The following is a 144,179-nucleotide window of genomic DNA, read 5'->3' on the forward strand; positions in this document are numbered from 1 at the left end:
GATCATTTGGTACGTGAGTACTGTCAATGCCCTCATTTGTGCTGTTAGCCTGAGTTTGATCGTCTCTAAAACTATGAGGACTGCTTTCCAAAGAACTACCAGACAGGTCACTTGCTTGAACTTGAAAGCTGTCCAATCTGGATAGAAAACCTCCCCTGTATATTACATGAGATTAGGACAATAATACATAACATAATACAGAGAAAGACATAAGGAAATGGCTACCTAATATCCAGGACAAAGCATAAAAAACAAAATAAAAATAAAAAAGGTAAGAGTAACAGATCACTACACATCACATACAGATGTTTGACTGATATGTCCCCCAATTATAATTTACTCTGAACCCAATAATTCAATCAGCAATTTTTCTCCACTTAAAAGTTGTACACCAAAATTCAAACAATTGCAAACCACAGCCAGTGTTCATTTATCATGGGCTTTCATAGATACTTAAGGTCATAAAAAGCATGAACCTAAAGTCCTAAACTAACTGAGCAAAACTCACAGGAATATATGATGAACTCAAATCTGTTACTCAAATCTGTTTCCCACCAACCCGCTTTTTACTTTTATAATTACTCCTTGAATTAAAGTAATGTTGCAAAGTGACTAATTCATGTTGTCTTAGGACTAAGACATCTAATCTTTGTTTAAAACGATCGTTAAATGCACCAGTTTTGCATCAGCAATAACAAATCTGATGAATTTAATGAACTTAACACGAGATGTAACATACTGTGACTATGCATAGGATTTATACAATTGCTTCACCTTGGTCTAAACAATGTCTTCCTAGTACAGATACAAACACAAGATAATACAATGACGAATTTTAAAACCACCATTAGAGATTAAACAGAATTGTCAGTTATGCGTAAGAAAAATGAAAACATACATATACGAACACTAGAGAATGCTAAGATAATTATACAAACAGCATAAAGCATTCGAAGAAAACCTTCAGGTGCTATGATGAGTCACAAAATCACCGATATATACCACAAGTTCTCACGAACGCCAATTATGCAAAAAGCATAAATGAATGAAAAACATACCTCAAACCTGACACAGTTTGCCGCTGCCTAAGTAACCCCAATTCACTTTCAGCAGTGGAACTGGGCCTCCTTGACTCAGCTGACCGCATATTCTGGAAACACCGAATCCTAAGTAAAGACTGCAAAAAGAATTTTTTTTAAAAAAAATATATATTAATCATCATAAAAAACCTTATTCCTTGTTCTCTCAAGTCCTGTGAAAGATTATCTGAATTGTTGTACAATATAGCAGAACTTATTGACCTAAGAAACATATACTTATATTATAGAAACGAATGGAATGATCAGGAATTGGAATTGGGATAAAGTTCATTTTCTATGAAGTTTGTAATGAGAAAGCATTGTTGCAATAACAGAAAAATAAGCAGATGACAATCAGACAAATAACTTGGTAGCCTTACTGACATTTGAAATGTGTTTGTAGGTGCAGAGGAGAGGAGTCGTGGAGGTGTGAAAAAATACTCAATTTTTTATAGAGATATATAATGCAAATCTTACCTGAATGCGGTTGCGGTGAGCAAATCGGCTAACAGGACAAGTCACCTCCAAGCCCTGGAGCTCTTGTAGTCTTTCCTGTTCCTTCTTGGCCAATAAATCAAGCAGAGCCTGCCTGCCACATAATCTACGAATTGGCCTCCGAATATTTTCAACTTGACCTTCATTATGATCTACAACTTGACCATCTCGGACTTGTTCAATCTGAGAACCAGCTTCAGAAACTTGGTCTTCTCTCGGTTGACTGGTCATCTGAATCCATTCCCTCACAACTCGAACCCTTTCACGCTCACCCTCACCAAGCCATTGCGACCTTGATCCTCGGTTCCTGTGGGGAACATTGGGTGCCTGGGCGGCTCCACCATTATTCTTCCACTCCTGAAAAATTCTTCTAACCCGTGCCCTTTCAACAAGGCCAAAATCTAGAGATTGCTCCGATGTCATACTCTGACGATCATCCTGCTCATTTAAAGGTCCTGTGAGGCTCTCAGAGTTGATCACAGACCCATTTTCACTCTCACTCGAATCCTCCAAACCACCCCTACCTTCCCCTTCATGACAATTAGGCAAGGCATCATTTCTCTCTTGTTGCAACCTTGCCCTTCCTCTTTCACGGACACGATTCACCACGCACTCATCTTCTAATTCCAGCCACATCTGCCGGATTGAGGATGCTCGGGTGCCTATACTCCCTTGAATTCCAATTCGTCCTGATGATGATGATTGAGACTCCCTTAGAATTGAAGACTCAATCACAGGAACATTGTGCAAACCTGCTATCGCCATTTCTAAATTAAACTATCAAGTATCAACTCTAGAAACCCCCAAAAATTTTAGGCCTCAATTCAACAATAATTAACCATTTCAACTTCCTCTCTAATTTATCAAACAACCCTCTAAATGATATGATGCCACGAACAGCGCACGCATTCAATAAAAACCTTAGCCACGCTATCGTTTTCAAATTTCAAAATGATCAGATCATTGGATCTGCAGAAAAAATTACACACCCTTAATTCCAATAGTCAACATAACTATAATAAATTTGACCAAATTTAGAACTAGAATATTCACAAATTAAATAACTTATACTTGTACATAAATTCTATACAAATTCATAATTTCAAAGATATTGCAATGAATTGACAATATTTCCCCCAACACAATTAATCAAGAATTCCAAATTTATCTACAAAACTCCTCTCAACAACCCCATTTCCAAGCAAAAATTAACAACAATAACGAAAAAAACCCAGAAATTAAAATTCAGATTATTGGCATTAAAAACACCAAAAACCCAAATTAACCAAAATGAAGAGAAATTAGAATATAAGCAAACTTCATAATAAATATAGACATATCATAAGAATTGAATTAGAATTAAAATAATGAAAAGGGAAATGTTGGTGAAAACGATAGGATAGATCGTGAATGCACAACAAGAACTGGTAAAATTAAAAAATAAAATTAAATAATAAAATAAAAAATTAACCATGGAAGAGTCGTGTTCGTTGAAACTTCGAAGCAAAGAGAAAAACATGTAAAATAGAGGAGAGAGAAAGTAACGTTGGAAATGTACCTGTGAAGAAGAAGAAAGCTTGAATTTGAATTGAATCCGAAAAAGTGAGAAAATGAGAGAGAGAAAAGGGGGAAAATTAAAATTGAAAAACCCTAATTTATATTCTAATTAAGCTGTCGAGAAAGTAACATAAAAAATACAGACAAAGGAGAGAGAAAGAAGGAGTCTTTTAGTGAGAGAAGGTGAGGAGGAGGACAGAGGTGGAGATGCGTTGATGGAGGGATTTATTTATTATGGTTTCCATTTTATGACAAAATAAATTTTGAAAAAAAAAATAATAATTTTGATTTTAATTTTTCAATTTGGGGAAAATTTGGGGATTTGATTTTTTGTTATTGAGTTTATGATGAATGGAATGGAATGACTTAAAATTTGGAGTTGTCAAAGCGTGGATTGGATTACGCCGGTTATATTTATAAAAATTATCGAGTCAAAGTATGTCGTGTAATTTATATTAATGACTGTCAAATCATATTATTTATGTATGATTGTCGAGTCATTATTATCTCGTGTGAACATAAATATTAGTTTTTGACGATTCTATCCCGTGATTTTTATTTGCTCCTAAATTGATTGAATATCATTCGGGCTACATTTAGAAATTTTCTTACCTAGTATAGCTATCTACCCAGGTGATTTTGACTAAAAATAGTACAAAGAAAGTTATTTTTATGTGCATCGAAAACCTATTGTGAAGTATGAATTGTGTCTATGTTTAAAATTTAAGCGTTCTTTTAATTATTCTTTTTTTTTTTTTTTTTGTGTTTTGGCTTTGTTATAATTTATTCGAACTGTTATTCCCTTCATGGATTATCTCTTACTTCTGACTAGAAAAATCAACATTTTATTGAATTCCTATCATACCATTTATGGTAACTCATCCATCCACACTTAACTACATTCAACCATTAAAGGATGGGAAAATTTTTTGCTTGTGCTTCAAAAAATCCACTCCTAAAAATGCGAATTAAAAGATATGGGACAATCTTCTCAAATTTACCTAAAAAGGGTAAATTGGATTGATGTTTTTCCAATAAGTAAATACACTCATTATCCAAATTTTTCATTCTAATATTAACAAAGAAAGACACGTCGGTCATTACAAAGGGAGTAAAATTAAGCTTAACTCCAACGATTTTTTAGGGGAAAATCATATCCTTGAGAAGAAAAGACGCGTGTGCTAAAAATAGAGGTTTTAGTTAATTCCGTTTTATTTGCCTTAAATAACTCTTTTTTAGATTAATCATTTAAATCTTGAGTACAACGGTAAGTGAAAGTCTACTATAAAGGTATGAAAGCTTCTATTTGACGACGTCGTTGCATGTTCTTATAATACTTGGATTAGATTGTAAAGTATCATTATAGGCTTATAGCGTAGTGATGGTAGTGGTAGGTGTTAGGTGAAAGTTATATGGATCATCTTTTTCTTTTCTTTTTCTTTGGTTTTATGAAACAGGAACTTTTAAGCTACAAAATTATGGAATTTTGTAGAATTAGTTACTGGATTAAGGTAAGTTTAATCTTTAATTACTTTAATGAAAGATTTGAGTAGCTAATCCTCAAAGTAATCATAATCATCTAATAATGATAATTTAAATAATTATATAAAGCAAATTGATAGAAAATTTGATTATAATTGCATTGAGATTATGGGTTTAGGTATAGATAATTAGATATAGTCAATATAGAGTAGTACTCGTATTATAATATTATAACCACCAAGTTTTTGGGTTCGGATGATGCCCCGGATTATTGTATGAATATCATGATCAAATCAAGATTATTGTTTTGAAATCAAACTTCAATTGAATGAGGAGAATGTCACAATACATTGAACAACTAACATGTTTGAGAATGCTTTTTAAAGTATATTATAATATAATACAGTATATATTATGGTTATTGCAAAGTTTTTCAAAGGATTCACGCAATTTATTTATTAGATTAATGCATATATTCTAATATGACACTATATTATGAGATAGAGAGAATAATAGGGACTAGGGAGCAACCTCTTCCTATCAAAGACAGATTTTGGCTTATTAAAATACTATGTATATTGTCTTGAAAAAAGAGTAATAGTTTGTAAGATAATTAAAACTTCTTGTAATATTTATAACTACTAATCTATTTATAATCCTGAATATCTCCTAATTAATACACTTGATCTCAAGGCCAAGTTGTTAGAATTGGTATACAACTTTGGATGGAGGGTAGGATTGAATTAGTTAAATCAAATTGTAGGATTGTAATATCCTTAAAATTTTAAAAAGGAGTAATAAAAACAACATTGACAAGCACTCATATATAATTTTGACAGCTAGCCTTTACTCACTACTAACTAACAAGTATCTGCTACTTAATCGCTAAAAGCTACCTGTTACCAATTATTTTGTCGAATAGGGCCTACATGCATCTTGAATGCACATCTTTACATGCAATAAGTCAAGATGCCACATAGTTTTTCTCACATAAGATTGATATTACAAAGTCAAGATAACTTCATTCACAACAAGAGTAATAAGACATAATTAAAGAGATTGAAAGAAACTATATTGCGTATATGGAGTTGGGCTTTCGATCTTAAGGAAAGAGTTAGTAGCCTTTGAGATCATTTTGATAAGGTTAAAAGTAGGATCATCTCAATCCTAAACTATGTATTATGTACTATGTACTAATCCTAATTGATCATGTATTGATCCTAGCCAATATATCCAACAACAATAATATAATGGAGTAAAATTGTTCTATCTTTATTTCATCTTGCATTGAATGATTTTATACAATCTTAATCGATCCTGGCAGGACAATCCTATGTAATCCTATTGACACAACGATTTTGCTTACCTTGGTCAATCCGAATCTCTAGCTTTACAATTTGTGTAATAAATATTTTAAATTACATGTTTGTATAAAATTAAAAAATTTATAAATAGTCATCAATTGGTCAGATTAAACAATGGTCATTGGTTAAGGTTAACAACAAAAATGAGCAGTGTAGGTTGAGAACATTATAGTGGCTAAAGCAATGAAATGTGGTAAAGATTTTCTAAGTTAAATGCACATCCATTTCTCATTGGTTATGATTTTGTCGTGGAATTTGTAGTCTCGTTGGATTTGGATTTGACTAGCTAGATTTAACTATTCCCTAATTATATTTAAATGACTATTCTTATCCTACATTGGAAGAAATATTCACTAACAACAATTATTATAATAACTTTTGAGTTTGTAAAGTGGCAATTTAAATTGCATACCTGCCCTTATAAGAGATAATTAGCAATGCAAGTTTAAGTTCTTACTGCTATTTTACAAATATATTATTCTTTAGTTTAAAAAGAAACAATGAAAATCCTGGTTTATGTTATTACTCCTATTTTATGTATTTTTAAAAGAGTTTGTGTGTCACGCGACACCTTTCTATACTAAAGTTTTCCACATAATCTCCTTAGCTATGAGCTCTTCTAGTGATTAAAAAGAACGTACATCATACGATTTGAACTAAAGTTTATCATAAATGAATTAAAAGACCTTAATATCTCAACTATTGATTTATCATACTTTTCTACTTGTACAGACTCGTTAATATATGCATAATGTTATATATGAATTGCGCCAAGAAGCATTGAATTACTTCAATCTTTATGAATCAATAATTTTATTTTCTGATACACATCGAGATAATGAATGCTAGAAAGTTTAAATATTGTTATAAAATAACTGTGTTGTTATGTTTTTATTGATTTATTACATCTTTGTTTTTGAAGCTAATATATCGATCATTATATGACATACTTCGTATTTACTGATAACTAGTCAATAATTTTTGATACTTGGAAAAAATGGGGGGCACCCAGTTGATCAGCCTGATCAACAATTGTTGTAAATCAGGTCGCCATTGAGTAATATTTTGCAACTTAAAAAAAAAAAAAAAAAAAAAAAAAAAAAGATATTTAGAATTTCAAATCTACTCGCATCACGATCGCAACAACCACCACAGCCCTAAGTCCATTACAACCAACACAATCTATCTTCCCGTCGATCAACCACGGAGGCTTTTCTCTATCTTCGTCTCATCGTTTTCCTGCCACTTCTTCTTGTTCATCCTTCTCAACGGCAATGACACGATGCCGCTTTGCGGCGGTAATAAAACCACACCCTAGTAGCAAAGAGTGTAAAATTAGGGCTATACTAACCCTTTAGGCAAAGGGTCTTCTTCGCAGCGACATCTTCATCTCAATAATGGTGTTGCTCATGGGGAAGAAGGCGGAGAACAGTTCAAACAGCCATAGCTGTGATGCATTGATGTGAGAAGCAGAAAAGGGAAGAAGATTCCAATTATTACTTATTTGTCCCTAATTTTATTGGCAAAATTACCAATATACCCCCTGATTTACATAGGTAAATCAGCCTTATTAACTTGTATTTTCTTGGAAAAAATATACAAGACAACAAGTATATATTTCTCTCCATTAAGGATAAACTCACACAATTCACACATCAAGCTAAGTTAATGTACTAAGAGGCTTTATGGATAGATTATAAATAAATAAATAAATAAATTATTCGATTACATGCAAAATGTTAAAATGAACAACATAGGGCATCGCTCAGACCACATATTAATTACTTCGTATGTATTACTCTACTAGTCTACTATGTCATTTGGGAGATAATAGTTATACATGACTCCAAAAAATTGAGGAAAGTTTATCACTTACATGTTACATACTTGTACAGCCTTTTGTATAGTGACTTTGACAAGTTACAAGCTTACAACCTCTTATACAATTTTTAAAATTGTTAAGATCTCAACCTTGTTAAAAATGATTTATATATGACAACTTTAGGCCTTTTTTTTGTATTTGATTTTAGTGAAAGGACATAAATATATAAAAAAGGATTTAATCTATTAGATCAATGTTTATAGGGTTGTTCACTAATTAAAGATCGGATCCGATTAGGTTGAATCAAACCAGATCGAATATCGAAATAAAACTCAAGAGTCTGAAACTATACCAATTATGTTAGAACCAAATCCGAATTAGACCGATAAAACTAGTCTAAAACCCATAGATTACTTATATGCATTGTCTCATATCTATATTATCAATTTCAAGTCTTATTAGAATATTAGCCCTTGGGTTATAAGTTGAGAGGATTATAGTTAAATGCATTTACTCATATAGTAGTTGGCGGGCACGACATACATGTCGGCTTCGTAATAAGAAATAGTGTTTGTGATATCTTAATTTATATCAGTGGGGTGATTTCTGTAAACAAATACTATTTAAACATACGTGTAAGCACATAGTATAACTTTATTTTCTCAACAATATGACAATTTCATATTTTCATACATCTCTAATAACTTAACAACTGATGTAGAATGAATTTAAGCAACTACTAATCTACTATATATAAAGTTTAGTGAATAAATTAAATGAACCGCCCATTACATCATATAGCATTTCTCATACAACATACAAATAACATGAACACGTGACCTCAGTACATGGATATCGAATGATGCATAATTTATCGTTATTTTTAAAATCATCTGTATATTAGTGAGTTGTGATCAATCCTAATTAAGGATTTATAACATATTCAAATTTCTTTTTCGTGATATTGTTTAATAAATTGAGTTTAAGTTTAATGGGTCAAACCTTTTTGTTTGTAACATTTAAATTTAGTAACAATGCAATACATCTAAAACTATATTTTATGTATACATATTACAGATTGAAAAGTCTGTTTTGCTTATCATTATGTTATAATAAAGCTTTAATTCCATTATAACGTGTTTATTTTATTCATGAGTATCATATATGTGAATTATGTCATAATATTTGTCATTCAAGAACGTTGAGTTTAGATTGAAGAAGTAACATTGATTCATCAAGTTTATTCTTATAATTTCCAATCAAATGTTTCTACATAACTACATAAGTATTGTATAAGATTACATATGTCCACTTGATTTATTTAAAAGCAGGATTATAAAAATTAGTTTTTTATTTGAAAATAAAGGGTTATAATTTAAAGTGCTCGTATTTTTATTAAACTTTATTATTCTCTATTAAAAGTTGTCAAATTAAGACTGCTAGTATATCATGACTTAATAAGATTGCAAATAACAATTAAGAGAAACATCATGATCTAAGTAACAGAACAAGATGAATGAAGAGATGAGTTGATCGATTGCAACGCCTAAGAACAAAGGTGAGGTACAACTGACGAGCCAAGCATGGATCTAGTTTGTCCATCCCATATTCGAGATTTGAGAATTAGAGTAAGAGTTTAAAATTGAAGGAAGGTGGATTATTGCCCAAATTTTTTTTTTTTTTTTTTTGTTTTATACATATCAAGATAAAATGATAAATTCTTACAATCCTTATAGTGTAAAAAAAAAAAAAAAAAAAAAAAAAAAAAAAACCTTAAAATCCTTATATAAGCAAAACAAAATATATTTCTTATATGATAAAAAAAAAACAAGTGAAAATTAGGTCTGTTTTCTCTTAATATTGCAACATAACTTAAGTAAAAGTAAACATAGTAGTAGCATATAATGTGATGGGGGCCTCAACTCATAAAACCATTATATCCAGCCAATCTAGACGCATAGAGAGCCGTTACATACTTTCGGAAAGACCAATAATGTTCATGATGATATCCATGCATTATGCTACTAAACTTAATATTACAATACATAATTTCTTTCATTATCCAATTGTTTAATTTTTTTTACTACTATTTCTTTCTAAAAGGGCAGACAACTACCGACAAACATGGCCAAGCATACATTTCTTTTTCACTTAAACTCCTTAAAAGTTTCTGTTTCTTAGATCTTTACCAATTTTTCATGTATGGCTTCCTTTTTTAAGACATTGGTTTTCAAATTCTTAACAAAATATTTTTTTTGGTTATTACTTAGATAGTAGTCATCATTAGCTTTATATTATTACTTTATTATAAGCTAGATTTAATATCAATTAGGGGATTATCATTACATTCTTTTGTGGCATGTACTCAAAGTTAGAAATGTGCATCATTTTTTAACTCTATATTAAATAAATTTGTAGTAGTTTAGTTTTTAATATGGCTAATCTTTGAATTGATAGCTGACTTGGTGACATTCCAGTTTTTCAGTAAACCTTACATTCTATAGTCTCTTATAATTTGCTTAAAATATAAATTAAGTAGGAAGGTATCTTTGACTGTTGGAAGTATCTTGAATTCTTTTAATACAAATAAAAATTTAATCACTCTACTAGGAATTCTGTTCATGAAGAATGCTCCCTTATGTTAATTTTTCTTACCTTTATTAAAATATAAAATTGCTACTCCATTATAGTTTAGTTAAATGTACATTCTATAATCTCTTATAAATTGCGCAAAAAAAAAAAAAAAGAAGTTAAGTTATGTAAAAATATTAGCTTTAATGAGTAGAATTCGTTGATTTTAAAGAACGAATATTAGTGAATCAATAAAAATTAATTAAGTTCAACAAAAATAATCTAGACCTTGTTCTCCTCATCTTTTTTTTTTTTTTTAATTTTTTTTTATTGAAATTTCTTTTATTAAATTGAAATTATTTTTGCTAAACTTAAATCAAATCTGCTAAAACCAAATCATTTTTCTTAACTGAGATTAATTAATTAAAACTATATTATTTACTGATTTTCTATTATATTTGTTCTTAAAAGTTACTAATTTTTGCTAAGTAATTTTTTTTTAATGAACTATTTTTTTTTCAGCAACTTTTCAGTGTGGCTAGCCTGGCCATACCATGTGAAAGGGGTTACTTATTCAGGAGTTACTTGTATGATGAGTTACTCATTATGGGGTTACTTATTCAAGGGTTACTTATTCAGAAGCTACTTGTAGGGGTTACTTACTTAGGGGTTTACTTATTTAGGGGTTACTTGTAGGGGTTACTTATTTAGGGGTTACTTGTAGGGGTTATTTACTCAGTCGCTTAGCGCAATTTTCTGTGTGAGAGTAACCCTTGACGGACTGAGTAACCCTTGAATAAATAACCCCTGAATAGTTAATCCCTATAATTTACCCCTGACCAAACGAGTAACCTCTAACCAAACAAGTAACCCTAGAATAAGTAACCCCTGACCAAACGAATAATTCCCTGTAAGCAATCCCTGACCAAACGAGTAACCCCCTATGAGTAACCCCTTACCAAACGAGTAATCCCCTATGAGTAACCCCTGACCAAATGATTAACCCCCTACAAGCAACCCTAGCCACACATAAAAAAATTGTGATTTTTTTAACTAGATAGTACTTATTTTTGCTAAACTGAGATTATTTTTAATGAACTAATATTGTTTAATAAACTGAATATTATTGTTTTAAGGTGAAGAGAGAAATGCCTTAGTTTCAATAAAATAATTTAATTTCAGTAAAAATATTTAAATTTAACAAAAATAATTATATTTAGGTCCTGTTCACTTCACCTTAAAAAAATAATATTAAGTAAAAATAATTTCAGTTCAGTTCAGTAAAATTAATTTCAATTCAGTAAAAATAATTGCAGTTCAATAAAATAAGTTCAATTCAGTAAAAATTTAGTTTTCTTAAAGAAAAATTATAACAGAAAATCAGTAAAAATAATTTCAGTTTAGCAAAAATAATTTCAGTTCAGTAAAATTAATTTAAGTTCTGTAAAAATATTTTAAGTTCAGCAAATATAATTTTATTTCAGTAAAAATAATTCCAGTTCAGCAAAAATAAGGTGAAGTGAACGAGACCTTAGTAAATATCAAGTGAAGAGATAATATACATTATCTCTTATGTTCATTTAAGATTTTGAAATAAATACTAACATTGTAACACATCAATAATGTTTTTAATAGGAAAACTCCATAAATGTATGTCCAAAATATTGATCAACAATGCTCGATAATAATTGATCATAGTGTAATTATTTACAAGCACAACATTGTCAATTAAATCACCAGTTAATTATCTCATCTCAAGTCTCCCTACATATGTTGTCCGCATGACCACATGTATGCTCAAATCTATAATACTCTATTGTAGAAATCACAATAACCTCTGTCAACACTCAACAGTATTTTAGGTCAATACACATAGTCATACATACAGGCCATTAAAACAAAATTGATCAATTGTCAATTCATCGTTTAATTTGTACTGTATATCATACATAATATAATAACTCGAGACATAATCAAAGTTAATAGCTAGCTAGTACTTATATTTTTTGTGCGTGTTACTCTGTTAGTGTTCTCTATTTTTGAGTTGTTGTGCGAGTCCAATTTGTATCAGCAATACTTAGGTTGGTCTTTATTTTTCATATGCTACCATATGGGAAAAACTAGCAATGTTGACTATGGCCCTGTTTGGAAGTTAGTTGTTAGCTGTTAGAGGTTAGCTGATTTGACTAGCTGATTGTGATAGCTGATTTGACTAACTGACTATATTAGCTGTTTGTGTAAAATTGTTTGGTAGTAGCAGTTAGCTGTTAGCGGTTTCAGAAATAAAATAACCAAAAAGCTATAAGCACTCCCAAAAAGCTCTTAATATGAGTATTTTTTTTAAAAAAAGCCTTTTCATCCCAAAGCTCTCTTCCAAACCTCTAACTACTAAACACCCCAAAATATCTTTTTGAGTTCGTCAAACCTCTCTTTCCTCTCAAACCTCTCTTTTTTCCTCAAATCTCTAACTCCCAAACACCCCCTATACCTATAAATTACAAGTTGCAAGAAATTATAAAGAATATGCATTATAATCATTGCTATCTCTTCTCTCCTTTGAGGCTTTGAATCTACTAGGGTTTCACTTTTCTTGGCTATTTAGTTTGGAAATAGAGATTTCTCAATATTTTCCTTAAATTCGATCTAGGGATAGTTTTTTTTTTTTTTTTTTTTTTTTTTTTTTTTTTTTAGTTTTTTCCATTCTTAAGAATTTCTTTCTCATTTCCTTAAGTTTCAACGATATTTTGTTCTTTGAAGGTGAACGGGATTAAATAATTATAAAGATTTAGAATTTTCATCACCTCTTTGGTTTTAAACATTACAACATAGGATCAAATTGTAAATGCTTTAGTTAGATAGATGTGATGAGATTATTGATGGACATTTTGAAGCGGTGGAGTTGGAGATGTGTCCGAGTATATTTAAAATTTAATGTTTTAATTATGGTGTAAGTTAATCTTCTAAAATTGTGTCTTATACTCCCTCCGTCCCCCATTGATAGTCCTTTATGGGAATTTTTCACGGGAATTAATAAACACAAATAAAAATAGTAAAAGTACATTGAAAAAGTAATTAAATTTAACATTGGATATGCTAAAAAGTAGAGAGAGAAAGTAATAAAAGTACATGGAAAAACAAAATTTACATGGAAAATTTAAATTTGCACAAATATTGTTGCAAATTGGAGGGAATTTTGGTAAAAAATTAATATTAATGTTTGTTGGAAAAAGCAAATGGGGTGAATATTTTGGGACTAAAATTTGCCCATAAAAGACTATTATTTGGGGACGGAGGGAGTAGATCTTGATAATCATTATAAAAGTTGTATGACTTATTATTATTATATATGCTCCATCACTAAAAACAAAGAGACTATGTATTATCTTTTTATTTTTTTACCAATCAAGATTTTGAGATAAAATAGAAATACCAATGCAATAACACATCAATAATACTTGTAATAGGAAAATTCCATGAACGTAAGTCCAAAATTCCGATCCATAATGTTAGATGACTATTGATTGTATTGTAATTGTTTACTGGCGTAATATTGTCAGTAAAAACACTATTTAATTTAAAGTCTATCTACACAATATAGTGAGTACAATGTATATTGCTGTCCACATATATGTAATATCAAATCCATAACATTGGTAATGATGACCGACCTCCGCCCACGAAAGTTTAGGTCATTACACATATGAATATTTAAGTCTTTTTTTTTTTTAAAAAAAAAACTATAAACTAGTTGACAATTACTCGTTTGCAATGTCAAACCTGTATCATACACAATATAACAACCCGAGACATCATACAAGCCAATAGCAAGTGAATAAACCAAAACGTGTTAGTGTCTATAATTTCAAATTGTCATTTTGTGTGTGTTAGTGTCTTCTATTTCGAGTTGTTATTTTGTATGTGTCCGAATCGTATTATCAATACCTAGGTTGCTCTTTATGTTTCATAAAACCATATGCAAAATCAAGCAATGTTGACTACACCCATAAATTACAAGCTAGAAGAAACCAAAAGATAAGGATTTAGCATCAAAAAAGAGTAAGGGAATAAAATTTTCCCAGGGTGTAAGCCAAGTGTATAAAACACCCAAAAAACTAGCAATATAATTTGGAGTCTAATCAGCCAATACAAAAGAGCATAGGTCCATTAACCAGAAAACACTTCCTTTCCGTGTGAAATGTTTGGTGACCCATCTTTCAAATCCAATTTATTTGGTTGTTTTCTTTTTGTTCTTTAATGTAGTCATCCTTGATTTTATTTTTTATTTTTTTTATTTTTTTGAAGGGATGTAGTCATCCTTGATAGTTCATTTTCTCCTTTGCTATAAACATCAAATTCATAGCCTGCCTTTTTCTTGGCAAAATTGACGAGGTGCATCTAGCCAAAATGACCATTTGTTTCCTAAATTTTTTAATATAAGATAAGGTGTGGCATTTGCTAGCTCCAATGATTTATGTGGGCCGGGCTGGGGTTTTAGGAAATATGGGCCGGGCCAAACCTTAACGACTAGAATTAATCTAACTTTTAACTTGTTTCAATCATTAACTCTATTTCCTCCTTGTCAAACCAGTTCTTATCCCACCCAAATACTAAACATTTTCAATGACAAGCTAATAGTAGTGAAATAAGCTTGCCTTAGCATGCTACATAATATTTTAAGGTAATTTTGTTTTGAGCTAATTTGTCATACCCTAATAGTTAGCTAATTAATTTTAATCAGGATAGGTCAAGTCCAACTAAAGGTGGGCATTGTGCCGTGCCGGGCCGCCACGGGCCGTGCCTGGGGTGGCTCGTGCCGAGCCGTGCCAATTTTTGGCACACCTGAGCCCACGGCACGGCCCACGTGCCTGGCAAGCCGTGCCATGCCGAGCGGGCCACCCCGGTTTATATATATATACACACCGTGGTGGCTTGCCGGCGGGCCGTGCCACGGGCCGATTGATAGTGCCGCCCGTTGTGCTCGTGTTGTGCCCGTGCCTATTTTTAAAAAGTTTGTTCATGGCACGGCTCACGGCCCACACCTGGGCCGCCGTGCCGGGCATTGTCGTTGACGGGCTTGTGCCGGGCCGTGCCGGATTCGTGCCGGCACGGCCTATGCCCACCTTTAGGTCCAACTAAGTATAGATATAAGTTAAATCAAGTGAATTAGGTTTTATAAGCTCAAGTGAAGAGAAGGGTGATGGAGTCACAATACGTCACTTTAATTTTTTACAATTCAGGGTCTATTCTGATTGACTGAATTGAATTGAACTGAACTGAACTGAATTTATTGGAGCTGAATTGAACTGAACTGAACTTATTGGAGCTGAATTGAACTGAACTGAATATTTTATGAGAGAAGGAAATTAAGAACTGAATGAACTGAACTTATTGAAGCTGAACTGAACTGAAAATAATCTAAACAGAACAGGCCCTTAGTATACCACAATAGCCATTTGTAATACAATTATAACCATTTATAATATCATTATGCTATCAATGATACAATTTCAAAAACTAATGGTACAGATGATACCAGCTTTAAAAGTGTACTATTGTAATTATTGTTAGTACCATAAAAACTAATTAACTATTCATTTTCACAACGTAATGTTATGGATTAGCTTTCATTATATTTAGAAGTCATGTTATGCATGTACTCATATATTTTTTTTTTTTTTTTTTTTTAAGTTTAGGATGTCCACTAGGTTCACTGGAGCTTAGTTTCGACGACATCCGGATCCGACTCGGATAGCACACCTGACTTATGGTGGGTGAGTCTTCCAAAAAGTGTTTCTGCATACGGCGAGGCTCGAACCCGAAACCTCCTTTAAGCGACATCAAGTTGCTCACCACTTGAGCCAACTCTTGTTGGTGTACTCATATTATCATACTACCTCCGTTTTTTATTAGTTGACACGTTTTGACTTTAGTAATATTCACACAGTTTTCTTTGACCATATTTTTTGATTTATACGTAATGAAAAATATAGTTACGTGGGGTCTTGTTAGATTCATCACGATATATACTTTCAAAATATCAACTTTTTTTATAATTTTTTCATATCGATAATTAAAAATATTAATAGTTGAATTTGTGCATTGGCAAACATGACTAAAAAAACGTGTCAACTAAAAAAAACGGAGGAAGTAAATAATAATTATCTTTACACTTCCTCGTTCATTTCCCTTTTAAAGAACATCAATTTCATACATACTTTGCCTTTTCCTTTGCAAAATTGACAAGACACAATGAGCCAAAAGAACTATTTGCTTAAAGAAGTGGCTTTTGGTCACTTATAGTTAGATGCTTCACATGAGCGCAACGGCAACAGTACAATACAACATACCTAGCTTTATTACCATCTTTGTTTGGGACCCAATACATGTGGACTTGTTCTTTTGGGTAATTTACTTCTAAGGTAGTTGAGGAATGTATTGAAGATTATGGAAATTTCCTTTGGATTTCCTTTCTTGGATTTTGTAGGAGAATTTCACACGTTATAAAGGTATTGCCTGCTAAGCAGAATAATTGGAGGTATATAATGTGACATATATGATCATTCAATTAGATTATCAATTAGCATTCATGGGTTATATCTCTGGAGTCATGAACTCATTTTGTTAGCTTGTTTTTGGATTTTAGGGTGCTCTTGAAGAGGATCCGAGGAAGCTCTAGCCAACTAGTTTGCAAAAAGGGCAACTAGATTGATCTGATAAGGTTTAGGTGAAACTCCAAATTAATAGCGAAAATTGCCATGGTAATGATAACATAAATAATAAACCCATGAACGCTGGTTAATAACAAAAATTTAAGAATTGATAGAGTAATTTCTACTAACCAATACTATAAGATGTTGAAATTCCATTATAATTCACTTGTGAGTTGTCCCAAAAAAAAAAAAAAAAAATGACCAACTTATTATAAGGTATGTAAAGGAGTTACTCCTATTGTCACCAATAGATAATAGTATGGAACCTTATTTGAACTTAGCTTGTAAGTGTTCAAAAATTTTAATCCTCCATTTAGTTAAAATACTACTCCGTATGTACTATGTATCTTTATATTTTTAGTTATTTTTTTTAGAGTCTAGACCGTGTTAACATGTTAAATTAAAAGTCAAAAGTCAAAATTCCATCAATTGCCATGCTTCTACTACTACTAGATGACTTAGTAAAACGAACTTGACCTGAATTATCTTACTTCGCTTAAAAATAACTGCGTAATTAGAGCCTCTCCATTCTCCATCCTCTTAGCCTCTTGCAGTCTTGCTAATTAACTCCAATTAGCCAAAATAGCTAGGTATGAAAGCACGAACACGGATACAACCTATAGCAACCAATCCAACTCCATAACTAGTAAGTGAAACCAAATCAAGTGACTTATCACCTAAATATGTATCGATTCTCGAGTAATACTAACTCGATTCTAACATTGGCCATATATAGTAATACAACGATTAAAATATTTTTATTTGATGAGTTGATCGGTCACATGATAAAGAGTTCTTATTCCTAAAAGTCCAAAGTTTCAGCACATAATACGATCATGACTTATGTATACAAGCTGAAAGTACAAGTGTCAGTGTGAACTCTATGAAAAGTTGAAAACCAGATATTGAGGCAATATCAGATGAGTTGGATATTTTGGTTAAATAAGTTCCATTCCACCAATGTCATCCTCTTACAAGAGTAAAATTAATAAGACCAAAAATTGAAGGAGAAAGAGGAGCATAACGCCTAGATTTTGGGCGGAGTGTAGGCAGTAGCCAAATACACAAGCTAAGAATCTTTATGATGTATACGAGTATTTGGATTGATCAAATTAAATAACCAAAAAATTGACCTTGCCTTATCGAGTTAGGTGTGTCACGCTCTAATCTTTATATATTATTTATTCCAAATAATTGTATTATATAATTATATTTGTATACATTTGTGATTAATGATGCTGTAAGAATAGTGGATCAACATTCCAGCATCAAGCAGTCATCTTTCTCTCATTCATTCTTTTGTGATTTTGTTCTGTGTACAAGAAAACGGCTCTTAGAGCTTTTTATATGAGGATGCACACATCAAATTTTGTGCTCTCTCATTTAACCTAGGACACCTCACACACGCAAGAAGTTTCTTAGAAAAGGACAAAACTACACCTAACCACATCACATTATCCTAGGAGAATAATTTGCTACTGCTGCTAGCTCTGCCATGACATAATTTCTTCTTCATTCTCAACACTCCCCCTCAAGCTGAGAGTGAGGAGCTTCTCTGAACTCCAAGCTTGCTTAGAAGATTCTGCATTTTCTCTGTAGTAAGAAGCTTTTTGAACACATTTGCTAGTTGCTGAGATGTAGGGACATATGTAGGTTGTATCTCTCTGCTCAGTGTTTTCTCTTTGATGAAATGATAGTTTATGTCTACATGTTTGGTGAGCTCATGGTGAACTGGGTTTGCTGCTATGGCAAGAGCAGCCTGATTATCACATTTGATCTGAGTGCATCCAAGGTTCTTCAATCCCAAGTCTTTTAGAAGTTGCTTGATCCACATCACTTCACACACTGTCAATGCCATAGACCTGTACTCAGCTTCAGCTGTGCTTCTAGCTACCACACTTTGTGTTTTGGATTTTGAGATTGGTGACTCACCAAGCATAACACAATATCTAGATGTGGACCTTCTAGTGTTAGGATACCCTGCCCAGTCACTATCACAATAGGCTGTGAGTTGAGCTGAAGTCTTGCTTGCTAATAGGATTCCTTGATCAGTAGTTCCTGTAAGATACCTCAAAACTCTCTAAGCTGCATGAAAGTGAACATTTGTAGGTTTGTGCATGAACTTGCTTAAGTTATGCATAGTGTAAGCTATATCAGGTCTGGTAATGGTGAGGTAAATCAGCTTCCCCACCAGTTTTAGATATTTTTCTGGATCAGCAATAGCATCACCACTTTTTGCAGCTAACTTCAAGTGTGAATCCATAGGTAATCTCAAGGGCTTCACATTTTTCATCTTGTATTCCTCCAATAAGTTTGCTACATACTTTCTCTGAGATAAGAAAATTCCTTGGTTGCATCTGTCAACCTCAATTCCCAGGAAATATGAGGATTCCCATGTTTTTCATGTGAAATTTACTGGAGAGAAATTCCTTTTCCTTCTTGATCACATTCATGTTGTTCCCTGCTACAATCAGATCATCAACATACACAAGAATGATTGTCAGCCCAAGCTCATTTTGCTTGGTAAATAGGGAGTAATCATTCTTTGATTGTACAAATCCATAATCTGTCAAGGCACTACTCAGCTTGCAAAACCATTGCCTTGGAGCTTATTTGAGTCTATATAAGGACTTAATCAGCTTGCACACTCTCCTTGAGTTCTTCTCTTCATCTTCATACTCCCCCGAGAACATACCTTGATTCTGTCACCTTTCTCATGATATCCTCAAGGCATTCTCATGTACACTATTTCCTGCAAATCACCATGCAAGAAAGCATTTTTAACATCCATTTGATGCACTATCCAGTTTTCTAATGAAGAAATAGCTAACAAAGATCTCACAGTTGCCATTTTAGCAACCGGAGCAAAAGTTTCCTCATAATCTATTCCATATTTTTGTCTATTTCCCAAAACATCTAATTTGGACTAGCATCTCTCCTCACTTCCATCAGGATTATACTTAGTTTTCCATAGCCACTTGCACCCTATAGCAATTTTTCCTTTAGGAAGATCAGTTATTTCTCATGCATTGTTTCTCTTTAGAGCATCTAACTCCTCATTCATTGCATTCACCCTATTTTTTTTGTTTAACAGCTTCTTTGAATTGTGTAGGATCATTGTCTTCCATTCTTCTTGCCATAAAGCAGTTGTATTCCTTACTTGGAATAACACTTGTTACTTCTTCAATTTTCTGAGCAAAATTGCACATGTGATAGTCCTTTGCCCACATAGGTGCCCTATGAGGCCTGGTGGATCTTCTGGTTTCAGTGTGATCAGCTTCATTTTCTTCTGTCTCAGTTTGATTCTGATCACTTTCATCATTTCTTTCAGTTTCTTCTGTTTCATCATTTTCACATTCATCTCCCTCTATCCACTTCTCATTGCTTAAGACACTATCAACATTGTTTCTATTCATCATTTTTGTATTCTTTTAGCCAAATACTCTATATGGGAGTATTGACTCATAAAAATTTACATGTATGGTAACAAACCTGACATTATTTGTCAAGTTAAGTAATCTATATCCCTTCTGTGTGGTGGAATATCCTAGAAACACACAAGGCACGCCCTTTTTATAAAATTTATCAAGGTTTCTTTCAGGATTACTAGCCATCACAAGACAACCAAATACTTTTAATTCAGAATAGTCAGGTTTCTTATGATGCATTACCTCATAGGGTGATGTAGACACCCAAATGTGTCTCCCCAAAACCAAACCCAGTGATGAATACCTTTCACGTCATTTAATTATCGAACGAAGTGAAAGTGTGAAAGTCTAGTGATGCGATTGTTTTTATTAAAACATCTCTCTTTCTGTTTTTGAAAATGTGCTCTATTTATGAAAATAGCCAGTCCAATTTAGTTTGGTCCATGATAAGGGTCCAATAATAGTGTAGTTGGGTCGGGCTCAAAAAGAGTTTTCCAACGATATATTATAAGCCCAATTTCGATGAATAATGAGGAAGTTGTGGATCAAATGAAAGTTGGCCCAAAATGAATTTTATATGTGGCCCAATGATCTAGAGGAGAGCCTATTAATTATTATTCCTAAAGTTATTAGAATTGATTTTAATCTTCTAGAATATCTAGAAGGTTCTTTTAAATTCTAATAGTATTAGGATTGATATTTATATTTTAAAGTGTTTTATTTGGAATAAAATAAGTGTATTATGATAAACATGATTTTTAATCTGATCAATGTTGAATTAGCTGCTTAATTGTATTAAGAAGAGGATTCCGCGTGGAAAACGCGTTTTAATTCTGGCTTAGCGCAAGACGACAAGTCTGTCGCCTGGCGCTAATAGCTGTCGCCTGGCGCTGAGCCTGTCGTCTGGCGCTAACTCCTGTCGTTGGCGACAAGAGGTATTTATTCCGAATAGGACTTGATTTGTTTCCGGGCTATTTTTTCTATAAATAGGGGTCGTATCTCCCCGTTTTCATTCATCAACAATTCACAATCATCACCAACAATCATCATTCACAATCATCATCTCTCTCTAAAAGCTAGAAGCTTCTCTCTCTATTCTTTTTCTAAACCTTCCCTCTCACAAAATTCCACATTCATTAGTTCTAGACACACCTAGCCAAGTTCGAAGTTGCCTTCGCCCTAGACGTGAAAGATTGATAATTTCTGAGGGTTTGGTCCTAAATCCCTATTTCAATTATTTGATTTAATTGTTTGTCTATTATTTTCCTTGAAGTTACTAACGCGTGTATTTTGTTATTAGAAAGAGATACGAGGCATCGAAGTAAGTAATTTAATTACTTTATTGATCTTTTTATATAGAAATCATGCTTAGATTATTTTGTTAATTCCTAGTATCATGTTAGAATGTTTTATTGCTTCCTAGTATCATGTTTAGGGTTAACTAATATTTCTGATATTATGTATGTTTATGATGCTTCCTATTTCTTTCTAATATCAAGTTAGTATCATGTTAGGGATAAAGATTTGATCTTTAATGTTTAGTGACATGCTAGGATTTGTTATTAATCTTGTTAGTATCATGCCTAGGATCTTGCTATTATTATTATGCTTTATTGAGAGTATTATGATTGATAATTGTTGTCAATATTATTGTTGCTTGATATATATTATTATTGTTGTTACTTGATCACACCCTCTCTTGCAGGATTAAAGGGAATTTGTATTTGTAATCACGCATAATAAGATAATTAATAATCTTGTTTAGGTTAATATGATTATAATTCAAGTGATCGCCAATAATAGATTTGCTTGTGCATTATATTCAACCAACATAGATTAAACAGGGTTAGGGTTAACCTATTGTTTGTATGTTAGTCAAAAAGCGCACATGAATACGAGAAGAATAAAGTAGAGGCCTATTATTAGGGAAGGTTCAATCTCTTTTAGGTTGGATTTGTACCTTCATCCCCGAATATCCAGTCATGGTTCTAGACGACTATGGAGTTAGCGATCTCATGGATCGTGAAGGGGTGTAACCTTCACCATGTGAACGGTTTACAAGTTCTTAAAACTTGTTGGAGACTCTTTTACTCTAGCTTCCTTCCCTTTGGACGCCACCATGCTTAAGTGTATGATTACAGTGGGGCTCAAGTGTGGGATGCTTGAAATATTCCCTACAGGTGATCTGTTGCTCAGAATTGTTGTTGGCAGTCTGTTGATTATTTGCACTGCAGTGAGTATGAAATCTCCCCACAGCTGCATTAGCAAGTTTTCCTGAAACCTTAGAGCTCTTCCCATCTCAAGAATGTTCCTGTGCTTCCTTTCCACTCTCCCATTTTATTGTGGAGTATCTACACAAGATGTTTGGTGAATTATTCCCAAATCATCAAAGAAAGGTCTGCATTTCTTATCATCAAACTCCAAGGCATTATGTGATCTTTTGATCTTCACTTTCTTCCCATACTGGTTCTTTCCCATGTTTACAAGGTCTTGATGGCTTCATATGCTTTTGATTTCTGACTCAAAAGATGTACCCATGTCACTCTCAAGTAATCATCAACAATTGTTAGGAAGTATCTCTGATTTCTTCTTGTTGCCACTCTATGAGGCCCCCAGATATCAATGTGAATAAGTTCAAAGATTTCTGAGGCCCTAGAGTCACTTTTCTCATAAGGCAGTTTAGTTATCTTTGCCTGAGGACATATGAGACAGATATCAACATCATCTTTATTGAACTTGTCAAGTCCAAGTCTTCTAATTTTTTCCATTGGAGAATGCCCTAGCCTGTAATGCCACATGCTACTTTCAGACATTTTGGACATCTCAGTCAACACTGTTGGAGTTTCCACTTCACTCTCCACATTATTACTTTCTTTCAACTTGGATTCATTCATCCCAAGAACAATCTTCCTTTCTTTTATCTTCTCAATCACCTTCTCCATGGGCTTATTCAGAAGATGATACAAGCCATTTTTTGCCACACCAATCCCTTTTACACTACTATTCTTTATGTCTTCTATCACACAATGTGTGGGGTAAAAGCGCAACCTGTATCCACCACTGCTGTGAGTTTTTGTACAGATAACAAGTTGTGTTTGAAGCTTGGTATGTACAATACCCTTTTTAGCTTTACACCATTTTCAAGTGCAACTATGCCACTGTAAGTGATGACGGATGTCTGTCCTGTAGGCAAATTTATCTTGCATTCATTCTTCATTTTTTCTGCATTGCTCAAACTCTCACAGTCTCCTGTCATATAATCTGAGGCACCGGAGTCAATAATCAAGTCAGACCTAGTAGTATCTGCATAATAGCAGCACACCATCCCTGCATAGCTCATATCTGCTTCATCTTCATCCTTTTCTGCAGTTGAGAGATGCTTCAGCATTTCTTCCAATTGTTGTTGTGTAATTTGTCCTGTTCCTTGACTGTTACTACTCTGAGCATTTGCCATTCTACCTCCTCTTCTGATCCTGATCTTCTACCTCTATTCCACCTTCCACCTCTTCCACCTCTATTGGAGTAGGTGTTGGTGTAGGTATTTCCAGTCGTTTCTTCATTCTTTGCTTTCTCTTCCTTGTTTCCCTTTGCAAACCTAGGTGGAAACCCAATCACATACCAACATTTCTTCCTTTGGTGTCCTGTCTTTCCACAAACAGTAAACTTTCCTACATTCCCTTCAGTTCCCTTGCTATACATTGCAGAAGATTCTCATCCCTCTTTTACTTGTTTCAACAATGCAAATCTCTTTGTGATTCTTCTTGCTGAATAACACTACATGCTTCTTCAGTTGTAGGGAGAGGTAACTGCATAAGAAGCTGACTCCTCTAAGCACTATAAGTGTCATCCATTCCATTCAGAAATTGGAACAATCTCTGTTCTTCTTGCTGAACCTGAAGGGCTCTGGTGAAAGCACTAATTTCTTCAGTGAGGATGGTTATTGGAAGATAGTCATCTAGAGCCTCCAGTTCATCCCATATTGCTCTCATGTCTGTGTAGAAGTCTGAAACAGATCTTCCTTCTTGCTTTGTTTCATAAGTGTCCGATCCTTATGTAACCTGTATTTTCTAGATCCATTTGGCACAGAAAACCTTTTCTCCAACTGCTTCCAGATTTGAGCAGCGGTTTTCATGAACATTACTGATCTCTTAATTGATTCAGAGATTTGTGATTATCCATGAGATTACCATGTTATTACATGCATCCCAAACTTCCTGCTTTACAGCATCAGATTCATCTCTCTTCACTGTACCAGTCACAAAACCTAGCTTTCTCTTAGAAGCAAGAGCTATCTCAAATGACCTTTTCCATGGTCTGTAATTGCTAGGTACTTCTAGTTTTTGTACACTTACAGAGTTACTACCCTCTGATGGGTGTAAATACAAGGGACTAGTTGGTTCCTTTTTTGTTGACATTGATAAAGATTCAAACTTTAACAATAAATACTATATTTTTCAAACTTTTAGCTTCTACTACTTAGCATGCAATTCTATAAATGTAGCTAATTCATTATAGTAAAGAAAGATTCAGCAAAAGTATGAAAAGCGACGAACATGCTGGCTTTGATACCATGTAAACATTTGTGATTAATGATGTTGTAAGAATAGTGGATCAACATTCCAGCAGCAAGCAGTCATCTTTCTCTCATTCATTCTTTTGTGATTTTGTTCTATGTACAAGAAAACGGCTCTCTGAGCTTTTTATATGAGGATGCACACATCAAATTATGGGCTCTCTCATTTAACCTAGGACACCTCACACACACAAGAAGTTTCTTAGAAAAGGACAAAACTACACCTAACCACATCACATTATCCTAGGAGAATAATTTGCTACTGTTGCTAGCTCTGCCATGACATAATTTCTTTTTCATTCTCAATAATATTACATCCAAACATAACACATCACTAATTGATTACTATTATGATTTGTAACAACTTTTGCTAAACCTCCTAAAAATTATGTAGATGGATAATAGATTTACGTTGTTGTTTATTAGACGGCAACATGGAATAATATAGTTCAATGGAGGTGCAACACTATTAATTGTCTTTGGTTTCTCTTTCATTTAACATATATTTCAATTTAGGGGGGCCAAACGAAAGACTCAAAATCTTAAATGAAAGCTATATCTTATATATCATTGAAAAACTGTCATGAAATGTTCTTAGAATCTTGAAAATTTTGCTTGCTCAAAAGAGTACATCAAAAGTGTTAACATTTTTAATTTTGACATGTTTACACGTCCTATTCGTCTATTCTAGCAAGTGTACATGCAAACAAATGATCAATTAAGATATTAAGCAATTTCGACATGTTACCACATCCTATTCTTTACAAATTTATATCTCTTTTGATTTTTTTTTATAAATAATAAAATAAAATAATTTTACGTGTAGGTATGTTGTTAATCTTGCTACTTTCAGTTAAATTCTTTTATGTAAAAAAATTTATCTCACTATACTTCATTGTATAGTCCTTTTTATATTACTCCCTCCATTCTTATTTATGTGCAACACTATGATAATCTTTCTCTCACAAAAGATTCTAAACATAACAAACAATAAGAAACACGGGGAGTATTTCACATAATAATAATAATAATAATAATAATAATAATAATAATAATAGTATAATACTATAAACAATGCCTACACGGCTACACAATTCTCTTTTTCCTATTTATAAATCAGGGGAAAAAAAATCTATTTTTTGCTAACTCTTATTTTCGTAGTTATAATTAAATAAAGATTGGTCCTAGTAGAGGGAATTAAATAATATACTCCTCAGTCCTCATTCTCATATAGCTCTCAGAAGAAATTTGATGATTTTATGTTCCATTAGTCCATTATCAAGGGAAATGTTCAGTGTGGACGTAGCAGCCCAAACCATTTTATTGAACAGACTGTTCAATTACGGCCCAGCCCAATTTCTCAAACTGCTTTAATGAGACTCGTGACTGTTGTGAGTACTCCTCATAATTACAAACAATGTCCAGATCATTTTATCTCCCATTATTCCCTAAATTCTTATCTTACACCAGTAGTCTAGACTCTAGAGCTACCCCTATTTCCTTATGCTAGTATTTGTTTGAGGTGTATTTTTTTTTACCGGTGCTTTTTTCGTGTGATTGGGGTTATTTATTTAGGGGTTATTCAGTCAATTAAGAGCTACTTATTTTGGGTTACTAAATTGGTTAGCGTATTTTTACCGGCATTATTTATTTAGGGGTTACTCAGTCAATCAAGAATTATTTGTACTGGGGTTAATCAATCGGTTAGCGCATTTTCAATGTGAGAGTAATCCATGACCGATCAATTAACCCCTAACCGACCGAGTAACATCAGAATAAATAACCCTTGCTTATATGAAAATTGATTTTTTTTTTTTACATACTTTTAAATTATATTGTTCATAACAAGCTAGGAGAGACGCACATAATTCGTGTGCAATATAAGAATATACTACATATATGAATTGATTCTCTCTCTGTTTTTTTCCCTAATTAATAAAATAATTATCGGGCTTAAAAATTGAGTAAATCATGGAGGCCAATAGTAAGATATGACTTTCCTAAAAAAAAAAAACAAAGGTACTTTTTAAAAAAAGAATATAAAATATAAGATGGGTATTTTGAAAAACTCCATTTCACTTTATATATTACTATAGATAACACATCAAACAAACTATTTGGAATTATAATACTTTGATATATAAGTTGATATAAATCTAATAAAACTGACATAATAAAGGTGATCAAAGGACAGATTGGGTTGGGCCAAGGCTTAAAAGGTAGTCCACTGATAGAGTCGAGCTAGACCAAAGTTTGGACCAAAAATGCTCACCCAAAATCAATAATACTGGAGCGGGCTTGACGGAATTTTCGAGCTGGTAAAAAATAGCTAAAGGCTCGCTGAAAATTTTAAAAATTCGGATTAGGCCCGATGACCCAATTTTACCCTACAAGTTTTTGCCCAAAGGCAAAAGCCCACCCACAATCAGGCCAGGCCAGGCCAGTCATGATTAGATCTATACTCACACTACTAGATTGTTTTTCAAATTTTACGAACCACTTGTAAGGCCCAATTCACTTCACCTTATATTTGCTGAACTGAAATTATTTTTACTGAATTGAAATTATTTTTGCTGAACTAAAATTAATTTTACTGAACTGAAATTATTTTTGCTAAACTGAATTATTTTTTAATGAATCTTTATTATATTTCTTCTTTACATTTACTGATTTTTACTGAACTGAAATTATTTTTGTTTGAACTACTGTTAACTTATTTTTACTGAACTGAAATCCTTTTTACTGAACTGAAATTATTTTTACTGAATACGAGTATTATTTTTTTTAAGGTGAAGTGAACAAGGCCTAACTTGACTAACTTCATCTCCATCTTCTACAGGTAAATCATTGCCAATAACGGCATTGGCACATGAGTACCACTTTTGTATTTGGCAAGTTTATTTTTACAACCAACAACTAGAAGCAGAATAACCTACTATCTTTATACATCCTCTGATTTTATTTTTTATTTTTATTTTCACTTACAATAGTTTGACTTTTACTCTATTCTTGTATCTCACTTTGACTAGATTTGGTGATTTGTAGGTTGTGGGATCTTGTTAAACTCATTTCGATGTATACTTTTATAGTATCAAATTTTTATAATTTCTACTCATTGGTAATTAAAATTATTAAAGAATTAAATAGTGCATTGATAAGCACGAAAAGAAAGTATGTGTTGCAAGTATCAAAATAAACGGAGAAAATAACTTTTGCTCCTTCTGTCCCATAATATATGACACAGTCAAACATTGCACACATGCCAATGCACTAGTTTGACTTTATATTTATATAATTAAATATTAATAAAAATTATTTTATAAATTATGTTATGAAACTTTATATTAAAACCTATCTAACAACATATTTTATGATAAAATATATTTTTATTATGTTATTAAAATATTATGGTCAAACCTAATGTTTTGAATAGTGAAAAAAGTCCATCAACATCTCATGTAGTATTATGTGGCGGAGGAAGTAGTGGTTTTATAGGTAAGTTGGTTGTAAGTTTAGGTTACGGAGTAGTTTAGGGTTACGGAGTAGTTTAGACTTTAGAGTCTTTAACGGCCCCAATGGTTCAGTTTGTGGTTGTAATTAGTAATTTTGTGTTATATTATGCAAAAAAGTGTAACTGTTTGGAGGAAAACAACTGTGAAATCAGAAAGTGAATTGACATGTGGGTTGAATTATTTTATTTATTGATGTGATCTGACGTGTTTAGAGCACTGTTTTAGAAGCAAAATTCGCCCCAACTATGGTGTAATAATCGGAGATAGTGTTGGCCCCCAAGATTTAACACAACTATTCCTCTTAATGTGCAGCCAAAAAGAGAAATAAAGAACTCACAATATGCTCAAAACTAAATTACAGAGAAACTGAATTTTTAAGGAAATTTTTTTTAGTGTTTAAAATTGATTACCTGACTACGGTTTTAAAGCCATTAAAATACATAAATCAAAGAAGAAGATAAAGGGAGTAGTCAAATAGGGTGAAAATCAAGGAAGCGTTTTGAACGTTTCAAACCTAGGCACACCACACCACGCACGTGCCACGAACCAAACCGGTCGAGCGGTGACAGTGCATGTGGATGTCCCCTTCTAGCCCACAATGCAAGGGAAAACACTTCATTCTACTTGCATAAAACCCACATATTATAAACCAAGTAAACCTCTCTTTTTCAACCAATGTAGGACAATACTCCTTCCTCCATAAACAAAACAAGTAAACTCTTTTTGGGATAGCATTATTTCCAACAACGTTAAAATTAAAAACTAAAACTAAACCTAAAACAAAACTAGTCCTAGCTATTTGTGGACCTTTTATCAGGAATTCTCAAGATTATATTCTTGTCAAAGTTATGCACTTTTTCAAACACTTACACACTGCATCACATGATCGGAGTTGATTGAAATGAACCCAAATGCTGGTTATTGTAAAAATCTTTATACCCACGACTTATAATTTATAAGCATATCATTTTAGATACCTACTCGACTTGGTACATAAATATTTTGTAAAATTATTATAGCAATTTAAATGGTTGACAATTAGCTTGGAATACAACCTTTAATTAGCATTAAGAACAAATTAATTTAGAAATCAATGTATGTATTATTCAAAAGTTCCAATTCTATCTACTCCGTATATAGCATTCATATTGGAAATTTAATTTCTAATAATTATAATCATTAAAATAGATCACCATGCTTTACAAATTTACACTTTTTTCTTTTAAATTTCATTGAAGAACTAGAAGAAGAAGAAGAAGAAGAAGAAGAAGCAACGTTTACCATGACATTGCTACACTTTGCCTCTACATGACCATAAATATTCAATATCCCTCTCATATTAACATTTAGCTTAAGCACCCCTTCCATACTCTCCGATCTCAACTCTTCCACCACCGATTCTTCCAATAATGGGACGTTTAAGGCTACCAATCGGAACCTCAATCGAGCCACGTTCTTGCTTGTATAAGAAGCATTAACAAAATGATACAAGTCTTCCACGAGAATTTGGTTTTCTTTTAGTATGGTCACCTTGACGTCTTGATAATTTTGTGCGTACGAGGGATCATATGATCTTATGACTAAATTGAAAGAAGAGTTTAGGTGGCCGTTGTTGGCCAAGTGAAAGGCGTCGACAAAAGCTTCTTCGACGGAGATGGAAAATCTAGCCGTGAATACCACAAACAAGAATATGAGAGCAATGGCTATAGGAATGCCAAAGAACAAGAGGAAAAAGCATGAAATGCATGTACACGTTTTGTACATTTTTAACTTGGAATGTTTAATTTAAAAGCTACAAAGAGGTTAATATAGTAGACGAATGCAACATTTTTAACTTGGAATGTTAAATTAACTATATTACATAATACTTATACAAGTATAATTTACTTGTCTACAAACGTGCCACTTATGATTATCCAATTCTAATAAAATAATGTGACCAATATGTAAGTAATTAAAAACATTAATGCCTCACAAAATATGTCACAATTAAGCATTACAATTTGGCTGTATGCAATAATCATAATAAACTATGATGTTGATAGTTTGTACGTTTGTACTTGTACCCAATGTACATCCTTTGCTATCTTGTAATTTCATATTGTATTCTTCGAGTAAGATTAGCCGAGCAATTATCTCTTAGAGGGTGCGTCTCAGCTGTGCACATTGCACGAACTTTAACTTCTATCTCTTACAATTGGTTTTAAGAAAATTATAATTGTCATAAATTAAAGGCTTTAAAACACCCTACATCATACATGCAATTGAACAAGACCCAAAATAATGTGGACTATGTTAGATAGATGTAGGGGCCTTTGATTGGATCACTTGGAATGAGTTGGAATGGAATTAATTCATTCCATCTAGTTTTTTGTTTGGTTGAGTTTTTAATAATGAAATCTCATACTTAAGGGTTCTAACTCCACCCCCATGTCCATGGAATACCATACCCACATCTCTCGACCCTAAGGTTCACAATTCATTTTATTAATCAAGTATAGAATCCATTCCAACAATAAAACCAAACAATTTTAGACTGGTATGAGTTTTATAATCTATACCTCTCTATTATGAGGTTTCATACCAATCCATTCTAATTTGATAAACCTAATACTCCCGTAATAAGCTCCAAAGATGCATGGTTTTTAATTATTGTTTATCTAGCTAGATCACTTTGATTGTCTTTTAAATCAAATTAATTATTTTACGCCTTGGTGTTTTCACAAAAACTGGTTCATGCATTAAAAAAAGATTTTAGTGCAAAGATTAGTTTTGTAATAAGCAAACAATATTGACTTATGTGTGCGCATGATATGGTACAACTCCACGCCACTTGCTAAGGCATAGAGACACATTGAGAGAGTGCTAGGTATTGACTGCTTTGGAGCTAGTTTTAATGATAATAATAACATATACATTCTCCGTTTTTTTAATCACAACATTGAGGATTTCACGTTTATCTATGCACATTTCTTATCTTACATTGTACTCCGTATTAATGTAAAAATTATACAAAGTTCATATTCCCTTTGTCCCCAAAACTTCGATCCTTTTGGTCTTATTTTAGTTCCAAAATGATCGACCAATTTACAACAATATTTTCTTATCAAAAAAAAAAAAAAAATAAAAAATTACAACAATATTTATGCAAAATTAGCTTCCACATACTTGCTCTGTTTTTTTTTTTTTTTTTTTTTTTTTTTTTTTTTTTTACTTGTAACACACCTTTTATCACGCTTATCGATGAGGTGATTAAAGTAGGTAAACGAATGAATTAAGCGATGACATTTAAACCGTAGCAACTTATCCCTTTCTTCTTGTAGGTGTTAAAATTTTGTAAATTAATTTATCCATTTACCTAGTCTAATATCCTTCTTAACATGCGTGCCAAAGAGGTGTGTTGCAACTAAATAAAAACGGAGGAAGTATAAAATTTTGTTTTTTCATGTATTTTTAGTACGTTCTCTCTCTACTTTTTTACAAACCCCTTGTAAATTTATCTTTCCAATATACTTTTGCTTCTTTTTATTTAATTCTCTTAATACCCGCGAAATCAACCCAAAATGGTCGTTCTTTCGGGGACGGATAGAGTATTATAAAAGTGCATTTCGAGACAATCTAATAAAATCTCTGATGATTGTATTTTTTCTGACGTATAAATTATGGGGTATAAAAGATGATCAAAAAAGTGCTTGTGAATATTGTAAAATTTCAAATGTTATAATTGAAAAAAAACGTAAGAAGTATATAATTTATACAGTATAATTTTGGCATTAAATAGGGAGAGAGAAGTGTTTAATGTCTTTCTAATATCGTCACGATTTTTTTTTAGTACGAAATTTATGAATTTTGAATTGTCAATCCCATCATTTAAATCAATTGCCTGCATTAGTGCATCAGTTAACATCATTAATGTCTCCATTAATTACAACATGATACCTGTCTTCATTAGAACTTGAGAATTATGCCTCAATTACTTTTTTTTTTTTTTTTTTGAACGAGAAGTAATAATGTCATTAAATATAAGCCATACGACATCTACAATAATAAAGATTTGTAAACCACAGATTTAGAGAAAATATCATAACTTTTACAATCAAAATCATAACTAATTTGCATATTTAGCGCAGCTCATACTCCACCGCTTCAAGCTTGACGTGAGCAATGAATTTCGATGTCTTTGCATCTTTCCAAGTTGAGACCTCCGCAATCCGCGCTTATGTTTTGATTTGACCAGTTGATGACAAATCCCATGGGAATCCAAATCACCTTCCCAATTATTATAAGAACCCTAAAAGTAAATTCCCATCCATGGATGAGAATCAAAATCCTAGAAAATTGGGAAAAACCCACAAAATTGGGACAGAGTCTCACAAATGGAGAGAACAAAACAAAACGTAAAACAAAACAAAAAACTAAATTGAATTAAAGAAAAAGGGTTAGAAATAGTCTAATTTCCAAGAAAACTAAAACCCTAAAAGAGAAAGGAGAGAGAAGAGAGAAAAAGAAAAAAGGGGCGTAAGAAAATTATGCCTCAATTACTTAATGTACCTTTTACAAAATAATTGTTAGTGAGAAAATACAAGTTTATATCATTTGATAACAAAAATGTGTTTATCAAATGACAAAATTGTGTATAAATTAACAACTTTTTATGAAAAATGGGCCCTAAGTTGTTAATTTATTTACGAGTATGCCATGATGACTATGTAAAATTGTAATCGATAAACAAAAACTCGGGCTTCATCATTGTTAGTTATTAAAATCATTTCTAAAATTCTTCACATGTATATGTACGACCAACGCATTAACTCCATTACTTGTTCTACGAGTTTCCGCAACAACATTCATTTTCCCTTCAGGTTATTGAATATCAAGGTCATTATCCTAAATCAATTCCAACCATATTCGATGGCACATATTCAAGTGTTTTTGTGTTAAAATTTACTTCAAATTCTTATGGTCCGTTTACATTCTACATTTCACATCATATAAATAATGCATCCAAATCTTCAACACAAAGACAATTGTTGTGAGTGCTAGATAATGCGTAGGGTAATTTGCTTTGTACGACTTCGATTGTCTTGAAAAATTAAATAAACCTTTCCATTTTGCATCAACATGCAGCCTAATACATTTTTCGACTCATCACTAATTCACTATAGACATTCATTGTATGTGTAGCTTGCTAAGGTAATTGTCATAGGAGTAGGCCTACCTAGCTTTACGCGTGTAAATGTGCTTGGCAATCGAATGGGATAAGGGACAGGGAGCCACTAACAAGCTAAGTCTATTACAAAATTTGTAAACCGGTCATGGATCATTAACGAATTGGACAAGGTAACCACCATTTTTAATCTATGAAGATTACACCCCTTCACAATTCATAAGGTTGTTAACTCCATGTAGTCATGAAACATGCATCATGGAGCGGTTGGGGATGATTGTGTGATACCGAATCTGAATTTCAGGAATAATGTTTTGCTCGTATTGGCCTCTATTTTGTTATTATTACAACATGTATCAATTGCAATTGAAAGACATACAATTTAGTATTCAATAGCTCCAAACTAGATAATGCTAAGTTAATTGGTTGAATATTAATTCACATGTGGTACCTAATATTGTGATTACTTGATTAAACAACAAGATTATTGGGTTCCTATCTGATTGTCCATCATTATCTTTTTAGGTGTGATATTCAAATACTAGTTTTGATTAACAAATAGTATTAGTGAACACACAATAAAAACATGTATAGCAAATAAATAGCATGTAACATTAAATTATTGGAAGCAACGTAGGATGGTTTTAAAAATTAAATTAGCCGTAACAAGAAAATAGATAAACCAAGTAACTAAAACAAGAAGGATTAATTAGTTAATTACTTGCGTTAAATGAACTCTTGAAATTGCTACATTGCGAATAAATTGTTAGTAACTTTGCAATAATAATAGTCAAAAGAAAAGAAATTAAAATAAAGAAATTAAAAAGGTTAGATGCCTGCATGCCTATTGTCTAAAGGTAGAACCTTTGAATTTGATTTTGGAATTAGAATTAATTGAATAGGATTATAAGTAAAAAAGAACAATAGAAATTATACATCGAATCTTTTTTCTAAGAATTTAGGTATTTTGGGATTGATAACTAGTTGCCGTGCTCAAATTTTATCCCGACTATCAGAAAATAGGTCGGTATTTATAGACTAAGAAGTGGAAATGATAGAAAAAGGCTGGAAGTGCTCTGCGACACACGTAGATGCATCGTGACACTCTGGAAAGTGGGGTGCCACATTGGAAAGTTGTGTGACACGCTGCAATTGGCATGTCACAGCAAATTTGGCGTGGCGCCGAGCTTTTCTTATTTGTTGTGGTTTTTGTTTTTGTCATAACTTTTGATTTCAACCTCGAAATAAGGCAAATTAAATAATACACTGCTAGAAAGCTATAGAAGGCTAATTTCCAAATCAATAAGAATTAGATCAATATCATTTCTGATTTAAAGATATGATCCAAATAGAGCAAGGGTATTAGTTTTGGATCGAGTTTAGTATTTTATTCCTTCGTTCTAAATCAGAATTGGGCATATGATATATCATTGGAAATATTATTTAAGGGATCCAAAAATAAAGAATTTTCATAAAAAAATGAGGTACATAGATCAAATTAGCTCGGTTTTTGGCTGCGGTTATGGAAAGAAAGTTTTGGGTCAAGGTTTGTGGATTTAGAGCTTAATTGGAAAAGTGTTTTGGCTATTGAATTATCTAAAAAGGAGATGGAATGATTGTGGATTAGGGTAAAAGGACTATTTAAGTAGTTCTTTAATACATTACGTGCATCCAAATTAGGCAGTGAAGGTTGGTTATTATCGGGTTTTATTCAAGAAGATATATTTAGTTGTTTATAGAAGCCTCCACTTTGACCGAGTTTAATTTGTAAAGGCAAAGTCTTGTAAGATGAAAGTCAAATTACTCTAGTTGGGACGAACACTAGTTTAAAACTCTTTGTGGTTCCGAACTAACTTATCTAATCACACAAAACTTGAAAAACCTATATGAGTTTAGGGATGGCAACAGATTAGATTCGGGTCGGATGGAGCTTCACCTGCATCCACCCGCTTACTACATCCGCTTCACTTAATCCACTCGTCACTCGTAAAATCCATCACCCGCATCCGATCCATCCCTTATTTGCAGATTAAACGGGTGGATCGGATGCTTAGGAGGTGATGATCATTATAATTTCTTATTTTATGTATAGATCAAAATTATTTATGTTAATAAAGTATTTTACGGGTGATGATTTTATACTTTTAACAACAAATACATCAAAATATCGATAATTATATACATGTATATCGAGTGGATAACATATTAGCTAATAAAAATGACAGATTGGGTGAAGGATGAAATGAAGCCCAACCAGAATGCGATCCGATCCATCACCCGCTTCATCCGTTACCCGTCTTTTATGCATATAACGCTGATTTTTGTCCATTTTTTTTATATCAGGTGAATTGGGTTTTTAGATATCCATTTATAATTTCCATCCCTATTTGCGTCTACAAGCGCACTGTTAATGCTGAGGCTGTCATTGTTCCTGCAAAGTTATTTCTTACACGACGAGTGAATGCTAAAACGAAGGCTTAAGCTAAATAAGGGCCTGGTGGAGACAGGGTTCTAACTAAGATAAGCTTGATGATTAGAGGCAATTATTTTGATAAATCGAGAAACTAATAAACTAAGAGACTAGGAATTAGGAACTAAGAACTGTGAATTTTTATCTGAGAAACTTTGTATTGGGAATAAAGAATTGTAAAATTGGTAATGAGATGACAACCTTAGTGCATGGATCGGATTCTCTGTGGAAGATAAACTAGAAACTAGAAATTGGTAAATAGATGACAACTATGAAGGGTTAGATTCTGTAAGGAAGACGAACTGGGAATTGGTATAAAACAAGGCAAATCTAAATGAGGGTCGACTTCTCTTAGAACTAAAAGGCTTTAGATTTGTTTGAATTCTAACATTGATTCTAATCAAGTAGGGTATGATTTATACAAAGACTCAGGTTAGTTGAATCAAGAGAATGAAGAGTTGACTAGACTTGACTAGACGCTAGACTAAAGAGACGACTAAACACTGAAGAGACGACTAGACTTGACGCAGGTTAGGATACATTGACTAGATTAGGATTTCATAGATGGATGGATTGGATTTGACACTGTTTAAGACAGGTTGATTTGAAAATTTTATTTGGAAAGACACGAGGTTGCAAGAAGTGTTTATACATTCTACTATTATTTTTAAGGTGGATTGAGGTGTCTTCATAGCTTCAAGGTATGAAATTTTCAACTTTGAAAAAAATAAGGTAAGGTTAGCATGATTAGAATTTGTCTTAACTTTGAACTAGGTTTGCATGGGTTGACAAGAATGGATTATATTGGATCAAGAAAATAAAATATATAGTTAAATTTAGTGATTAAGAGGTAAAATAGTGAGGAACTAATGTAGCTAGCTTAGCCTGGCTTTAAAATACAGGTTCAGACTTGATTCTATGTCGAGATCTAAACTGCATGGGTTTAAAAATTCTAAAAACTCTTATCATCGTTGAATTTATTGTTGAGAGACCTCATGACTTGTTTAATCAATGCGGTTGGACCTCGAGGTGAGGCTACCAACGTATCCTTTCGGAATAATATCATTTGTAGTTTTGGCAATTTTTTGTTGACATTGTTTGGACATTGCATGCCTCTAAGAAGTCCTTTGGGGGTTGTAACATGGTTAGTTGAAGATTGTCAAGGAAGGATATAAATCTCCAGACACAAATTAAACCCCCGAGGTGTGCTAATGTGCTCTTGTTTTTTAAACAATATGAATTTTCCTTTATTATTTTATCTTTGACTTAAATAAAGGTTTAAATCTTAATTTCCCGACATTTTATTTGACTTCTTGTGATTTTTGGAATTTAAAACTGGAAACTTGTTTTTGGATATTTCTTTCTCACTTGGATATTGAGCTTTGATTTTGAATTTGAATATTGCATAGGTTTTGAATTTTTATTTTTACTTTTGAATATATGTAAATTAACGTGTTTCTTAGAATGCAAAAAGATGTTTTTAGATATTTTTTGTGTTGAAGTGTCATTAAGGGTATTTGGTGATGAACATTAGTAAACTTTAGAGTATGAAGTGACTTTTAAAATTATAGGTGCATTTGATGAATAAGTTGAAAACTCAAGGTTATTTGATGAAAAATACTGTATCCTATTATATTCAAAGTTACCTAGGTATACAATAGGGTTACATATATAGAAGTTGTTATGCCTAAATTTTTACTACGGGTTCAGATGTCTGCAGGTTTCTATATTGCAGGTTACAGGTTGCTACGAAGTTAATGACTAGGTTACCGTAAGTCAAGGGAAGTTAAATGAAGATATTTCCAAGGAATATTCTAAGAGAATCCAAGTTTGAATGAGTCAAGAGCGGTTCCATAAAAATAGGAATCATAAATTCCAACTAGCTATTGGCAAGGAACAAGTCAAAGGATAATGGATAAGAGCATGAAGAATGTGACATGAATCTCGGAGCTGAACGTGGCAACTAACTCCTATTTTCAAGGAATCATCAAAGAAGCTGTTACAAGATTTCAAAATGCTATCCTATTATAAATAGGATGAAAAACCATTTTAAAGACACAAGATACAAGCCTTAGGCATTATATTAGCAATTAGCAACCAAATTACAGATTCATTCTTGATCAAAAAACAACATGCATCCTCAAACTAGTAGATTGGTGGACTCAACGCCACCCGCAGTTTTTACCCTTATTCCTGGGGTCTTCTGTGTCATCATCTTGTGTCTTTTCTTCATTTTCCCCTTTATTCTTTTATTTGTAGGTTATTCATCCTCATTCATTGAACCTACGTTACCATTTGCATATTTATTAATCTAGCTGTTGTCTTATTGAACCTGGTTGAATCTGGGGGTTAGATTTTGGCCTAAACAGTTTGGCGCTGCCTGGGAGGACATAGTTAGATCATCCTAATCGTTTCATTTGATTTGTCATTCATCATGGTTGAGACTCCCAGTTAAGATTCCACATTGGCTAAAATCGTTGAGCAGTTGTGAGAAACCCGAGAAGAGCTAAAAGCTACTCGAGAGCAAAACTTGAAGCTCCAGGTTGAATCCCTATCTCATCAAGCAACTTTGGAAAAGCTGAGCTAGGAGCTTGAATCTGTCAAGAGCAGCAAGAAAAGACTGGTCAGAACCGAGGATATCCTTCAATTCTTCCTGATCTCATCCGATGAATTTGAAGCCTGGGAAGGAGTCAGGTGAAGGGACTTACCCTATGGATGAGAGAGTAGTTGTTATCAAAGCCCAAAGCCGGAAAATGATGAAGCTCTTGAGTCGGCTACCAGGTGCGCCAAAGCCTGTGGCCTATGAATCTCCTAATGGATTTAATGAGTCTCCCTTTGTGGAGGAGATTGCGCGAGTTCAGATTCCCAAAAAGATGAACATTCTAGTTTTCCCCAAGCTGTACAATGGGAACACTAACCCTCAAGATCATGTCGCCTAATATAAGCAGAGGATGTGGCAGCTATCAATCCCGTAGGAGCTTATTAAGCCCACCATGTGCAAGTCCTTTTGCGCTACTCTATCTGGACCTATACTCCAATGGCTAATCAACCTGAAGCCAGGATCTATGAGCAACTTCTCTAGTTTGGAGAGTAAGTTATATCAGCATTTTGCAACTAGTAGGGAGCTGGAGAGGCAGAGCGGTGACCTGTACCCTATCATTCAGAAGAAGAATGAGACAACCATAGAATATTGGAGCAAGTTTAATAAAGAGATGGTCAACATCAAGAACTGCGATCATTCAACCACCATAGAAGCATTCCGCCAAGGCCTCATTTATCAATCTAGGTTGTATTATGAGTTGACTAGATATCCTCGTGCTTCTTTTGAAGAAGTTAGGACCAGAGCAATGGCTGAAGTTCGTGTAGAGGAAGATGAATCCATTTAAGTTCTCGTTTAGAGTACCCGTAGGCAAGCTGGAAGCAACCTGGGAAGGCCCATACCAGATTGACAAGGTAATTGGCAAGTAGCCTACAAGTTAGTTACACCAGAAAGCAAGCTAGTACCTAGAAGCTGGAATGTAGCACATCTGAAAGCGTGCAATTTCTAAGAACCTTCCAAGTTATCTCTAGGTTTCTTCTAAGTTTTATCTAAGTTATTTCTAAGATGTTTCCAGGTTATCTACGTACTATTACTAAATTATTTCTTACTTCTAAGTTATCTGCCGGTTACCTACACTTCTTTCTAAGTTAGTTTCAATTAATAAATAAAAAAATATGTACTCTCTCTGTTTTTAAATACTTGCTCCACTTTCCTTTTTCGACCGTTTTTAAATACTTGCTTCATTTCCTTATTTGGAAAGCTTTTACAATATTTAATTAATTTCTCTCACCAAGTGGACCCAACAATATTAATTCCATATTCTTTCTCCTTCAATTCTCTCCACTACTTTTGTGTTTTTTTACAATATTTTATTCTTCCACCAACCCCACTACCTCCATATTTTATTACTTTCTCCAATTTCTCCTAAAACTCCGCGTTGAATCCACCAATCTACTAGTTTGAGAATTAAATACAGGTACAATGCAAGTTGTTTTTTTTAATCAAGAATGAATCTGTAATTTGGTTGATAATTGCTAATATAATGCCTAGGGCTCATATCTCGTGTTTTCACAATGGTTTTTCATCTTATTTATAATAGGAGAGCCTTTTGAAGTCTTGTAACAACTATTTTGATGATTCCTTTTGCCATGTTCAGCTCCGAGATTCATGCCACATTCTTCATGCTCTTATCCATTATCCTTTGACTTGTTTCACCAATAGTTAGTTGGAGTTTATGGTTCCTATTTTTATGGAACCTCTCTAGACTCATTCAAACTTGGATTCTCTTAGAATATTCCTTAGAAATATCTTCATTTAACTTCCCTTGACTTCCGGTAACCTAGTCATTGACTTCGTAGCAACCTGTAACCTGCAATCTAGCAACCTGCAGACATCTGAACCTGTAGTGAAAATTTAGGCATAATAGTTTGTCCCTAGCTTGTTTCTTAGATGTACCTTTTGCATCTATGAGGCAAGCTTAATCACTTCGAAAATATAAATTTTGACTTGAGTAACGGAAAGATAAAATTTTTCCCAAGATAATTCTTTAGATTCAAAAAATTACAATAGCTTCTTGGTATAAAAACGTTGATTGTAGCTTTTAAACTTATGCTTTACTTTGCTCATGGGGGCAAAGGTTTTCATTCGTTAGTTTTTCTTTGGACTTTGAACACTTGACACTAGGTTCTTTGGAATAAGATAGACTTTGGTTTTACTTTCGTTTTTCTGCGCTTGTGCTTTGAATATCTTTGGTATCTGGCGCATTGGCCCTTAATTTGTTTTAGCTTTGGATGCCTTTAATATTTGGCGCATTGGCCCTTAGTTCTTTTGTAGCTTTGGCAGGTTATAGTTTTACATGCATCACAAGGGCTAGGGGTAGCCTTTGGCATAGTTGGTTGATTCTTCATCTTTGCGCTTTTATGCTTTCTGATTATACCTAGAATTCATATTGTATCTGGGATTCAGGTTGTCCCTTTAAATCTACTGGAATTTAGATTGTATCTGGGATTCAGGTTAGAGATGACCGTTGGCGTTGCCGCCAATGGCCCTTCGACGCTTAAGTTAGTACTGATTTGACGGAGGTAAAACCAAATTGAAGCAATAAACTTAAATATATACTCCCTCCATTTTTAAATACTTGCTCCATTTCTCCATGCGCTACCTGCAGTTTTTACTCTTATTCTTGGGGTTTTTCTGCATCATCATATTGTGTCTTTTCTTCCCTTTCCCCTTTATTCCTTTTTCGTAGGTTATTCATCCACATTCATTAAACCTACACTATCATTTGCATATTTATTAATCTAGCTGTTGTCCTATTGAACCTGGTCGAATCTGGCGGTTAGATTTTGGCCTAAACAAAAGTGTTTTTTTTATTTTTTTATTTTTTTTATAGTAAACTTCTTAAAGTAGGTTATAAGCTCCCCTAAGTTGGGTACACATAATAATTAACACTAGATCATGCAAGTACTACATACTCCGTATTTTATATGGAGATTTCCGTTTAGTCGCCACAAATTCTTTTTACTAGTGTATAATTGTATTTGTACATATATAATGGTTCTCCTTTGTAAAAAAACAAAATTATATATATATATATATATATATATATATATATATATATATATATATATATATATATATATATATATATATAAAATGGTTCTCCGTACTAGTGAAAGACAAATCTAGTTCAAAAATTTGTCAACATCATCTTCTCTATTACTTCACATGGAAAAAAAAGACGTCGATACAACAAAGATTAGATGATAATATCTCTGATTTACAAAGTCCATGTTCTATTATTTCCATAATCCAACTCATGTCATTTATGATAAGCACATGACTAAGTCCAAAATTATTTCGAAAGAATATACAAACTACCCTTGTAACAAGGTAACAAATAAATAATTATTCAACCAAATAATTCCTATCAAAAAATAAAAAATAAAAAATAAAAAATTCCTAACAAATAGCCTTTTGTTTTTACCCTTTTTTCTATTTTTTTGGGATAAAAAATCAATAGCGATCTACATCACACTTTGTACTTTGAGAACTCTTCCCAGAAGACAAACCAATTAACACAGGAATACAAATAATCCTCAATGTATAATTCTTATGCTTCCACCTTTTAACCTCGTATCTAACCGCAGCCCGAACCCGAACCTCTAGCTCAAATCGTCCGGCTCGAGTCTCATTCCTAATATCCCTAGCCAAGCCCGGGTCCGAAATCATAACATTTCGGGCCTTAGGCTGGGCCGTGAAAAAAATATCATCCCCGTGATTTTGGGAATACGGGCCCAGTGTATCATATGCTAGGGTGTACCCGTTGTGGTACACTGAGACCACAACAACGTTGTAGTCAATCTTGTACTTAGAGTCACGGTTTTGGGATCGTACCACAACAGTGAACGTAGCGTTGAGGCGATTGTCGGCGGTGAAATTGTAGTCGTTGACAGCGGCTTGATCGACGGAAAATGTAGGAGATTTCATCTTGTCCGCTAACCAAGCGATCAACACTGCTATACCTCCTAGAATAAAAAATGTGATTACGAAGCAAATAATCGTTGCTTTTGCGGCCATATTTATATTTGTTGTAATTATTTTCGTAATCGAAGATTTTAATGGTTTATTAGAGAAAGAGGAGAATAGAGAGAAAAGAGGGGAATGAAAAAGCGTGGAAAATTGGGATTCTTGAAAAATGTCAACTAAATTGCAAACAAAAGAAGATAGAATTAATCATACGAAAGTTCGTTAGCTATACAATTTTTATTTAAAAATTAGCTTAGGAAAACTAAACATTCGTAATATTTTATTTGACCCGTAAAAATTAAATAAATTAATGTACTTTAATATTTTATTTACTTTTGTTTTTGATGTTATAATTACGGTAAGATCTATAAGAGCTTCAAACTCACATGGGTGATGAGCATAAATCCCATTTATTTAGAAACTATCTAAACCGACTTTATACATTGTTGAATCTTAAATGATACATAGTACTACTATTTGTTGATTTTTGTTTTTTAAATAAAAAACAGTTTCACTTTCTGAGATTTTGTTTGGTTGCAACTTATACAAAACTAGTTCTTTGTCCGAACAACACTTAAATATTTACAGAAAATTATAAACCATATATATATATATATATATATATATATATATATATATATATATATATATATATATATATATATATATATATATATATATTTGACTCAAATGAGGAATAGTCCAAGAGGAAAAAGAAAACAGCAACAAACTCAACAAATAGAACTACCTATGAAGGGACAAAGTTGGTAAAGCCACACCCATATATAGAATCCTCTTCTAAAATACGACTAAGTCCTACTACTACACTATTAATAAAATCTGATTGAGAGTCTTGAATAACTCCGCGGTTGGCAACCAATCCGCCGCTCGATTGTCTTCTCTGTATACATGAGCTACCTTGACTAACCATCGTGCATCATTCAAAAGCCTCTCATAATATATAATGTCATGAATATTCTCCGCCCCTGGGACTTCCTATTTCTGCAGGGCTTGCACACAAGCAATATTATCAAGTTGGATTTCTAGGGTTTTGGATTGAAGGTTCTGAGCCATTTTCAAGCCTCGAGTTAGTGCCATAATCTCTGCTCGATATGTTGTACAATATCCAAAGTTTGCCGAAAAAGCCAAGACAAAATTGCCATTATATCCCTTATAATAGCTCCACCTCCTGCTGGTCCTGGGCAACCTTTAACAGCTCCATCACAATTGAGTGTATAACATCCATATATAGTGTGGTGATATCCAAGTGATAAAGGTTTCACTTCTCTGTTTCTGAATTTTGCTTTCACATTTATCATCAATTACATTCCTCTAGGCTCTTCTTGCTTCTTCAATTCATATCGAACCTGGAGAAAAGAACAGAAATCCATGGGCACCTCATCCCTCCTATTAAAAACAAAACACTTCCTCCATCTCCATATCCACCAAGTTGCAACCCCAAAATCTTTCACCTAACTTTCCTCATCATGTGGATTTAGATTTTTCAATGTTCATTGTTATACATTCTTGTTACTTGAGACGAACACTAAAAGAGGGGTGGTATGTGAGATCCTAATGACTACTTTTGTGGAATTTAAAAAAGAATATAAAAGAAACTTAGCAAAGCACACATGATTTTACAAGGAAACCTTCCAGGGCCCAATTAGAAGTAAGACCTCGACCCTCTACGGGATTTTAAACACTAAATCACTTCACTATAATAGGGCAAAGTCTCCTAGTTACAACCTATTATAAGCAGATCTTTACTCACAAATTCCAGGCTGAACTTGCTACATAGTAGAACCCCATTCTACCCAACCTAAGTCCCTGACTTAGATTCACTCCATACTCCCTGATTACTCACTTACTCAGCTTAAATCTTGAAGCCTACAATCTGTATGCCAAAAGCTAATCACTCACCCAAACCAAAATAGTACAAACACTTGACATCTAATAATATGTGATAGGAAAGCTACACATGAAATCTGAAACTAAAAAGACAAAGTTTAGACTTGACAAACTTACACTTTTAGAGTTCTCTTCAGATTCTTCATGCATAAACTCACAAGTTGTATTAGTTATGAATTCTACTTTATATACAAGTGATACTCGTATGTAAAGTAGTGTTTTCCAAAAGATAGAAATTGAAAAATTACCATTTTCATAAAACACGTTTTTAATGTAAATATTTTTGTAAAGAAAAAATCTTTTTAGAAAACTTATCAAAGATAAATTTATGAAAAGAATAATATCTTCATAGAACCGGATTTTATAAAATAAACTATTTAGAAAATCTTTTCATAAATTAAAACTTATCTTTTATAAACTTTGCTATCTTTTATAAACTTTTCATTTATAAACCTGCCTAGCTTTATCACGCCTCTAATAAATTCCTTGCATAAACTAACCTAACATATATACAATAATCCTTAGAAAAATAATTTTGATATAAACTTATATTCTAGCTAGATTATTTCGTCAATTGATGTAGGTTAAGGATACTTAGGCTTCACGCAGTCCAGGATTAAGATCCTGCCGTCCTTCATAATTCAGCTCCTTGCTGGAACTTCACAAGCCAAGTTCTTATGGAACTTGCCGCCTTCAACGAAGACCAAGTCAAAATTCTTAACTTGCTGTCAAGCTCTTATTAGAGAGCTTCTTTTAGTGTTCTTGTTTGGGGAACTCAGTTAGTTCCATTGAGGAACTCTTCTTCTACTTTCTTTAACTTTCCTTGGAGTCCCCTTGAGTCTTCATAGACAGGTTACTCTTCCACTTTCAAAGTCAAGTTCACCTATTGTAGTCACAACACTTAGAGAAATCACATTAGTTGAAGTTTGATTTTTATTCATCATCATCAAAACTTTTAACCTTCAACAATTCCTTGATTAAACTATTGTGCTATTGAAGGATTGAGAGTTTTTCTCCAGACCAATCTAGCTGTAGGGTGTTCACAGAGTATATGAAGTGTGCTTTCATCTTGAGACAACAAATAAAACACTTAGGATCATCCGTCAGTTATCTCTTGAAACGATGCAAATTCCCAAGTACTTTATCATGACAAGCAAGCCAAAAGAATGTTCGTATCCTCTATTGAATTAGGGCATGCCATACTGCATTCCAACACTCATCATCAATTATATCCGTTTCATGCCTCATTATGCCAGTGACAGATCTTATCGTAAAGTTGCCTTTGCTTCCTTCCTTCTAATACACCAAATCACCCGAATTTGAGTCTAGCCGTAGCTTATGATTTCGGATTTTTTTTTCAGCGTGATAGGATCGAGAAATGGATTAAAAACTTTATATTATGATTGATGAGACACGTATTATAATAGGGTATCTCTATTTTTATGGTTTGCTGATAAATTATGAATTTAAGTTTGACTTAGAATCCCATTTTTAGTAGAAAATGATATGATCTGAGCAATTCATTTTATAGATTCACGGATGAAGATTTAAGGGTAATGTAAAAGATTTTCTAATCTTAATATATCATTAAAACTTGTTTAGTTTGGTGATTTTCTATTTGCAACAATAAGTTCAATTGAATTGATTTAGAAATTTGAAAGGTAAAAAATACTAATAATTTACTATGATTTTATGTTAGGTTTTTTTAGAGCATGACTCTATGTTATTTCGTTATTTTTAAACTTTTTAAATAGTTACCTGACTTTAATTTTCTTATCATAACATATCATATCATATCACTAATATATAAAACCGGTCTCGCAGCCAGGCAACAATACATCAATATTTGACATTTAAGTTTTTCGCCAAGTGTCGAGACACGTAGGTGACAAATAGGTATTATTGTGACACAAAGGATGCTAAGTAATCAAAATTTTGGATAGATTTTCTTAAGATCAAATTGTTATACGTATAGTATTTTATTAATGATATACTTCTAATATTTCATATATACAAAATTATTATTTAAGGAATTATACCTTTGATAAGTGCAGTTACTAGATATATTAAGGATCACTATTATGGAGATAATAAGTTCATTCTTTTGGGTCGTCATTGTCTGTTGCTAGATATGATTAATAATCTTTGGGCTAGTCAAATAGTCCAAAACCCAATAGAATGGATCCTATGAGGTCACACAACAAGGGTATTGGGTTAAACAAGTAAGAGACCCATTAATGGGCCTCATGAGATCATGACAAACCATATGGAGTATTGGGCTAGACTAGTTTGATTAGGATAAGGAGTTTGGGCTTGACATGGACTCTTATTTAGAGATATGATCTATAAATAAGATCCATGACTTAGATTGACATAACGATTGACAAATCAGTTAATTATAACCCAAGCAACCAAGTCCCAAAAACCCTAATCTCTCTCTCACTCTCACGGCCCTCTCTCCCCACCTTGTCTGTACGGCCGGCCACCCTAGGTGGCGCGTGTGGTGTTCGTTCGTTGTGGTTCGTAGTTAGTTCGTGTTTCTCTCTTCTCCGTAGAAGGTTGATTGAAAGGTTCGATCACAACTAACTAGCATTAGTTGAGGTTTAATCTGTGCCCGTAGACTAAGTAGAGGAATCACGTTTGGGGTTCTTTGTCTCCCGTTTGTTCTTGCTCGATTGCTAGTGGAATCCCGCTTCAAAGATATTATTAATTGTTCTTTATGTGTTATGCATTGATGTTGGTGTTTATATGCTTATGAATATGATTCATAAGCATATGAAATTGTCTACGTGCATTAGGAATATGCTTATGAATATATGCTTATGAATATGAAATTGTCTACGTGCCATCTATCGAGATGGCATTGGTGCATTAGGAAGTGTAGGCATCAACGATCAGAATATTAGAGAGGTCGTTAATTCAATCCCTCAAATATACTACTCCTGGACTGACAGTGTAAGGTTTGAGACTTACAATATTCATTGTAAGATAATGAAGATGAAAATCATTCCTGGTCTGTCAGTTAAGAACCATGTGAAGGAACTGATTGATTTACTCAATCGGATGGATATCTTAGGGAGACCATTTGATGATGAATTTGCGCATGACACTATTCTGTTTTCACTCCATGATGGATTTGATCTCGTCAAGCGAATTCATGATGATGAATGCTCGACGGTGACACTAATCAATCTTTTGATCAACCACACAGAGGAGTACTTGAAGAAGGAGGGAAGCCAATGCTTCTTTTGCGGTAGGTGGTTTTGCCACATACCAGGTTGTCCCCACAACACCAGCGAAAATGGAAGGTAAGGAGTTGCCTAATGTTTTTGTTGTAGAAATTAACCTTACTTCCACTTCTACATGGGTATTCGATACCGGTTGTGGTGCTTACATTGTTAATCAAATGCAGGGCTTAAGAGTGAGTAGAAGGCTAGTTAAAGGGGGGATGATGCTTCGAGTAGGAAATGGAGCAATTGTTGCTGCACTGGCTATTGGAAGCTATGAACTCAAGCTCCCTTCTGGACTCGTTTTGGTTCTTAATAACTGTTATAATGTTCATGCAATTACTAAAAACAAATTTTCACTTCCTGTTTTAGATAATGAAGGTTTTTCATTTGAAATTAAAGACAAATGTTGTTTTATTTCAAAGGAAAATATGTTATATGCTAGTGCTAAATTGGTTAATGGTTTGTATGTATTAGACTATACGACCCATGTCTACAACATAGATCATAAAAAGCAATGAACAGAGGGTGCAAACCCAACTTACCTATGGCATTATAGGCTAGGTCATATTAACAAAACGCGCATCCAGAAATTACATAAGGATGGACTCCTTTATTCATTTGATTGTGAATCATTTGAAAACTGTGAGTTATGCTTGCTAGGTACAATGACCAAGTCACCCTTTTCGGGAATACGTGAAAGAGCTAGTGATCTTTTGGGACTCATACATACAGATGTGTGTGGACCAATGAGTTCAAAATCTAGGGGTGGAATTAGTTACTTCATTACTTTCACTGATGATTTAAGTAGATTTGGTTACATTTACTTAATGATGCAGAAGTCGGAAGCCTTTGCAAAGTTCAAGGAATTCCAGATTGAAGTACAAAATCAAGTTGGGAAAATAATTAAAGCACTGCGATTTGATCGTGGTGGTGAACATTTAACCTAAGAATTTGATGAATATCTGATTAATTGTGGAATACTTTCACAGTTAACTCTTCCAGGAACACCACAGTTAAACGGTGTATCAGAAAGGAGGAACATAACCTGGCTAGACATGGTTCGATCCATGATGAGCTTTACTGATCTTCACATATCGTTCTGGGAATATGCATTGGAAGCAGCTGCAAAAGTACTACACAGAAGCCCGTCCAAAGCGGTAGAAAAGCCTCCATATGAGATGTGGAACGAAATAGCTCCAAAGTTGTCTTTTCTTAAGATTTGGGGATGTGAAGCCATGTAAAACATTTACAAGGCGATAAACTAGGCCCTAAATTAGGAAAATGTTTCTTCGTGGGTTATCCCAAGGAAACAAGAGGGTATTACTTCTACAATCGCGAAGATAACAAAATGTTTGTTGCTCGCGATGGTGTCTTTCTAGAAAAGGAATTTCTCTCTAGAAAGCCAAGTGGGAGTAAAGTGGTTCTCGAAGAAATTCGAGACGAGAAACAAATAGATGTGGATAAAACTACATTAGAGGCGAGGGCGCATGAGTCGGCTAATTCGACAAATCATGTGCCGGAGCAAGCTAATTCGACTAGCAGAATCCTATCGTACTACTTGAATCTAATTCTTGCAAAAATCTTCAAAGAGTTGGAGAGAATATTTCTTTTGTTTCTCCTAACCCATGTAGGTCTGCTAGAATAAAAAACAAACAGTTTGTTGATGTTTTGTTAACTGAGGATTCTGAAATCTTCCTATTGGAGAATGAAGAACCTGCAACCTTCAAGCAAGCTTTGGCGAGCCCCAACTCAGGTAAATTGCTTGAGGCCATGAAGTCCGAAATGGAATCGATGCCTGAAAATGCTGTGTGGACCCCTGTAGACTTGCCTAATGGGGTAAAACCCATTAGTTGCAAGTGGGTCTATAAGATTAAAACAAACAAGGATGGAAATGCCTACATCCATAAAGCAAGACTGGTTGCAAAAAGGTACATACATATTCATGGTATTGACTATGATGAAACCTTTTCCCTAGTAGCTATGTTTAAGTCCATTCGGATTCTTCTAGCAATTGCTGCATTTTTTAATTACGAAATTTGGCAGATGGATGTCAAAACCGCCTTCTTGAATGGGTTCTTGACGTAGGAAGTGTATATGACACAACCTGAGGGTTTTGAAGATCCAAAAAATCCTGGAAAAGTGTGCAAGCTTCAGAAATCCATTTATGGATTGAAGCAAGCATCAAGGAGTTGGAATCTTCGTTTCGATGAGGCAATCAAACAGTTTAATTTTCTCAAGAGCGAAGAGGAACCTTGTGTATACAAGAAGTCTAGTGGGAGTAGCGTGGTTTTCTTATTCTTGTATGTAGATGACATGCTACTCATGGGGAATGACATACCAATGCTTGACTCAGTCAAGGAATGGTTGAAGAGTTGTTTTTCCATGAAAGACTTGGGTGACGCCGAGTATATTTTGGGAATCAAGATCCATCGAGACAGATCTCGAAGGATGATTGGACTAAGTCAAGAGACTTATATTGATAAGGTTATTGACAGATTTGAGATGAAAGACTCTAAGAGAGGATTTCTCCTCATGTCCCATGGCATTACGCTCAGTAAATCTCAGTGCCCTCAAACGCCAGATGAGATGAGACGTATGGCTAGATACCTTATGCTTTTGCAGTAGGGTCTATTATGTATGCCATGATTTGTACAAGGCTAGATGTTTTGTATGCTCTAAGCATGTATAGAAGATTTCAGGGAAATCTAGGAGAAGCACACTGGACAGCTGCCAAGAACATCCTTAAGTACTTGAGAAGGACTAAAAGAATGTTTATAGTATATGGCAGCGAAGATGAGTTGGTTGTCAAGGGCTACACAGATGCGAGTTTCCAAACAGAAAGAGATGACTTCAAATCCCAGTTAAGGTATATTTTCTGTCTGAATGGAGGAGCAGTGAGCTGGAAGAGTTCGAAGCAAAGCACTGTCGCAGACTCTACGACAGAATCAGAGTATTTAGCTGCCGTTGAAGCAGCTCAGGAGGCAGGTTGTATTAAGAAATTCCTCACAGAGTTGGACATTGTACCAAGTGCTTAGAAAGGAATTGAGTTATATTGTGATAATAATGGCACCATTGTTCAATCAAAGGAGCCAAGGTCACACTTCAAATCCAAACATGTTGAGAGGAAGTATCACCTCATTTGAGAGATCGTTGGAAGAGGAGATATCAAGATGTGCAAAGTTCATACGAATGAGAATATTGCTGATCCGCTTACTAAACCTCTTCCATTGCCTAAGCATGAGACTCATGCTAGTGCAACTAGATTGAGGCTGATGATGTAATTTAAGTTGTATTTGTTTTGAGAAAACTTATTACATAAGAAATACGTTCATTTGCAGAATTATGTTTAATCAGAAATTTATCATTTCTTTTATTTAATTATAGTTTTAATGTTAAATAAAATGTCCAAAATAACTGTGGATTGACGGGCTCATCAAGTTGATGACCTGGTGAATGAAACCCCATAGGTTAACAAAATCGATATATTATTTAAGTTCCTAGTTCAAAATCATTAAAGTGGACATAAATGATTTCAATACAAGGACTAGCATGTAAGATTGATTGGATAGCGCAGTTTCATGGGCTATAGGAGCGTAGTGATGCTCGATCAATCACATGGATATTCATGAATGATGCATGATCAAACTATAGACCTACTTTGAAATTCAAGTGTTGAGCTTCCAAATATATTAATGGATTCCTTTGATATGAGTGGAACATGGATTCCATTCAATGATTGATTTAACTGTGGTACATTCAAACGTCTACCCGTAACTGGAGATTATAAAGGGTGTTTCCTGGTTACTTCAAAAGTTGAGTGGGAGCTTTGGTTTTATAAGATTAGATTGAGTCTACCTACTTAATTAGGAATGTTTCCTGGCCACTTAAAGAGGGAGAATTCAGAAAATGCATGGTCGTGCTCAAATGGGTAAGTAATCATTTGTTTTGTAATTCTAACTCGGATTTCAAGAAAAGATTTGTAGATTAATATGATCACGACATGAGATGCAATCATATCATCAAATCGACACACATTCTTAAGGAATTTGAATATTGCACACTTGTCTCAGACAATTGGGAGATTGAAGGAATTATGTCTTCAATAAGTGCAATTACTAGATATATTAAGGATCATGTACTATTATGAAGATAATAAGTTCATTCTTTTAGGTCGTCATTGTTTGTTGCTAGATATGATAAATGATCTTTGGGCTAGTCAAATAGTCAAAAACCCAATAGAATGAATCCTATGAGGTCACACAATAAGGGTATTGGGTTAAACAAGTAAGATGCCCATTAATGGGCCTCATGAGATCATGACAAACCATATGGAGTGTTGGGCTAGAATAGTTTGATTAGGATAAGGAGTTTGGGCTTGACATGGACTCTTATTTAGAGTTATGACCTATAAATAAGATCCATGACTTAGATTGACATAACAATTGACAAGTCAGTTAATTGTAACTTAAGCAACCAAGTCCCAAAAACCCTAATCTCTCTCTCACTCTCACGGCCCTCTCCCCCCCTCTTCTGTATGGCCGGCCACCCTAAGTGGCGCGTGTAGTGTTCGTTCGTGGTGGTTCATGGTTAGTTCGTGTTTCTCTTTTCTCCGTAGTAGGTTGATTGAAAGGTTCGATCACAACTAACTTGCATTAGTGGAGGTTTAATCTGTGCCCATGGACCAAGTAGAGGAATCACGTTTGGGGTTCTTTGTCTCCCGTTTGTTCTTGCTTGATCGCTAGTGGAATCACGATTCAAAGGTATTATTAATTGTTCTTTATGTGTTATGCATTGATCTGTGTTTAGATGCTTATGAATATGATTCACCCAATTCCGCTTATAGTATCTAAAGTCCTATAATTATAACTTTTAATAAATATCTTATAACTCAGTACTATCTCTATCATAAAATTCGTTTTAAAAAGTTCTTTAAAATGAGATCTATTTATAATATATTTTAATAAAAAATAGAAAATCAGTAAAAATAAGTTTTAATCAAAAAAAATAATTTTGATTTGGTAAAAATACTTTCAGTTCATTAGAAATAGTTTAAGTGCAATAAAAAACATCAAGTTAATAGTAAGATAGATATCTATTCACAAATAATATTGCAAAAAGTACACTATTATATAAATAAACGATATGATATCGTATGCCTAAATATTTTATATTATCAAAAGGGGTTATAGGATCGTATTACCAAAAAGGGTTATATGATCGTATGTCTAAATAATTTAGGACAATTTGGGCATCGCCCGAGCACAAAACTAGTTTATTTATTAAGAATATTTTTTTCTAAATTATTTAAAGTTATTGTCATTGTTCTATTTTTTGAGATTGTTTAAGTTGTAGATTTTTTTTTTAAAAAACTAAATTATCTTATTATTGTTGGGAAAAAAAGTTTGTGCGGAAAAATAAATTATTTAATATAAAAGATTTTTTGTGAGAAACTACCTATTATAATCCTCCGGTTTAGTGAGAAACTATCAATTATAAAAAATGTTGTAAAAACTACCTAATAAAATAAAAAATGTTGTAAAAGCCTACCACTAATTGGAATTCCACCATGGACTCACTTCTCCGACGTTGACCACCCACGTGCTTCTCAAGTGATTTCAAATTTACCAAATTCTCACATTTTTTCCCCAATTCGATGCTCATCATCCCAATTTCATCATACAATCCCTCAATTTCTCTTTCACTTACATTATTTTCCCTTTCCCTTACTTCAATTTGACAATATGCAATATGTTTTTTTTTTTGGGGCTAATTTTTGAGTTTGTGAGAGGAATTTGCAACTATTAATTTTTGAATTTGGTTGCTGCGCTATTGTTGTTGGTGTACCGCGATAGTGTTGGGTATGGCTGCTACTTGTAGCTTGGTGAGGTGCGCTGGTGTTATTGTTGGTGGCGTTAAGAGGTAAAGATGGAGTGGTGATGGCATGGAACGTACTGCTGTGAGAAATTAAAGGGAGTTAATGATGTTGTTGTTTGAGGGTCGTGAAATTGCGGAGCAATCGAGGGCTTGTGTTGGATTCTACGGGGTGGAGGCGGTTTCAAGTAGGGTTGGGTTGGTATTGGGATGCGTGAGGGCGGTTGTAAGGGTGTGTTGAGGTGGGTTGCGGTGTTGTGGTGGTGAAGATAGAGGCGTTGCTGGTGATGCATAGAAAAAAAAAGTTTTTAAAGGTCATGTGACCGGCACGTGGGTGGTCAACGCCGGAGAAGCAAGTTAACGGTGGAAATCCGATAAATGATAGTCTTTTACAACATTTTTTATTTTATTAGGTAGTTTCTTACAATATTTTTTTTATAATAAGTAGTTTCTCACAAAAATCGGATTATAATAGGTAGTTTTCACAAAAACTCCTAATATAAATTAAATTTTCCTCGTACTACATTTCAGAAAATATTATGAAAATAATTTCATCAAGAATGACTTTACTCCTAAATGTAAAACAAAAAACCATTTGTAGCTAAGCCCAATATAATAAACCACTAATTCTCTAATCCTACTTCCTATTAGGGAATCAACCAAAAGCCCATTATTATAAAGCTTAATACCCTACTTATATTCCTACTCCTACTCCTACTCCATTTTACATACAAGGGCACAACACATATACGCACACAAAAGAAATTTGCACCCCATCACCAGCAAACCACCATTGCCTAGGCTACACTGCCAATCAGCAGCCCTCAAGCCTCCTTATTCTTCTTTCCTCGCTTCGTTTGCTTACAATTATAATTATTTCCAAGTTCAATCTAAGAGCATGTTTGATAAGAGTGTTTTTTGGATGGAATTGGATTCGGTTAAATCATTACCATTACCAAGTGTTTGGTTTGAAGGTATAAGTAACCATTACCATGGTTTCCACCTACTTGTTACCTCTCTAAAACTTGAGGTAACAACCCTTACCCTCCTCAAATATAAAGAAAATGAGGTAGGTTTAAGTAATTCATTTCCATGATCAAACCAAATAAATGAAACTATGAAAAGGTAAGAGTTATTTATTTTCTTTCCTCCCTTTTATTTGTTTCCATTCCACTTGATTTTCAATATTCATATCAAACGCCTCCTAAAAAAATAACTCTTGAACTTGATCTACTCACGAAATTGTTTTATCAAAATAATTATTGTTTCTAGTATACGATAAATAATTTTAGATTAAGAGCAAGATTAGCCTTAAGTCTTAAGACTAAGACTTAGGATGACATCTTCATTTTAAAAGTTTTTGGTGTTAAGACAAGACTTTGTTTTTTTTTTTTTTAATGCATTTAAGAAGCCGAGTCTTAACAAAATTTGAAGTGGAGTCTTGAAAACTAAGACTCAACTCTACACGCTAACAATTATCAATTTAAATTATCAATTTAAACTATGACATCTAAATTGGGTTAGAAATTTGTAACCCCAATGTGAATATTCATATTAAAATTTCAAAAAAAAAAAAATTATATTGAAATATATATGTTAAAAGTCCAAAAAAGTTAATAAATATTTGTAATAAATCTAAAATAAGTTTGAGCAATAAAGAGATAAATCTGATTGAATCTTAAGGAATTTTAACATAATTAAAAATTAAAAAAATAATTAAATTTAATATAAAATCTGATGTGGCAATAGATTAAAATTTTAAGAGTAGACAGGGCTATTTATATATTTACTAGTTGTGTCCATTGAATTGAAGAAACAGATGGACAACCATCTGAAATTGCTGGAACAAGAAACCTCGAAAGTGGAGAGCAAAAAAGAAAAAGGAGAAACGAGTAATAAAAGGAAACGAGGAGTTGAGAGGGATGGCTGTGGAGAATGGCCAGTCATCATTGTTGACTCAGACAATGATAAACCTGAGGCTAAACACCAGGAAGGCGCTGGTGGAAAAGAGGAAGAGGAGGAAAGTGCAGAAGAAGATGAGAGCGAGGAAGATGAAGAAACTGATGGAAATTCTGAAAGGGATGTGAATTCTGACTCAGAAACTGAATCTGAGAAAGAGGCTGTTGTCGATTCAGATGAGGCATTAGAATCAATTGGCGATAGCTTTGATGATGATGATGACGATGATACCAAGTCGGATTCTGCTTTTAGGAACCAGCACAAAGAGACAAGCGAAGACTCTTCTATGTTTCGTATGAAAGTTTCTGACTGATTGCATGTTATGCGCTGCAGAAGTGTTTTTTGGGGGCTCAATTGCAGCACTGGTAGGATATAAATTGAAGGGTTGCTAGTTTTTTTTGGGGTTGTTAGCTTTTGGTAGGAAATCATGCTGGTGTATGTTGGTGATGTTTACTCTTAATGGTGCTTTTTTGAAATGGTAGATGTAGGGAATGGGTAAATTATAATCGGTTTAATTAGTGAAACAGGATAGTAGGCTGTAAGTATTGTAGAATAAGATGTAGCTGTTTTTATATAATAAAAATGGTGGAATCTGATTATATAATATGTGTTTGGCATGGTATATATTTGTTGCATTACACTATTACTAATCATGTTATATATATATATATATATATATATATATATATATATATATATATATATATAATAATCAAAGGATACAATAGGACTGCAGAGATTGTTCGATTCTAAGAAAATCTTGTCAATGTATCAGAAAGAAACTAACTCAAGAGAACACTTGAAGGACTATAAAACATAAGGACTATAAAACGTAATATATATATATATATATATATATATATATATATATATATATATATATATATATATATATATATATATATATATATATATATATATATATATATATATATATATATATATCACATAAGAGCTCATAATAATTAGATGATTGTTAGCTACAATATTACATCCTTTTTATACCTTAGATAGGCGATGCCTGATTGTTTACAAAACATGCCTGGGTAACTCGAGAGCAAAAGCTAGATGGACTAATTACAATCTGTGTCAAGCTTGACACATTTTTAAGCAGTGTTACACTGGAACAAATGCTTGTAAGAACTTGTTCCTATATAAAACCGCAATGCCTGGCTATCTTTTAATACTAATGCAGTCGCAATTAGGCAGCAAAAGATAGATAAACACTTGTTCTTTTTCAGAACCATAGTCCTCAAAAGTGCTAGCCATAACCGTCATTCTTACTTAGTTTATGTGGATTTAGTAAGGAACATGTAATTTAAGAGTACTTGTTCCTTTGAAAAGCCACATTAAGCAAAATATTTAGCTTTAGAGCATAGTATATACATAGGAAAGAGATTTAGTAGATGAAGCTGTTACCCAACTGATCTGTCATGAGTCCTAATCCTCTTACTTCATTTAAAAGCCATCTGAGTCATTATCAGAAAACACAAGTGCTTGACGCTTGCTATCCTTTTCTGTCTTAATAGGTTTGTTCTTTTCAGTAGAGACAATTGATGTGCTGTACTCAATTCCCTTTCCTTTTTGTGATGCTTGAATAGCCTGATCTTTCTCATTTTCCTTGATGAGATCTGCATTCTTGATAGCTGAAGGTGTTGTGTAGTCAATAACATCATTTGTTGGTGTCGTAGCCTCAAACTGATCATTAGCATCAACCCTCTTTCTTTTGGGTACAATATCCTCTATGGTAGACTTTGCTGCTTTTTTTGCTGCTTTTTCTGCTACAGCCATTGCCTCTGCTACTAAGCAAGCATCTTCCTCTTCTTGGCTGAAGATTGATAGATCATATGCAGCAACTGTTTCTTTTTTGATGCTCTCGCTGAGAGGGTCTTTGTTTTGAGCAACACACTGATTGTCTTGTTCAGACTGAGCATCTTCAGTATCAGCTATTTGTTCTGCATCTCTGCTTCCAGATCCTGTTGTAGCATCTGTGGAGCTGCTTCCTACAACATTAGGTGTGATCATGTCCTCCAGTTCCACACCCTTTAAGCCCCACTGCAAAACTCGATTATGTTCCAAGGCAGTTGTAGGGCCGATCTTTATCAAGAAGTATGTAGTTGACAGCCTATAAGTTATTCTACGGAATCTAGTGGTATCATCCTGAAAGCAAATAGATTTTAGGTGATAATAACAGTAAGCATGAATGTAAATCAAGGAGTATTGAGAATTGCTAACATATGATATGTTTTATTAAACATTTACCGTAGCCTTCATGTGATAAATGGCTTCAGCTGATAGCTTAAAAAGTGGGACGCAGCTTTCAGTAAATGCAGTGAGCTGCAACGCTCCAGTTCCATCAGAAAAAGTTAAAGTAATGGTGGCTCTGTATGATTTTAAGAATTAGTGTTGTCTTTTATTGCGTACAATGTTTCATTATTCTTATCAGTTTCAGCTAATGTAAAAAGTGAGTGATATATACCGGTGAGTTGTAGTTATTTCTTTTTTTTGCAGGCTGCACAATCATAAGTGCTTCCAAGGGGGAGCTGTGTTCGCTTTCCACAGTAAGAACATCCTATGTATGCTCTAAGCCTGTCATAATGAATGTCAGATGCAACAACTCTCAGCCAATATATTTCCTGTGGAAGTGTTGTTGTTGCCTACATCGACAATATGAAGTTGTGTTAGAGCTATTATATTACTACTGATAGTGAGTAAAGAGCTGTGAATGAATAGCATAATATTTTACTTTTTTGGCCTTGATGCGAGCCACTGTTGTTAAAATTCTCTCTACAGGTGGATTTCATGCTGCTGTGACTCTATTCTGATGATCAATCAGTGCAGGTCAATGTTTTCTTGCCCTATCAACGAGAATACAGCCTGTATGAGTTTTATAGTTCAAGAAATATGTACAGTTTAGAATCTTGTAAAGGTAAATGGTAAACAACATACCATTCAGTCAATGCAGCTGCTTTTTCCCCTTCTGGGTGTTCAATAATCACAGTAGACATGGTTGATTCAAGCTGGAAACTTGTGTGTTTAGGAAATTAGGAGATAGTAATTATCTGATTTATACTTAGTGTAAGAAATCAAGCTAGACATATACTTTTTAGGGTGCCTTATGGTTACCTTTGAGAGTGACAGGACGCAGAGCTGTGATACCAATAACCTTGAAATTGTCAGTGTCAGAAACCAAAGCCTCACATTGGTTGCTTGATAGATCTTTCCAGGTGCATACCTTGATAGATTGATCAGTGCTGCAAAGAAAGTAGCAGCATATAAGTATCAGAGTACAATTCTCATAAGGATTGTAATGATATAATGGAATTTAGTTTCTTGAAAGTAAAAGATAAGTCACCTATGGTCTAACACTATCAGGTCACGCACAAAAGATTCTTTATTCAGAGTTGTCACGATTTTCCTTGGTTCTCTTGCAACATACAACACAATCACAAGAATATGTGAAATAGAAAATAAAATGGTGGTAAGTTACTTAATGGAATAAGCTGATAATTCATAATCATAGATCTAGAATACCAACACAAATTTTTTACTACCATGTCGAGTATCATCAAGAGAGACTCTTGGAATTGAAGCAAGAGATTGGTATCTAGGGAATACTTGCTGTTCTTCAGGATCTAAAGACTGGATGAGAGTCCTGCTACCTATTGTCATCTGAAATGGAAGATCTGTTTCTCTAGCCCTGTATTGGGGATCTAATGGCCTTATTAAGGCATTAGCAATATCATAGCTCCCTCTGAACAAGATGACATCTTTATATGCATCAATCTGATCACCAAATAATGTCAACTTCATCCGATTTTTCTGAAAAATTAAGACAAAGAAATGTCTTATGATATAATCATGTATGATGTTGTGTTATAGAATAGAAATGGCATGTATAGATTATACCTTATCATCTTGTAAGAAAATGTTTTGGTATAAGATTTTTTTCTCAGAAACTTGCTTTCGACCTTTTTCTGCTATGTTGACCTTTACCTTGTATGATTTACTCGATGTATCGAGTTCATCAAGAAATTTTCGCTGAGGTGCCATAACAAGATTCTGTACACAGCATGTAATAATGAAATTAAATAAGCTTAAGTTGCACATACACATATATTATGGCCATTTGTCTCTAAATAATTAACAAATAATTGACATCAATATGGAGAAAGCAGGTGCTACTTGACTTGATCTTCCTTTTAGAAGATGAATCATACAGAAAATCAATAACACATGCATTTCAATCACTCCTAAATATTAATCACACAAAAAATGGATAATATTTCTATTCTAATAAGTGGATAAAAGTGTAACAGTTATAAATATTGCTCTTGTTAACCATAGCTTATGCTGATAATATATGTAGCAACACAATGAATTATACATAGCTATTGAAAGACTAAAATCAAACTTATTCTAATGACTTGAATAGTTATGTAACATATATAGTCTATAGCATTGTAAAATTAATGAATTAACTCACATATATAATCAAGGATATTAGTGAATTTTGTAACCTTAAAATACACAATAATTCAGACTAATTTATATAGTAATTATTAATTTAACTTAAGATGTTTGTCTTTTTACATTTTGATGAATAAATTCATATATATCCTGTTAGCCATAGATTATACTGATAATATAAGTGTAATAGCTAAAAATATTGCCCTTGTTAACCATAAGCTATGCTGATAATAAATGTAGCAACATAATGAATTATATATAGCCATTGAAAGACTAAAATCAAACTGATTCTAATGATTTGAATAGTTATGTAACATCTGTAGTCTATAGCATTGTAAAAGTAATGAATTAACTCACATATATAATCAAGGGTATTAGTGAATTTTGTAACCTTGACTTGAAATATAAAATAATTATGACATTAACTAAGACTAACTGATATGGTAATTAGTAATTTAGCCCAAAATGTTTGTCCTTTTACATTTTAATGAATAAATTCATATATATCCTGGTTCTTACAGTGGTCTGCTAAACAGGTCTAAGCATAAGCTAGTATCTCTCAGAATTTATACACATGTAACTGTGAATCTACAGATGCATATAGACAAATAATTAATTTTTTATAGACTGCACCTAAAGTTCTGTAAGGAATATAAATGGCATGACATATACATTTTATGCATAAATGTTTAGGTAGTAATAAGTTCGAATCTAATTAGTTAAACTGCAAAATAAATCAAGTGAAATAATACATGAATTGATCATACCTGTCAAGTTGCAGAGGTTTTAATGCTGCTACTATAGATTGTAGCTTCTGCTTGTGCTCTATTTTGGTGCTTTCCTTTTTATTATATGGTTTACCCTACAATAGCGAATTTTATGACTGATGAAGAGTAAAAGTACCTAATGTCAGTAGTGTTTTTATAGTATACATCTTGCTTATGTTTAATAATAAAAAAAAATACATTTCAAAATAAAAGGCAAGAATTCAAATCTACTGTCTACTGTAATAGTGTTCTGTTGTATTTTTTCCCATAAAATCAGTAAGTTTTACTCCCTAAAATAGGTTCTTTTATTTTTTGTAGATATAGCATGTACTTTAATATTATTTAAATATGGAATTGCATATCTATTTTCATATCTTTATTAGTCTGAAAAAAGATTAGATCATTTACATGCTCAGTCCTTTTTCCCTTATAATAATCATGTGCACAGCTAATTTATACATTTTCAAAATAAAAGGCAAGAATTCAAATCTACTGTTTACTGTAATAGTGTTCTGTTGTATTTTTTCCCATAAAATCAGTAAGTTTTACTCCCTAAAATAGGTTCTTTTATTTTTTGTAGATATAGCATGTACTTCAATATTATTTAAATATGGAGTTGCATATCTATTTTCATATCTTTAATCATTATTATTAACTTATAGCCTCTTATCAGATAATACATACATTAGAATTTAGAATGTTTTACATAGCTATAAGCTATGAATTATACACAGTGTTTTGTGTGGTTCTTTTTAATACAAGTCATTACAAATCTCTTGTATTTGAATTTTATTTTAGAACTCAATATTGATTGGATTTTTTTGCTTAATTAAAAAGAATTTCTGGATCCAAATTAGTCTCTTAATAATCTTTGCATGAAGATCAAGGTTTTCTAAGGCTAGCCCCTGATACGCGTAGGACTATGAGGATCCAGAATGTACGGGGCTACTTTTAGTTAGTAAGTTATACTAATAGCATATACTAAATTCCATGAAACACAACTATAAGCATTCTGCTGAGTAATGAGCATTAGAAAGCATGACTTCATCATCATAGTGACAAATAACTAACTCATTAGAAGAAATTATTCTATTCATTGAGTTACATATATGTGGCTAGCCAAATTAGCAGTACATTTGTTTTGTTCCAAGCATATGATGACCAGAATCTGTCCTGAGCACAGCAGAGAAACCAGGAAAAAATCCATTAAACACTACTGGCAATCTGTGAAGCTTTGTCTTGAATCAGAACAACATACTATCAAGTTCTTGATATAAATAAATAGCATACCACATTCTAAAGGAAAACCACTGCTTTGATTTATGAACAATGATACTATGCCTCAGAAGGAACATCTGCTGCAAGATAGTGTATCCTGCAACCAATAATTGAAGGTAAATAGATTAGCGAATTCCGTAAAGAGCACTAAAAATAACAAATGAATCCTAAACAAATTATAATGAAAAGAAACGAAAATGTTTCACTCACGGATAAAGCTAAATGATGCCAGCCATACGAAGAATATCATAGGACACTACATTTTTGACATGACCTAAAGTTGGCTCATCATCATTGACATTAGTTATAACACTGACATTAGATGCCTGTCGTGCTCGAGAAAGAGCCACATATAACTGTCCATGGGAAAAGCATGGTCGTGGCAAATAAACAGCAACTTTATTAAGTGTTTGTCCCTGAGCTTTGTTGATGGTCATTGCAAAACTAAGCTTTAAGGGAAACTGCTTTCTCTGAAACTGGAAAGGGTAAGCTGAAGATTCTGATGGCCTTAGATTAATTCTTGGTATTAATACATGCTCTCCTTTATGATGCCCGACAGCAATAACACACTCAATAAGGTTTGGAAAGAATTTTTTGCATATTAGGCGTGTTCCATTGCAGAGTCCTGATGATGGCAAAATATTACGCAGCAAGATAACTGGACTATTGTTTTCAGTATAAGCTCGTGAGGACTCATGCCACCAGGACAGAGCTTATTTAGGAATTCAATAGGATAGATGGAACAGTTATCATCAATCATTGAATCATAACTGTTGTAGACTACTGCTTCACCAGGAAACTTCTCTATTAAGATGGAATTTATAACATCAACATCATCATTGACTGGAGTTAGAATAACTCGAGTGGTAAATATATCTGTGCTAAATGGAGGCATATCCATTTCTGGAAAAGCAACTAAACTCAGATGCATATCTTGAGGTGTAGCAGCATCACAAGGCTCTACAATCTCTGCTGGCAACTGAATTAATGCATTTTCACTATCCTGAAGCTCACCATTTCCTAGTGCCAGCAAGAAAGCTGCATACATTGGATCGTGTCTAGCTCGAATGTTTTCTGTTAATCTAAACTTAGTCAATAGTGGCCATAGAGTAGAACTGACCAAGCTAGCAGCAACTGCCTCGCATTGTGTTTTTTTGGGAACAACGGGAAGGACTTGCCTAAAGTCTCCTCCAAATACGACTATTTTGCCTCCAAACAAAAGCTGAGGATCACATATATCTCTGAGTAACATATCAAGTGATTCAACATTTTCCTTTTTTGCCATGGAAGCTTCATCCCAAATAATGAGTGTTGTTTCTCTCAATAGTGCAGTCAGACTACCCTGTTTAGGTACACTACAGGCACGTGATTCAAGCGGATCCAATGGAATCTTGAATCGTGAGTGTGCAGTCCTTCCAGAAGGAATATTAGATGCAGCTATACCTGATGTTGTTGTTGTCAAAACAATCTTATTCATCAATCTTATCTCTGCATATAGAGAATTATATAAGAAAGTCTTTCCTGTTCCACCAGGACCATCTATAAAAAAAGCTCCAGGCATCTTTTGTGTAACACGATCCATTATAACATCAAATGTCTCTCGCTGAGCCTTATTCAAATGTTTTTTGCATTGTAGACAGTGTGCTGGTATTGGAGCATTCAATGCATCCTCTATATCTTTTGTTATGCGTATTTCATCATCTTCAGGCTGAACTAAATGGTGCAAGCAATAGACAGCAAAAGAGCTCCCCATTGATTCTAGAAACCATTCAACTGACTTAACAGTAAGCTGCCTCACTTTTTGTGGATTATAAGCATATCGATGTCTAAAATCTTCAGACAGGAAACTATAATACTTCATCTAGAGTGTGACAGGATCGCTAGGGTGACAAAATATAAGTACAGTAGCAAAGAGCTTGCGAATTGCAAGTGACATTTGAACAGCACAACCTTCTGTTAGACATAGATCAACTGAATCATCTTCTTCTAACAAATTCAATTTAAGTGTAGCTTGATGAAAGGTGTCACATACTTGACCATTAACTGTACGCAGATGCTCAAATGACTTTGGGCTCCTAACATTGTGCAACAATAGTCTGAGATAATATCTCTCTCCTTCTGAAGGTCCAACAAAAGCCAACCTACCAATGACAATTTATTTATTCTGTCTTTTATACCATTGTTTACCAGATGCATCCCAGCGATAGTGTTCTGAAAACTCATTGTATAACAGTCTTGTTCCAGAAGGCAGCTTAGAATTCATTCGAAAGAACTCTGTAAGACAAGTTCTAGAACGCTTATCATCTGAAACCACCGAGGTAAGCCGTTCATGGGGCCTAACTTGTACCAACTGTGAATTAGGAAAGTGTACAGGAAGAGGCAGGACTGGTGGATGCATTTCATACATATAAAAACCAAAAAGTCGCCAAGTAGCTTCACAAGGTGAAACCCATCGACCTGACTGATAATGTTGGATTTCATCTTGGACAGGTACAACATCTCTAGATTGAACAATATTGAAAGATATTCTGTCATGACCCTTATAAACATACTTATACAAATACTTGACCGCCTCTATAGTAGAGCAAACCTCGACATTTAAGTGACAGTCAAAATATGAAGAAAGATATGGATTATATGGGATTACCCATTTATTATCCATAATTGTCTTTCGAATTGTAACTGTTTCTCCTGTGTCTCTTCTTCGATATAATGGATATCTATCGCTGCTATTTTTGGTTTCATCACAGAACTGCTTCGGATAACCATATTTACAGCGGCCAGGACTTTCTTTGTGCTTCATGCAAGGACATTCTGGATCCAAATGACCGCATGGACCATGCATCATGTGTTTGAGTATGATTTTTCTAAGATAGGCATTGTCAACAGATGGTATCTCAGCACATACAAATTTATCAAAATCAGAAGGGCATTTGATTTTGTGCTCTTGCTTTAAAATGATTAAAAATGAGCGTAAGGTAAGCCTCTCTTCTGGAATTCAATCACATAGATCATTGCAGCTACCTCTCCAAACACTTTTTTCTTTTTTATCAAATGCTTTAAAGCTAGAACTTTTGCTCTAAAAATTCTTGCAACTATATCTGGTATATCCCGTGCTTTTTCTCTAACAGCAAGCTCCTGTTTGATTTCAGACCAATTAGCATTGCAAGTCATTGTAATGAATAGATCAGGCTTACCAAAACGCTGAACTAATGACATTGCATTAAGGTATCTTTTCTTAAGATCTCGAGGACCACCAATGAATGTTGGAGGTAAGATCACTCTACGGCTAACATTTGCTGCACAATTCTCTCCACAATCAATAGTATCTATAATTCCTTGATAGAGATCTGCTCTTATAGTTTGCTGATTCTTACGAAAGAAATCTAACTGAGTATTCTCTACTTTTACATACATATCCACTATATATTGCTGGAAGCATCTGCCTGATTTCAGTAGCAGATTATTTGGCCTGCATTGAAGCTTGTATGCGTAGTATTCCCTTGCTGAAATGTTTCTATCTGTCTTTGAAGAACCTCCATTTGCACCTACAAATACACCCTTTTTTTGTTAGTTAAAAACAACAGAAACCATAGACAATAACATGGGAAGGTATATCTGTTCAATAACTGTATGCAACCATCCAATCTCCTTTTTTTTAAAAGTGAAAGTGATTTTGTATCCTTTTGGCTTTTCTAAATAATAAAGGTAAGAAAGCAGACATACGTCTTACTTCTTCCTCCAGCAATTCCTCTGTTGTATGAACAGTGCATGAAGACACAGGATCTTGATGTGATTATAGCTGTTGAACTCCACCATGTGCCATCTTTTTTAACCCCTGAGTCCAACCACAATCACCATATGGAAAAAGGAGCGGGTACTGCAGGGGATCATAACAGCCATGGTAATGCATTATCCTATGACATGATTTTTTTTCACATAAATCACCTCCAGATGACTCATTATGTGATGAATCATCTTCAATAGAATCATCTTGAGTTGTGTTTTTCTGAAATGCATCCTTTTTTGCTATCACCAAAATATGAGGACTTTCTGCCTCATTGAAAGATGTATTCTCTGGCCAGATGACAGCAACTTCATCAGTGGAAGGAGCATTGTAAACACGTTGATCTGGTACAGTTGTCTTGTTTATCAAAATTTGCGTAGACTCAGTAATTTGGATCTCTCTCAACGAATGGAAGAACTTGGCATAAGGATTGACCTCAGTAACTTTCATCAAAATAGCTAACACATCTTGCTTAAGTTCTGGAAAACAGCCTAATCGCTTCTGAGCTTCAAGCTGTCCATCATAGAAATAGAGCTGCATGTACTTAGGCCCTTCCCTTCCAGGAAGTAGATAGGGAATATAATGATATAGCTGACCATGCAACTTAAAAACATAAATCCCTTTTTTGGTCTTAGCATCATATTTTCCACCTAGCGATGTAAATGTAAACAAATTGTTATACAATCGTATGTATTGCCTGAAATGCTTTTCATCCTCATCCACAGAAGTTAAAGCCTCACAAGCTCTGCAGGATAATCATTTGCAGCAATCCTAACCTCACCATTACAACAGCAGAAGTGTGGTGTTTCAAAAGCAAATTTGCGTGCCCTACACTTAGAACATTCAGTAGGACAAGGGAGCTGATATGGTTCTGCAGGTAATTTCTGACCAATTGTTGCATCAGGGGTTTCTGCTCACCATAAAAAATTGACAACACACTCATATATGTATATATTAAGGAACAAGTAAAACCGGAATAAAATACTATATGACTCCAGACAAATGCGATTACTTGTAACTGGAAGCCTAGTCTTCGGTATCTTTGCACGTTTTGTAGCAGGCTGAGCCTGTAAGCTAGAAAAGGAACAGGAACAGAACATTTTACTCTCATTGGCTTATTTTTTGTAAGGCTCAGAAGTAACTACTGTTAATACTAATCTTTCTGTAATATAAATAAAGCATGTCCATGTATACATAATTTTACTTTAGTTGATTTCTTTGTCTATATACATACCTGTTCAATTCATCCTGACATCCAGACTCTAAACTTTTAAGGCGTTTAGTGTTATATCCCTTCAAAGATGATGGTTCTCGTAAGAGACAATCTATAACATGCTCATCAAATAAAATGTTCGGAATAATTAGTTTTAGAGTTTGAATTAGTTATGAAGCATAAACAACATGGTTTAGAACATACTCATATTTGAATAGCTATATACGAACTACATAGCTACAGATATTCATGCCCTTATTGCAACTCCAAGGGTCTATCAGCTGCAACCCATCAATCCTGACTCTCAAATATGAAATATAATAAGTGAATAAGTAACTAAATAATTCATCAGAGGACCATGAGATTTACTCTAAGAAAATTAATAAAATAAAACATTCTAATAACTTCATTACATTACTTCACCAAATATGAAACATAGAGTCAGCTCCAAGAGAGCTTTTAGCAAAAGAAGCCTTACATAATGGCATCTACCAAGGCTTAACAGCATTAAAAACTAACAATAACACATGAAATAGTCTGAGCATAGTACATCAATTACCTAGCCTAATAAATTAGCAAAAGAAGGCAGACAATACATCCATAAAAACACTGACTTCTACACAGGCACCTAGAGTTCCTAACCCCTAACAAACTTTGCATGCCTAAAACAGCCATCAAAATCTTCGGTACTGGAAACACCGAAACCATCTCACAATCAGAATCGGGAACATGAGCTGTCTCTGCATAGATGTGCTGCAGCAGGCGCTTTTTAGGATGCAAGACAGGTGAAATAGACACAGGAACCTAGAACTCCTGCCCAAGAGGGGTAAGACAATCCTGTTCAATCAGAACTGTGGAAGGCTCTAGCTGCTCCTTAATGCCTAAGACTCGTTCCTTAGCACTTACATAGCTCTCCCTCTCTAAGGTGCATAAAATGGCATCAAACCTAGCTGTTGTAACCTTGTAATTAGCATCAATTAATACAAGATTAAACACATCAGCAAGATAGTCCACAGCCTTCCTAGCTAAGCTCTGCTTTGCTGCAGCTACAGTTGGGCAGTAATCACTAAACAAACAGCGGAAGCCTAGCTACCCCTTCTTTGTGAGGCATGATAGTAAACCATGAAGTGAACTTATTAGGAGAATGTTCAATAGTCTCAATTGGAGTGCATCTTATATCAACAACTCTAAAGATAGCCCTTAAAAGCACAACAAAGTCTACTATAATCTTCTTAGGGCTATTTTCAAGGCCAGTAGCTATTTCTTCATGCATATAGATCTTAGGTTCCTCCCTTTCAATGCGCTCTAACTCCTCCTTCTTGAACCAAAACAATTGGCCATATCGATCGTACATTTGTTTCCTTAAATAGGTCACATCCTCAACAACTATCTCATATTTTTTCACAAGATCATAAACAGCCTATCTAGTAGCCACCTGACAAGATTCCTCTACACTCTTAGTATAGCCACCTATATAAACAGAGGCAATGGGTCCGCATTCTGTCTTTATAACCACACAAGCAATGCTTCCTGGTTCATCGACAAATTGGTAATCTGGATCAGGAAAGTTCAAGTAACTGGTAATTTGCTTCAAAAGAGGACGGAAAGGCATCATTACTTGCGTGGGCAGTAAGTCCATGACCTGTAAACAATTATAAGTCAATCAGTCCATTGATGGAGACGTGATTCTTATTAAAGAACACTCCATTGCAACCACTCTAAGAATTTCACCATAGCCCTCATGCTGAAACTACCAAGAAACACATTTAATTTTCAAGCCCATATAATTTTAATAAAGCCTATAGCAGCAAACCAACTTAGTGTAACATCATAGACTTTCATAAACAGGCAGAAAGTGTCATTAGAATACACCTCCTTAAACAATTGCTAGTAAATGATTATGATACACTTGCTTAAATATTTTTGTATAACACACACACATACAATGTATACTTTTCATGATCAGAGTCAACTATGAGCCACATAGTGAGTAATCATGTTTTATGGGTAACATACAGAACTCTTCCTAACAGGCACAGTTCTTGTACAAAACAGATTACCTCACAGAAAACAAACTATAACCATCACATGCACTTTTCCTCCACATGACTACTATTGGTCACAGAATAACTCAAAAGAACACCCCACTAATGATTCATACAGCCAGCAACCACATTCCATGACAACTGAAGGCTACATCACTAAACTAACCCTCAGAAATCAGCACCTAAAACTCCACCCCAAACACTGAAACGGCTGCTGATCAATCCACTAACAAAAGCAATCTAGGCTATCATTTTGTAATAATAAACAAATATGATTCTCTAAGACCTATGAAAGACAGCAAATTCTCTGTATATATCAAATCTAGAAACCCAAACAATGATTCATGACATATATTCTATCCCATAAACAGAACATTAAGCATTGTTGACCAAACCAATGAAAATAACAATTCACTAATGCCCTATGATCGAAACAGAACAACCTCCCTTCCCTCCAAAAAAACTCAAGCTAACAAAGCACACCCTCCTCCTAACAACACATAGCATGAAAGCAACACCTTATCCAAAAACAAAAACAACAACCACTTTTCTTCTAAAAAAAATTCAGGACTAAATCACAGATGATTAAAGACAAATATCACTACTTGCAAGAATCAGTCCATTGATAAAGCAAATAACTATTCAGTACATAAACTACATTCCATGAACAAAACACACAGCATACATAATATATCCATCAATGTGCAAATTATAACAAAATTGTTGGTTTGTCCCTGTCACAGTCCAGTGGTGTATGGAATTGTCATTTGTCATGGATAGTCATAGCCTGGGTCCATAAAAATTGCTGGCAGCTCTTGCATTAACCATACCAATGTAATAATCAATAAGATACATATGTAATAATTGTGAACAATTACCTGAGCTTTCTTTGTTTAGAATTATATATAGTCAATCTGTCGTAGGCTTTTAGCACACAAAAACAAGAGAAGAAATTAGATGACAAAATGCAAGTGATAGAGAAGGTACAAACAAGATGAATCCTATATATATACATCTAATACAAGCACACACTAAGGTAATAATAATAAATAAATATTACTTTTGTTAACAAAACAGACACAAATTCAACACCTATAGACAGTCAAACAAGCTACAGCTCTAATATAAGCCTTAAAATATGGAAGACCACAGTCACACAAGCAAAGTCTCTCATTGACTGCACTAATCTAACCACTCTTGTAACAAACTCATCACACCAACACTAATCTACCCACAATAAACAACACATACCCTTTAAAACAACCACTACCTGCTCTTAAAAGGGATCAGCAATACTAAGCTACTATCTCCAACTATTTTTTATTTTTTTTTACCAAAGCTTTAAATAAAAAAAAAACAACAACCTGTAAAACCCAAACAAAATTAATGTAACTAAAATACCCAACCTTAAAATTTAAAAAAAACAAATGTAAAACCAAAACCCAAACGAAATTAATTGCAAATAAAATACCCAAGCTCTTTAAATTTTTTTTTTAAAAAAAAAAAACTGTAAAACGAAAAAAAACTGTAAAACGAAATTAATTGCAATTAAAATACCCAAGCTCTTAAAATCTTTTTTATTAAAAAACTGTAAACCAAAACGCAATTAATGCAACCTACTCTGAAAACGCAGTTTTCCCAGTTACTGTAGGCAATTAAAATACCTATTTTAGTGAATTTTAGCAATTCGTTAATAAACCCAAAAAGGAAAAAAAAAAGACAGCAAATTCTAAACAAATAAATAATAGAGGGGCCACACACTCATTGACTACAGAATCCAAATTCCAAAAGAGAGGAAACAGCAAATTAGTTAGCAAGGGAAAAATAAAAACAAAAAAAAAAAGATATTCAAAGAACAAGGGCAAAACCGTCCGAAAAGGAAAAAAAAAACCAGGGCATTTACGAGTGAACACTGTAGATTTCAAACAGTAACCGATGTTCTGGGGCTTAAAAGGGAAAGGATTAAATCAGGGTTTAAGTGAGTGAAATTATGTTCTTTACGGTTCGAAACATATTGACTAATATATAACATATACTATGATCGTGGGTTACAAAAGCATGAATCTGTTTTTAATATTAAATTCCAGATTATATAGAGTACTGATTTTCGGTTTGAATATTTTAAAAATTCATGTTTTAAGGTTTTTATTTTCACTAGCTAATTAAACTAATCATATTATGATTTGTGTGTGTTAGTTATTCAAAGTCCGGTTTCAAATTTATTTATGATTTTAGATTGGAGCTTTAACATAGGAATTAAATGAATTGTTTTTAAGAAAAAAATTAAAGAGTTTTTATTTTATGTATAATGTATAATTTATTTATTGCCCTAGTGCTACGATAATACTACAAGTTTAGATTTTTAAAACTTTATAACTTATCTAAATCGAGAATATTCAGATTATTTTGTAGACTTTTAAGTACTAAAATCTAATATCATATCATATCATATCATCATATCACTAAAGACACTAATAAAGATGATTTCGCAACAAGGCCACGAGACAGCGACACTTGACATTTCTAAAAATATTATATATTTTTATTAGGATTAATATTATATTTTTATTAGGAATAATATTTCCCCAATTATCGTGCCATGTAGGCGACAAATAGGCATTATTGGGCAAAGTATGATGCTAAATTAAATAATCGAATTTTGGATAGATTTTTTAAGATAAAAATGTTGTATATAGTTTTATTATCGATAGATTACTAATATTTCATATATACAAAATTGATAATAACTGTTAATAAAAAATCTAATAATTCCATCATAAAATTCATTTTCAAAAGTTTCTTTAATATAAAGTCCATTTATAATATACTATTTTTGTGCCCGGTGCGTTGCCTGGATTGTATTGTTAATTGAATTTTAAGATAAAACTTTTTATATTATTTGAATATTCTACCCATGGATTAATAATCACCTAGACAATCACATGTTATATATATATATATATATATATATATATATATATATATATATATATATATATATATATATATATATATATATATATATATATATATATATATTCTATCCATATTTTATTGAAAATAAAACTTTAAAAAAATAATTTATCCTACAAAATCTATCGAAATTTGTTCAATTATTTTTATCCTATCTACAAAAAATATATTCAAATAAATCCTATGTATCATAAGATATCCAATTGGAGACAACGTGGCATGACACTTGGTGAACAATAAAAATGCCAAGTGTCACTATCTCGTGGTCTGGCTAAAAGATTAGCTTTATATATTATTAAAATAAGGTTTAATTAGTAAAAAATAGTAATAGAGAAGGAAATTTTGTCAAATAACACCTTTTAAGAGTGATTTGTTGTGAGAAAACACGTTATAATTTTTTTTTTGTGAAAACACACCTAGTACCACTTATTTTTTGAATGATAACACCTAAGGGTGGTTTTAGGCATGTTGACTTGGTTTAACGGCGTTGACCACCACGTGTGAGTCACGTGCGCCGATTTACCCACTTCCCTTCTAAATTTTTACCCTTTCTTTCTCTCCAATTCTATTGTCTCTCTCCTCTCAATTACTCCTTCCCCTGATGCTACTCATTATCATATACCCCACTATTTGCTTAACCTGCACCACTCACACACACCATCCTCTACTCCCCCTTGCTGCTGTTGAAACTAGCCACCAACTCCATCCATCGCCAAATGAACACATAGCCATCAACCACCAATCGCACCCTCATCACCTCTCATTTCTCCACCCATTCAAAGCAACTCACCAACTCGCAACCCGTCACTACCACCGGACCACCGCAGCCAACGCACTATCGGCAGCAAGCGTAATCAGTCGCCCACCAGCAATGCTCCTACCATGGTCAGCAGAAAAATAGCAGCTAACTGCCTCAACCACCTCGACATTACTACTACCTCCATCCTACAAAACATTGTTGGGATTAATTAATCCCCAAATCAAAAACCTTAATTCGAATTTAAAACCCTAATTAACGATAATTCGCAAATTCAACTAAATTAATGGATTAAGGCTTTAATTAAAGCTACTTAGATGCCTCGTAATTATGCCAATTAAGTAAATTTGCAGAAATTAAAGCTCAAAATTGGAGTTCACCTTCTGCTAAGGGGAGCAATAGAGTTTGGGTGGAAGAACAGGGGAAATAAAATGGTTTAATTGGGGAAGAAATTGAGAGGAGAGTGAAAATAAAGTTGGAGGTAAAGAAAGGGTAAAAAATTAGAAGGGAGGGGGGTAAATCGGCACACGTGACTCCCACGTGGTAGTCAATGCTGTTAAACCAAGTCAATAGGTCGGAAAGCGCCTTAAGGTGTTATCATACAAAAAAGAAGTGGTATTAGGTGTGTTTTCACAAAAAAAAATATTATAAGGTATTTTCTCACAACAAATCACTCTTAAAAGGTGTTATTTGACAAAATTTCCAATTGAGAATAAGTAAAAATAAGTTTTAATCAGTAAAATACTTTCAGTTTAGTAAAAATAATTTAAGTATGATATGACATGTCTAAATATCCTACATCATTAAAAGGTTTATATGACCTTATTTAACATTCACGCCAAAAGGTTTATCCTAAAGTTCAATAAAGAACTTGGGCATCGCCCGGGGCACAAAACTGATAACTAATATATAAAGCTAAACTTTTAGTCAGGCCATGGGACAATACACTTGGCATTTTAACTTTTTGTCAAGTGTCGGGCTACATAGTTGACAATTAATTATTAATATGACAAGTAGGATTTATTTGAATATATGTTTTGTAGAATAGGATAAAAAGTTGAATAAATTCACTAGGATAAAAAAGTTATTTTACAACTAAATTTATATGATTTATCAAATTCAAAGAGACTTGTTATTGTGTATGATTGTTCTCTTAAGTTTTAACATGTAACCAACCTTTCCTTAATTGTTCAGAGAAAATGAAAAGAGATCACAGTTTTAGACAACTGTTCTTTTTTTTTTTTTTTTTTTTTTTTGTACATTAATACTTCTAATTTTTATAAATTGTCGAGTGATAATTAATTCACATAATATTCATAAATGGACAAATACGATTGTCAAGTGATTATTAATCCATAAGTAGAAAGTTCAAATAACATATATATTTTAGATAAAAAGTTTTATTTTAAAATTTAATAAACAACCCGGGTATCACACGGGGCACAAAATGGTATATATATATAAACGGGAGTTTTTTCCCAAGATTTTAGAGAGGCATGTAGGATTTTAATTTTTTTTTGTAATATTATTAGAGCGCCATATAGGATTAGTATTTTTAAAGCGTTACGTATAAGATTATGCCACGTAGAATTATTATATTAAAGCTCCATGTAGGATGAAATTAAAGGTTTAATATTATTATAAAAATATAATATTATCTTTTAAAATTAAAATTTTTATCTAAGAGAAATCTAAAATAAAAGAAACAATTTATTTTATTTCGTATATATACAAAAATAATATTGTATTAAAACTTAAAAAATTAAATTCACGAATAAAGATTTTTTATAATCTGAACTTTTGTATCATTAATCATGACTTGATACATGCCGCATAACCAGGGTATAACATGTTATTTATTTTTGTTAACGGGTTTGGGACTAATAAAAAAAACAAATAAGATATGAGAAGTGATTATAATAAAATATGTTATTTTTTTAAAAAAAATATTAATAAAAAAAATGAAATCACATTCATTTATAAAAAAAAAAAATCAGTTTTTTATTAGTTACAAGCAATAAGAAAAAAAATCATTGAAATTAAAAATATATCCTTTCTCCTTTTCCAGCGATATATATATATGATATATTTATTCGCCTAAAGATTAAGTTCTATGTTAATAAAATTTATCCTACATGGCGCTTTAATATAATACAAGTTTGTATATATATATATATATATATATATATATATATATATATATATATATATATATATATATATATATATATATATATATATATATATATATATATTAAAGTTTATCATTTATTCGCCTAAAGATTAAGTTTTATGTTAATAAAATTTATAAACTTTATCACCATTTTAAAACCAGTATTTTTTCAATCCTATATAAACTCATCTAATATTAAAATTTTGCAGGCAAATAAGAATATTTTAGAATTTGAACATCATGAAAGTTTTGAAAGATTAAAAAATAGTAATATTATGTGTTAATATTTTTTTTATTTCGACTAATTATTAAATATTAAGTTTAACTATGAATAAAGCCCGTGCATCGCACGGGTTTGAATCTAGTTCCTTCTAAAAATGGTGTTTTTATGCGTTTTATGATGGAAACTTGTATTACTACTTAATTAGTATGGAGTATTAGTTTTATTGTAAAAAAGGTTTAAAAACAATATGTTGATAATTCTTTTTTTCATTTTTATTATACATTTACCAAATATAAACTTCAATGACACGAATTATGAATGTTAATTCCCAATATATATTTTATATTTAAAAAAAGAAAAGAATGGCTTGAAATTTACCTAATATTTCATATACGAGTCTGGGCCGCATCCATTATCAAGAGAGAGAGTTCACTTCACAAGTTACAAAAAAATTCCTTTCCAAAATCATATAGGTAGATTAATCCTTAACATTATAAAATGTTTAAATATCATCTTTAATTGGACACTTAGGTCCTGTCCATCAGTTTACCTTTTATAAAAATAAACAGCAAAAATAATTTCATTTCAATAAAATAAGTGCAGTTCATTAAAACTAATTTCATTTTAGTAAACATCAGTAACTCTGAAGAAGAAATATAATAGAGAATTAGTAAAAATAATTTCAGTTCAGTAAAAAAAAATTCATTTTAGTAAAAACCAATAACTCTAAAGAAGAAATATAATAGAGAATCAATAAAAATAATTTCAGTTAGTAGTCGTTAGGTGGGGTCCATAGACGGAAAACCCATCGAAATTTTGAAAAAAGTGGGAATCTGAGTAATTTTTTAATTTAAGGGATGGTAAAATAAAATAAAAAAATTAGCGGGTGGTAATTTCAAATAAAGTCTACTATTTGGGTGGTAATTTACAAATTTTCCTAAAAAATATCTTTTAACATTGTGAAAATAATCTTTTCAGATATGTATAAACACACCATGCATCGCATGGGCTTCCATCTAGGATTTTAGATGCATGATTGGTGACATATGTATATAAAGAATAATACTCCCTCAGTTGTCCCGTATATGTTTTACAATAATTATCATGACACGTAGTAGTTTTTGGAGATAAGAATATATTTGGTAAAAAATAAAAATATTGCGAAACGAGGTTGGATCAACACTCAAGCTCTGATGACACGTTAGATAATGTGAAACTCCTTAGATTGGAGTGTATTCCATTGATCAAATATATTGAGTTACAAAGGTGAGTCCTAATGACGTACTCCTTAGATTGGAGTGTATTCCATTGATCAAATATATTGAATTACAAAGGTGAGTCCTAATGACGTTAGGAAATCTCACAAGATAATCACAGAATACAACAAAACTATATCCTTCTTTACAGAATAATATCTAGAATATTTATCATATTCTATCAAAATATAAGTTAGGTTCAATTTTACCATATACAATTCTTTGTTGAATTTGACCGATTTAAAAAAAGAAAGATTTATTACATATTAATAATTTTAGTTATTGATCTACTAAGTAAATTAACATACAAAAAAAATTCCCGTCCAAAAAAAAAAAAAAAATCAACATACAAAATTAATTTTTCATATTATGTATAAAAATAATACTGTTAGTTGAGACGAATACTATAAGAGGGGGAGGGTGAATTGTATGTGAGTTCCTGGTGACTACTTTTATAGAATATAAAACATAATGTAAAGGAATTTGCAATGCACACAGTATTTTACAAGTAAACCTTCTAGGGCCCAACTGGAAGTAAAACCTCGACCCTTTAAGGGATTTCCAAAACCAAACCAATCCACTATAATAGGGCAAACACACGAGTTACAACCTACTATACTCAGACCTTTACTCACAAGTTCCAAACTGAACTTGCTATACAGTAGAACTCTATTCTACCCAACCTAAGTCCCCGACTTAGATTCAATCGCACTCCCTGAGTACTCTCACACTCAGCTTCAACCTTGAAGCTTATAAAACTGTATGCAAAGATATAAATCACACACCCAATAACCTAACCAATACAAACAATTGAAGTCTAGTATATGAAAGGTAAGGTACACATGAAATCCGAAACTAATATGACAAAGTATCAACTTTTGGCTGACATCTTCACCAAACCCATGAGCATGGCTTAAAAGCAACACTTATTTCCCAAACTAGGAATTCTTACCCATCATTCCTAGTTTGAGGGGAAGTAATGAAGGATAGATGAGTAATTTCATATTTATTACTGTTATTAGCTGTTATTAGCTATCTGATATCATTGTAACAGGTGTTAGTAGTAAATTGGCTACTTGTGTTTTGTCGTCCTTTAGTTCTTCCTAGGTGAGTCACTAGGGTAAGATCAACCTAGAGATTGATTCCTCGGTATATATATGTAAGGTCCTGCATTCTGAGAGAATTGAATGGAATAATCACCTTCTAGCCGCCATATCTCTCTCATTCTAATCTTACACTTGCTTTCGTTTCCTCTGCATTTCATCTTTGTTTTCAGTACTAATTGAAAAAACTGAGCATAGCTCGAGCATTAACTAGTTGATAACTAAATATATTCTTATCTCCTAAAACTACTACGTGTCATGATAATAATTGTAAAACTTATATGGGACGACGGAGGGAGTATTATTCTTTATATACATATGTCACCAATCATGCATCTAAAATCCTATATGGGTGAGTTTCCGCCTAATAACTCATCCAATTGACTAGTTGTTGGCCTCACCAAGCGCACCTAACATTGTGATAAGCAAGATGTTTTATTCATACCAAGCATATAAACTAATCAAGCAGATTGATGTTTGAACTTCATGGTCAACTCTTGCACTAATGTTATTATATCTCATGTAAAGTCGTGAAATCTTCACAAAGTGGCTTTTTAGAGTACGAAGATGAACTCCCAATAATATAAAATTTTATTATAATGAAGAAATGAACCTTCGATGACATACATATCATATCCCTCCTTAATAAATAATTATAACTCAAATCTCATTAATTAATGTATGTTGCCGTCCTAAACAAAAAGTCAACACTACACATATCAAATGAATTTACAAATTAAAATAATTGTCAACTCTTGCAACAACAATAATAATAATAATCAAAATTTAAACTAAATCTAAGTTTGAAAACTATCAACATTACAATATGTTTTGTTAAAGGTCTTCCAAGTGGTAAAATTGACTACAACCGGAGAACAAATAGCCTTCAAAAGATACTCCTTTTTCTTCCACCCTTTAACTTTATACTTCACATCAACCCTCACCCTAACCTCCAAGTCCAAATGCCCGGCCATCGTCTCGTTCCTTATCTCCGATGCAACACCCTTATCGGACACCACCACATCGTGTGCAACCGGATGAGCGGTGAAGAATGTGCTATTCCGGTGGTGCACCGTGTAAGGGTTCTCAGCCTCATACGTCAAGCTATAACCATTTAAATGGTACACCGAGACCACGACTTTATTGTACGTGATATCATATTTCGGATCATTGTTTTGTGAATGAACAATGAAGATGAAATTAGCATTGAGGTGGTTTGTTGCGTTGAATTTGTACTCGTTGATGGCGCCTTGCTCGACGGAGAAGGATGGAAACACCATGTGATCCGAATACCAAGCGATGAAAACGGCTGCCCCTCCTAGAAGAATTAAATTCACAATGATGATTATAACACAAACTTTTCTAGCCATTTCTTGTGATCATTTGTGAGATGTAAATATTTTTTGGGTTGAAAATAATATTGATCAATGCAATTGTAAAGTACATATTAAGATTATTAAGCAAGAGCATGTGATTAGATGAAGCATAAAAAGAAAGAGTAAATAAAGTAAAGGTCAACGCAGCTCAAACGAAGGAACAGGGCTGTCGACTGACATAACTACGTGCTAACAAAAACTATAACATTTTTATTTTTTTACAAAAATTAAACGTAAGTTTTACTGATTCCGTACGTGAAGTACATAATTTAATGGTAACCAATTCAATAGTGCTATCCTTCGATCCCTTTTCGCATGTACTATGTCAACAATGTGATTGACACGATTTTAAATACTTCATTTCGTCTTTGAAAAATTGTTATATTATTGGTGACTTGGCACGTAGAGAGGAGAATATTTGGGGTTTTGACGATCTCTCATTAACTCACAATGTTAATTAACATATATAGAATGAATAAATAGGTGTGTTTATGTAACATCTTAACCTGTATGTAATACATGGATTAAAGATCTACCAACAAACATTTGCTTATTTGATTGGAGCGTTACTGCCGTATCTCTCTTTTAAAGGATGCAACTTTTTAATTATCATAACCTTTCGTGTAGTTTATGAATCTAAATCTTGTATACAAGGCATTAAAATGGTTATATAACGATTTTAAACCTTAGTATACAGTCTTATGGCAAGACTACTTAAGTTACTTTATTTCTCCGTCCCTTTCTGTTTATCCCACTTGGCTTCTGTGATTTTTAAGATAAACTTTACTATGAGATCATTGATCGGTTTTCTTTTAGTAATCTCAAAATTCAATTATTCTGAAATAATTTCAACTTTAAGATGAGTTTTATTTTAACAAGCCAAATCGGCCAACATTTGCCCAGTTAACAACCTGTTATACTAGTTTACGTGGGCAAGTATCAAACCGTGATTGGTCCAAAAATCTGGGAGCAACCAGCCCCAACTACCGCTAGTGGCCAACCCCTAACCTTCCCCACCAAAAAAACCCTAGACCAACCACGAACCACCCTCCCTTCCCCCACCCTAAAAACCGGCCGATCCCCCAACACAACCCTTGATGAAACCCAGCCCCTTCCCTTTCCACACCCCAGAGAACGGCCCCACTCCCTTCCCCCAAAAACACCCCTTCCCTTCCCCAACCCCCCAAATCCACCCAGGGGACCGTTAATATCGGGCAACAAGCAGATTTGTATAAGTTAATATATTCAAAGTCTAAATTATTCTCTCATTACTCGTATTGCATAACAGACTTTTTTACATCGAGTTCTCAAATTAAGTCAATTTTAATAGTTATATATGCCTATATGGCCAGGCCAATAGCGAATGGTCCATCATCAATCTTCAAGAATTTTATGAAAGGGAGAATTATTTTGTTAACTAGAAGTCTAGAATATATATTGTATAGTCTAAAGACATAATATAATTAAAGGGATAGAGCCATAGATTGCTTTAGTCTGAATTATTTTAGGAATCTAGAATATACTAAGTAGATGATAAGATAATGTAGGTTACTTGTACACATTTTTGAAATTGGGATTTTCTTTGAAATTAAAAAATGTAACCAAACTAACATTGAATATTTCTTTCTCATTATTATAATGTTTCTATACAAACTAGCAAGATAGATGATCATATGTATATAGTTACAAATGTACTCTTCAATTAAGTAATTGTATTGAATTGAATACAAGTATTTATTAGCATAGCTCAACAGCCAATCTTCTATATATGAATATACTTGTTTATTATACATACGAACAGGTGACTAACAAAGTTTAATTTGTTTATTATAATGAAAGTGACTTATTATATTATAATTTAGATTAAAGTAGTTGCAACCATTTGTCTTGTAAGAAAATAGTCATTAGCATGACCAATTCAATTATAGTACATAAATAGAATTATATAAGTCACATATTCTACATATAATGTTGCAATTATTTATTTTATTTTTTTTACAATTTTTGTTGATTAATTTCACTATGCTTATCCATTGAACTTTCTTTTAAATCCTTCCATAAACTTTCAAACAATCTGTCCATGAAATAATTAGACTTCATGCACAGACCAACTTAAATCACTTGGTTGATTACAAAATCTGTGATCCATTTCCGTCTATATCATTGTCTTGTAATTTTTGGCATGTTGCACTCTACACTAATAAAAAACCAAAGATGCTTGTTTTTAGTTTTGAGTATGTAGTTTACGTCACAATTTCTTCAAGACTTCCAATAAACAGCATCCTATAAATCAATAATGAAGGAAATCGCATTATTTTTAGTACCATAAACAAAAGTTCTTGTATAAACCAACTTTATAAATGTCTTGCAAACGTGTAATATCATGCACCATCGTTACCTTGATCCTCTTGTTTATTGTGATCGGCATACCTATAATCATCTATGAAGCAGTGGTGAAACCTAAGGACCCGAAATTCACCCTTGAGCACGCCTCAATCACCGGCTTCAACCTTTCATCGGACGGTCATCTCACCTCCTTCTTCGACGTCATCATTAAGGCAAATAACCCGAATCACAAGCTCAAGCTTAAGTACACTAGCGTTCGTGTTTCAATTTTTAAAAACAAGCAGAAACTCGCAGAGGATGCCTTAGACAATTTCTCCCAAAGGAAGAAGAACGTGACCATGTTAAGGTCCGAGGCCGTGGCCCTTAACGTGAAGCTCAAAGAATCATCTAGGTTTGATTTTCGATTCGAGAGCGGAATTGGATACCTTGATATCGATGTATTTTTGACGGCCTCGTTAAATGGCAATAGTTTGGAGGTTAATTGTAAGCATGCCATTGTTAATATTACATCTCCTAGAATTACTAATAATAGTGATAGTAGTAATAATAATGGAGGCAATTTTCTTCGAGTAGGATGCAGTGTTCTTATATATAACGACGATGCTTAGAATAAATTTTTTTTTTTAGTGTTTAGAGAGCCACGAGGATGGAGGTGAGAATCGATCCCAGGACCTCCTGAAATCGGAAGGAAAGCTCTAACCACGTGAGCTTATAATAATTATTATTTTAATTTTTTATATCGTTTTAAATATAATGATGTATTTGTAATTTGTGCATAAGTGATTCTTTGGTATTTGGATTGTCATGTTATTTTTCTTTTGGTATGCAAAATATAATCCACTAATTTATAACCAGAGCCGCAGCGCATAGATGCTATAAAAAAATATTTCTTTAATTAATTTACCAATATATATATATATATATATATATATATATATATATATATATATATATATATATATATATATATATATATATATATATATATATATATATATATATATGATTTGAAACTTCTTATTGATATTAGAAAAAAGTTTGACATTTAATATGGAGCAATAATATCCATACTTGTATAAGAAAATAGGGAAATCAGTTTCAATTCCTTGCTTTGTATTTACTAATTGATATCACATAAGTTTAAACACAAGCTATAATAATCACAATAAAGGCCTAAGCCCATACTAAATACATGACTATATATACATCATACAATAATAATCCTAACACCCCCTCAAGTTGGAGCATGGGCATCCTACTTCCCAACTTAATTATAAAGTAAATTTAAAAATTTTGCAATTAACATCTATACATTTTATGTGATCATAATATACCGGATTATGTGCAATATATAAAGCAGACTTGTTCACAAAATATCTTCATTTGATGGAGATGATTTATACATACTCCGATCCCTAGAAGAATTTTCAATCATTTTTACTATGATGTGATCTTCGATCGAACATCCACTATTCACACACGCATCAACTCATTGGCTTCCCTGTACAATGTCAATTATACATGACGATTTTTCCCCTTATTTGCAATAGATATTATCAACACACAAACTCTAGTAAATAACATGACTTATAATCTTAAGTTTCTTATTTCACAACATGGACTATATGTTTGAGCGAAATTTTAAAATAAAAATACGAATAAGGAGATTATTCAATTAAGTTGTCTTTGAGCTAATTCATTGGGTTTTTTTTTTTTTTTTTTTTTTTTTTTTGGGGGGGGGGGGGGGGGGTTACAATTTCTTACGATTAATTAGTTACTGTATAATTTTTTATTTTTTTTAATAGTAATTTACTGTATAATTTAGTCATGTCTAAACTTGGAAATTTAATTACTAAAAACACTAAAAGAGTTTGAAATTTTGGTTTATCATAATTAAAAATGTATTTAGCTTATTATGACGTTATAGCTGTTATGTAAAAGCATCCAAGTAGATACATCAAAAACATTTACGGAGTACTATTTAATATTTTAGTGTGTGTGGAGTTTTTCTTCATGTTTAATATAGATTTTTTTTTTTAAAAAAAAAAAAATTGTATCTTTTTCCACATCTTAGTAATTTTATGTTGTAAATGTTAGGAACCCAATTTTTGAAGTATTAATAACACCACTTGCCAATGTGCTTTCTTTAAAAGGTACAAAAATCAAAACTTAAATTGAAGAAAAAAATTACTAAGTTTACGAAGTTAAGTGTCATATTCCATAAGAAGATAGCCAGGAATTAAGTTTTAATTTGGACAATCTGGAGGGGTAATCTCAAACCGACTATTAAATCCTCAATTTCTCCTTGAATCGGATTCATAATCAGTCCAAAGTCCAATTTCTTCCTTTGAATTTCCATCTTCCAATTTCTTACTTTAAATTTCTATCTTCTTTTTCTCTTTTTAATAAAAAATCTTACAAATATATGGAAGAAACATTAGTCCTAGTAGTAGGGGCAGGACCTGCAGGACTAGGCATTGCTGCATGTTTAGCCAAAAAATCGATCCCCTACATTGTTCTTGAAAAAGAAGATTGTTGTCCTCTTTGGAAGAAACGTGCATACGATCGATGTCATCTTCATCTAGCAAACGAATTTTTCTCGCTACCCTTAAAGCCTCATGCTCCACAAGCCAATAAATACATGAGTAAGAATGATTTCATAGAATACATTGATGATTATGTTTCAGATTTCGTTATTAGACCACATTACTATCACTCAGTCGAATCTGCATCCTTTGATGAAGCTATGGGAAAGTGGATAGTTGAAGCCAAGAACATCTTAGTGAAGGCAACTAAAGTTTTTGTCGCTAGTTTTTTTGGTTGTTGCAACAGGTGAAAATGGTAAGAATTACATACCCAATATCCCTGGATTGAATGATGTTAAGGGAGATGTCATGCATTCTAGTGAATATAAATGTGGTAGTGAGTTTCAAGACAAGGATGTTTTGGTTGTTGGATGTGGTAATTCTGAGATGGAAATTAGTTACGACTTATGTAATGCAGGAGCGAACACCTCAATTGTTATTAGAAATTCGATTAGAGTTCTTAATTCTTAGCATCTTGTATATATTATTGAACTCGTTATATATGTAACACAAATGAAGGGTGGTTATGTGGGAAGAATTAAACTCAATTAGCATTTGTTAATTTGTGTATGTTCATGTAGTTCCAAGAGAAATGATCTTTGTGGGCATGCACTTGTTAAAATACTCCGCTTTATCAACGGTGGATGTTGTAGTTACATTTTGCTAGCAAATTGAAGTATGGAATTTATTGACCAGATGAAGGTCCCTTTTTCATGAAGGCAACCAAATTAAAGGAAGAAGCCCAGTGCTTGACGTAGGAACTATTGCCAAAATTCAATCAGGGTACATCAAGGTAAATTTTTTAGTTTAAATTATTTTTGTTGTTCACAATATTTTTAAAGAAATTTGTTACTTTGTATTAAATTTCCGAATTATTATTATTGTTATTGTTATTGTTATTGTTATTATTATTATTATTATTATTATTAAATTTAATCCGTATATAAATTACAAGAGGAAATCTTATTTCCAATTTTCATCCTTCACTAACATAAAATTTATATACACCTAAATGTAAGGTGCATCTAAGATTACTTCCTACTCATTTATTTTTTTTTCTTCTCATTTTAACATTTTAAATTGACCCAAAATATCAAATGAGTAAAAACCCATCCTTGAGTGCACCTACCCGTATCTGCACTAGGGTGTATATTAAAGGTGTTCTTTGTAAAATTACTTGGGGACGATTCCCAAATATGCACATAATATTAATTAAATGTGTAAACTTCCCATTTGCACTACCAAAATTCTTATAATGGATTATTTTAACAAGTATATTATTGGATTATATGTCTCTTTATGGCTTATTTTATCATGCTAAGTAGTCTAGATTTTAATATTTCCATATAAAACAAATGAAAATATAATTTATAAGTTGGTGTTTTTATGCAAAATTCTTATGTTAACTCTTTTTTATTTTTTTTAAATTAAATTTATAGGTTTTACCGGGAATTGTAAGAATAAATAAAACAAATGTTATATTTGAGGATAAAGTTGAGTTAAATTTTGATGCAATAATATTTGCAACTGAATTTAAAAGCACGGCTTGTGAATGACTTAAGGTATGTATAATATATTATCTAACTTTATATGTATATGATATAGATCTTAGCAAATCTGAATCTCTTAATATATATATATAATGTAACACTTTGATTAATGAAAATTTCTTCTAAGTTTATATATTATATCGAATAGAATATTATGGGATAAATGCTAATTCATTTTTTTTTTTTTGTAGGATTATGATTATGTATTGAAAGGTGATGGATTTCCAAAGAATTGTTTTCCAAATCAGTGAAAAGAAAAGAATAGATTATATTGTGGTGGATTATCAAGAATGGGACTATAAGGTGCATCAAAGGATGCCATAGCCATTACCAATGATATCGAGATGGCTTTAAGGGCTACAATCCTCAGTAAAAGATAATAAGTTACCACATATATTTTTAGTCCATATTGTTGAGTATTTTTAGCCAAAAGTAATTTTTGTTTTCTATTTTGACCTTATGGTTATGATATTGTACTATGCATAGGTTTGGCTTTGTGTAAACTTGTTCATGCTCTAATTAATATATGTATGCGGCAAATCTTTAATTATATTTTGGCATCCAAATAATTTAATTTTTATACGATTGTCTTTACAATATTCAGTGTCTTAATAATTACAATTTCAATATATACAATCTTTTCCAAGAACTTTAATTAATTAATGAGGAAGCCCCACTTTATCTAATCTCCTTGATAAACAAAGTTTATTTGTTATTGATTAATTTACACTTGTGTCATTTTGTTTAGTCAACCTGACATTTTTGGTAAATAAATCAAAAATATGAGACCCATATATAACAAAAAATTGTTGATTTATATGATATAAATTTGTATTTTCTCTTAATTAAGTGCAATTATGTGCATTTTTTTATAGTGAATTGATGTGATAATAGAAGGTGAATGTTATGTGTTTCAAAATAAATAAATAAATAAATAAGGTGAATATTATGGTTGCTATGCCAATGCAATTAAATTGATTTCAATGGCGGCTTTTTTAATTTTTTTGTCTTTTCTATTTCAATGATTCATTATATACAATATATACAATCGTTTCAAAAACTTTAATTAATTAATGAGGAAGCCCCAGTTTATCTAATCTCCTTGATAAACAAAGTTTATTTGTTATTGCTTAATTTACACTTGTGTCATTTTGTCTAGTCAATCTGACATTTTTGGTAAATAAATCAAAAACTATGGGACCCATATATAACAAAAAATTATTGATTTATATGATATAAATTTGTATTTTCTCTTAATTAAATGCAATTATGTGATTTTTTTATAGTGATTGATGTGATAATAGAAGGTGAATGTTATGTGTTTCAAAAAAAAAATAAAAAATAAAAAAGGTGAATGTTATGGTTGCTATGCCAATGCAATTAAATTGATTTCAATAGCTTTTTTTTTTTTTTTTTTTTTTTTTTTTTTTTTTGTCTTTTCTATTTCAATGATTCATTATAGCCCCATATAACTAGTGAGTAGCTAGGGAGTTTCCCCATGTTGCTACTTTTTGTAGTTGTACAACTGCTAATTTTTGTAAAGACATTTAATAATTTGTATGTGTTTTCAAAACTTTAGTAATAGGCAAAAGCTAACGTGCACCTCCGGGGCGTTAGATAAGAGAACTAAATGTGGAAATATTATAGTAAAATTAACATTAATTACACTAATCGACGCGTGATTTTGTTATGTATTCCGAATTTAATACTATTTTAAGTAATATATTAATTCCTTACGTAACGACCCGAGACGCTTGTTAGAAAGATCCTTTGCTGAACTAAATAAAATTATTTTTGCTGAACTGAAGTTGTTTTTGCTGATTTTCTGTTATATTTTTTCTTTAAAATTACTAATTTATACTGAACAGAAATTATTTTCACTGAATTAAAGTTAATTTTACTAAACTGCTTAATCAAGCAGTAAACAATTACACCTAAAAAAACACAATTACTATAATTACATCTAAAAATATTAATCATGTTATTTGATTTCTTTACAATCAATCAATCAATTTATACAATTTAACAAAGAAAAATGAAAATAAATAATCTCATATTTGCTCCATCTTTTCAAAACATTGCTTTATTTTTTTTTTTTTTTTTTAGTTTTTAAATAATTTTGATGAACAATGACCAACTTTCATATGTAGCTGTTCCGCCACAATTTTTTTTTTTTTAATCCTCTATTTTCCCTTTCCTCTCATATTTCTCCTCTGATTTTCTCTTTCTAACTTTTTCTCTCCAAGCCCTAAAATTTTCCCCAAATTTCAACAGATTGAGGTACAGATTCATCAATTTCATTCCTATTTCTTATTGATTCCTCTGCTTTCCTCGACTTTCCGACGACTTCTTCAGCAGCGGTGTTCTTTTCCTCCGGAATTTCCTCGGCTTCCGGAGCAAAAGCAACCTCTTGCTTTCCAGTTGCAAAAATTGGATCCAGTTGATGTGTGATGAGCGAAGACGAACGTTAATATGAGGGTGTTAATTTGACTATTTGAGGGCGTGTGTGTCGGTAAAGTCCAAATCTTAACATATAATGGTTGAACACGAACAAATGCCATTGTTTTGAATCTTTGATGTTGTCAGTCAATTTTGTTTTGTTTTTTTGAAGGATGATATTTTCCGTCATCTTTATTTCTTTTTCTTCTAGATCTTAATAATTTATGCACTTTTAAGATTTCTTTTTCTTTTTTTGGAATAATTGGTTGTTTAAATATAATAGTTAGAATTGGATCCTCAATCGATGATTGTTGTGGTGGTTGGAATTGGTGGTTGCTTTAGCGGTGGAGTTGGTGGTTTGGTCAGGGGTTATCAGGTCGGTTTGGGGTTATTCGGTTAGGGTTACTAAATCGGTCAGGGGTTATTAGTTCGTTCAGGGGTTACTAATTTGGTCAAGGTTACTCGGTCAGAGGTTACCAGTTCGGTCAGGGGTTACTAATTCGTTCAGGGGTTACCAGGTCGGTTAGGGGTTACTGGTTGGTCAGGGGTTATTAGTTCGGTCAAGGGTTACTCGGTCAGGGTTTACTAGTTCGGTCAGGGGTTACTCGGTTAGGGGTTACTAGTTTGGTCAAAGTTACTTGGTTAGAGGTTATTAGTTCGGTCAGGGTTACTAATTCGATAAGGGGTTACCAGATCGGTTAGGGGTTATTAGTTCAATCTAGGGTTACTAAGTCGGAGAGGGGTTACTTGGTCAGGGGTTACTTGTGTGTTAGCTGGCCACACCATGTGGCTAGCCACACACAAAACCTGCTATATTTTTTTTTTTTTTTTTTTAGTTTTAGGAGTATTTTAACATAAAACTGTATACTATACATAAAAAATAATATTTGCACCAACACTTGCGCGGCAAGATAGCATTACCACCATGGCACCATATAAAAACTAATGTCACATACTTCGTCTAAGAATTTTGTTTTTTCCCGTAATTTAACTAATGATATTTTTTCATTATCTTACTTTTATATGCTTTCTCCAAATTGATTAATAAACCTTAAATACTGTTAACTTTTCTGAATTTTACTTACCATAAATATCCTAACTCTTCTCTTAAGTAGTAAAATTGTTTTTTTTTTCTTTTTTTTTTTTTAAAAAAAACCTATATTTCAAATCCTTTGTATACATCAAGATAATTTAATGTCTTCAACACAAAGCATAGCATCGATTGTCTGTTTGATAATCTTCTGCGGCATACCCTTACTCGTGTACTATGTCGTCGTAAATCCGAAAAACCCAACCTTCACCCTCGAGCACGCCTCGGTCACAAAGTTCAACCTAACATTAGACAATCATCTAACCACCTCCTTCAACGTGGTAATCAAGGCTAATAACCCGAATCACAAGCTCAAGCTTAAGTACACTCGGGTCCGTGTTTTGATATTCAAAAACAAGCAAAGAATCGCGAAGGACGCCTTGCATAAATTCACTCAAAGGAAAAGGAACGTGACGTTGTTACAATCGGAGGCCGTCGCGCTTAACGTGAGACTTAAGAAATCCCCTGCGGTTGATTTTAGGGTTGAGAGCGGAGTTGGATACGTTGATTTTGATGTTCATATGACGGCAATATTAAATAGGAATTATTATTTGAAGGTTAATTGTAATCATGCCATTGTTAATATTACTTCCCCTATTGTAATGGGTTCTTCTTTAGGTAGTAATGTTGATGAAGATACTTTTCGTAAGGTAGGATGCCGTGTTCGTACGCATCGTATCTGACGTATCCACCGTTGACGTATTTATTTATTAATCTATATTTTTTTTTTTTTTTTTTTTTTTTTTTTTTTTTTTTTTTGTACTAGACTAGATGATTAAATTAAACCCCCCCCCCCCCTTTTTTTTTATAATAATTACTCCCTCCGTTTTGAAGGTTCGACTCACTTTTGTATTTGCACGGTGTCCAATGAACATTTTTGATCAAGAATATCTTCGATTATGCATAAGTGAAAATTATAAAAATTTGATATTTAAAAAAATTATACGTATGGAAAACTAATAAGATCCTTCATGCCAATTTATTTCTATTGTATAAATCATAACATGAGCTCAAAGTTAATTTATATTGACCACATGAATAGTAAGTGAGTCGAACTTTTTGAAACGGATGTAGTATCAGTCATCTATATTAAACGTTATACATTCTTTCAACTAACAATATTCTTATTGAAAAATAATTTTATAACTCACCCCGTTTCTTTTTAGTTTCATAACTACTAGTTTATTAGTGCAGTTGCATAACTACTAGATTATTAGTGCCCGTGCGATGCACAGTGGTAATAATCTTTTTTCATATAATTAATTTGTTATATAATATAAAAATGAGGCAACTCATGTGGAATAAACAAATGCAATGCATATAAAAAAGATAAAATGATAAGACAAAAGTTATTAAAACAAATGCAATGCATATAAGAAAGATATAATGAGAAGAAAAATATATATATATATATCATTGTTGATTTTATTTTATTTTTTTATTATTTTTTATTTTTTTGAGGGAAATAATATTATTGTTGATTAGTTGTGTAGGAAATTATTTAATATAGTATACATTATTAATGATGCATGTTATTCCCAATAAAATAATAGATGTAGATGTTGTATGAATTTTTATTAATGAATTAAATTAGTTATTTCTTTTTTAGAAAACTGTACAATGTACTTCCAAAAAGTAAGCTAAGTAAAATAATTTTTTTTTTAAAAAAAAAAAAACTTAAAGTTGACATCATATTGGCGGAAAACTTTTTATTGATAGCTTGACATATGTCTAAAGTGATCGATGTAGGCCCTGTTTAGTTCGCCTTATATTTGCTTATCCTGAACTTATCTGATCTGGTCTAATCTGATCTGATCTGATTTCCTGATTTGACCAAACTTTGACCTTAAGTATATGATAATCTATAAAGAAGATCTTGTTAGATTCGTAATAATGTGTATTTTATTAATATGTAATTTTCATAATTTTTTTCATTACGAAATTAAAGATATTTAGCGATAAAAACTTGCACATAAAACGATGATCTGATCTGAACTTATTTTTTCTGAAATAAGTAAAAATAAGGTGAACTAAACAGGACCTAAGCATGACTTGTTTTAGTAATAATGAATATAGATTTTGAACGAAACAAAAAAGTGATAAGTTTGTAAAATTATTTCAAAAATATTTAACAAAAACTAAATAATTTATATTTTTTTCATAAGATTTCAAATCAATATATCAACATGTATGTTATTTTTTTAGCATTAAATCGTGCCCCACTATTGTACAACTATATATACAATGATAATGTAAATGTTTATATTGCATTTTAGGCTCCGTTATTCTATAGTCTCCAGTGGACGCTTTTTATTATACTACCATATTTCAACATTCTAAATTATATTACCTCCGTTTTTTTATTTGTTGACATGTTTTGACTTTAACACTATTCTCACACTTCCCTTTGATCAGGATTTGTGACTTATATATAATGAAAAATATAGTCCTATGAGGTCTTGTTAGATTTGTCATGGTATATATTTTCAAAATATCAACTTTTTAGAATGTTTGCTTATTGAGAATTAAAGATGTTAACAGTTAAATTTGTACATTGAAGAATGTTACTAAAGAAACGTGTCAACTAAAAAGAAACGGAGGAAGTAGCTTATTCTCCCTTAATTAAAGGTCTCTCAAAATATTGTGTAACTATTTTAAGTAAATTGAACACGAAATAAAAAGGAATAATACAATTATTATAAAGATAATATATAAGATTGGAAACAATATTATTATAGTTGTATTATACAAAATGTTCCAAAAATAATTTTTTTTTTTTTTTTTTTGCTAAAAAAGAAGTGACACATGCCCTCCCGGTGTCCATTTCACTATTATGTTATTATTTTACATTTTCAATATAAAAGGAATTTTGAATTAGTTGCGGATGTTTTTACAGCGGTCGTTTGAAAAATGACTACCATATTATTTTAATGATATACAATATGACAAAATGAACACAATTAGTCTTGTAATATCTACAATGAAAATATAATTTTTGAAATATTTAATCCAATATATACTAAATATTTTTCGAGAAATTATTAAATAATAATAAATATTACATAAATGAAACAAAAAATTTAGTAAATAAAAAATGTTGATAATACTATTTTATATCTAAAATAAAGTAATATAATTAATTATTTGATAAAAAAAAATATGTCAGTTATGAGCCATGTAATCATTAAAAATTGTGATAGTCATATTTCAAAGGACTATTGTAAAATTTTCTATTAGTTGCATTATTTTCCTTTTTAGAATTAACAATCTATTATTTACGCTAGGGTGAAACTAATGCGGTTTTTATTAAAACCGAACTGAACCACAAACCAATTTGAATAAGAAATGCAGTTTTTTTTTTTTTTTTTTAAATATGGTTTGGTTTGATTTAAAAAAAAAACAAAATATGGTGGTTTGGTTTTGATTCTAGTATTTGAAAAACCAAAACACCAAAATCCAAACCAAAATATAAGCCATATGACTTATCCAAACTAGGCCTTGTAAGACTTAGTCGCTATCATAACTTCATTAAAAGCTAGGACTTGTTATTTTATTATTTGATATTTGACATTTGTTGGCTTTATTTTTGGATAATCAAACCCAAAAATAAGTTTTGAGTAATTAGGCCCATAAAAAGTTGCAAATTAACACACAAATCACCGGGTCTAAAAATTTACGGTGTGGTTTGGGTTTTTTTTTTATTTTTTTATTTTTTTTATATAAAAATAAACGAATTTAAAACGGTATGATTTGGTTCGATTTCAATGGTAATATGGTGCGGTGTGGTTTGAAAAATCTAAAACTGAATTAATATAGTTTGTTTCGGTTTGAACAAGAAATCAAACCACAACCGAACTTTCACCTCTAATTTGCACATGTGAGATTGGGCCAACACACCATGTTTGGTTAACAAATAAATTCCTAGGAATATAATTTTGATTTCCTATGAAATGAATATATGCATACTTGTTTGGTTGACAATAATTAATGTAGGAATTGAGACTTCCTAGGAAGTTCTACAAATGGAGGAATTAACTTACCTAGTGCCATTGGAACTTCCCATGAGAAGTGAAAATTCCTACATCCAACCAAATAATTTTTGGGATTATTTCCTAAGAATTATAATTTCATAGGAATTTCTACTTCCTAGTTCCTAGTTGCACCCAACCAAAGAAGACCTTATTGTATCAAATTTCATCATCAAAAAGAGTTTATTTGGAAATGGTGTTGTATTTCCAAAGAAAAAAGGCTAGGTAGATTCATTCATCAATAATAACCATAAGAAAATTTAATTAAATAATTATTTACATATTGCTGAATTCGAATATTTAATCTATACTTTATTATCCATACTAATCTATACTAATAAATTAAAAGCGTACCTCGGAAAGAATATGTGTCATGTAGACCCTTTCATTATGCCACATCATCCATTCAATTTCTTATTGCGCTACGTCACCCATTCAATGTCATGTGGCTCTTCCTTCCATATGTTTCTCATTACATGTCATGTACTTAGATATTTATAAATAATGTTCTCCAAATATTTGAACATGCAATTTCTATTTCTAGAGAGTTTACCACTAAGCTAAGTGATATTTTATGTTACCTTATGATACAAAGTATTAATATGTATAACAAAATTATTAACTAGAAGAAATGTAATGACCCGGAGCATCGCACGTGCCCAAATACTAGTCTATTCATTTATTTGTCTATACTAATATATTAAAAGACGTTTATAAAAACGTCAATGTGCCACTTAGATCCTTTTAAATTATGCCACGCCACTTTACAAACACTTCATGATGCCACCTCACCTACCCAACACCTCTTTATGCCACATCATCACTGAATTAACCTCAATCGTTACGCCACATCAACCAAGCAACTAACATTAGTTCACATAAAAATATAAGGTTAAGGGGATTCAAACACCCAACCACTTATAACAATGTTGGCTATCTAACCATCTTAGCCCATTATAAAGCATATTATAAATATGAAAAAGAAATGTACATAAATACAAACTACATGATTTAATTATTTAAAAAAAAATACATTCAATAATGTCGATTTGACATTTTAAAATCCTTAAAAGAAATATCCCAATTACACGATTACAAAAGTAGCAACTTAGGGCAATGCCCAAGCTACTCACTAGTTATTATTATTTTTATATATTAAAAAGCGCTCTTAATACAGAATATGTGTCACATATCACCTTTTTTAAGCACTACAAACATGCCATGTCAGCAACACATGCCATATGTCACATCTTTGAACTCTATAAACATTCCATGTCACCTCCACAATATATATATATATATATATATATATATATATATATATATATATATATATATACTAGATTTGACAATTAAAAAATGCTTATACAAAGACTTGAACTTGAAACCAACAAGCATCAGCTTACAAGTCTTACCACCTTAGCTATCCATTTACAATTCTTTTTTACCCAACAAAGTTATAGTTGACTTAGATAAAATGATTAGTGTTTAGTTATCCTATTTGTTCTCATTATGTAATTATCATAAAAAAATTTAACAACTTTGATTTTGAAGTATGAACAATTCCGTATTGTTTTCGATTTGATGAAAAATAATAATTTTGTTTTACAATAAAATAATCAAAACTTGTTGAACATACTTAAATCATAAGTTCATAACATACAAAATATTGAATATGGTTTTCCTATTTTTTTTTTTTTAATTATGAAATTTTCAGATGAATATCAAAACACTACGAAGAAACATCCGAACATGATCATCAAATTAACTCAACAAGTATAAACTTGCAACATAGGGAATCGCCCGGACCACACACTAGTTTTATAATTATTACTCGTATGTGTTTTTATAGGAAATGGAATTTATGAATACACTGCACAGGACGAATGGAACTGCAATTTTTTTTTTTTTGAGTAGTAGTCTTCGGTTGTGTCCGTGTGAGTGTGTGACCAAGGTCCTTGTCCTTTAATTAAGAAGTAAGGTCATGGCGCAAAAAAATTTACATGTAGTGCTTAGGAAAGGTATGTTAAAAACAACTCTTTCGCTTTTATTTTTGGCCAAAGTGGTGTGTTTACTGCTAGGTTTGACCGTTTGACTAGTATTATCATTATATCATAGGGTGTCAAGACTGTTAACTTGATATTAATTTAAGTGAGTGAAGCTATCTGATTTGATTATTGGATAATGACAAAGAAGGATGAACAATTCATCATTAATTTCATTTATTGCACGTTCAACTTAATTAAAAAACAAGGACTAGTGAATTACGAAAGTTTACCATATATAGGAGTTTTATACATCAATTAGCCAATATTCTATAAATTAAGGTTTTTCATATCGTCATTATGGAATTGATTGTGTAAAAGTTGACCGAATTCTGAGTACAAGCAAATAAATAACGGAAAACTGGGGTATACCAATGTGTATATCAGTATATCCATAACCCTTAAAAGCCAAATTGGTTATGTGAATTTCTACTTTTTGCTTTTCCTTTATGAACAGTGTGCTCTCGATTTTGCCCTTAAATATTGCTCATATTTTGCCCTTTTTGAATGTCTTCTTTCTTTTTCCTTTTTCTTTCGATTTTTTAAAAAAGGTATTCAGTTTTAATGCCCTATTCTTTGCTGGAAGGTTGTATATATGGACACCTCAGCTTAGGAAGTCAAGCACATAAGCATAACCATTGTTAAACACCTCAGCATATCATCTTAGCATTCAAGCTAATTTACTTTCTTGGTTTTCCATTGAATTAACATGATGAACATAATAAAAATTATGCAGCTTATGTAATTGTATTGTAATCATAAGATAATTTTTAGGCTGTTATGCTTGTAATTCATAGATTGTATGACACATTGCAGCTTGTATTTGTTATAATTGTAATAATTTGTTAAGGTTTGTTTTAATTTATTTGTGATTATACTGCTAAATTATTTATTTGTTTGTCACACTCTTGCTATTCTTTGTTTGTGATTCTGGTGATACTGGGATTTAATTTAAATTGTAATTATCTGATTCGTTTTAAATTTATTTTTCATTATATTTGGCTAATTTTGATATTGTATGTGGATTGGAAAATTACATATCTAGGGGAGTTTAATCAATTAAGTAAAATGAATTTGTGTCATATATGATGTTTTTTTTTCTTTACTAAATTACAGTCTGCAATTGAGAGTTCCAATTGAGTTGCAATTGATTGTTTGGTGGATAAAGGATTGCTATTTGGATATTAAGGATGATACATTGCAGCTTGTATTTGTTATAATTGTAATAATTTGTTAAGGTTTGTTTTAATCTATTTGTGATTATACTGCTAAATTATTTATTTGTTTGTCATTCTCTTGCTATTCTTTGTTTGTGATTCTGGAGATATTGGGATTTAATTTAAATTGTAATTATCTGATTCATTTTAAATTTATTTTTAATTATATTTGGCTAATTTGATATTGTATTTTGGTTGGAAAATTACATATTTAGGGGATTTTAATCAGTTAAGTAAAATGACTTTGTGTCAAATGTGATGCTCTTTTTGCTTTACTAAATTACAGTTTGCAATTGGGAGTTCCAATTGAGTTACAATTGATTGTCTGGTGGATAAAGGATTGCTATTTGGATATTAAGGTGCCTCATGTAAACCATGTTATTATTCAGGGGATTTCTAGGTGCATGCGCATGCTACTACACCATGTACTTTCTGGTTTGGTTATGATGGTAATGTGTATAAAAAGCAATGCTGCTATGGTGTTTCATTATCAAAATAAAGGCAGTAGGAAAAAAAAAAACAAGAGAGTGAAATAGTAATAGGTAAGAAACCTTCCACTTGAGGTATTCTTTAATGGTTTTCTGGTTTAAATTGAAAATGTAGACTTACTATGATATAATGTGCACTACTTTGTCTAAAATTGCTCTCCATTGTATTAACACATAATTTTAATAAACCTTGATACAACACACGTGACATTATACTTTTCAAAGAACAAATTTATGGATAACACATGGATTGTATTGATTTTGACTTACATTATGGACTCTTGATTAGTATTGTTAGAGTTATTTGGGTGTTTAAATCGTTGCAAAGTTTAGTTGTTGTTTCTTGTGCAATCTTTAAGATCCTAGAGTTTTACATTGAAAATGTTTTTAAATTTGGTTTTCATGGGTTGCTTTGAACTGCACACAGTCAATGTTTGGTATATCATGGAAAAAAACCCTGTGCTTAACTTCGTTGGGTTTCTTAAGGCTATGGATGGACAATCTAAAAAATAATGTTACATTAATCTGTTCTTCATGTTAAAATCTGGCATTGGATTGCTTAAAGACTCATTAGTTGTTTAGATGAGAAAATGAAAATGCAGATTAGAAATGTAGGCAAATTGATTATATATGTTGATTTAATTTGTAAAGCAATAAGTGATTATTAACCTTGGTTATAATATTAAATACAATCTTGTTTACTGAGTAATTAGCTATTCATATCAGTTAAATTCAATCATTTTTGTTATAATGTTATAAATCTTTTTGAAATGTTGTTATTGTTCTTGTCGGTTTTAATTTTTTAAATTAAATTGAAATGTTGTTGTTCTTGTCAGTTTTAATTTTTTAAATTAATTTTGATTTTGTTGTTTCATGCTGTTGGTGTAGGTATTAAGCAACGGGTCTTGTTGTTCTATGGTGCTGTAGAACCTATTGTATGTGTTTCTGGTCATTTGTTTAGTTTCCTGTTATAACTGTTCTTTGGTGGTGCAGAATCTATTGTATGTGTTTATAGTCATTTCTTTAGTTTCCTGTTATAATGAAAGTTGTTTGTTTGTAACAGTTGTGGCTTGTTTAAGTATGTATTGCTGTGATTAAGTATGCTTGTTATGTATGTAATTGCCTTTTAGTTTGGTCTTTGTGTGATACATACGTTTCTTTTTTTTTTAGGTTGGTAGTGGATACAAACTAGAGCTTTTAGTGCTTTTGAGGTTGTAGGATAGGTTCATTTTGTTTGCTCTAAGTTTAGCATACATGTTGTATGGCTATATTGTTGTCCATAGTGTCACATTAGAGATTATTGTGTTTTAAGGGTGTTGGGAATTTAATACAGTGAGGAAATTGGTATATTTGTATGCCTTGATAGGGTGCTAGCACTATGAGTTAGCTTGTCGCTCGCTCTGATGATGCCCTGTAGTAGCCTAGCTTCTGATGGTATATATTGATCATGCACATAGGTCATGGGGTCAGAACCATTGAAAGTTACCATTTCTTTCCGTGCCTGCTGAACCAGGTCATTGGTTTTCTGAAGTTAGCACCTCCAACTTACAGCTTGGCTGGTGATCCTGGAATTGCTGTTGATCTTTCTCTTATTACTGATTGCATTCTTTCCCCTTACATCTTTGAAGGCGGCCCTACTGTTACCCTTGATGTATCGCGTGAAAAAGCTGTTGAGCAAGCTATTCTCTTTTTACAGGCAGAATATGGATTGCAGATTGATGACCTAACTATGGATACTATGTACAGGCTAGACATGTGTGCTTTCCTTTATGAGATGAAACGCATAGCTTTTGACTCACTTAATAGGCCTTCAGCAAAGGCAAAAACAAAGTGGCCTGTTCCACCAGCCAGAAAACAGGGTGATAAATGCATATGTATTGATTACATTGATTTATTGTGCGTTTTGGCAGTTGCAACTAAGGCCAGAGTATCTGCAATTGAATCTGTTGAGCTTGCTGCAGGGAAGTGGGTGTCTTGGTTGACAGTTTAACTTGTTGACAATGTTGGAATGGAATGTGTTTATAGCTTTGTATTCAGCAGTTGCAAGTATGCAAAGCAAGATGCTGCAAAACGAGCTGTTAATTTACTGCGTGTCCGTTACAATGTAGATGTAGTCGATCTAAACTATGGAACGGGAGTGTATTATGGAATTAAGTGTGCTCTAGCTACGGAAAGGTACATGTCAGTTAGGGAACGTGTACTTGGGAAGCAAGGAGACTCACATCTAGCTCTTTATATTGGTGGGAGTGACTGCTTGACACCTCGATCTGGTTATCATAAGATCCCAACACCTGCACTTCCTCTAGTAGCCCCTCGTAAACCTAAGGCTTCTTCTTCGTTCAGTGAGCATGTTGCTGAACGTTCTATCTCGATTCCTAATGGTTTATTTGTTCCAGTTCCTGCTGACTTGGAAACTATGTTTAAGCGTAGGACGATATAGCTTAGGTTGGCTGTAACCTTGCTGTTTGGCTTGAACCTTGTAGTAGTTAAGTTTAGAAATTTATGTAGTGTCAGTACTATTTAGTACTTTGAGTATTTTGCTGTTCATGTAGTTTCAGCTTGCTTTTTCTTTTTAAATTGTAATGCTACCTCATGGGATGTAATGTTTCAATCTAATGCAATACTACATCATGTAATGCACTGTTATTGGTTTGAATGCAATGAATTATATGTTATTTGGATTTTTCCGGTATTGCCGTTGTGCTTGTTTCCTACCATGCTTACAATATTGAATATTGGTTTGTTATTACTGTGTATTCTAATAATTCTCAAGTTTTGATGAATTGCAGCATACATGCTAACATTAGTTTATTACATTCCAGCTTGTTGGCTTAGTTTGCTTTAAAATGGGTATGTGTTTAGCACAAAGCTAAGTGGGACAAATAAGATGGTTATTATGCAATAATGAATATGGTCTTTTTTTAAAAAAAGAAAAATATATAGGATTATTGATATCTTTGGCAGAATCAATACAATAAATGTTGAAAAGAACAATTGTAGTGTATATCATTTTCCCTAATGTTTTGTTAGGGTCCATTTCAGATAAGGAAACAAATAATGCAATGAATGTAAAACAGCAGGCTAGCAAACAATCACGTGCAATTATTGCTCGTGTGGAACTAGATAAGGTTAGGTTAGAATCGGTTATTTAGTTTGTGCTTCTGACTGTTAGTTGTATACATGTTGAAATTGCATTTAACCATTAGTCGTTTTGGCTTTAGTGAAGTGATTGACAATGGTGTAAAGAAGGCACGTAAGTGCAATAGGAATAAAAAGGCAACCATAGCAAAAAACAGTGAGCATGTTATTCTAATCGTGTTTTTTCATTCCTTACAATTGATGTGGTGGTATTGACATGGTTTTCTTAATAGAAGGAGCAATTGTTGTTGTGACATATTTAGAGCGTATAGATGGAATTTCAAAAACAAACTCAGTAAGGTTGTAACAATTTCATTGAATGTTGACTTTAGCTTATGAATTATGAGTGTGCTTTGTCTTACTGCTTTGTTCTTGTTAATGCACTTAGTGAAATTGGGGAAAGCAGTGCGCAGGGTGCACGTAGGAATCATAAACAAACAGCTCAGTCCAAGGAAATTAAAAACCAGCTGCCTACCCCAAATCAATCCAAGGAAATTAAAAAACAGACGCCTGCTCCAAAAAAGAATAGTATGTGTGTTTGATTGAGCAGTCTTGTTATTATTTTATGTGTATTAGACATGTCATAATATTTATATTCTTGCTTATCAAAAGAACCAGATGCTGTTGTTGGCCAACCGCTTCCATCAGCTCCTTTACATATGGAGGCTCCTCATTATTGTCATAAGTGCGGTGCTAAGAAGTTTCAGTATGAATGGCTCCATTTTTGTTGTGGAAATGGAAGTATTAAGATTGCTACAAATGAGTTGCCTGTTGAACTTCATCGCCTCTTTACATCTCAAGATGAGGATGCATTGCATTTCAGACAATATGCTCGCATGTACAATAACTTATTTGCATTTTGTTCGCTTGGAGGTGACTATAATGCTAAAACTGAAAAAGGAATTTATGTTTTTTTACTGCATAGGCAGATATATCACAACTTGCCTGATTTGCTTCCTTGAGATGAAAAGCCGAAGTATTTGTAGCTTTATTTTATGATGCACATTTTGAGGCTGCACCTAGAACAGGCACTTTTCCTGAGGTCAGGGGAGACATAATAGACATTCTGATGCAGGTTACAAGTGCAAACCCATATGCTCGCTTCTTCAGATCACTAAGAGAGCTCACTATAAATGAGACCACACAAATTGTCATTAATCAGAGCATAATATTAGATCAACGAGTGTATAATGCACCTTCAACTAATAAAGTGGCTGCTATATGGCCAGATAGCATGTCTTCCAGTGATTACAACGGTCCACATATAGTTGTATCAGGCAAGTCCACTAGACCCCATCGTTTATACCATTATTATGGATGTTATGATCCATTACACTATCCTCTTCTCTTCCCATATGGTGATTGTAGGTGGACTCAAGGTCTACGAAAGATTTATACGAGTTTACGACAAGAGGCCTTAATGGATGTTAGCCCTATTTCTTCATGTGTTGTTCATTCAGAAGAGGATTTATTGGAGAAAGAGGCCAAACGTAAGTCTTTAAAAGCAAACAAATAGTTTTCCTAATTCAATGTACAAATCTGTGTTCGACCACACTCACTCTTGTTTGATGTCTTCCTTTGCATACAGGTTCAGCAGACTCTTCAGGGAGCTCTAAAAGGCATGTTTCTCCTAGAGAATACTATGCTTACAAGTTACAGATCAGGTCAGGGAACATGCTTCTTCGTGGAGGCCGGTGTTTCCAACATTACATAGTTGATATGTATGTCAAGATTGAAAATACCAGACTTGATTTTTTTAGGAGGAATCAACAAACAATTAGAGCAGATTTGTATCAAGGAATTTTAGATACCGTTGATGATGGGGAGAAATGTGCGAATAATATTGGCCAGCGAGTTATCTTGCCACCGACCTTCATAGGTGGACCTCGTGATATGAAGAGGCATTATTTAAATGGTATGGCTCTTGTTCAGCAGTTTGGAAAACCAAACCTCTTTGTTACTATGACGTGCAATGCTAAATGGCCAGAAATAGTTGCTGAGTTTGCAGCTGATAGACCACATGTTGTTGCTTGTGTTTTTAGAAGCAAGCTAATTGCTTTGAAAAAACAAATCATGGAAGACAAGGTATTTGGAAAGGTGGCAGCTATGGAGTATGTGGTAGAATTCCAAAAAAGAGGCCTTCCACATGCTCACTTTCTTATAATCTTAGAGCATGGGTATAAGCTTACAAGTCCTTCAGATTATGATAAATTTGTCAGTGCAGAGATTCCTTCTACTGAGTCTCCTCAGCTGCGTGCAATCATACTAAAGCATATGATGCATGACCCTTGTGGTAGTTTAAGTCATCGTTGTGGATGCATGAAAAAAAAATTAGGGATCTGTTGGGGTTTGGTGAGTCCGACTCACCGCGGAAACAAACCCAAAACCAAGACCGCACTCGCAATAAATAAAACCATAAACATAATTAACTTAATGACAAGATTAAGATAATAATTATACCTTTGACGAGTGCTTCGCCCGACCTCGAGGGGCTCTTACTTCGAAATCTAGCCTCGAAAATACGACGACCTCCAACGGAAATCCACCCACAACTCGAACACCAACTAGGTCCAATGCCTTGGAGTTAGCAAGACCCGATCGAAACCCAAGTAATTGAGTTCAAAGGTTTTCACAATGGTGATGCCTTTTTCAACTCTTGAGTTCAAAAGTTTTCACTACTAGTGATGCCTTTTCCAACACTTACTCAAGTGCTTTTCCCAATACCCCAAGTTGGGTATTTATAGGGAAATGCAAGAGTGTGAAAATCTCTCCCATCAATGTGGGAGAATTTGATTTTCCCATTTTATTTTAAAGCTAAAATAAAATTAATAATCAAACTAGTAATAAATCAACAAGTGGCAAGCTCACAAGGAGGAGTAGGTGAGGACCGTTTGGAGGAGGGGGGACCAAACTTGCTCCCCACTCTCACTCCCATAACCGGCCACCACAACCCCATAACCCCCAATTAAATTGCACCACGTGGCACCCACACTTGGGCACCAAGGCAACCAAGGTGGGCTACCATGTGCTACGGCCCAACAGGACACGCACCAAGTGCGGGCTGCTTGGCCGAGGCTAGCTGCCAGCACGCCACGCTCAATGTGCGCCCTGCTAGCTGCTGCCTACTAGCATGCCTCGCACATTTGTGCGGGCTACTAGTTGCCACGGCCTAGCAGGCCATGCACCAATTGTGCAGGCTGCTAGCTGCCGTATGCTAGCACAGCCATGCACACTAGTGCTGGCTGCTAGCTGCGGTATGCTAGCCTAACCCCGCACTTGGTGCGTGCTACTAGCATTTGCCGCGCCCCTAGCACTCGGTTTTCCGATGCTAGGGGTATTTTGGTCATTGTTGATTTATTATTATTATTTTCACGTCTCGTCTTTTTACTATTTTCGACTCGACTTCGTTTTACTATTTTCGACTCGACTTCCGACGCTCGGTTTCGACGCTCCAAGCTCGAATTTCCGACGTCTAAATATTAATTACTCGGTCGACTTATTAATTAATTCCTAATTAATTTGTCACTTCGGCTCGTTAGTTGCTTGGGTGTGACCCGAATGGTTCAATCAAGATTAAGCTGTAATATTAATTATGCATTAATATTACTGATCGGAAGCGGCCTCCACCCAGGCATTCAGATCACTTGATCTCTCTGAAAAATTAGCTTTCTAATAATTCTGAACCCCCTATCGGAATAATACACTTGTTCGAAGGACACCATTCCTTTCAATCTCCCACTTGTCCTTCCGGACAAGTGTGCTTTTAGTGTATAGCCTTTTTCCTATGTCGCTTAATGCCTCTTCATGAACTATAAGGTAAGATTAATTTGTCATCGTTATTACGTCTAGAAGTGTTTCTCGATTCCGAGTCCGACTGTCAATAAACAGATGATTTCTAAAATCCATCCGAGCACGGCCATGCATTTTTCAGTCTCGCTCTACGAGAGGCCTTGTAAACAACAAAGACATCTTCCTTACTTTAGTAGGGGGACATTTCCAGTCTTGTAATGTAGCTTCTCTTACTGAGAGGACCTAGCCGCCTGAGTGATGCCGTTATAATCCCCTATTACGGCAAACGTTTGACAATCATCAAAGCGGACTAGTACTCAAACATGAAAGCTCACAATATTCATGGTCGAGGAAAAAGGTTCCGATAGCAATAATGAGAAGTATACTTATGACGATTTTTAATCTCTTAAAGTATTCTCATAGGTCGATCCAGTATGGTTCTAAACCAATACCTGTGCAAATGATTCATGACAATCATGTCCTTGTAGCACAAGAAACGGTGCTATAAATCAAACTACACACTAATCTCAAATGGTCATTAATCTTCCATCGTTTAAATGACCTCGATTAGGGATAATTTTCGATTATAATATTCAATGTTCACTTAATAGGTGTTTCCTTACCAAGACTGGTCTTGATACCCTATTTTGAATATTCCAAGAATCGAATGGACTCATTATTTAATTCTAATCCACAATTAAATAGCCAACGGAGTGATTTAAATCGCATGAATAATTTAATTACTCTAAAACTGAATGGTTCATCATAGTGCTTTACATTAAAATTGTCCAAAATTAATTAAAACACTAAAATAAGGAAATCAAAGTCAATCTCCGATGTGCCTGATTCCCATTGCCTCAACGTGCTTATTGTGCTTCACTTGAGGCAAAGGTTTAGTTAGTGGATTGACTACATTGTCATCCGTTCCAACTTTACAAATTCTGATTTCACCTTCTGATTTCCATTCTCGAATCATGTGAAACCGCCGCTTGACATGTTTGACCTTCTGATGTTCTCTTGGCTCTCTGGCCTGAGCAATAGCTCCATTGTTGTCACAATAGAGGTCTATTGGTCCCTCGATGGAGGGTACAACACCAAGTTCACCAATGAACTTGCGAATCCAAACTGCCTCCTTAGCTGCCTCAGATGCTGTCAAGTATTCGGCTTCCATTGTAGAATCTGCAGTTGTGCTTTGCTTAGCACTCTTCCAACTAAACTCTCCTCCATTGAGACAAAATATGTACCTAGATTTTGACTTGAAGTCGTCTCTGTCTGTCTAGAAGCTTGTGTCGGTATAACCCTCAACAACTAATTCATCTCTACCACCATAGACCAGGAATTTATCCTTGTTCCTTTTCAGGTACTTTAGGATATTCTTGGCCGCAGTCCAATGCGCCTCTCCTGGGTCTGATTGGTATCGGCTCGTAGCGCTCAAGGCATACGATACATCTGGCCTAGTACATATCATGGCATACATGATTGATCTAATTAGCGAAGCATATGGAATCTGATTCATCCTTTCTCCCTCATCAAGTGTCTTAGGAAACTGCTTCTTGCTTAGGGTTATACTATGAGACATGGGTAGGTGACCTCTCTTGGCCCCTTTCATTTGGAAACGAGCTAGTACCTTATCAATATAAGTACTTTGACTCAATCTTATCATCTTTTTCGATCTATCCCTATAGATCTTGATGCCTAGTTGTAGGGAATATTTCAAGCCATTAACCCCAAGCTTGAACCCCACTGTGATCATACACTTAAGCATGGTGGCGTCCAAAGGGAAGGAAGTTAGAGCAAAAGAGTCGCCAACAAGTTTTAGGAACTTGTAAACCGTTCACAGGGTGAAGATTACACCCCTTAACGATCCAGGAGATCGTCAACTCCAAAAGGTCTTGAACCAAATAGGGTTCGGGGATGAAGGTACAAATCCAACCTAAAAGAGATTGAACCTGCCCTAATAATAGGCCTCTACTTTATTCTACTCGTATTCATGTGCGCAATCTTACTAACATGCAATCAATAGGTTAACCCTAAACCTGTTTATCTATGTTGGTTGAATATTAATGCACAAGCAAAACTATTATTGACGATCACTTGAATTATAATCATATTAACCCTAAACAAGATTATTAATTATCTTATTAAGCGTGATTACAAGTACAAATTCTCTTTAATCATGCATAAAAGGCGTGATCAAGCAATAACAGTAAATAATCAATATCAAGCAATATAACAATCATCATAATAATCATAACAATAATTATAACAATAATAATCATGTTAATAATAAAGCTTAAATATAATAGCAAGATCCTAGACATGATACTAACAAGATTAATAACAAACCCTATCATGTCACTAAACAATAAAAATCAAAGCTTTAGCCCTAGAATGATACTAACATGATATTAGAAAAGAAAATAGGAAGCACTCTAAACATGATACTAGAAAGCAATAAAGACATCCTAACATGATGCTAGGAATTAAACAAATTTAAACATGCTTTCTACAAGAATAGAGTAATAAGATTACATACTTTGATGCCTCGTACCTCTTTCTAATAACAAAGTACACGCGTTAGTAACTTCAAGGAAAATAATAAATCAAACAATTAAATTAAATAATGAAAATAGAGATTTGGGACCAAACCCTCATAAATTATAACCTTTCACGTCTAGGGCGAAGACAACTTCGAACTTGGCTAGGTGTTTCTAGATCTCGTGAATGCGGAATTATGTTTGTAAAAAGCTAGAGAGATATGAGGATAAAGAGAATTTATGATTGATGATGAGAATTGATAATTGTAGATGATTAAAAACAGAGGTTCAGGACCCTATTTATAAGAAAACAGTCCGGAAATAAGTAGAATTTGATAAGGAATAAAACTCCACGCTGTCGCCGCAAAACCGACCTTGTCGCTTAGCGACAGGGTCTGTCGCGTGGTGATAAGGTCTGTCGCTTGGCGACAAGCTTTGTCGCGTGGCGACAAGGCCTGTTGTTTGGCGACAGCCTGGATTCCTACGTGCTTTCAAACACGGAGTCCTCATATGAATCAAAATCGATTTATAAAGTCCGTATGAAAACCGAAATCGTATTTTTCATAAAATAATATTTTATTCCAAATAAAACTTTATCAAAATCTAATTATTAATTCTAATATTATTAGGATTAAAAGAACCCTCTAGAGAATTATAGAAGACTATAATTAATTATAATAACTTTAGCAATAATAATTAACATTGGGCCCTCCCCTAGATCATCAGGCCGCATGTAAAGATCAAACCGGGCCCAGTTTAGTATTTTGGCCATAACTTCCTCCTTATTCATCGGAATTTGGATTATAATATATCGTTGGAAAGATCTTTGCAAGCCCCATCCAACTACACTATTATTGGACCCTTGTCGTGGACCAAACTAAACCGGAATACACGTTTTCATAAAATAGAGTTATTTTTCGAAAACAGAAAGAAGAGATATTTTAATAAAAACATCCTCATCATTAGACTTTTCACACTTTTTCTTTGTTTGATAATCAATGACATGAAAGGTATTCATCACTGGGTTTGGTATTGGGGAGACACAAATGGGTGTCTACAGAAGCCCCCACTTCGACTGATTTTGGAGAAACGCATGTTTCGAAAACGAAAGTCAAAGTATCGATAGGGACGGAGAATGATTTGGAACGTTCTGCGGTCCCAAATCATTCTTGTAACGCCGATACCTGCAAACTAGCGTTAGTTAAACAGATAAAAGAGTTAAGAAACGCGTATCTTGCACCGTTGAGCACATGTCTCTGGAGTAACCGGTTTATTGCATTGTTGAAGACCGCTCTGCTTGTAGCTGCCTCCTATTTCATCGAAGATGACTCTGCTTGTAGTCATTCTCTACCGCTTGTGACCATCTTCCACATCCTAGGGAACACGATCGAAGATAACTCTTGTAGCCCTCTTCAGTTGTTTGTGACCATCTTCCACATCCTAGGGAACACGATCGAAGATAACTCTACTTGTAGCTATTTTCAGTTGTTTATGATAACCCTCCACAAGCTAGGGAACGCTGTCGAAGATATCTTCGACTGAAGTCATCCTCATTTGTTGCGACAATACTTCGAAGAATATCACCGAAGACCAATGCCTGTTGATCCTTTAAAGTTCTCTTGAACTTTCCTTCCGCTATGCCAGTACGTCGGCACTTTTGCTTCTTGTGAACCAGTGTATCGGTGCCTTTGCTGTTTATGAACCATTACGTCGGTGCCTTTGCGATGAGCCAATGTTTAGGCGCTTTAAGCTAAGTGAGACGATCTTTCATCAGGTCGATCACTTGATTTAATCGTAATCGAGCCGATCATTAAATCATGTCAATTTGCTTAGAGGGGCTAATTGGCGTACCAAGGAACCCAATCCGCTGCACGAAGTTCACATAACCATATTATGGAGCCATGTACTCTGGCGCCTCTCCAGCACTAGCCGGAACTGCTTGTCGCCGCTATTTATTCTTGTCGCCAAGCGACAGGCTTTGTCGCCGTTGATGTTCACTCGTTTTTGAACAAAAGAGCTTCTTTTTGAGGAATGTTCACTCATCTCTGAATAAATGGAGCTTTTAGAGGGATGTTCACTCGTTTTTGAACAAAAGAGCTTTTAATGGGATGTTCACGCGTCTCTGAACAAAAGAGCTTTGATGATATGTCCACGCGTCTCTGAGCAAAAGAGCTTGAAATTATATGCCCACGCGTCTCTGAGCAAAAGAGCTTTGATGATATGTCCACACGTCTCTGAACAAAGAGCTTTTATACTTGAATGTTTGTTGAGATCGTTCGGTTGGCTGCGAACAGGAGCTTTGCTGAATGGTTGTATCCTGTAAGAATCAAAAGATTGCCAAAAGGCTTTGCTAGTGTTTTTCTTAGGGTTGACCTAAGGTGATTGACTGACTTGAGGTTGACTCAATGTGTTTTGACACGTGTGTGACTCTTATGTGATTTAATGTGTTTTGACACATGCGTTAGACTCAATTCGAGGTGACATGACTCAACGTATATGACTCGTGTGTGCATTATAATGTGATTGTGCGACTCGAAAAATGCAAAAAAGCAAAAATTTTCCGTCATTTTTTTGTGGAGGGTACCGACTTTCTCCCGAAAAAGAAAGACGTAAAAAAGAATTGAAGTGAAGTTTTTGAAGGTGCATGTTGAATGAGCTTAATCCGTTAATATTGTCTTTCACAGTACAAGGATTGTAACATCTTAGACTATCCTAGTTGACTTAAAGATGAAAGTATTTAGGTAGCTTAGGCGCGGAGGCTAAGTACTTCATACTTTGTGATGCAATGATGATTGATCTTGATTTTGACATGACAAGGCATGCTTCAGCGTTGTGTTAAGATTTCATGACAAAGGGTTCCTAAGGGAAGTATATTTGGTTATGTATCTGTAAGTGTGTGGAAAAAGTATTATTTTTAGAAGAGTCAAATGATGGTGACTCTTAGGCTAGGTAAGCTAAATGATGTAGGGATCAAGCCCCCGAGTCTAGCTCTAAATGAATAGGGATGATCATTGGAGATCTTTTGATACGATCAATGTAAATATGAATGCATTTTTATTACGGCCGCACCTCGATGTGAGGTTGCCTACGTATCCGTTAGGAATCAGGCCGAACGTAGCTCTAGCCGAACCTCGCACAAGTGTGTATACCTCAAAAAGGTCTTTTAAGGGTTGTAACGTGGTTAGGCTAAAGGTTTGAAGAAGAAGGGGATAAAGGCTCAACACCCTAGGTAAGCCCCCAAGGTGTACAACCTTGCTTTTGAATCTTTGTATTTTTATGCTTGAGTGTTTTAACTCTTTATATTTTGGTCTCTCTTTTTGCTTTATCATTTTTTCAAATTCAAATCTCTTTTTTATAAGCGTGGGCAATCCCGATCATGCGGTCTATCACTCATTTGGCATTCATGTTTCTCAGGAACGGTACCGAGCACTCAATAAGAGACGCAATCTGAGACGTGTTCATATCAAAGACATTTTCATGTCAATGACATTGGAACACTTGCCCTTTTGTACACTTTTATCGTTTTTGTTATTTGATTTATTTTGAGCTTTTGAAATCACTCAAGCTTTTTAAAATTGCATAAATTGCACACTGTCCCGTCCCAAGGTTAGGTAGATGTGGGTTGAAGAAAGGAAGGTCTATCGTTAGACGAGGCTCAAAGTGGCTTATCAAGAAAGGATTGCATATTTGAAGGGTGAAAGGTAATATGATGTGGCTACAAGGGGTGCCTCAAATCATTGGTATACCTTGTGCTCAGTTCGGCATGGATTTTGTTTTTTTTTTTTTATTTATATTTTTTTTATGCAATGCAATATAATGATCACATGAAAGGAAACAAATGCTCATTTTATTAAAGGGGAAGAAATAATGATCCTACAAAATAAATCTAAGGAGAATAAAACGGTGCCTATGCTAGACTTATTGGGGAAAGAAATAAAAAAAGAAATAGAAAAAGAGGTCACGAAATCTTGTTGTGGAAGCTCGCCTCTTGTCTTGTGCCTTATCATCACTCGGTCTTCTTGCTGACTGGAGGTATAGGAAGCTTGTTATTGTCGATCAAATATTGGATTGCTTCCTTTAGCTTCCAACAGCTCTCGGTAGTATGACCCCTACCTTGATGGTACTTGCAGCGTACATTTGGGTTCCAACTAGGCAATCTCTTCTCAAGTGGGGGATCTTGAATGGGTCCAATAGGAGTAATGATTTTCTTTGCATGGAGTCGATCGAAAGCATCATCGTAGATAATTCCAATTGGGGTGAAATCCTTTCTTAGTTGCTTTCTAAATCCTCAATTATCCATGGCTAAGATTTCATTAAGGTCAAAAGTACCAACACTATTGCTAGAGTAGGTGTTTTTGGAAGAAGAAGGATAGTCATTCTTCTTTACTTTGCAGCTGCTGTTGTTATTGTTACTAATCCGGGCCTTCTTGTTGCGCGGAGGAACATGAAGGAGACTTGAATCAATGAGGTCTTGAACGCGATCTTTGAGGATGAAGCGTCCTTCGATAGTGTGATCATGGCCCCTATGGTGTTGATAATGAGAACGTTGTTCGATAACCATTATCCAATCCCTTAATCCTTCTATTGCACCCATAAGCGTGACAACGGTATTTCGTAATTCCTGAACATCCTCTTCCAGGCTTGACGAGCTTTCACTAATATTACTTAAGAAAATTTCTTTTTCGCCGGCCATTACTACAACCCTTTTGTTCTATAAAAAAGTGATGTTTTATCAAAAGTGTTGTCTTGGTTAAGTGCTCTTCTCTCCTTGACCAAGTGTTGGAAAGGGAAATTAAGGGATATTCGTTGTTAATTATTTGACTCAACTCTATTCAACATGAAATAGATGGAAGAAGGTAGGAAGAGTGAATATTGTGTCATGGGGAAAGTGTGTAGAGAATGGAAAGATGATGTAGATGGAGATATATGAAAAAAATTAGGAATAGAATGTACCCCCAACTCAAATGACGGAAAGAAACCAACTCATGCATGAACCTAAGACATGGTCAAGGTGACTATATAAAGTGAGTGCTAACACTAGCGAGTGTACGTGACATGCTTTGACTCTTATGTATGACCATGGGACTAAGTGCCTAGACTAAATTAAGGACTTAAATATGGCTAAAGCCATTAACAAATTGGTTAAACTGATTAGCAGACTGTTTAATTAGACTCGTCGCGATTACTCGAGTAAGAATCTGGACTGTCGCCAGAACAACAGAACTGTCGCCATAGTTTAAAGCTTGTCGCCAGGCGACAAGCAGTAAACTCTGGCGCCATAGCCCAAACTCCTGCGCCATTGCTGGAACATTAATATGGGACTGTTTCAGTAAGCTTACTTTAAGGGGACATGCCTAAAGTCGTACTAAGTCAGATTAATTACTTTATTAGTCTTTAATTAGTCAAATTAATTAATTAATTAATTAGACAAAGTCCTTTTTAGTCATTAATTGGTTTATTTAGACTTAAACACAAGTCAAACAAACGGTTAGCACATATATAATATGCACAAGCAAAGAATGCACAAATAGTTCAAATAGTCACAATATGATGCAATGAGTTTGTAACCTAACCATGACTCTAGTTCTCTAAAGTTCAGGATATCGGTTAGTCAAAGAGGGTCCATGGTTATGAGTCCAGATGCACCGCGCGGAAGCCTTACCTTTGGAAGGGTTGGCGCGAGTGGATGGGACCCCGCAAGTTAAAAACTTGCTTCCACGGTTTGGTGGATTCACAAACTCGGATGTACCCGTCGTTTCCAGGAGCGTTCAATTGGGTAGATGGAGCGTAAACCCCCAGAGGGTTATGTCCATATGTAGAACACATATGGATTTCAGAAAAGTGAGAAAAACTCAATTAGGAAGTAGAATTGAGCCAACAGTGCTAGAATGGTCAAAACAAGAAGGTAGAGTTCTGGCTCGGTATTGGAAGAACTTGGCGCCAGACTACAGGACTGTCGCCGCAAAAGTACCCCTGTCGCCAAGTGACAGAACTATTGCCACGACAGAAGCACTTTACAAGCGACAATCCTTGTTTTCTGGGCGCTATTTCCTACGTGCCTCAGCAGGTATCTACGTTCTTAGAATTTTCTAGATTTCGCAGCGTTATTTCAATTCTAGTTGTGAAAGATATTTTTCTCAAATTTCCTACGTGTAAAAATCCTATGTTTTACACTCATTTCGGATGATCTATCCAATGAGGACCTTTTTTATGCATATGACAATAATGCTAATCAAAATTACGCGCATTAAATACTTAGAACTTTTCGAGTCTCATCCACTCATTCTAAATCATTGCCGAAATAAATTTCAGGAATTAAAATAGAAATCCTCCCCAGTGGAGTCGCCAAAAACTGTAGGGAATATTTCAAGCCATTAACCCCAAGCTTGAACCCCACTGTGATCATACACTTAAGCATGGTGGCGTCCAAAGGGAAGGAAGCTAGAGCAAAAGAGTCGCCAACAAGTTTTAGGAACTTGTAAACCGTTCACAGGGTGAAGATTACACCCCTTAACGATCCATGAGAACGTCAACTCCAAAAGATCTTTAACCAAATAGGGTTCGGGGATGAAGGTACAAATCCAACCTAAAAGAGATTGAACCTGCCCTAATAATAGGCCTCTACATTATTCTACTCGTATTCATGTGCGCTTTCTGACTAACATGGAATCAATAGGTTAACCCTAAACCTGTTTATCTATGTTGGTTGAATATTAATGCACAAATAGAACTATTATTGGCGATCACTTGAATTATAATCATATTAGCCCTAAACAAGATTATTAATTATCTTATTAAGCGTGATTACAAGTGCAAATTCTCTTTAAACATGCATAAAAGGCGTGATCAAGCAATAATATATAACATATATCAAGCAGCATGATAACAATCATCATAATAATTATAACAATAATCATAACCATGTTAAAGCATAATATTAATAGCAAGATACTAGGCATGATACTAACAAGATTAATAACAAATCCTAGCATGTCACTAAGCATTAAAGATCACTATATAGAAATCATGTTTAGGGAAAAGGTTATAATATCAAATATGCTTATTATGATTCCTGCGTAGCTTCCTATTCTCTTTTCTAATATCATGTTAGTATCATGCAAGGGCTAAAGCTTTGATCTTTAATGCTTAGTGACATGCTAGGATTTGTTATTAATCTTGTTAGTATCATGCCTAGGATCTTGCTATTAATATTATGCTTTAACATGGTTATGATTATTGTTATAATTATTATGATGATTGTTATCATGTTTCTTGATATATGTTATATATTATTGCTTGATCACGCCTTTTATGCATTTTTAAAGGGAATTTGTACTTGTAATCACGCTTAATAAGATAATTAATAATCTTGTTTAGGGCTAATATGATGATAATTCAAGTGATCGCCAATAATAGTTCTATTTGTGCATTAATATTCAACCAACATAGATAAACAGGTTTAGGGTTAACCTATTGATTGCATGTTAGTCAGAAAGCGCACATGAATACGAGTAGAATAATGTAGAGGCCTATTATTAGGGCAGGTTCAATCTCTTTTAGGTTGGATTTGTACCTTCATCCCCGAACCCTATTTGGTTCAAGACCTTTTGGAGTTGACGATCTCCTGGATCATTAAGGGGTGTAATCTTCACCCTGTGAACGGTTTACAAGTTCCTAAAACTTGTTAGCGACTCTTTTGCTCTAGCTTCCTTCCCTTTGGACGCCACCATGCTTAAGTGTATGATCACAGTGGGGTTCAAGCTTGGGGTTAATGGCTTGAAATATTCCCTACAGTTTTTGGCGACTCCATTGGGGAGGAATTCTATTTTAATTCCTGAAATTAATTTCGGCAATGATTTAGAATGAGTGGATGAGACTCGAAAAGTTCTAAGTATTTCATGTGCGTAATTTTGATTAGCATTATTGTCATATGCATAAAAAAGGTCCTCATTGGATAGACCATCCGAAATGAGTCAAAAACATAGGATTTTTACATGTAGGAAATTTGAGAAATATCTTTCACAACTAGAATTGAAATAACGCTGCGAAATCTGGAAAATTCTAAGAACGTAGATATCTGCTGAGGCGTGTAGGACATAGCGCCCAGAAAACAAGGCTTGTCGCCTGTAAAGTGCTTCTGTCGCCTGGCGACAGTTCTGTCGCTTGGCGATAGGGGTACTTTTGCGGCGACGGTCCATGTAGTCTGGCGCCAAGTTCTTTCAATACCGAGCCAGAACTCTGCCTTCTTGTTTTGACCATTCTAGAACTGTTGGCTCGATTCTACTTCCTGATTGAGTTTTTCTCACTTTTCAGAAACCCATATGTGTTCTACATATGGACATAACCCTCTGGGGGTTCACGCTCCATCTACCCAATCGAACGCTCCTAGAAACGATGGGTACATCCGAGTTTGTGAATCCATCAAACCGCGGAAGCAAGTTTTTAACTTGCGGGGTCCCATCCACTCGCGCCAACCCTTCCAAAGGTAAGGCTTTCGTGCGGTGCATTTGGACTCATAACCATGGACCCTCTTTGACTAATCCATCTCCTGAACTTTAAAGAACTAGAGCCATGGTTAGGTTGCAAACTCATTGCATCATATTGTGACTATTTGAACTATTTGTGCATTCTTTGCTTGTGCATATTATATATGTGCTAACCATTTGTTTGACTTGTGTTTAAGTCTAAATAAACCAATTAATGACTAAAAAGGACTTTGTCTAATTAATGAATTAATTAATTAATTTGGCTAATTAAAGACTAATAAAGTAATTAATCTGACTTAGTACGACTGTGGGCATGTCCCCTTAGAGTAAAATTACTGGAAACAGTCCCAGATTAATGTTCCAGAAATGGCGTAGGAGTTTGGGCTGTGGCGCCGCAGTTTACTGCTTGTCGCCTGGCAACAGATTTGTCGTCTGGCGACAAGCTATAATCTTTGGCGACAATTCTGTTATTCCGGCGACAGTCCAGATTCTTACTCGAGCCATCACGACGAGTCTAATCAACCAGTCTGCTAATCAGTTTAACCAATTTGTTAATGGCTTTAGCCATGTTTAAGTCCTTAATTGAGTCTAGGCACTTAGTCCCATGGTCATACATAAGAGTCAAATCGTGTCACTTGCACTCACTTATGGAGCACATACTTAACATGTATGTCACACCATGACCATGTCTTAGGTTCATGCATGAGTCGATTTTTTCCGTCATTTGAGTTGGAGGCACATTCTATTCCTAATTTTTTCATATTTCCCCATCCACATCATCTTTCCATTCTCTACATGCTTTCCCCATATCACAATATTCATTCTTCCTACCTTCTTCCATCCATTGCATGTTGAATAGAGTTGAGTCAAATAATTAACAATGAATATCCCTTAATTTCCCTTTCCATAGTACTTGGTCAAGGAGAGAAGGACGATTAATCAAAGACAACACTTTTATTCAAATTCAACTTTTTGATAATCTAATCGGTCGAAAAAGGAAAGCTAAGAAGATAATGGCAAGTCAGGAAGAAGTCAATGAACTCAATGTTGAACAAGTGGCTAACATTGCTGAAATGTTGAAGAATCTGACTCTCCAAATCAATGACCCTGTGAGACAGCAGCAAATGGAGCTCATCCAGGAAAATTTGAGCAAATTATCCAATGACTATAAATTCCAGGGCATTAGCTCACAAGGGGTCTCGGTGGACAAGGATCTTCTTCCGCAGAAGTTCAATGCCAATGACATCCCAAAATTCAAGGCAATGGATAACCCTTATTTTCATTTAAGAGCCTTTGAAACTGTAATTAATATTAAGGGAATAGATAAGAAAGCTTTTCATTCTGTGTTTTCTCTATCCTTAGAAACCGTTTGTCAACAATGGTACTTTTCTCTTTATAAGGAGAAAACCTCTACTTGGGATGCTATTGTAAATGTTTTCATTGATAGATATAAATGTAATATTCAAGTTGAAACTGATTATAGACAACTTGAGATGCTAAGACAAAAAGAGAATGAAGGCTTTACTTCTTTCTTTAATAAGTGGAGGGAAACTTCCGCTAACATGATCGAAGCCCCTACTGAAAAAGAATCCATGAGGATGTTCATCAAAAATTTACAAGAAAAGTATTCAAAGCACTTAAAATATCAACACAACTTGAATACTTTCAAGGCCGTCTACGACATAGGCATCGAGATCGAAGATGACCTCGCAAAGCAAAAAGCTGCTAACAATAGTAACCACAGTGGCTGGAAAGGAAAGAAGAACGACAATCTTTCTTCTTCCGAAAACGCCCACTCTAGTAACAATGTTAGTACCTTTGATCTCAGTGAAGTCTTAGCCATGGATAACCAAGGATCAAAGAAACAACTAAGGATAGACTTCACCCCCATTGGGATGAGCTATGATGCTGCTTTCGACCGACTCCATGCCAAGGGACTCATTACTCCCATTGGACCTATTCAAGATCCCGCACCTGAGAAGAGATTGCCTAGTTGGAACCCAGATTCACATTGCAAGTACCATCAAGGTAGGGGTCATACTACTGAGAGCTGTTGGAAGCTAAAAGAGGCTATCCAACACTTGATCGATAATAACAAGCTTCCCATACCTCCAGCTAGCAAGAAGAGCGAGTGAGGATAAAGCAAACGACACAAGACAAGAGGTGAGCTTCAACGACAAGATCTCGTGACCTCTTTTTCTATTTCTTTTATTTATCCCTTCCCCAATAATTCTAGCATAGACACCTTCTATTTTTCCTTAGATATACTTTGTAGATTTCTTCTTCTTCCCCTTTTAATAAAATGAGCATTTATTTTCTTACATATGATCATCGCATTGCATTGCATTAAAATAAAATAAAAAAATAAAATAATCCATGTCAAACTAAGCAAAAGATATACCAATGATTTGAGGCACCCCTTGTAGCCACATCATATCATCTTTCACCCTTCAAATATGCAATACTTTTTTGATAAACCACTTTGAGCCTCGTCTAACAATAGACCTTTCATTTTTCAACCCATATCTACCTAACCTTGGGATGGGATGGTGTGCAACTTATGCAATTTTCAAAGAACGAAAGCTTGAGTGTCTTTACATAAAACTCAAACATTCAAAAGGCAAAAATGATAAAAGTGTACAAAAGGGAAAGTGTTCCAATGTCTTTGATATGAAAATGTCTTTGATATGAACACGTCTCAGATTGCGTTTCTTATCGAGTGCTCTGTACCGTGCCTGAGAAACATGAATGCCAAGTGAGTGATAGACCGCATGATCGGGATTGCCCACGCTTATAAAAAAGAGATTTGAATTTGAAAAAATGATAAAGCAAAAAGAGAGAGCAAAATATAAAGAGTTAAAACACTCAAGCATAAAAATACAAAGATTCAAAAGCAAGGTTGTACACCTTGGGGGCTTATCTAGGGTCTTGAGCCTTTATCCCTTTCTTCTTCAACCTTTAGCTTAACCACGTTACAACCCTCAAAATACCTCTTTGAGGTATACACACACTTGTGCGAGGTTCGGCTAGAGCTACGTTCGGCCTGATTCCTAACGGATTCGTAGGCAACTTCACATTGGGGTGCGGCCGTAATAAAAATGCATTCATATTCACATTCACACACTCACACCATGATCATATCAAAGGATCTCCTATGCTCATCCCTATCTATATAGAGCTAGACTTGGGGGCTTGATCCTTACATTATTAGCCTACCTAGCCTAAGAATCACCACCATTTGACTCTTTTCAATATATTTTTCCACACACTTAGCCCTTGCAGCCTAACTTTAGTATCACTATCACACACATCACAGATACATGACCAAATAATCCTACCTTTAGGAACCCTTTATCATGAAATCTTAACACAACCCTGAAGCATGCCTTGTCATGTCAAAATCAAGATCAATCATCATTGTATCACAAAGTATGAAGTACTTAGCCTCCGCGCCTAAGCTACCTAAATACTTTCATTATTAAGTCAACTAGGATAGTCTAAGATGTTACAATCCTTGTACTATGAGATACAACGTGGGCGCATACATTTGACTAAACTCATTCAACATGCACCATCAAAAACTTCTTTCTTTTTTGTGTCTTTCTTTTTCTGGAGAAAGTCGGTACCCTCCACAAAAATGACGGAAAATTTTTGCTTTTCACAATACAATGCACACATGGGTCATGAGTCACATGTGTCATTTCACTTCGAGTCGAGTCAACCTTGAGTCAATCACAGCGAGTCAAGTTTATACCTTGAGTCGTGTCAAGTCAATGAGTCAAACAACACTAAGTCTTAGGTCAACCCTAAAGAAGATAAGCAAAGTTCTATAGTCAAATATAAATACAGGAGCATCCCAGCAAGCAAGAACATTCCCGGATTTTTTCGAAAAACCGCGAATATGACACATGAGATTCTTCCAAGATGAGAGGAGTTACATAGATCAGTAAACAATGTGGGAGAATTTGATTTTCCCATTTTATTTTAAAGCTAAAATAAAATTAATAATCAAACTAGTAATAAATCAACAAGTGGCAACCTCACAAGGAGGAGTAGGTGAGGACCATTTGGAGGAGGGGGGACCAAACTTGCTCCCCACTCTCATTCCCATAACCGGCCACCTCAACCCCATAGCCCCCAATTAAATTGCGCCATGTGGCACCCACACTTGGGCACCAAGGCAACCAAGGTGGGCTGCCATGTGCTACGGCCCAGCAGGACACGCACCAAATGCGGGCTGCTTGGCCGAGGCTAGCTGCCAGCACGCCACGCTCAATGTGCGGGCTTCTAGCTGCTGCTTGCTAGCATGCCTCGCACATTGGTGCGGGCTACTAGCTGCGGCCTACTAGTATGCCTCGCACATTGGTGCGGGCTACTAGCTGCCACAGCCTAACAGGCCACGCACCAATGCTAGGGGTATTTTGGTCATTGTTGATTTATTATTATTATTTTCACGTCTCGTCTTTTTACTATTTTCGACTCGACTTTCGACGCTCGGTTTCGACGCTCCAAGCTCGAATTTCCGACGTCTAAATATTAATTACTCGATCGACTTATTAATTAATTCCTAATTAAATCATCACTTCGGCTCATTAGTTGCTTGGGTGTGACCCGAAGGGTTCAGTCAAGATTAAGCTGTAATATTAATTATACATTAATATTACTGATCGGAAGCGGCCTCCACCCAGGCATTCTGATCACTTGACCTCACTGAAAAATTAGCTTTCTAATAATTCTGAACCCCATATCGGAATAATATACTTGTTCGAAGGACACCATTCATTTCAGGATCAAGCTGTTTGTAAATATAACTACCCTAAGTCATATTTAGAAGAAACCACTACTAATGACTGTTGGGTTTCGGTGAGTCCGACCCACCGCGGAGAGAAACCCGACCAAAAACCAAACTCATAATAATTATAACCATAATGCATAATTAATATAAACACAAGACTAAGTAAGAGATTATTACCTTTGTAACGTGCTTCGCTCACTTAATTGAGCTCTTTCTTCGAAAGCCCCTTAGCCCCGCTCACACGGGGACCTCCTACGAAGTCCACCCGCAACGCGAGCACCGAACTCGGTTTATTGCCTTGGAGTTAGCAAGGCCCGACCTAAACTCGAGTAATTAGTGTTCAAAGGTTTTCACAATGTGATGCCTTTTTCAACACTTACTCAAGTGAACAATCCCAAGGCATGCCTTGGGTATTTATAAGGAAAGCTTCCTTGTGAATTCTACTCATTCAATGTGGGACTTTTTCACAAAAAATTCCCACATGGAAAGATTGTTGAATTTAATCCTTAGTTAAATAAACTAAGGAATAACTAAGTAACAAGTGTCACATGGCTAGGTGAGGACTACTTCCTCACTTGCTTCCCAAGGCAACTCACATGCATTGTGAGCTAACCATGTGTCACCCAACCTTGAGCCCCAAATTGGGTTCGGTTGGGCCACTACTTTTTGGCCCGTGTCATGACCCTTCACCCGGGTCCACGGCCCATGCCACTTGCGCTGCCACTGTGGCGCGCTGCCAACATGGCACGCTGCCACTTGGCGCTGCCACGTGGCACGCTCCTATTTGGCGCGCTTCCCTAACCTTTCGCGTGGCTAGGGTTTTAATTGTTACTTGAAGCATTTTCCCGTCTCGTCAATTCCTAAATTTTGGCTTGACTTTCAACGCTCCATGCTCGAATTTCCGACGCCTAAATCTTAATTACTCGGGTGACTCATTAATTCCTTCCGAATTAATTCATCGCATCGGTTCGTTAGTTGCTTGGGTGTGACCCGAAGGGTTCAGTCAAGATTAAGCTGTAATATTAATTATACATTAATATTACTGATTAGAAGCGGCCTCCACCCAGGCATTCCAATCACTTGACCTCACTGAATAATTAGCTTTCTAATAATTCCGAACCCTCTATCGGAATAATACACTTGTTCGAAGGACACCATTCCTTTCAATGACGATGGCTATCCACCGTATAAAAGGCGACAGATAGGAGAGCATGTCAGAATTTGTGGTGCTGATCTTGATAATTGGTGGGTGATTCCTTATAATCCATACTTATCATTGTTATTTGACGGCCATCTAAATGTTGAAGTGTATTGTACTATTCAAGCAGTGAAGTACCTTTATAAGTATGTCTACAAGGGTTATGATCTATTTCTTTCAATGTTGTTGGGGAAGGTAATCAGGGTGTCGATGAGATTGAGAATTTTCAAGATGGTAGATGGGTTTCTCCATGTGAAGCTGCTAGGAGAATATTTGGGTTTGACCTATTTGAAATGACGCCTTCTGTCATGCTGTTACTTGTGCACTTGCCAAATATGCAAACTATTTACATGAGGTCTCATTAACAGCTTGATTCAATTGTTGGAAATGAAAAAAGAAGCCAAATAGCTTTGACGACATTTTTTAGCAAAAATGCAGCTATACCTGGAGGTACAGGTCTTCGATATACTGAAATGAATATAGAATACAGATAGGACAACAGCCAGAAAGTTTGGATTAAAAGGAGCTACAAAAAAAAATGTTAGTCGGATGACATTTGTAGTTCCAGTAGAAGGAGAATGTTTCTTTTTGCGCTTGTTGCTTGGTAAAGTCATCAATCCTGTGTCATTTGATCATCTTAAGACTGTTAATGGAGTTTTACACTCTACCTTTCAAGAGGTTGCTATCAAGAAAGGATTGTTTTAAGAAGACAGTGCCACTACTACCTGTTTGGAGGAAGCAGCAGAAGCATAAATGCCTTCAGCAATGCGGCAGCTCTTTGCAACAGTGTTAATCTTTCGCCAACCAACTGACCCAAATGCACTTTGGTTGCGTTTCTACAGTTCATTGTCTGAAGATTTCAAGCACAAATATCCTAGCTGCTAGTCTAAAGTTATGAAATTAATTGTGAGGGAGGTGGAGTAGAGCTTGGAAGCTATGGGGAAGTCATTGGAAGATTTTGAATCGAGCCATTTAATTGATGAAACGGATAATGGGATTCGCGTCACTAAAGATATTGCAGATGCTCTTGAAGCACCTATTCCTCCAGAATGTGTTGATTGTCGAGACAAGTTAAATACAGCTCAGGCAAGTACATTCAACAGCATTATGTGGCATATCAAAAAATGGCAAGCATGGCTGTTTTTTTTGTGGATGGCCCAAGTGGAACTTGGAAAACTTTCTTGTATAATGCTTTGTTTGCTGAAGTGCGCTTGGCAGGTAAAATAGTTCTGCCTACAACAACATCAGGAATTGCAGCTTCTAATATCCCCTCTAGCAAAATAGCACATTCTAGATTTAAGATACCCTTAGATTTAGAAATATCACTTGCTTGTGATGTTCCTAAGCAAGGAAGCTTAGCTGCTCTAATAAGAGAAACTGTTCTCATTATTTAGGATGAAGCTTCTATGGCATGTAGAAAGAATATTGAATCTGTAGATTTATTGCTACGAGATCTATGTGATCCTAACAAGCCCTTTGGTGGAAAAGTCATTATTTTTGGAGGAGATTTTAGGCAAGTCTTGCCTATTTTACCTCGTCGTACACAAAAAGAGGTTGTTGGTGTAAGTGTAGTTAGTTCCTACGTTTGTCCCCTGCTTATCAAGTTTCGATTAACAGAAAATATCAGAGCTAAAGAAGACCTACCGTATTCAGCTTTCTTGCTTGCTCTGGGAAATGGCCAGTTACAGGAAACTGAAAATGCCTACGTTCAACTGCCACAACATATCATTAAATATTATACTCAGCTGATGATCTTGTTTCTATTGTGGGTGCAACAATTTTCCCTAAAATTTCTACTCCAGGATTTGAAAGCAGCATATTCAATGAAAGAGAAATTTTCACACCTATGAATAAGGATGTTGATGTCATAAATGAGTAATGATTGGTCTGTTTCCTGGTATGTCTACTACATATGCAAGTTATGACTCATTGCTCGATGATAGCTGCACACTATACCCTACTGACTTCCTGAATACACTTAGCTCGGGAGGAATGAGTCCTCACCAACTTGTGCTGAAAATAGGTAGTCCTGTTATTTTACTTTGCAATTTATCACCCTCTAAAGGCATGTGTAATGGAACTCGCCTTAGACAGTTCCTAATTCTATTATTTGTGAAATTGCTTCAGGGTATTAAAAAGGCACATTCTATTTTGTACCTCGAATCAACTTAAGGCCTTCGACGTCTTTTAAGCATCCTTTTTAGTTTGAACGGAAGCAATTCCCAATGAAATTAAGCTTTGCTATGACCATAAACAAGTCTCAAGGGCAGACACTTAGTCGAGTATTAATATACCTTCCACAGCCATGCTTCTCTCATGGTCAGCTATATGTTGCTCTTTCTCGTGCCAAAAAATCTGATAAGGTTACTATCTATACACTTCACCCACCAACTGTTGTACCTGGAGGAAGTATCAAGAATATTGTGTCATATGATGTACTCGCTGGCGGAGCCAGCGTGGGACAAAGGGGGACAACTGTCCCCCACTGTTTTTTAAAAAAAATTTGTTACATACTGACTGCATGCAATTTTATCTTACAATAACTAAAGCGTTCAAGGCTTATTTGTAGAGCTTGGCATACCACTGAACGCGGGATCAAATCCTCCTAGCTCATTTTATTGCAGTATTTTGATTTATTTATTTATTAATTTTTTTTAAAAAAAACAACCATTTTATGTACAAAACCATATGAATCCATTTTTTTAACAATTATATTTATTCAAATAATTGTAATCGCCAACTTAAAGTTGTAATTGGAATTTGGAAATATGACAAGTGTATTTAATTAGTTATCTTATATTATGTTCGAATTCTTTGAAAAAATTTAACTCATAAACAAATATTTTTTAAAGGAAAATTTGGTATATGATGTTGGGTTTTTGGACTTAGTATTTTAAAGCTTTGAAGTTGAAACCTTTAACAATTTAACTATTGCTTTTTTCTAATTTTTTTGTCAAATTATACAACGTCTATTTGTCCTCCTGGTTTGAAATTTCTGGCTCCGCCACTGGATGTACTGCGCCTAGCTAATATCATTTAGTATGTCATCTCCTAAGTAAACTTGGACTAATCATTGTTGCTTTTGTATGTATAAATTCAAACAGCTTTTTGATTGCTACTATGTTGCTGGTTTCATTGACTTCATTGTGTATTTGAATTTGCAACTATTATATGTTTTGATTTGTAGATGTATCTTGTTTTATGAGTACATTGGATTTCACATGTGACACTTGTAACACATTTTTTTTTTTTTGACAATTTATGCCATATTTTGGTCCTAGTTTACAATGGTCAATTTAGCCAAACCATTTGAAATTGCTACATTTTCATGCGGTATGCATGTAATTTATATTTGCTCATTCAAGATTTATTTAAATTAACAACTTCATACTAAATGTTATAGCTTTCAATTGCAACAAGTAATAACCTTTGCAGTACAAAAACATACACACAAATACGAGTAGTATATGCACATACCTAACATATTAGAGTCTGTCTGAGGAATAACAAAAAAAAACTCAAATGAAATAAGTGATGACTTCCTATTATATTTTGATTGATAAAAAAAAAGGAAAAAACTTTCTGTTTATTTATATTTTGCTAAGTAAACAGATGAGTCAAATCACATTAATCAAATGTCTTAGTAAAGTAGAGTAAAGCTAAGTTACTTGTATCAATGTAAAACTTGAGAAATAGGAAAATACTATTATCCAGCAGAAATAAACACATGCTTATTTCCAATGGATATTACACATGATTACTTTTCCAGCCACTGAAAACGCTTCAGCTGTTGAAATACATTCATTTTTATGTATGCTTTGTTCTCTATAAGATTACTTTTCTCTTCCAGGATGTACATCTGATTCTCTTTTACAGTTGAGCTTCTTTGCAGACTATTCTCTCTTATATTCTCCTGCTAAGGTAAACACATTAATGGTTTTATTCTCATATTATCAAATTATTGAGTTATTATTTATTTGCATTTATTATTGTGCTTTGTTTGATCTTGTATACTGTCATACTTGATGCGAATGATAGTTGTTTTGCCTTGCAGCATTAATGATATGTGTAAATTATCATTACAATTCTTATGAATATAGAATAACTTACCTACGCTTTTCAAATGTACTTGCACTAATATCATACCTTATTTAATGCACAACAGTACCATAGATCTATTTGGATGCTTTTTAAAATATTCAACAACACAAGTTATTCTGGTTGTCTATGCTATACTGTTAAATTAGTAAAGCTTGTTATAATTTATTACTTTGATAGTGCTGTCTGTATGATAAAGAACTAAACTTAGATTTACACTTCAAATAGAATTACTGATTTAATCAAAGCATGTTATACAATAAGCATGTTGTTACCTTTGACTTATAAGCACTAGCTATCTTCTTTATTACTGCCTTACTATGTGTTGCGTGGCCTTTAACATTAACAAGCGTTATCTACTAATGTTTATTACATGAAATTGTATTAGATGAAGCCTCAATACGTTCTTCTGGACAAGCTAACTCCCAAAAACAAGAAATACAAGATTAATGTTAAAGTAAAGGAAAAGTCTCCTGCAAAATATCCAGAAAACAAAAAAGCTTACCAGAAACTTGTCTTTGAATATGATGAGGTATAAGCTAGTCACCATTGAGTCCTTAGTTTATATGTGTAAACTAAATATAATATGACATCTTTCCTCACGTTATACATATAGGGCAATAAAATCAGAGGCACCCTATTTGATGATGAGATTGAGAATTTCCAAGGTATACTAGAACATGAGAAAGAGTATGTTATTGCAGATGCACCCATCAGAAACACTAATGCAATGTATCACACAAGGAAGGTGACTATTACTTGTCATTTGGAAGGTCAACTGCAATTCATCCATTAAATCCTAACACCGGTCCTGTTTTGCCAAAATACATCCCTATTGCTGAAGTGCCACCAACAAGTAGTGTAGATGATCGCTTTGGTAATATATACTTTTTCCTTTGGCATGCCATAAATCTGATTTATTATTCTTAAGCCTAAACTGACTTTGTGATTATTAATATAGACATTCTTGGAGTTGTGGTGTATTTGGAAGATACTCGCAGGAGAAAAACAACCAGTGGCTATGAGTTTGATATGCTTGATGTTATTGTTGTTGATGATAGTGTGAAAAAGTTAGTCTAAATTCATATGCATACATAGTAAATTGATTTTATTTGTATTGTCTATTTTAGTAGTAACTTGCTACATGTGCAGGTTTCGCGATGGGCTTGTGTAGGGAATATTTCAAGCATCCCACACTTGAGCCCCACTGTGATCATACACTTAAGCATGGTGGCGTCTAAAGGGAAGGAAGCTAGAGTAAAGGAGTCGCCAACATGTTTTAGGAACTTGTAAACCTTTTACAGGGTGAAGGTTACACCCTTTCACGATCCATGAGATCGCTAACTCCATAGTGGTCTGGACCCATGACTGGATATTCGGGGATGAAGGTACAAATTCAACCTAAAAGAGATTGAACCTGCCCTAAAAATAGGCCTCTACTTTATTCTTCTCATATTCATGTGCGCTTTTTGACTAACATACAATTAATAGGTTAAACCTAAACCTGTTTAATCTTTGTTGATTGAATATTAATGCACAAGCAAAACTGTTATTGGCGATCACTTGAATTAAAATCATATTAGCCTAAACTAGATTATTAATTATCTTATTAAGCGTGATTATAAGAACAAATTCCCTTTAATCTTGCAAGAGAGGGCGTGATCAAACAATAACAATAGTATCAAGCAACATAATAACAATCATCATCATAATAATCATATCAAAGCATAATAATAATAGCAAGATCCTAGGCATGATACTAACAAGATTAATAACAAATCCTAGCATGTCACTAAACATTAAAGATCAAATCTTTATCCCTAACATGATACTAACATGATAAAAGAAATAGGAAGCAACCTAAACATGATACTAGAAAGCAATAAAAGCATCCTAACATGATACTAGGAATTAATATAGTATAAACATGCTTTATATAGAAATAGAGCAATTAAAACAACTTACTTGGTGGCCTCATATCACTTTCTAATAACAAAACACACACGTTAGTAACTTCAAGGAAAATATTAAACAAATAATTAATTTAAATAGGGATTTAGGACCAAACCCTCAAAAATTATCAACCTTTCACGTCTAGGGCGAAGGCAACTTCGAACTTGGCTAGGTGTGTCTAGAACTCGTGAATGCGGTATATTGTATTTGAAAAGGGATGGCTTAGAAAGAGGGAGAAGAATAAACTATTGCTTAAGAGAATTAATGATGATTCTTGAATGATTGTGAATGATTGAAAACGGGGAAATACGACCTATTTATAGAGAAAATAGTCTGGAAATGATAGAGAAGAGCTAGAATTCGAATCGGAATAAAACTGGCTCCTATCGCCAGCGACATGATCCAGCGCGAAACGACAAGCATCACGCATGGCGATAGACTTGTCGTTTGGCGCTAATTAAAAGATAAAACGCGCTTTTGTACGGAATCCTTTCTTTTAATATAATTAAACTCCGTGTTTATCAATTTTAAATCAGATTTATCATAATAAAACACTTGTTTTATTTCAAATCAAATTCCATATTCTCTAAAGATAATTATCAATCCTAACTCTATCAGAACTCTAAATAACCTTCTAGGTTATTCTAGAAGACCAGAAGTAATCCCAATAATTTTAGGAATAATAACTAATGGGCCCTCCACTAGATCATTGGGCCATAAAAACTATTTCAGACCCAATTTAGTATTTTGGCCATAACTTCCGCATTATTCATCGGAATTGGGCTTATAACATATCATTGGAAAGCTCTTTGCGAGACCCATCCAACTATACAATTATTGGACCCTTCTTATGGATCAAGCTAAGTTGACTGGCTATTTTCATAAATAGGGTAGATTTTTAAAAACAGAAAGAAAGATTTTTATTAAAACGACCACATCACAAGACTTTTCACACTTTCACTTTGTTCGATAATCAAGTGACATGAAAAGATATTCATCACTGGGTTTGGTTTTTGGGGAGACACATTTAGGTGTCTACAGAAACCCCCACTTTGACTGAGTTTGGAGAAACGCAAGTTTTGAAAACAAAAGTCAAAGTAGCAATAGGGACGGAGAATGATTCAGAACGTTCTGCGATCCCAAATCATTCTTGTAACGTCGATACCTGCAAACTAGTGTTAGTTAAACAGATAAAAGAGTTAAGAAACGCGTATCTTGCACCGTCGAGTACACGCCTCTGGGGTAACCAATCTTGTTGTTGTATTTGTGTTGTGACGACCTCTACAGTGCCTCGTGAACGCCATCGTCGAAGACCGCTGCCTGTAGCCATCCTCGATTGTTTGTGACAATCCTCAACATCCTAGGGAACATCGTAGAAGGTGACTGCTTGTAGTCATCTTCAGTTTTGCTATGACAATCTTCCACATCCTAGGGAATATCGTCGAAGACCACTGCCTGTAGTTGTCTTCAGGGTTGTGGCAATACCTTGCCATGGTAGTAACTCGCCGCTGTAGACAATGTCCTCCTTGCTTTAGGTCATCGTCGGAGATTGCTGCTTGTAGCTATCTTCAATTTCTCGTTTGTGCCTTGACTTGATCATTTAATTGACAACTTTCTCATCTTAGTGAAAGTTGTTGAAGACCTCGTTGCCTTGTGATCCTCCATCTGCTGATACTTCACTTAAATTCTTGTTGTGTTGATGCGTTGCTGTAGTTGCTCACTGCGATTGCTTGTTGTGCCAGTACCTCGGCGCATTTTATAAATGGGCCGGTGCCTTGGCGCTTGTGCTTGCTTGTGAACCATTACCATGGTGCTTGTGATGAGCCAGTACTTAAGCGCATAAGCTAAGTGAGACGATCATTGCCAGGTCGATCACTTACTGCAATTGTAATCGAGCTGACTACTAATCATGTTGACTTGCTTATAGGGGCTAACTGGCGTACCAAGGAACCCAAAATGCTGAATTAGGTCCGCATAAACCATTATGGGGCCACAGGCTTGTGTTGCTGAGCCAGCGCATGCTGAAACATGCTGTCGCCGCGCATCGACGCTGTTGAGATGCGACAAGAATCACGCTTTGCGTGATTTCTGTCGTTTCGCGCTGGAGTCGGATTTTCCGAATAAAACCCCTTCTCCTTCCTCATTTCGCCATTTTCTTCATTTTTTGTTCGAGTTCACAAAAACTTTGAATTGTTCGTTCTCCTTTGTTTCTCAACGAAATTTCTCAAATCTCTTGCAAATTAAAGCTCATCATCTCTAATTTCCTGATCCAGGTAAGTTTTACTCAAACTCACCTCTGTTTTTGTTGAATTTCGTGTGTTTTGTCCGCGCGTTTTCAAAAATTTCGAACCCAATTATGCTTATTTCGCTTTGTTTATTGAATCTTATGCCACGAATTCGCTTGTTTATGCTTGTACATTGTCTTAGGAGTCTTTTGAGACTTGTTTGACTCGATTTGGCGAAGAAGTGAACATTTTGCCATTGTTGAACCCTTTGAGTTCGTGAGAACAATGTGGCTTGTTCTTGATATTTTTTCTTGTTATTCATGCTCAATTTGGCACAATATTCATTTTAGTATTGCAAGAAATTGTCTGATTGCGAGAAAGTGCTATTTTTGCTCGAATCAAAATTATGCTCTTTTTTAGTACTACGTACTCTGTTTTTGTTCAAACATAGCATCATGCGGCTAGGTGAACCTTAGATACTATAGAACCTTTGATTTACTGTTGCTTTGCATAATTTAGTATGCCTCGAAGTCGTGGCTCTAGCCCTCGTTCTCGCGAGGCTCACTGGGAGGACGAGCCTGTTGACGCAGGCGAGGGAGCTTCCACTAGTCTAGGGGAGTTCCCCGAATGGCATGAGCGTACTCTTTACTTTACGCCTGAGTTTTACATCTTGGAGCGGGCGCGGCTCGGGATGACCGGTGATTGGGTTCGTTGCCACGGCTCAGGCAACAAGGGAATTGGTCAGCTGTACGACCTTTACTTTCGCGACAACAATGAGTTGCGCGAGTTATGGGAGTCTTGTGGTCTGGCTCCTCTACTTCAGGCTACTCGGGCCATGTACTCTTTTGTGTCGAGCCGTTCTCTGGTTCGAGCATTGGTGGAGTTCTTTTAGGATACCACCAACACCTTTCACTTTCCTTGGGGTGAGATGACTATCACTCCTCTCGACTTCTTTCTCATCACCGGAATGGAGTTCCGGCCAACTGCGGTTCCATTTGGCAGCGACATCACAGTTTTCTCTTCGAAGGTGGAGGAGTTGATTGGCCCTATCGATGTTCGTGCTTGTAGCGAGGCTCAACAGACGCAGATTAGCGCCCGGTGTATCCGTCGGACCATGCCGGCGGAGGCCTTTCAGGATGGTGCGACCACCTTGGAGCAGCGGGTGCGCATCTTTGCTCTGATTCTTTTGTTGGGGACCTTCTCCCCTGACAGGGGTAGCCGTGTGCTACTCTACTATCTGCCTGCTCTTCGCAACCTTCGTATGGTTGGATCATATGATTGGGCCAGCTTGGCCTATGCTGACTTCCTTCTTGGATTGCGACTCTCTTTTCGCCATCGCAGGTACAATGAGGAAGTCACACTTTCCAGCTTCTGGAGACTCGTAGAGGTATACTCTATTTCTTTTGATCGAAATTTGCCTTAGGTTTTGTGCTAGCACTCGCTGACGTTTCCCTATTCATAGGTCTGGTTCTACGAGTATTTTCCATCCTTTTCACCAGCTAGGCGTTCGCCTCCAGGGCTCCCCATCGCTGCTAGTTGGGGAGGCCGTTATAGTGACCAGACTGCTACTGCTCGTGTTCGAGAGCTGATTCTCTCGGTATGTCTTCTTAACACCCTTGCTCGTATTATCCTTTTATTAGGATTGTTCTCATGGATGTTCGTTTTGTAGTAGCCTGATGTTCAGTTTTGGCCGTGGGATGATTTCGTTGTTCCTGCATTGGCCGTCCAATACACTGCCCAGCGTCGGTATTTTCAGGGGACATACGACGATGTGGTATACCTAGGTGAGAGAGTTGCAATTCAGCACTCTTCTAGAGTCCCTTGTTGTTCCTTCTCACCCTCCAAGACATATTTTTTATCAGACGAGGCTGAGGGCTCGGGCGGCTAGGACACCAGCGGGTACGGATTGACGGAGTCATACCCATCCGAACCGGAGTTATGGGGATAAGATTTTGCCGCGTTTGGCCCCACCACCTTGCTTACCTGAGAGGGCAGAGGTATCTTTTGTATTCTTTTATTTATTTCTTTGGTAGCCCCCTAGCAAATTCTAACCACTTTTATTTTGGCAGGTTTCGACTAAAGAGTTCGTGCCTCCGCTGGTATCCATCATCTACCAGGGCACTTTTGGTCCTGTTGAGGAGATGATCCCCTTGGCTCCTGAGCCATGGCGCTTCATAGAGGAGTCCATACCTCGTCACCAGACTTCGGTAAGTCGCTTTACTTGTCATTTTATTTGCATACATACTTTGTTTACCTCTGACTTTGTGACTTTAACAGTTTTCTCGTGAGGTGCTGACGAGGATGGTGAGAGGCAGATATACACGCCTTCCGTTACCAGCTCGTGAGGTTGAGCCATCGAGCTATGTGTCGTCGCGGTGATGACGGCGTGGAGGTATTTCTCTTGACTTCCTCTTATGTTTGTTTATATTTATCTTTCTGTACTTGACTCAGTTTTCTTTTTCTATTTCAGCCTATTCCTCCGACGCGCACTCGTATGAGACCCGAGGCTAGGAGGGAGAGATCGGAGTCTGACTCGAGGCGTCGCCGTACCTCAGCTAGGAGTCAGGGCGGTCAAGCAAAGTCGGACCGTATTGTAAGACTAGAAAGTTCTAGCTCTTCGTCTGAGGGTGCATCAGGGAGGCCGACCGGCCAAGGAGGCACGACATCAGCTCCTTTAGTGGGTGGTGGGACGTACGAGGTTGGCTCGTCGTTCGCCTCGTATTTTCCATGTATTTTCCATCCTTTTCACCAGCTAGGCGTTCGCCTCCAGGGCTCCCCATCGCTGCTAGTTGGGGAGGCCGTTATAGTGACCAGACTGCTACTGCTCGTGTTCGAGAGCTGATTCTCTCGGTATGTCTTCTTAACACCCTTGCTCGTATTATCCTTTTATTAGGATTGTTCTCATGGATGTTCGTTTTGTAGTAGCCTGATGTTCAGTTTTGGCCGTGGGATGATTTCGTTGTTCCTGCATTGGCCGTCCAATACACTGCCCAGCGTCGGTATTTTCAGGGGACATACGACGATGTGGTATACCTAGGTGAGAGAGTTGCAATTCAGCACTCTTCTAGAGTCCCTTGTTGTTCCTTCTCACCCTCCAAGACATATTTTTTATCAGACGAGGCTGAGGGCTCGGGCGGCTAGGACACCAGCGGGTACGGATTGACGGAGTCATACCCATCCGAACCGGAGTTATGGGGATAAGATTTTGCCGCGTTTGGCCCCACCACCTTGCTTACCTGAGAGGGCAGAGGTATCTTTTGTATTCTTTTATTTATTTCTTTGGTAGCCCCCTAGCAAATTCTAACCACTTTTATTTTGGCAGGTTTCGACTAAAGAGTTCGTGCCTCCGCTGGTATCCATCATCTACCAGGGCACTTTTGGTCCTGTTGAGGAGATGATCCCCTTGGCTCCTGAGCCATGGCGCTTCATAGAGGAGTCCATACCTCGTCACCAGACTTCGGTAAGTCGCTTTACTTGTCATTTTATTTGCATACATACTTTGTTTACCTCTGACTTTGTGACTTTAACAGTTTTCTCGTGAGGTGCTGACGAGGATGGTGAGAGGCAGATATACACGCCTTCCGTTACCAGCTCGTGAGGTTGAGCCATCGAGCTATGTGTCGTCGCGGTGATGACGGCGTGGAGGTATTTCTCTTGACTTCCTCTTATGTTTGTTTATATTTATCTTTCTGTACTTGACTCAGTTTTCTTTTTCTATTTCAGCCTATTCCTCCGACGCGCACTCGTATGAGACCCGAGGCTAGGAGGGAGAGATCGGAGTCTGACTCGAGGCGTCGCCGTACCTCAGCTAGGAGTCAGGGCGGTCAAGCAAAGTCGGACCGTATTGTAAGACTAGAAAGTTCTAGCTCTTCGTCTGAGGGTGCATCAGGGAGGCCGACCGGCCAAGGAGGCACGACATCAGCTCCTTTAGTGGGTGGTGGGACGTACGAGGTTGGCTCGTCGTCGCAGCAGCCACAGCAGCCTCAGCATTTGGGAGCGCAGCAGCAGGGTGAGCCTGGATGGGCTGGCCCTACTCTCGTGATCCCGGCTACTATCGATCAGGCTGCAGGCGAGGATCATACTCCACGGATTGTACATTTTTTTAATACTTTCGGAGTTCCTCTTCATCTGCGTCCTCCGCCGTCATAGATGTACCTGTACTTGTATTTATTTTGACTTTGTAGGACTTTGCTCATTTGACTCGTCACTTGTGTTAGACACTTTGTATATATATCTATGATTACTATGTCTATTCATTTTTTTTTATTTTTCATATTGTGTAAGCGTGTGAAAATTATGACTAATTTTTGCGCAAAAAAAACTTTCCGTCATTTTTATTATAAATGGAGGGTATCCGACTTCCTTCCCCAAAAAGAAAAATGAAAATAAAAAGTCGAGTTTGACTAAAATAAGCTTAAATTTAATTAAACTTAAGATAATCAAATATGGTACTAGTATTTGCAACAAGGTTGGATGGGGCTATGAAAATGGTAAAAACCGTAAAATCGTAGTAGAAAACTGAGTCAAAGTCGAAAAAAATTTGGTTAGCGTAGCGTGCGAGACCGGCGTGACATGCACCTAGCTGTCGCGATATGATGAGCTTGTCGCGGTGCGACAAACATCACGCGATGCGTGATTTCTGTCGCATGGAGCTGATGATATTTTTCAAAATCCTTTCAGGATTCGGTTTGTGTCAATTTTGTGCATAAATAGCCCCCAAACCTGTCGATTCTGTATACATCGAACAAATTAAAAAATAATTCCGGCTTTTATTTCTCATCAAGTAAGCATATCTAAGAGTTTTAGTGATTTCACTCGTGAGTGGTGCCGGTCTTTGACCGCTAAAGAGAGAAAAGAGCTTGACCTTTTTCACTTAGGAGGTATATATGGTATTAAGGGAGTAGATCTTGACATAGAATTTATTCATACCGCCTTAGAGTATTGGGATTCAGATACTCATTGCTTTAGACTTGGTTATGATGAAATTTGTTCTTTACCGAAAGAATTTGGTGCCATTCTAGGCTTCCCTTCCCTGAATCTTGCGGTAATTCCTAAAGTGAGCGAGTATTATTATAAAGATTTTGAGTGTTTCCTTAACCTTAAGGATAAGGACTTGAAAGATATAGTGCATGGGAATGTAGTTAATTTAAAGGAATTTGCACGTTTTTTTTTTGACAAACCACGATATGAGTCTTTTCGCGTTTACAGGAGGAGAGCCTTCCTGTTCTGCATGTTAAACCAATATCTGCTCACTAATGGTAATATTCATGAGGGCCAAGTGATATTAGCATCTATCATGGAGAAAATTGAATCAGGTAGAAATCCAATGCCTTTGATTGTTGGAGAAACTATGCTAGGTTTAGATGAATTAAAAAGGAATCCAAAAGCACCTCTTCGAGGTTCTCCAATTTTATTACAGGTAGAAAATTAATACTTTAAATTACAGAAATAAAAAATATTTAATTTTGTATAGTAATAATAATTGTTTGAATTATTTTTGCAGATGTGGCTAATGGAAAGACTTGAATTAATTAGCCCTCCTGACAATGTTGACAAATATACACCAAATTGCTTTGTAAGACGGAAGAAACACTTTTCCATAAAGATGGGCCGCCGGGAGTGGAGTAGAATCTTTGAAACTTGCGACTTTGCCATCAAATGGGTCGTTCCTTGGTGGAAAATTGAGAAAATGGTTGGTGTCAACAATCGACCTTTTTGCCGTCTTCCTAGCTTGTCAAAGTTGACTTTTTATTACCCCTCTAGGGTAAGAAGACAATATGGTCTTGTTCAAACTGTTCCGTCTGGTGATCTTCGTCATCCCTATGAATTTCCCGTTTCATAGGATATAGAGATATTTGATGACTATTGGTGTGCTAGACCCTTATGGGAAGTTGTTACCCAAAAGGTCTCACCTTCTTTGTCTAAGGATGTGAAGCAATGGCTACTTGGTAGATCTCAAAAGGACAAGAAAAAAATCCGAAAGCTGAGTAAGACCAATGTGAAAGACCGCCTAGGGGATAAGAAAATTCCTCTTAAGGAGCGTTTGGGTGAAAGAGTTGAATTCAAGACTACCGTTATGCCTAAGAAGAAAAGTTCTACTAAGGGTAAAGAGAAAAGAAAAGCTGACTCTTCAGAAAAGAAAGTGTGGGTTGAAAAGAAGCACGGTGTAATGGCTATTGGAGAAACCATCAACACCAAAATCGAGTGTAGATCTTCTAAAGGATACCTTCTAGCAAAGGCGATGGATGATGAAGAAGAGGCAGACAAGAACTGGAAAAGGATTAGAAAAGGGAAAACAGATTAGAGCATTGCTTTACTTTCAACTTATTAGACAGTTTTAATTTTAAGTCAATTTTATTTTTAAGCTTTATTTAAAATTCCATCAATAATGTAATTTTTACTTTATTTTATTAATGCTATTTTCAACTTTTTAAATTAAACTAACTTTTTCATTAAAAATTTATTAAAGCAATGAAAACACCTTGAATCTTTTCTAAGAATTATTCAAGTACGAAAGTCAAAAATTTCCGAAAAACACCGAAATTTGCCCAGATTGATGCGGAACTTCTGGGGCTGTGAATTTGACTTTGTCGCCGTACAACGTGCTTGTCGCGATGCGCTGCTTTTTGTCGCTTTGTGCGACAATTGTGGCGTGTTGCGCTGGACTTGATTCTTACGCGCCGGTTGTTCTGTTGTTGATGAATTGATTTTTGTGAAGATTAAAGTGGCCGCACCCTGTAAAGGGTTGCCTACGTATCCTTTCCTAAGGAATTAGGCCTAACGTATCTCTCTTGAGTATTTTACTCAAGTAATTATGGGTGATACTTCTTAAGTTGGTCAAGATTTATCATATTTGAGAATTCATTTCCATCCATATCAGTTAGCTTTGCGGCACCTCCTGATAGGATAGTTTTGACAATGTATGGTCCGGACCAATTAGGCCTAAATTTGCCTCTTGGGTCTAGAACATTTTTCCTTAATGCTTTCAACACCAAGTCTGCTACTTTGATGTTTCTTATCTTGACCTTCTTGTTAAAGTGTCTAGCCAACGAGTTTGGTAGCATTGAGTATGATGGAGAGCTTATAGTCGTTTTTCATCAAGTAGAATTAGCTCCTCATATCTCACCCTAGTCCATTCAACTTCATCGAGTTTACTTATCAACGCAATGCTTAGGGAAGGTTTTTCTAGATCTATAGGTTGTACGGTATCCATTCCATAGACTAAGTAGAATGGCGTATTTCCTATTGATGAGCGAATTGACGTGCGATAACCCTAAAGAGCAAAATGGAGTTTGTGGCCAATCCTTGTAATTTTCTATCATTTTCTCGATGATGGTCTTTAAATTCTTATTGGCTGCCTCTACTGCACCATTTGCATATGGGGAAGAGTGATGATGTTGAATGCCATACCTTTGTAGCAATTCTTCACATTTTGGTTGAAAGTGAGTTTAATTGTCACTTATCATATCATTTGGAACTCCATATCTACATATGATGTTCCTTTCGATAAAGAGTGCTACATGTTTTGCTGTGCGTTTTGTATATGAGGCTGCTTCGACCCACTTTGTGAAGTAATCGATTGCTACTAGGATGTAATCATGACCTCCTGTCCTAGGAGGAGTAATCTTTCTAATGATATCTATTCCCCATGTTGAGAATGGCCATGGTGATGTGTAGGTGTAAAGGAGTGACGGAGGAACGTGTTGCAAGTTAGCGTATATTTTGCACTTAGGGCATCTTTTTACATAATGGTAACAGTCCCTATTCATGGCAGTCTAATAATATCCCTCGCGCATTATCTTTAGAACTAGCATCTTGTCATTCACATGAGTTCCACATACTCCTTCGTGGACTGTTCTCATTGCCTTTTGGGCTTCCTTTTTTCCTACACACAAAAGAGCTCGACCTTTAGGTACCCTTTTGTGTAGCTCATTGCCTATGAGTACATATAGAGAAGCCAAAAGTCTTAAGGCTCGTTTTGCTCTCTTGTCAGCGTGGAGTGGATATTCTCCTTTAGTGACATAGTTGAGGATGTATGTATACCAAGTTTCTTCTTCTTCTTATTCTTCTTCTTGGACTACATCATTGTCTTCTACAGCTTGAATGTAAGCAAGTTTATGCCTTTTTTCTATTGTCAAAGGCATTTGCTCAATTTCTGTGGGAATTCTAACAATCGAGGCTAGTCTTGCCAAGGCATCGGCAAATTGATTTTCCTTTCTTGGTAGATATGTGTATTCTACCTTTTCTAACTGATTTGTGAGAGTTTCTAGATATGTTTGGTAAGGGGCCAAGCTTTCGCTCCTTACTTTCCACCTCTTGGAAATTTGGTTGATGATTAAAGAAGAATCTCCGAATATTCGAAGTTTCTTTACTCCCAATGCCAAAGCTGTTTCGAGGCCTACCACCTATGCTTCATATTCCGCAACGTTGTTGGTAACGTCAAAATCTAACTTTATGGAGATTGGGACATGTTCCTCTTTAGGTTACACTAATAATACTCCTACACCACAACCCTTTTGGTTTGATGCTCCATCGAAATGTAACGTCTAAGTATCATCTTTTGTAAGCATTAAGTTTTCGTCTGGAAACTCATTTTCATGTATAGGTGTCGAATCTTCTATTGGGAAATCCACTAAGAAATCCGAGACCACTGATCCTTTGATAGCCTTTTGAGGCATAAATCTTACATCAAATTAGGCTAAGTTAACTATCCATCTTGATATTCGCCCATTAAGTGTAGATTTCTCAAAGAGATATTTTAGTGGATCCATCCGAGATACCACATGGACTGTAAGAACGAACATGTAGTGTCTTAACTTGGTTGTGGCCCACACTAATGCGAGGCACAACTTCTCAAGTGGTGTGTAGCGTACTTCATACTCGAGCATCTTTTTGCTTAAGTAGTAGATGGCGTTTCTTTTCCTTCTACTTCTTGTGCGAGCATTGCCCCCATTGTGTTTTTGGTGACTGTTAAATACAACCTAAGAGGGATTTCTGGGAGCGCTGGTGCTAATACGGAAGGATTAGCGAGGTAGGCTTGATCTTCTCAAAGGCTTTTTGACACTCATCGTCCCATATTACTAGCACATTCTATTTTAGTTTTTTGAATATCGGTTCACATATCGTGGTTAACTTGGATATGAACCTACTTATGTATTGCAACCAGCCAATGGATCCTCGAATCTGTTTCTTGGTCTTAGGCGATGGCATTGACATGATTGCTTTAATCTTGGTTGGGTCTATCTCTATTCCTCTAGAGCTAATGACATATCCCAGGAGTTTTCCTAAGGTGACTCCAAAGGCACTCTTAGATGGATTTAACCTCATATTGTATTTCCTTACCCTTTTAAAGAACTTTCTTAAGGCTACTAGATGTCCTCGACGATCTTTTGATTTTACAATCATATCATCCATGTAGACTTCAACTTCTTTGTGCATCATGTCATGTAGTAAGGCAGTCGCTACTCTTTGGTAAGTGGCACCCACATTTTTCAACCCGAATAGCATTACCGTGTAACAGTAAGTGCCCATGGAGTTATGAATGTAGTCTTTTCCATATCTTCCTTGACCATGAGAAGCTGGTTATACCCTGTGTATCCATCCATAAATGAGAGAAGCGCGTGATTCGCTGTGTTATCTACCAAAATGTCGATGTGTGGTAAAGGGAAGTCGTCCTTTGGACTTGCCTTATTTAGATCCCTATAGTCGACACACATTCTTACCCTTCCATCATTCTTTGGAACTGGCACCACATTTGCAACGCATACGGGGTATTTAGATACCCTAACAAAACCTGCAGTAATTTGTTTTTGAACTTCTTTTATTTTAAGAGCTACGTCGGGTTTCATTTGACGTAACTTTTGTTTTACAGGTTTTATTCCTGGAATAAGTGGTATTGTGTGTTGAGCTATTTCACTATTTATTCCCGACATATCTTCATATGACCAAGCAAATACATCGATAAATTCTTTTAGTAGATTAATTAAACCGGTTATTTCTTCTTTGTTAAGAGTTAGTCCGATTTTAACTTCTCTTTTAACGTTTGGATCTTTTGAGATATCCACTGTTTCAGTGTCTTCTATTACTGGTGTTTTATTCTCAAGTGTTTCCATTGCTTTAATTATTTCTTTGTCACTTTCATTGTTAGTTAAGCAATGCTCGTCATCTTGGGTTAAGGAATGACACGAGGAGTAAGCAAAAGAAGACATATCATTGAATTCGGAAACCATTACTTCAAATAAAGAAATGTCCGTTGGGACTTGACTACTAACTATCCTAGCAGTAGATGTTAAAGTAGAAGAACTAGGGAGAGGTACTATAGCTAAAGACTTTAAAGACTCGATAAGGGAAGACTTAGATTCAGACTCTAACTCAGATGACTCTTCGAACATAGGTCCTTGTCCTGTTGTTATGGAGATATTTCGTCCACTTGGTTTAGTCACCTTCACAGTCTTTCGCCATCCTTGGACTAATCCCTCTGCCGGAGTGATGAGCTTCGAGGGGTCAAAGCTCTCACTTTGTAGTGCTGTTTGAATGAGCGCGGAGTTGTCTTCAACATATTTTGGCTCATTCTTCTCGTGCCCGAAAAGGAGTCCCATGACATTAAAGTTAAAGCATGGAGGTGCTTTCTCCTTATAGATAGGAGTTGGGATGTCATCTAAGAAGTTGCAATCCAGGAAGATTTTGAACGCAGGTTGTCTTATTCCATTTTTGACAAAAGGCTTGGGAAATTCATGACATGGATAATCTTCACCCTCTCTTATGAATTGCCCATATAGGGTGAGAGGATAGTGATCCATTGGGGTTGCTTTCTTTTGGGTACGAGCGTTTCTCCGCTCGTTAGCCTTTTCCCGGGCTTGCTTATAGTCTTTCGGAGTTGGTTCAAACCCAAGTCCAAAAGTATCTACTTTAGGAAGGCCAGGCGATCTTATTTGCATTGTGACTCCTTTCTTTTTTCCTAGGGTCATTCCAGGAAAGTGTCCCTATTTTCGGAGCATACTATTAACTATCATATTTAAATGGAGGTCGTAGCAAAGAGGGGTCCTTTCATCTTCCTCAATTAAGGAGACCTCTTCTGTGTTAAAGCCCCATAAGTCTTCATCGTTGTCATCATGTTCCACATTTATGATAGGGTCATCGATTGCCTTGATTCTCATCGGGGAAGCATCAATTGTAACAGGAATTCCTCCAACTATGGCCTTCACTTGTTCATGAAGGGACGACCTTAAGGTCGTGAAGCCAAGGGAGCCCTAACAACAAGTTGAAAGAAGCTTTAATATCTACCACTTGGAAAGTAGTAGCATGTTCTATTGCTCCTACGGTAACATTCATAGTAATAGTCCCAAGAGCTTGGCGACGAGTGTTTTCATAAGATCTTATTTCTTGTGTGGATGGAGACAAGTCTTCATCCCCTATTCCTAGCATCCTCGCACTTCGTAGTGGGCAAACATTGATTGCTGACCCATTGTCTACAAGAGTCATTGGGACATTCATTCTCTTGCAGATTACTGTGAGGTTTAAGGCCTTATTGTGTTTGTCGCCTTCTGGAAGTAGGTCCTTGTCAGAAAAGGTGATTAGAATAATAAGACTCGGAAGATCGCTTGTGAGAAAATTAGCTAATCCCTCAGGAGTGGTTTCAAAATCTATTCCTACTTTAGCCAAAGCATCCATTACTGCCATTCTATGCTCACGAGATGTGGCTAGTAGTTTCCATACGTTCATTTCGACCTTAGTCTTTTTAAGTTGTTTGGCAACATCGTTGTCTTCTATGATTGGTATGGGAACTTGTAGGGTAGTAGGAATGGGTTGTGTAGTGATGGGAGGTTACACTCTCCCTGATCTTGTGAGAACATTTATGGGTGAATCTTCTTCATTCTAAATGTCATCTACTGGGTATATTGTGGAAAGTGGGGTTTCTTCCTCGTCTTTGAGGTAGACATCCTCATTATCACTTTCCCAAACTTCGTTGATGCTAACATCCTTTTCTGGTGGAATTTGGACCAACTTTTTATTGTCAATCAATCCCTGGATTAAATCCTTGAATTTGTAACTGTGTTCTATGGTATGACCTCCTGATTGATGGTATGGACAATAGAACCTATCTGTCCTTTTCAATGATTCAAATGGTCTTGGTTCGAGAGATTTGATCTTCCCACTCTCGAAGAGCATTTTGAACATGTTTGCGTAAGAGGTCCCAATTGGAATCTAAGGCTTGTCGCTCCTTTTGGGTGTTTCGACTACTTGGAGAGAAAATGGCTTTCTCTTTGTAGTTTTGTGGGTGTCGCCTCTTTAATCACATGCTTATTTCGAGACATCTTTGCGTGATCGAGGGCCTCGCGATATATGTCTATTGCTTCCCTCACCATTTGTATGAGGACCCATACTTCTTTTGTGGCAGGTTATTGACCTGTAGGAAAATCACTCATGGCATCGAAGAAGGTTTCCTCCTCTTCCTCGATAGCATGGGCTTCTTTGTCTGGTTTAATGAGGGATGATGGATCAATATTACTTTCCTCATCAGAAATAGCCAAAGCATTTGAAAGTGGGGCGCTATTGATGCTTGGTTTCTTGCTTACAGGAGGTAATGGAAGTTTGTTGCTATCAATCAGATCTTAAATGGCTTCCTTTAGCTTCCAGCAGTTTTTAGTAAGATGGCCCCTGCCTTGATGGTACTAACAATGTGCATTGGGGTTCCAACTAGCCATCCTCCTTTCGACTGGTGGATCTCCAAATGGTCCAATGGGAGTTATAAGACCTTTTGCATGAAGGCGATCAAATGCGGTGTCATAACTCATGCCAATAGGAGTAAAGTTCTTCCTAAATGGATTCTTTTGTCCTTGATTATTCATGGTGAGGACTTCATTCAGATTAAAGGTACTAACGTTGTTTGAGTGGGTAGTTTTGGAAGAAGAAGGATTGTTGTTCTTCTTTCCTTTCCAGCCACTGTTGGAGTTCTTAGCAGCTTTTTGCTTCGCAAGGTCGTCCTCAATGTTAATTCTTATGTCATAGACGGCCGTGAAAGTGTTCAAATTGCTTGATATTGGAGATGCTTAGAGTACTTTTCCTGGAGATTCTTAATGAACATCCTTACAGATTCCTTCTCGCTAGGCACCTCAACCATCTTAGCAGAAGTTTCCCTCCACTTATTAAAAAAGGAAGTACAACCCTCATTCTCTTTTTGCTTTAACATTTCAAGTTCTCTATGGTCAGTTTCAACTTGAATGTTACATTTGTACCTATCAATGAAAGCGTTTATTCCATCCCAAGTAGAGATCTTTTCTTTGTCAAGGGAAAAGAACCAGTGCTGGCAAACGGTTTCAAGAGATAAAGAGAACAAAGAGTGAAAGACTTTCCTATCAATCCCCTTAATATTCATTATGGTTTCGAAAGCTCTTAAGTGGAAATAAGGATTGTCAGTAGGTTTAAACCTAGGGATGTCATTGGCATTAAACTTCTACAGAAGAAGCTCCTTGTCCACTGAGACCCCTTGTGAGCTAATACCCTGGAATTTGTAATCATTGGAGAGCTTGTTCAAGCTTTCCTCCATTTGTTGCAACTGTTGGTATTTTGCAGGGTCATTGACTTGAAGAGCCATAGCCTTCATCATTTCAGTTACATTGGCTAAGTTCTGCCTAAGTTCATTGACTTCTTCTTGAGTTGCCATTATCCTCTTAGCTTTTCTCTTTTGATGAATCGGTTTATCAAAAAGTAAGACTTGAACAAAAGCGTTGTCCTTGATTAGCCACCCTTCTCTTCTTGACCAAGCGCTGTAAATTAAACAATTTATTTTAATGACTTGACTCAAATTGACTTTGACTTTATTGGTTTTAAAAGGCAAAAAAGCAAAAATAGGGTGCACATTTTTGGGAATTAAGTATAGGGTTTAAATGGGAATCAAGTATAGGGTTTAAACAAGTATGGTTTAATTGGAGGATTAATATCCGACTTACACCCCTAAAAAAATGACGGAAAACACGCGCACACAAGACTCTTTAGACATGGTCAAGGTGAAACATACATATAAAGTGTGTGCTTTTAATAGTGAGTGAAAGTGACATGCTTTGACACTTATGTGAGACCATGGGACTATGTGTTTAAACTCAATTAAGGACTAAATATAGTTTCTATCGTTTAATAAACTGATTAATTAGACTCAACGTGAGGACTCGAGCAAAAAACTGGACCGTCGCTTAAGCAACGAAACTGTCGCCAAACGCCAGGACCAGCACCATTACTGAAGCAATAGTCTGGGTCTGTTTCCAGTGTTTTACTCTAAAAGGACAATCCTATAGTCAACTAAGTCGGGTTTGATCAATTTATTTAGAATTTAATTACTCATATTAATTTATTAATTAAGCAAAGTCCTTTAGTCATTAATTAGTGTATTTAGACTCATTCACAAGTCAAACAAATGGTTAGTGTAAACACACATAGGTTATTCACAAGCAAAGAATGCACAAGTAGTCAAGTAAGCACAATATGATGCAATAAGATTACAACCTAACCATGGCTCTAGTTCTGTAAAGTTCAACGATAAGGGTTGGTCAAAGAGGGTCCATGGTTATAAGTCCAGATGCACCGCGCGGAAGCCTTACCTTTGGAAGGGTTGGCGCGTAAGGATGGGACCCCGTGAGTTAAACTCGCTTCCACGGTTTGGTGAATTCACAAACTCGGATATACCCTTCGTTGCCATGAGTGTTCGATTGGGTAGATGGACCGTGAATCCCCAGATGGTTATGGCCATATGTAGAACGCGTATGGGTTCAGAAAAGTGAGAAAAACTCAATCAGGAAGTAAAATCGAGGGAATAGTACTAGAATTGGTCGAAACAAAGAAGGTAGATTTCTGGCTCGGTATTAAAAGAACTTGGCGCGAGACAACAGGGCCTGTCGCCAAACAATGATCCTGTCGCCAAACGACATTTCTGTTGCACGGCGACAGAGCCATCGCATTGCGCTGGCACTGTTTTCTCAGCGCAGGTTCCTA

General features: G+C 34.7%; 6 protein-coding genes and 1 pseudogene across 6 annotated transcripts in view; 2 read left to right on the top strand and 5 right to left on the bottom strand.

The window, feature by feature from the left end:
* LOC145589598 (uncharacterized) overlaps positions 1–3,377 on the bottom strand; it is a 6,361-nt gene extending 2,984 nt beyond the window's left edge. Inside the window, exons 1-4 of the mRNA XM_081646243.1 lie at positions 3,133–3,377; positions 1,557–2,543; positions 1,059–1,177; positions 1–155 (exon numbers count right to left, since the gene is read on the bottom strand). The exon at positions 1–155 is cut by the window's left edge and continues 823 nt beyond it. Of these exons, the coding sequence (XP_081502369.1) occupies positions 1–155; positions 1,059–1,177; positions 1,557–2,339 (1,057 nt within the window). The 5' untranslated portion in view covers positions 2,340–2,543; positions 3,133–3,377. The remainder of the gene's footprint in view (positions 156–1,058; positions 1,178–1,556; positions 2,544–3,132) is intronic.
* Positions 3,378–42,249: 38,872 nt separating this feature from the next.
* LOC145588848 (uncharacterized protein At1g08160-like) lies at positions 42,250–42,849 on the bottom strand. The gene has a single exon (XM_081645446.1). The coding sequence runs from the start codon at positions 42,847–42,849 to the stop codon at positions 42,286–42,288; it is 564 nt and encodes a 187-aa protein (XP_081501572.1). The 3' UTR covers positions 42,250–42,285.
* A 20,033-nt stretch (positions 42,850–62,882) lies between these two features.
* On the bottom strand, positions 62,883–64,142 carry LOC145588849 (ATP-dependent DNA helicase PIF1-like). Its single transcript, XM_081645447.1, has one exon. The coding sequence runs from the start codon at positions 64,140–64,142 to the stop codon at positions 62,883–62,885; it is 1,260 nt and encodes a 419-aa protein (XP_081501573.1).
* Positions 64,143–65,242: 1,100 nt separating this feature from the next.
* LOC145588850 (uncharacterized) lies at positions 65,243–66,608 on the bottom strand. The gene is made up of 3 exons (XM_081645448.1): positions 66,230–66,608; positions 66,015–66,119; positions 65,243–65,829 (listed from the first exon to the last, which is right to left on the bottom strand). The coding sequence occupies exons 1-3, from the start codon at positions 66,606–66,608 to the stop codon at positions 65,243–65,245; spliced, it is 1,071 nt and encodes a 356-aa protein (XP_081501574.1).
* Positions 66,609–78,608: 12,000 nt separating this feature from the next.
* On the bottom strand, positions 78,609–79,181 carry LOC145588851 (uncharacterized protein At1g08160-like). Its single transcript, XM_081645449.1, has one exon. The coding sequence runs from the start codon at positions 79,179–79,181 to the stop codon at positions 78,609–78,611; it is 573 nt and encodes a 190-aa protein (XP_081501575.1).
* Positions 79,182–81,547: 2,366 nt separating this feature from the next.
* Positions 81,548–82,141, top strand: LOC145588852 (uncharacterized protein At1g08160-like). The gene has a single exon (XM_081645450.1). The coding sequence runs from the start codon at positions 81,548–81,550 to the stop codon at positions 82,139–82,141; it is 594 nt and encodes a 197-aa protein (XP_081501576.1).
* A 1,817-nt stretch (positions 82,142–83,958) lies between these two features.
* Positions 83,959–98,965, top strand: LOC145588854 (putative indole-3-pyruvate monooxygenase YUCCA10; annotated as a pseudogene).
* Positions 98,966–144,179: the final 45,214 nt, after the last annotated feature.

This window comes from Chenopodium album, chromosome 17 (assembly GCF_948465745.1).
Source record: "Chenopodium album chromosome 17, dcCheAlbu1.1, whole genome shotgun sequence".
Lineage (NCBI taxonomy): Eukaryota > Viridiplantae > Streptophyta > Magnoliopsida > Caryophyllales > Amaranthaceae > Chenopodium > Chenopodium album.

What these genes read in the sequence shown, in the direction of transcription:
- LOC145588848 (XM_081645446.1), bottom strand. Translation starts at nt 42,849, where the DNA reads ATGGCCGCAAAAGCAACGATTATTTGCTTCGTAATCACATTTTTTATT.
- LOC145588849 (XM_081645447.1), bottom strand. Translation starts at nt 64,142, where the DNA reads ATGAAGTATTATAGTTTCCTGTCTGAAGATTTTAGACATCGATATGCT.
- LOC145588850 (XM_081645448.1), bottom strand. Translation starts at nt 66,608, where the DNA reads ATGCAGCTCTATTTCTATGATGGACAGCTTGAAGCTCAGAAGCGATTA. An exon ending in ACATAATGAGTCATCTGGAG is followed by an intron (nt 66,120 to 66,229) that starts GTGATTTATGTG and finishes GGTTGGACTCAG; the next exon opens with GGGTTAAAAAAGATGGCACA. An exon ending in AGGAATTGCTGGAGGAAGAA is followed by an intron (nt 65,830 to 66,014) that starts GTAAGACGTATG and finishes GTGTATTTGTAG; the next exon opens with GTGCAAATGGAGGTTCTTCA.
- LOC145588851 (XM_081645449.1), bottom strand. Translation starts at nt 79,181, where the DNA reads ATGGCTAGAAAAGTTTGTGTTATAATCATCATTGTGAATTTAATTCTT.
- LOC145588852 (XM_081645450.1), top strand. Translation starts at nt 81,548, where the DNA reads ATGTCTTGCAAACGTGTAATATCATGCACCATCGTTACCTTGATCCTC.